At 36.0% G+C, this 144,179-nt stretch overlaps 6 protein-coding genes across 8 annotated transcripts in view; 2 read left to right on the top strand and 4 right to left on the bottom strand.

Annotated features, from left to right (window-relative positions):
- The window catches only part of wnt3 (wingless-type MMTV integration site family, member 3), a 37,288-nt gene extending 19,094 nt beyond the window's left edge, over positions 1–18,194 (top strand). The window contains exons 2-4 of the mRNA XM_051123616.1: positions 1,078–1,319; positions 10,383–10,648; positions 14,768–18,194. Of these exons, the coding sequence (XP_050979573.1) occupies positions 1,078–1,319; positions 10,383–10,648; positions 14,768–15,247 (988 nt within the window). The 3' untranslated portion in view covers positions 15,248–18,194. The remainder of the gene's footprint in view (positions 1–1,077; positions 1,320–10,382; positions 10,649–14,767) is intronic.
- Positions 18,195–20,551: 2,357 nt separating this feature from the next.
- nsfb (N-ethylmaleimide-sensitive factor b) lies at positions 20,552–52,748 on the bottom strand. 2 transcript variants are annotated; one of them, XM_051124641.1, is made up of 22 exons: positions 52,667–52,748; positions 49,284–49,369; positions 49,096–49,195; positions 48,576–48,615; positions 46,185–46,351; positions 45,965–46,072; positions 45,797–45,872; positions 43,172–43,327; positions 37,483–37,682; positions 34,588–34,753; positions 34,398–34,472; positions 34,125–34,312; positions 33,516–33,611; positions 30,950–31,106; positions 30,106–30,239; positions 29,905–29,971; positions 29,665–29,744; positions 27,978–28,112; positions 27,456–27,569; positions 24,893–24,948; positions 23,571–23,635; positions 20,552–21,733 (listed from the first exon to the last, which is right to left on the bottom strand). In XM_051124641.1, exons 1-21 carry the CDS (start codon positions 52,676–52,678, stop codon positions 23,614–23,616), a joined length of 2,235 nt encoding a protein of 744 aa, XP_050980598.1. In that variant the 5' UTR covers positions 52,679–52,748; the 3' UTR covers positions 20,552–21,733; positions 23,571–23,613. The 2 variants fall into 2 exon arrangements, with proteins under 2 accessions (XP_050980598.1, XP_050980597.1); XM_051124640.1 differs by having other exon boundaries at positions 20,553–21,736.
- Positions 52,749–55,930: 3,182 nt separating this feature from the next.
- On the bottom strand, positions 55,931–80,411 carry arhgef15b (Rho guanine nucleotide exchange factor 15b). Of its 2 annotated transcripts, XM_051124599.1 has the most exons (16): positions 80,018–80,411; positions 76,762–77,250; positions 69,474–70,235; positions 67,972–68,023; positions 67,777–67,838; positions 67,404–67,657; positions 65,781–65,941; positions 65,265–65,417; positions 65,038–65,167; positions 62,125–62,199; positions 61,596–61,688; positions 59,393–59,547; positions 58,995–59,159; positions 57,055–57,140; positions 56,808–56,912; positions 55,931–56,697 (listed from the first exon to the last, which is right to left on the bottom strand). In XM_051124599.1, exons 2-16 carry the CDS (start codon positions 77,162–77,164, stop codon positions 56,534–56,536), a joined length of 2,820 nt encoding a protein of 939 aa, XP_050980556.1. In that variant the 5' UTR covers positions 77,165–77,250; positions 80,018–80,411; the 3' UTR covers positions 55,931–56,533. The 2 variants fall into 2 exon arrangements, with proteins under 2 accessions (XP_050980556.1, XP_050980557.1); XM_051124600.1 differs by lacking the exons at positions 76,762–77,250; positions 80,018–80,411 and adding an exon at positions 73,076–73,509.
- A 3,507-nt stretch (positions 80,412–83,918) lies between these two features.
- On the top strand, positions 83,919–104,713 carry hdlbpb (high density lipoprotein binding protein b). Its single transcript, XM_051124723.1, has 28 exons — positions 83,919–83,997; positions 84,993–85,073; positions 86,006–86,104; positions 87,728–87,876; positions 88,007–88,222; positions 88,699–88,905; positions 88,987–89,202; positions 90,029–90,235; positions 90,325–90,432; positions 91,149–91,253; positions 92,508–92,586; positions 92,945–93,084; positions 93,198–93,302; positions 93,402–93,515; positions 93,795–93,881; positions 94,965–95,096; positions 95,199–95,417; positions 95,525–95,746; positions 95,831–96,049; positions 97,283–97,421; positions 97,516–97,631; positions 97,723–97,827; positions 100,407–100,541; positions 100,635–100,778; positions 100,933–101,112; positions 102,979–103,095; positions 103,168–103,317; positions 103,414–104,713. Exons 3-28 carry the CDS (start codon positions 86,029–86,031, stop codon positions 103,504–103,506), a joined length of 3,780 nt encoding a protein of 1,259 aa, XP_050980680.1. The 5' UTR covers positions 83,919–83,997; positions 84,993–85,073; positions 86,006–86,028; the 3' UTR covers positions 103,507–104,713.
- Positions 104,714–108,407: 3,694 nt separating this feature from the next.
- neurl4 (neuralized E3 ubiquitin protein ligase 4) lies at positions 108,408–130,917 on the bottom strand. The gene is made up of 29 exons (XM_051124529.1): positions 130,716–130,917; positions 123,379–123,895; positions 123,206–123,271; positions 122,679–123,103; positions 121,485–121,596; positions 121,220–121,308; positions 121,044–121,116; positions 120,685–120,958; positions 120,422–120,603; positions 120,192–120,277; positions 119,844–120,006; positions 119,546–119,756; positions 119,357–119,433; positions 117,062–117,140; positions 116,807–116,976; positions 116,566–116,694; positions 116,269–116,414; positions 115,649–115,867; positions 115,265–115,363; positions 115,029–115,181; positions 114,774–114,938; positions 114,548–114,706; positions 114,161–114,340; positions 113,424–113,517; positions 113,231–113,338; positions 112,945–113,089; positions 111,841–111,953; positions 109,474–109,633; positions 108,408–109,382 (listed from the first exon to the last, which is right to left on the bottom strand). Exons 1-29 carry the CDS (start codon positions 130,878–130,880, stop codon positions 109,178–109,180), a joined length of 4,764 nt encoding a protein of 1,587 aa, XP_050980486.1. The 5' UTR covers positions 130,881–130,917; the 3' UTR covers positions 108,408–109,177.
- A 1,832-nt stretch (positions 130,918–132,749) lies between these two features.
- On the bottom strand, positions 132,750–138,787 carry shbg (sex hormone-binding globulin). Its single transcript, XM_051124979.1, has 8 exons — positions 138,582–138,787; positions 136,960–137,051; positions 136,083–136,272; positions 134,222–134,383; positions 133,965–134,124; positions 133,749–133,885; positions 133,450–133,636; positions 132,750–133,240 (listed from the first exon to the last, which is right to left on the bottom strand). Exons 1-8 carry the CDS (start codon positions 138,660–138,662, stop codon positions 133,083–133,085), a joined length of 1,167 nt encoding a protein of 388 aa, XP_050980936.1. The 5' UTR covers positions 138,663–138,787; the 3' UTR covers positions 132,750–133,082.
- Positions 138,788–144,179: the final 5,392 nt, after the last annotated feature.

Raw genomic sequence — 144,179 nt, 5'->3', positions numbered from 1 at the left:
ATGCTTTTTAGTTGCCTGGCAATATAGCAGCTTGCTGCATTAATATAGAATGTCAGAAGTTTGCACTTACTTGCATTTTCCAATGTCTTTTTTTATTGGCTCATCTGATCACAATTTAAAGTCTGAACTTTTGCTTTATAATTTCTTTTAATGATTTTTACAGATTGCAACATTTACAGATTAAATGTCACGGGGTTCAGAGGTTCATACAGATATGTTTTATAGCGTCGTCTGTGAGAAAATGAGGACAGAACTGCTAATAGATTCCTCTGCTGTACAACTGAATCTTTTCCAAACATTCACAGGATTTATAACACTGAATATTTGACTTATTACAGCTCCAGACAGAGCGTGTGTGTTCTGCATATGTTATGGAAGAGACAATAACACACACACACATACACACACATTTAAAAAAACAATTAACAGCAATGAAAGCTAAAGCAGAGTAAGTGTTACACCTACTGTATTAATATAGCATGTCAAAACAAGGACGTCATTAAAACTGTGTGATTTCTCAATTCACATTTAGAACAGAGAAAGAAGGCAATAAAATTAATTACCAGTGTGAAAGTATCGTTTCTGGAATAACTAATAGATTGGGAATGTTTCCATGAAATGTTCATGAAACTGTTGAGTTACTCACTGTTTGGAAAAGAAGTAAATCTGGGAGGAATCTGCTGTCAGCTCAGCTACTGCACACAACCACACACATGCATACACTTGCAAACAGCCAAATATCTAATGACACACTAAAAAAGATCTGGGTTAAAAACCAGATCAGCATAAGACATAAATATTCTTACACACGCATACAAAAAATCTTAAAGTGGATAAAAATGGTCATAAAGGAGAAGAATATAATAACTATAATAACTGACTTTTAACACTAACATCCAATCTACATCTAATACTAAAGTAAACATGTAAACTATACAAACCATAATAATCATGACAAAAATACACATTAAGTAAAAGATTAGACTACGTCATTGCTCTGAACAGCCGTCCTCCATCAGAAGACTCAGATCTCAGGTGTGCCCAGAGTTGGCTTTAATTTTCACACTTGTGTTTCAGGTCCCTGGCCCTTGGGCAGCAGTACTCATCCCTAGGCTCCCAACCCATCCTGTGTGGCTCCATACCTGGTCTGGTGCCAAAACAACTGCGCTTCTGCCGCAATTACATTGAGATCATGCCCAGTGTAGCAGAGGGAGTCAAACTGGGAATCCAGGAGTGCCAGCACCAGTTCCGAGGCCGCAGGTGGAACTGCACCACTATCAAGGACAATCTAGCAATATTTGGACCTGTACTTGATAAAGGTATGAGTTAACAACACACAGCAGTCTACCAAATGAGAAGTATTTCAATTGCAATTATAAATCTACATACTGAAACTGCTTTTACTCTGTGTTTTTGCTTTGAGGTGTTTTTATGGATTTAAATATTTTAAAAGAGATGAGTGCTTTAAGTGTTTATTTTATAAGTGGAATTATTGACAAAAAGTTGATTAAAATAGACAGCATGGTGATATCTGAACTATTTTAATTAAAAAATCTTGAGAAAATAATACTTTATACTCATGCTTCAAATAATGTAATTATAGTTTATTGGGGATTACTCCACTGTAGCTATGATAGCTGAACACTGACCCATTTTAGTGGGATAATTAGATGAATCAGCAATATCCACAGCATATATGTAATATATTTATGCTAATATTACAATTTACTGTACAACAGTACAAACAACAAAACAAAATTCCATGGAATTATGCTAGTCAGAATCTGTCGTACATTGTTTTCAAGCTATTGTAAGTCAGCATCTTAAAATAGTCTCCAAAACACATATATGTAAATTATACATTTAAATTCATCTAATATTAATATTACCTGAAAGTCTTGATATTTTAGCTAAGGATTTCACAAGGACAGTTTGCACCGGTTGTATTTCTCTTTAATTAATTTTTTTTTTTTTTTTTTGACATATTTAAATTGATAAATGTGTCAATAAAGTCAGCCAAATAGATTTGCCACTTTAGTCAAAATACAATGGACGAACATACAGAAGCCCGTTTCTGTCACTGAAGTAAAAAAAACATCTCGCAATTCTGATTTTTTTCACAATTACATTTTCGGATATAAACAATTATGAGTTATAAAGTCAGAACAGTGGGATATAAACTCGCAATTGTGACTTTATTTCTCGCATTTGCGAGTTTACATCTCGCAATTCTGACTTTTTCTCAGAATTGCATGATACAAACTCAGTTCTGACTTTTTTAAACTCGCATCACAATTGCAAGATAAAAACTTGCAAATTCTAGATTGTGTCTCGCAATTCTGATTTCTTTTCTCGTAATTCTTAACTTCCAATTGCATGTTAAGAAGTCAGAATTGCAAATTCTATGACTTTATAACTCGCAATTACAAGTTTCTCAGAATTTCAACTTTATGTGAGATAAAAAGTGGCAATTACCTATTTTGAGGCGGAAATGGGCTTATATGAACATGAATAATTACGCTATGATAAAAAATTCATTACACTTGAACATTTTCATAAAAATAAAATACAATAAACATTTTCATAAAAAGAAAAAAAACTGATCAAAGCATAAAAATGTTTAAAAATTAACATTTCCTTTGATATGTCCAACTCAAATTTCCTTTTCAACAGAAAATGTCACTTCTCAAGCAATTTCACCTGTTCTTACAAAAAACAACTATGTAGAAGAGTAACATTTTTAATTTCCATGCACATCTTGCTATAAATATTTGATTGGTGTTACACTGATGTTGTTGGGTTGTTGGGAGACTCTAGATGTGAGTGGTTGAGGTGAACTTTACTTTACAAATCACTTCTTAAATAAAGGATGTGACAGAATATTGGTTCTCAGTCATGACAGAAAGGACCCTAATAGGTGTCTCCCTCACAAAATTCACACAAATTGTGTCTCAAATGCACTTTTTATGCGCTATGTTGGACAAAGATCTGTGAAGTGCAGAATGAGTCATCACTACTTTCCTAGAAGAGAAAGACTATAAGTGTGGACATCTGCTAATTTTTCAGGATTCACAGTAGTTGAGTTTGAAAACTCATACTGCAGATAAGGCATACTCAAATGCACTTTTTCTATACACTGTATACATCTGGTGTATGAGTTTTAGACGGTTATTTTGTCATACAGCATCGGGGTCTGCTAGCCCCTCTGCTACATAAGGAAAGCTATGGAAGTTAAGCGCCCTAAGTGTCCAACATTCCATGTTTCATTTTTTTCGGTTAAGTAAGTGCATCATCCACGTATAAGCAGTACACAAACTGGGACGCACCGATACATGCTGGACGGTTAAGATGCTAAAGCAGTTAGCTGCAGTGCAGGACCTGGGCAGGAACCGGCAGTGAGTGAGAAGAGACGGAGAGAGAGAAAAAGAGAAGGGAGGCCAAATGAGATTACAAGCAATAGAAAAGGGCTAGAGGGTTCACTTCGACCCCTACTGTGCATGAAGGCCAGTATGAGCCATCCCTGTGTGCCTCTTACCGCCCGGCTCCCACGGACGCCCCATTCACACGCCCTTTTGACTGTGTCATGAAAGCAGGCTGAAAGGGAATCTCCCATCCTTCCCCATCATGAAGGAAGAGAGGTGGAAGGCAGGGGGAACTCAAGAGGGGGATGAGGAGACGATGAAGGAGGTGAAGATAAGGATGAAGGTTCTCTGCTTGCGTTCGGATTGGCCCGATGGGTCCTGACTGGATTTTTTTAAACGCTTTGGAATATTTTGGCATAGTGGCTGGTATGAGATGTATGTGTGTTTTGTGTATGTGTGTCACAGGAGGTGGGGGGGTTGCTCCTTTTGGAAATGCCAGCCCCTGCTCTGGGCAGCGCTGAACTGGGCTATGGGGTGCGGGGTGCTGGGCCCTTTTGTGTGGGTAATACGGTGTGACAACACAGAGACAAAGGCGGATTCATGGACCCAGCAGGTAGCGAGAGCTGCGCTCTTCTTGGCCCTTGGCCAGGGCTCCTGGGGCCCAGAGCTCACAGTTCTCTGTTGTGGTGAACCCAGCTGGGCCTGCCAGAACCAACTGGGCCTCCTTCTGGCCGCAAACCCAGAGAGGTGCGCGCCCAAACACAACCTTTATTAAAAAGGACTGTTTGTCTATGTGTGCGGACATGAACTTCCTGCAGGAATAAAACAAGAATACCAGGGGCGAGATGAGTCTGCAAATTCATGAGAAACAGCTAGACGGCAACAAACATCCATAATGTCTTAAAGACCCTGTAAAATGCTTGTCAAACACAGTTCTCGCTCAAGCATTTCCTGTCGAAACAGGAAGTTTGAGTAAGACATATTCAAAGGGATTAGCCTCAATAGCATAAGACTTTAGTTAAGTCACACTCATGAACCATAATTTACTAATCAGTTGTAGATGGTGAGACATTCTCATTGGACAAAAATCTGTGTTGTGCAGAATGAGTCGTAATTTTTCCTGCAAGAGAAATATTGTAAGGTTGCTGATTTTGTTGAACTACACTAGCATTAGGGTTGCCAGGTTTTCACAACAAAATTGCCCAATTGCTACTCAAAACTAGCCCAAACATTTCAAGGGCTGAATATGAAATTACTGCGGTCGCTTCAACGCATGAACATGAAATACTACCCGCGGCAACAGTGTAAAAGTAGCCCAGTTCTTGGGCAACACTGACTAACATTTTCAGTAGTTGAGTTTGAAAACTCATATTGAGGATAAGGAACGTACTCTGCAAGTGTTAAAAAAGAAATATGTGCTATATAGTATAAACATGTAGTATGAATAAAAACCAGACACATGACATACGCCATGTTGGCTTTGTATTGTGACTTGCGACTCAAGTTGGGTAGTTTCACCAGCTTGGTTCCCATCCAAATTTGCAAATTTAAAGGAGAAGTCCACTTCCAGAACAACAATTTACAGATAATTTACTCACCCCCTTGTCATTCAAGATGTTCATGTCTTTCTTTCTTCAGTCGTAAAGAAATTATGTTTTTTGAGGAAAACATTTCTTTATATAATGGCTGTAAATACTGGCTATGGTGCCCCGGTCTTATCTAGCGAAATGATCAGTTATTTTAAAAAAAAAATACAATTTATATACTTTTTAATGCCAAACGCTCGTCGTGTCTTACTCTGCTTGGACTGTTTTTGTTCCTGTTCATGACAGAGTAAGTCGAAAAACGTCGAAAAACTCAACTCAAAAATCTCATGTTCTCCCTCAACTTCGAAATCGTCCTATATCGCTGTTTTACCTTTTTTGTTAAGGGTGCTTGATCTTCTATGCATGTTCACTTTGCAAAGACTGGGTTGGAACTTCTGCAGCGATGTAGGATGGTTTTGAAATGATTTTTGAAGTTGAGGGAGAAAATACGATTGGAGATTTTCAACATACCCTAACTGTCTTGAGCCAGAATACTCAGAGTTCAGGGAGAGAAAGGCAAGACGAACATTTGAGATTAAAGTATTTAAATTGTATTTAAATTGTATTTTCTTAATGAAAATTACCAATCGTTTCGCTAGATAAGACCCTTCTTTCTCAGCTGGGATCGTTTACAACCACATTTGGAATCGTTTGAAGCCACATTTAAACTGCATTTTGGAAGTTCAAAATCGGGGCACCATAGCAGTCCATTATATGGAGAAAAATGCAGAAATGTTTTCCTTAAAAAACATAATTTCTTTACGACTGACGAAAGAAACACATGAACATCTTGGATGACAAGGGGGTGAATACATTGTATGTGAGTCTTTGTTTTGGAAGTGGACTTCTTTAACTTCTGCGCAAAATTGGAATATCACATAAAATATTTTCATCCAATGAGAATTTGCACAAAACTTTTGAGATATTTGTTTAAATGCTGATAACAAATTATTTTAAAATGACGGCATTTCCATTAGCCAGTGCTGTGTGACTAAAACATAATTTTTTCCTCTCGCGATAAATCATGCTATCATATGTTAGTAGGTTTACGCATATCGCAGCCACTACCCATTATTATTAATCGAAGGAGACGTAGGCATGTATCTTTAGCACTTAGCATTATCTAGATTGGCCGCAAACAGCTCCGATGGGTGTGTGAGCCATAATGTGCCACCAATGTGTGCAGTGTAAATAAGGGGTTATCCAAGCATAAATTGAAAGGAAAGCTCCTTATACTTGAGAGCAGCCACGTGTTTCATGGAGGTTATAGTACATTAAAGAATGATCATGTGACTTTTACGCATGCGACATAAACTGTAAATGTGAAAAAACGTTTCCATTCCGATTGCAGTTTTTTCGAATTGCCTGAAAAACCACCTCATGTGAGCTTTAAAACTTTTTTGCGATATATGGAATTTTTTAAAAAATGTTTCAATTGGGTGTATTTTCACAATTTCAATTTGCACAATTTAAAGGGTAATGGCAATGCAGCTAAAGAGAACGAAATCGCCACTAAATATCACTAAGAAATGTCGTAGAAGCCACTGAATATAATAATTTTCATATATAATACATTACTTGCGCCTTAGAGTGAGCAGACTAAACATAATAAATGTGGTAATTGCTTTCACGGGGGGTGCCTGCTGTTTGGAAATGCTGTCACGTAAATCCCAAAGTATATTTCACTTTTTACACGTACATGAGGGATAGCGTACAGTGCGCAACACGAATTTTGTCATCAGAATAGTATGCACGTACTGTCCACGCACCACCCAATTTTTGTAACCGTGCGTACTTTGCACGCGCAGGTCGCACATGCGCATTGACCTTGTTTTGCAGTAATCAGCTGTTCCACAAGGTGGCAACGCTGTCCTCGCACGTTGTTTCACAGTAGAAAAAGTAACTACAGTAGAGAGACAGAAAACAACAAAATAACAGAGACTGCAACAAAAACAGACGCTCATATTGACAAGCATTTGTGAGCGAGAGGGTATAATACAACTCAGCTTTGGTTTAAAAAAAGTTGAAAAATATTTGTTATCTGTCTCGACCTACGGTGAAAAACAGACTTAACACTGTATATGGATGAAGCTTTCTAGAGCACATGTGTTGACTGCCTGTATTAACGCACAACATCGAATGGAGTATGCTGTAAGCATAGTATACTTTGGGCTTACAAGAGTTCTGGGAGGCAGTTTTACAGAAATACTTCAACAACAGACTTTGCTGTGCATTTAAGAATGACCATAACATTTCAGATGCTAAGCAACAAGATTGGGCCGCTGGTTAGCCAGGTTATATCATCCCATAACATGCCATCACATTACTTTTTTGAATTTACACATCACATGCATTTCTATCTCCCATTATTCATCTTAACCCTTTTTTGCACAAGCTAAAAATCACCTCAAGCGAGCGTAAACATTTTTTGCGAATTAGGGGATTTTTTTCTTGTAAAATTTGCCGTTTCTGATGCGATACTTCAAAGTGCACATAAAAACAGGGTGATGGGAACATAGCTACTGCTATTCCATTGGATGCACACTTTTTCTTGCCTCATCCACTATTATGTTTTTCACTGAGCTTGTTGCAGTGTATTCCCTGTTGAAAAAAAAAAATGCGTATGCTGGTTAGGTTTTTTTTGAAGCATGGTTTAAGTTGGTTTAAGCTGGTCCTGAGCTGGTTATAAGCTGGTAATGAGTCAGTCACTTTTCACATTCTATGAAAGTTAGGATGCTTTCTTAGAGCTAGTTGCTTAGGACCAGCATATACCAGGTCATAACCAGCACATAACCAGCTCAGGACCAGCTTAAACCAGCTCAAACCAGCTGTTATGCTTCAAAACATACCTAATCAGCATATGCATGTTTTTTCAACAGGGTTATTGTTGAATTATTCCACCCTTGCATCGTTCCAAACTTGTGTGCCTTTCTTTCTTCTGTGAAATATAAATGGCATTTTTGGAAGGAAAAAAAAATCCTTTTTTGTCCACACAATTAGTCAGCGGTGTCCAATGGTATTTTGGACCCCAATGACTTTTACTGCATGAGCAAAAACAGCTGAAGCATCAAAACACATCCAAGAATTTGCTTAGGAGGACATGCTAAGCAGAATTGCAAAGTTATTTGTACTAGAATTATAACATATTACCATGACATGCATCATCTAAACACAACAGAGCGAACAGGCGCTGCGTTTTGGTCGCATTTCACATTACCCACAATTCACCAGCATATTCCATGTGTGTGGGCGCTCTTCTAGATAATCTTACACATTATAGGCCTTACTGATCCCTGACAAACTCGGTCTGAGAACCACTGTCATTAGAGGCACTTAAATGTTTGGGGTGATGAATTCGTATGGGTTGGTTGGGTTGCAGTTTTATCCTGTAGGGACCAAGCGAACTGGTGAGCCACAGTAAGTGTGCTGCGATTGTGAAACGATGGTGTCTGGTTACATAATAAGCTGTTGCATTCAAAAGGGGCGTAACTCCATCTCTCAGCACATGTCTTCAGAAACCAAACACGCAGAGTTATTGCTGGCTTTCACACACGTGGCCGCAGGGCTCGGACGGGTGGGAGAATGTGGGGGGGGCTCCCGAAACATTATCCAGAGAGAAACCAGCACACCTTTGAGATGACACAGCGTCAGTGAAACCTCGGGCTGCATTAGCCATAAGTGACATGATCAACAGTCGTCCCGGTGCTGTCAGAGACAGTTACAGCGCAGCACTCAAACACCTCGTCAGTATATTCCAGAGCTCATCACAGAAAATGATCCATGCCCTGAGGACACAGCACAGATAGATGAGAGACTTTTGGGAGGGCCACAGTTAAAGAGGCAGGGATCTCCTTCAAACCTTTTACAAGAGCCTCAGGATAGACTCAGTACCAAAACGGAGTAAACTGTCTAGAGTGAACTGGAATGCTCTAGATATTAAGCAACTCCATGCGCCATGAGTACAGCACTGGAGACCAGTGATAAGAATAATGGCATTACTAACGGCGTTATTTTTTTCAGTAACGAGTAATCAAACGAATTACTGTTTCCCCCGTTATAATGCCGTTACCGTCAATAAAATGTGGCGTTACTATAATTTATTAGATTATCATTATAATTTTATTTTTCAGTCCATCTGAATGGATGCGCAGCATACCTGTATTTGACGAACCGTAAACTTTAGTGTGAAGGCACATGACTAGACGTCGATTTGTCTCACACACTCGCAAAGAAAGATACACAGCAAGAGAGTCTTACCATGCAGAATTGACACACAATATGTAAACAATATTCTTTGCTGTATTTTCCTGTCAAAATAACAGAGTTCCTTTTGAATTCTTCAGCCTTTAAGAACCGCCGGTTTCTCCGATAGTAGGCGGAACTAATGTGCAAACTAAAGTGGCTCTCACCTGTTATCGCCCCCGTTTTGATTTCGGCCGAACGCAGACAACGTGATTAATATTCATGAAGTAGTAGTTTTGTTATCATTTCAGTATTATTTTTAGTTTTTTACCCCTTTATAGAAACACTACATTACAAACAATATCTTAAGCACCACCACCAGTCATAAGTTCAGTCAATATGACAAATATGCATTCATGCATGGTTATTCTAAAGCTCTAATTACTAAAGTTTAATGCTAAATTATCATGATGTCATATTATAATGCTTGACTAACTGATGCTAAGTGTACATTCAGATATTTAAAAAACTGTGCCAATAAGCTTTATAATTCTGATGAGTTAACAGATTTTATTAATTTCATTTAAATTTCATCCAAGTTATTTAACATATTTCTTTGAATATTTAAAAAAAAAAAAAGTACACAATAGTTACTTTCCCTGGTAATTAGTTACTTTTATAATGATGTAACTCAGTTACGAACTCAGTTACTATTTGTGAGAAGTAACTTTTTGAAGAGTTTGCATTTAGCATGTTGCACAGCTCTACTGCAACAAGAATAAATGTATTGATATTTTTTGGTAGCAAATGAAATATGACTTTATTTATCCATCTTATTTTTGCCATAAGATCTGGCGCAGCCATTTGTAATATTTATGCGTCTGACTTCCAGTTTCATCCATGTCCAGCTATTTTTAGCAGTGCAAAACAGCTTGTTTTGCTGCTTGATATTGCAAATTGGTCTGTCTTACCATGGTATTTTAATGTATTATCTTAATTATGAGCACACTGGTTTGTAGTGCAAACAGTTTTACCATTTACTGCATGATGTTATTCTTCAAATTATTTCCTTATAGCAGTTAATGAACCGGAAGTCTCGCCCATAGGCTTACTTCCGCGTTAAAGAATAAGGTGGATAATTAATATTTCTCCCACCTCATCCTCAGTCTTGGATTTTTCACTAAGGTCATCATAATGCATTCTGGAATGTACTCACAAATGTCATCAAAACAATTCTCTTTCTTCTCTCTAGCCACAAGAGAGTCTGCATTTGTTCATGCGATTGCCTCAGCTGGAGTGGCGTTTGCAGTGACCCGTTCGTGTGCAGAGGGGACCTCCACAATGTGCGGCTGTGACTCCCATCATAAAGGACCGCCGGGAGAGGGATGGAAGTGGGGTGGCTGCAGCGAAGATGCAGAGTTTGGGGTTTTGGTGTCTCGAGAGTTTGCAGACGCTCGTGAGAACCGACCAGATGCTCGGAGTGCCATGAACAGACACAACAATGAGGCAGGTCGAATGGTAAGTGACTTGTGATCCTTCTAAATTCAAAAATAATGTTGATGGAAAATATTCAACACTATTTTATATGAACAATTCTGCATTTAAGCTGCACTACCAGTCAAAAGTTTTTGAACAGTAAGATCACCAAGCCTACATTAATTTGGTCCAAAATACAGCAAAAGCAGTAATATTGTGAAATATTTTTACTATTTTTACTACTGCTTTCTATTTGAATATATTTTAAAATGTAATTTATTCCTGTGATCAAAGCTAAATTTTCAGCATCATTATTCCAGTCTTCAGTGTCACATGATCCTTCAGAAATCATTCTAATGTGCTGATTTGAGGTTCAAGAAACATAAAGCAGTTGAGTACATTTTTTTAGGATTCTTTGATGAATAGAAAGCTCCAGAGATCTAGAAATTAATACTTTTATTTAGCAAGGATGCTTCAAATTGATAAAAAGTATTGATAAAGACATTTATAATGTTACAAAAGATTGCTATTTTCAGATAAATGCTTTTTATTAATGTTTTTATTAACTTTCTATTCATCAAAGAAACCTGAAAAAAAATCTACTTAGCTGTTTTCAACATAATAGTAATAAATGTGTTTTTAAAGCAGTAAATCAGAATACTAGAATAATTTCTGAAGGATCATGTGACTGGAGTAATTATGCTAAAAATTCAGCTTTGAAATCACAAGAATAAACTACATTTTAAAATATATTCAGACAGAAAGCAGTAAAAGTATTAAAATAGTATAAAATATAGTAAATAGTATAAAAATATAGTAAAAATATTTCAAAATTTGCTGTACCTTAGATCAAACAAATGCAGGCTTGGTAAGCAGAAGAGACTTCTTAAAAAAAAAAAAAAACATGAAAAATCTTACTATTCAAAAACTTTTAACTGGTAGTGTACGTTCAAAAGTTTGGGGTAAGATGCATTCTTCATAACTTAATTAAAACATACAGTAAAGACATTTACAGTGTTACAAAAGATTTCCATTTCAGATAAATGCTATTCTTTTGACCTTTCTATTACTCAAAACATCCCGAAAAAGGGTGTCTTACTTTAAAAATTGTTTTCAGCACTGATAATAATAAGAAATGTTTCTTAAACATCAATTCAGCATATTAGAATGATTTCTGAAGGATCATGTGACACTGAAGACTGAAGTAATGGCTGCTAAAAAAATCAGCTTTGCAATTACAGGAAAAAATTACATTACTTGGTGAAAATATGATATATCCTTTAAAATAATTTGAAAAAATTCTTCTGACCCCAAATTTTTTGACTACTTAGGCATGTTAAAGCCATGTTAGGCATTAATTACTCACACTCAACTCACACGTTGTTCCAAATTGATAAGACCTTTGTTCATCTTCAAAACACAAATTAAGATATTTTCTATGAAATCTGAGAGCTTTCTGACCTTGCATAGACAGCAACACAACTACTGTACCACATTCAAGGCTCAGAAATGTAGTAAGAACATTGTTAAAATAACATCAGTGGTTCAATCTTAATTTTATGAGGCTACTTTTTGCAAAGAACTTAATACTATGTCAGCTCTTTACATGCGGAAGGGAGAGATACATAATCTGAAAAGAGAAAAGCTGAGAAAACACCATATTTAAGAAATTACTTAAGGTGAAGTGTGTAGTTTGTGTGCCGCATCAAACAGAAAAGCAAAATAACTGTGCTTTCATATAGTCCATTTGTCATTGCTCGGACAAACAGGTAGTTCCACCCCAAACTCACACGATTGGCTGAGCAAAATGTTGTTTTTGTCCCAGTCGGGCCATTGAAACAGATTGTGATTTCGGTAGTACCACAGAAATTACACACTTCACCTTTAAGCCAACAGGTTCATGATAACCAAACAATGAACAAAGCTGTACTTGTGCCGCTCCTGGGTGGGTCTTACCCTACAGTTCACAAAGGTGTTAATGCACCACAGATCTGTCAAATATCTCCTGATCCCTTTTCCGAGAGACTTTCAACTTTAAAACTGGTATTTTCATGAGAAATTACTGGGTAATTACCTCTCTTATCCTTTCATGCCTCTCATAACTTGCATCTGTACTGAATCCGTGACACTCAGTTGGTGGTTTGCAGAAGGCAGGGAGGAAAGAATAACACTGGGGTTCAGGGTTTAGCCCGTCACTGCTGCTGTCATGACTCAGAATTGGAGTCTTTTGCGCTAAAGGTGCTCAAGGGGCAATAGGCGAGACCACACTGCAACAGAACGTCGCTTTGATCAGTGAGGGACCACAGGAGCAGGCAGCCCTGTCAGGACCCTTGCATACTCCATTGTTTCCACGCAGCCTCAGGGACCCGCCCAGGGCCCAAAGAGTTCGGGACATGATGTCAGCGGCCGCAACTAGACCCCCAGGGACCTGCAAACACCTGCCTTCTGCCGCAGCTGGGGAATTCTGCAGCTAAATATAGCGAGTGAATTAAGGCAAACAAACCAAAACAAAGACATATAGTGCCGGTGGCGCACTCCATTAAGCGGGACTTCAGAAGAGAATTAGCTGAGAAATGCAAGGGCCTGTCTACGGGCTCAGCACCTGAACAACACCTGTGGCCCGAGCCTGGGAACATGCAGATGAAGTTGCAGTCCAGGTTGCTGTAGTCTTATGTAGATCTTGATTTTAAAATCTGCTTTAGAAAGGGCAGGGTGACAACACAGGCAATATTTAGGCAATATCCAACCCGATCTCACGGCAATTTGTACTTATTACAAGGTAGCAAATCCCTAAACCTATCCGTCGCAGAAATCGTACAAAATCGAGTTTTGTAAAATACATACACATTGGTCATGAGAGTTGCAATATCACATATGTTAAAGATTGCTGATATTTAGAAATAAAGCTGCAAGGAGCGATTACCGAGGTTCAAGCACTTTAAGGCATTTAAGCATATACGAAAAAAAACATTATTTAGCAAGCCTGTAACCACCTAAATCAATTATTTAAAAAGCATTTTTGTCAAATTCAATTTTAACATTTATTCTCCTTAAAACTTTGCATGTTTGTTTAGAATCACCTGTCGCATGAGCTCACCAGGTTTTGTGAAGTTTTTAGTTTTCCTTTGGGTTTTATAGGATTTTGGGTAAATTTGGACAGCCCACTTTTCTAAACAACTCCGTTGTATCTTCCCAAAAGGTACATTTTAACATTTTTTGATAATTATTGATCTAGAGAGTCCAGAGAATTGTACTGCAGTGGTTTTTCCCAGATTGAGCAGAAAGAGTAGTTTGCAAATGTAGGTTTTTTACATCTTCTCAATCATTTAACAAACAGTTTGATTGACAGCAGTGGTCCCAGAGGCAGAAGTTGTCCAGAATGAAGAGTTCTATCATATGATACAAATATCGCATACATGTGCAATAAAACGCACAATGTACACCCTTGAAAAATGCGCTATCGCCCCCACAGTGGCTGATTTCTTTAAAATTCTTATTAACCCTTGGAGCCGTGAATTAAAGAAGCCCACCGAGTTTCATTCTGATAAACCTCTGTTAACCTTGTCTAATAGGTGCTCAATCTTCATTGGCCAATGGTGGCCAATGTTGTTTTTTTACACTGACCAAAATTATAAACGCAACACTTTTGTTTTTGCCCCATTTTTCATCAGCTGAACTCAAAGATCTAAGACTTTTTCTATGTACACAAAAGGCCTATTTCTCTCAAATATTGTTCATAAATCTGTCTAAATCTGTGATAGTGAGCACTTCTCCTTTGCCGAGATAATCCATCCATCTCACAGGTGTGGCATATCAAAATGCTGATTAGACAGCATGATTATTGCACAGATGTGCCTTAGGCTGGCAACAATAAAAGGCCACTCTACAATGTGCAGTTTTACTGTATTGGGGGCCAGTCAGTATCTGGTGTGACCACTATTTGCCTCACGCAGTGCAACACATCTCCTTCGCATAGAGTTGATCAGGTTGTTGATTGTGGCCTGTGGAATGTTGGTCCACTACTCATCAATGGCTGTGCAAAGTTGCTGGATATTGGCAGGAATTGGTTTTGATTTAATTTCTCATGTCATGAACCCTTTAAATCGTCTTGGATAGATAACAGTAAACTAATACCAATTTCCAATGTTTTTTCTTTTCCAGACCATCCTAGAAAACATGCACCTGCGCTGTAAGTGCCATGGACTGTCAGGCAGCTGCGAAGTAAAGACCTGTTGGTGGGCTCAGCCTGACTTCAGGCTGTTGGGGGACTACCTGAAAGACAAGTACGACAGTGCTTCTGAAATGGTGGTGGAGAAACACCGGGAATCCAGAGGCTGGGTGGAAACACTACGGGCCAAATACGCCTTCTTCAAGCACCCCACAGAGCGAGACCTGGTGTACTACGAGGGCTCGCCCAACTTCTGTGAGCCGAACCCGGAGACGGGCTCGTTTGGCACCCGCGACCGCGCCTGCAACGTGTCGTCGCACGGCATCGAGGGCTGCGACTTGTTATGTTGTGGCCGTGGCCATAACACACGGACAGAAAAGCGCAAGGAGAAATGCCACTGCATCTTCCACTGGTGCTGCTACGTCAGCTGCCAGGAGTGTGTGAGGGTCTACGACGTGCACACGTGTAAATAAGCGCAGGAAGAAAGGGACAAGTGGACATTAAAGATGGAAAGCGAGAGAAGGAGAGGGAGAGACTGAGAACACACACAAGATAGTGGCACTTCTGTGGTAGAACCCTTTACTAATGTGCCCTTTTTGATCTACACGCCCCAAAAGATGCCCTTCGTGAGCATCATGGTTACTACTGCCATTCCTCTCACTCTTTTTTGTGGTACGCATTACTTTTCCTAAATGCCTTGTTATCATTCAGTCGTCTTTATCTGTAACACCATCTCTCTGATCATCTCGCCCCACTGCCCAGGGGCCGAAACAGGATATGTTTAAATACAACCAATGACACTAGGCAAGCATTAAAGAACAAGAGGAGGGGGGAGAGGACGACGAGAAGCTCTCGGTTAACTACTGAACACTGGGTCTCAAAATATGCCCTGCTATACTACTGAATCCAATGCAATGCCCATGTTTTCCCTCATAGGCCAAGGACATATTGTACACTCCTACCACATTCCCTATAATCACATATGTTCAATTCATGGAACATATTGCTGTTTGCTACATAAAAACTCTTGTTAATTTGCTTTATACAGCAGTTTGGAGGGATGCAATTGATATATTAGCGTAGAATGCTGTGGGCGGTGCAAACAGGCATTATGGGTACCTTCCGAATTTCAAAAGGGATTTTTGCAGAACATGTACATGCAAAGCCATCGGTGACTCTCCTGGATGAGTGCAGGACAGCTGGTGAAATGCATGACGGCATAATGCAACGACACACACTGGGCTCACGTGCACCCGACCAGTAAAATTTGCACTTACAAAACTACTAATGAGTATACTAATTTTAGAGATTATGGTGATTATTTTTTAACATATTCTTTTTGATAAAGCTCCTCGTATATGACTGTGAAGGCTCCGTTTCAACACTTCCCTGACGAGAAGTTTGCGTAGAGGAAGGAGAACAAGTGAGCAGGAGGAGTATAGTTAGAGATACTTCACCCAAAAATGAAAAATTCTGTTACCAGTTACTCACCCTCATGTCGTTCCAAATCTGTCAGACCTTTGTTCATCTTCAGAACACAAATTAAGATATTTTTGATGGAATCCAAGAGCTTTCTGACCTTAGATAGACACCAACGCAACTAAAACATCGTCTTTACTACCCAGAAAGGTAGTAAAGACGATGCTAAAACAGTCCATGTGACATCAGTAGTTCAATCGTAATTTTGCGGAAAGAAAACAAAAATAACGACTTCATTTAACAATTTCTTCACTTCTGTGTCAGTCAAAGCATGTTTATGTGTATTTGTGTTCCAAGATGAACAAAGGTCTTACAAGTTTGGAACAACATGAGGGTTAGTAATAAATGACAGAATTTTCATTTTTGGGTGAACTATCCCTTTAAGGAAAGAAATAGGAGGGTCAATATAAGAGGGAAGTGGCAACTCAATTTCATGAAAAAAAGCGCAATTACTTCACAAGGTGGTGATTTCGTATGAATTCATATGATTTGATACATAGAGAAATATACAATTTTTAGAAAAAAGAAAGCATGCACTCTAAGAAAATGCTGGGTTAAAAACAACCCAACGCTGGGTAAATATTGAACAGAACACATGCTGAGTTATTTTGACCCAGCTGGTTGCGTTAACTGTTTTTACCCAACATGCTGGGTTGTTTTTAAGCCAGCTATTATTTAAAAATTATTATATTGCTGGCTTAAAATGGGCTGGAAATTAAAAATCACACAGAATTATAGAGGAAACGGCAATAATCAAAAGATGAACATTTATTATTAAGCAATAACACCCATCAACGAAAATATAAGACAAACTGAATTTATTTGGGTGAATACGGCATAGTTTACAATACTCGTACATTTAAACTTGTTTAACAAGCATTTTAGAAATAAAAAATGTAACAATTAAAAGTACCATTTTAATTTAAGTGTAATGAACCGTTCTCTGTAATCACTTTTCGCTGAAATAGTGCTGATTCTTGTGCCGCCGTATCATCAAAATCTGTTATGCAAGGCAAAATTAAGGTGTAAATGATCGCAGCTGACTGCCACCTCGTCCTTGTACAGCACAGTAAAGACTTTACAAATGAAATAAAATGAATACAAACCTTTATTTCGCTGAAGAAGTGCACAATATTGGCCGCGATGAGAAGAGAGCTGGGTTGTTTCTGAGACAGGCTCAACCCAGCAACTGGGTAGATAAAAATGACCCAGCAGCTTAGTTACAGAAAAACTACCCAGCACCTGGGTAAAAAAAAATTAATAAAAATAACCCAATAAAATGGCCCAATAAGCTGCATTTGGGTTAAAAAAAATAACCGAGCATTTTTAGAGTGCAGAAAAACTAACCAGCACCTGGGTAAAAATATTAAAAACCCAATTAAATGACTCAACAGGCTGAACCCAGCATTTTTTAGTGTGACGGTCCATCCCTGAACATAATCGTAAGTGGGGTGTAAGCAGATTGTATAAAAACGTACGAAGATCATGCAAATTTATACGAAGTAGCCACCAATTTGTGAATTTTCATGAGAGTGTGTTGCAAGTGGAGGACTGCTGTGGGTTCGAGTGTGTGATGAATGGAAGAAAGACCGGCTTCACAAAGCTGCAGCAGACTAGCGGAGGTTTCCATAGGACATGTTCTGACAGTCCCATACGCTTCCCATTAATTAAGTTTAACTACGCAACGCTAGTTTCACATTCACACCGATCCCCGAGGAGCCCTCTCACCAGTCACATCTACGCTCCCTTTCCCATTTCTCCTTCCGCTATATCCAAAGTTTTGTACAAAGCCTTTAAAAGTTCATAATTCCCTTTTTATTTTATAATCTGAAAATGTTATGTTTTTATAAATATTATTTATTACACAATGTATATATCTGTATGACTGAACTAAGATTATATATTTGAAGAACAAAACAGTCTCATGATTTTGCTTTTTAATATAAGACTGACTCTTGCTCTGCTGATATATTATGCTGTTTGTAAACTCATTTATATTAATATATAATGCGGATAACAACAGATTAAGCATAAAAATGAAAATACTGTGTGACATTGGCACGCAGCTAAATAAAGGGTTCAATCCACCTGATCACAATCATCTGATCCTCATGTCTGCATCTACTCTGTCATTCCAGTGCTGACATCATCCTGCAGGTTTGCAGGCGGACCTCTGTTGTCTCCTCCACAGTAGCTCTACTTAATGACAGAGTAAAGCATGACACAATGCACGTTACAAATATTGATTGAAATAAAGCTGATTTCTTTTACCTGTTCATGCAGATATTACTCAATGGGCTCCTTACTGCTGTATGCACAGGTCAATTTGAATTAAACACTGACAATGTGAAGACAGCCAGTGTGACAGGTCTGGTTGCAAAATCAAATGCAAATCACTGAGGATGCTCTAACCTTAATGCACATCTATTTGTTTAACCATTGTTATGGTTATCAACGTCAGTCATTGCAATTTCGAAAATTTCTCACATTTATATGCGGATGTCGCTGTTCAAACTTTGGCATGAAAAAAAAACAATTTTATTCAAATGGTGAATGGATTATATAGAGCTAGACAAGAAAGCATTCCATTCCGTTTTAACCAACTAATCTATTATTTACACCATGTCTACACGTCTTTGTTTGTTATGATGAGAGGATTCGCGCCCCGCATTGCAAACACCGGCGTTTTGAGCGGTGAGTGGATTCTGACTATCTTAAACACTTCTGATTGGCCATTGCGTTCAAGAAATCAACAGCTATGGTTGTGATTGGCTACATTGCTCAACGCTGCAAAAACACGTTGTAAATAAAAGCCGTTGAAGCTCTCCTGAGTGTAAACACAAAAATGAAGCCTTTGCAAAATTTGTTCTACCAATGTCCTATTTCCACTACATCAAATGAGGGTGCTTAGCACCCTCTTGTGACCTTTTTATCCACAGAACTCACATTTTTAAGTATGTGTTTACACTTGTAATTTGGTTCTTTTAGTTTGGACCAAGTAAATTATCCATTACTTCACAGTCCTAACACCGAACATAAAGGAAAAAGGCATGATTATATGCAGTGCTGGGGATAACGCATTGAGTTACATAATCAGATTCCTTTTTCCAAGTAACTAATAACGTAATGCATTACTTTAAAATTTACCCTGGTGAAAAAAACAGCATATGCTGGTAGGTATGTTTTGGTGCTGGTTTAAGATGGTCCTTTGCTGGTTTATGCTGGTCCAGCATAAACCAGCTAAGGACCAGCTTAAACCAGCATCAAAACATACCTACCAGCATATGCTGTTTTTTTCACCAGGGTACAATAAAATATCTGAGTTACTTTTTCAAATAAGTAACCTAAGTTACTTTGTTTCGCCATTTATTCACGGACACCTCTGCAGTCCCATGTTGAGAGAAATTGGGAGTGAGGTGCAGACCAGAGACACTTCCTTCAACCTGAGGCTTATTAATTTTACTTTTAGTGTAAAAGGGCCTTCACATCTGCCAAAAATATAACTTTTGGGTTTTTTGTTATTTAAAATAAGTAAGCGAGCCCAGCTCAGGTGACACGAAGTACCACAAAGGTAACAATGCTTAACTTTACACAAAAAGTAACTGTAACACAATTATTTACTTTTTATGGAGCAACGCAATATTGTAACACATTACTTTCCCCAACACTGATTATATGGTCACAACGTAAGTTGAACACTTTTATATTGTGTGAACCTACCGAACATCCAAAATTGCTGTGCACTTGGCTAAATGTGATCTTGCTTCAAAGAGACAGTGGTTCGGACACCTGTTTTATGACAGCTTTAAATGAAATTATTTTCAGCCTAGTTGAGTTGTAGCTCTGGAATCAATTAATCTATTTAAGTTCAAAACCACAACTATCATACCACATGCTAAATGCAACTTGTTTAGCATGTATATTTAATGAACAAGTAAAATGTCACTTGTCATGGGCATTAGCACAGTCATTGCTTATGGAGTCAATGTAGTGTTTACCTTTGTGTGGTCTGCTAATGGTAACCACAAAGACTTCAACTTTACAGAAGCATTAACTTAATAAAATTAAACACTAGCAGGTCTTTCCCTTTACAATTTTTTAAAGAAATTCAATTAACACAGAAATTTGTCAAGGGGTCCACCTTCTGACGTCATGTCCTGTTTTTACTTAATTTAGACATCTTTGATCCATACAGGGCTCAAATACTATTCGAACCATATCAGTTTGTTTGGAAATGGACCGAGACATATTTTTCATGGGTTCTCGAGCAACTTTTGTGTGCACACCAACATTCAGATGGCAACTTTCACACTGAACCAGAGCATTACTTTTAATCAATCCAAACCTGACACGTATGTACATGCCCTTAGTCTCAATGAATAATATGCAAATTCTTACATACCAACAATAACAACAGTCATTTACTGTAATCGAAAAACCTTTTAATTAGGAAATCATTGTGGACATTATTTCTATTTAATAGGAAAATTGATTTCAGGTATTCATTCTTTTATGAGTCATGCCATCAATTAGTGTGTGACATGCAGTCCAAGATCCAAAATGTGCACAAACCTCAAATTTTATATTTAAATGTGGTTCGATTACTATGACTTTTACAGTTCAACACAAAAAGTCACAAAGGGGTTATAATGTTCTAAGAGAGAAAGTATGCATGTAAGAGACATAACAAAGCGAAAGAAGAGGAGAATTCAAGGCCAATGTGAACTATCTTGGCACTGCTGGCAGACTGGTAGAAGGGAGGTAGGTCGTGGGTTTACATCCTGTATATAATGCTTAAGGCCACTATGTTACCCATTAGACTAAGGCGAGGGGCTGAGACTTAAGACCTTTCCTATGTTCCTGACACGGAATGTCCCGAGCGACGAAAGACGGATAGGACGGATAGTTCCCTTTTTTTAAAAAAACAAATCTTATTCTAGTCAGAAAACAATAAAAGCAATAAGCAAGCTGCAACAATATACTGGCATGCAAAGGCACCGGAGTGAGCATTTCAATATTGTTATTGGCAGGCACTAACTGTTAAGATAATACGTCCATCCATGACAATGAGAAAAGCGAACAAAGGATTTGGTCAGAGAATTTTACCACAGCCCAGTATGGACAATTTCAGGAGTAAGGCATCATTGACAGGAATAGTTCATGTCAGTAAATACATATAAATATGATACATTTTATATAAACACCTTACAGGTCTTTATATACATGCATGTACTATTTCAAACTTCCTGATGTCATAAGACACCTTAGGCACTGTACAAATAGGAGACACTGTGCACTTGTGCACTGAAGAATCAAGGAGCTAATGTTGAACAGGGGGCGGTGTCTGCAGTTGACATGGAAACATGCTGTACACTATACTTAAGGAAAGTGAGGGATAAAGAGATATGCTGTAGGTACGTCTACTCTCTCTCTCTGTCTCTCCCAGAGTGCGCCCAGTGTTTTCCTGACTCCTTTAACAGCTTCTGAAAAATATGGTACAAAACACAAACAGGAAACCTTATGAAACAGTGCATATGGAATGTGAATGGATGAAACCTAAAACAAAGACAACAAAAATTAAATCAAAACTCATTAGAGGTCAACCGATGTATCGGTTTTGCTGATTAATTGGCGTTAATCCATGCCGATAGTTTTTTCAGGGTTGGGTCCGTTGCTGGAGCGGCTGAGAACGTCGTCATTATACAGTAAAGTCCCTATCCACAAGTTTCCTACGCCCCATGAGGCCTTGCGGCAAAAGTGGGAGCATCTTCCGGTTCAAAGCAACAAGCGGGACGTGACACTCATACATTCAACAGTTGACAGGAGCTCTGACTGTTTCGGGAAAAGATTCAAAGCTTCGAGAGTGACTGGTGGTTAGTAAAAAATAAAGCCTTTGAAGCTTCGTCGGAAGAAGCATACCACAATTTCCATAGATCGATCCATGTTATATGCACAAATAAAAGCGTAACCGTGTTTGTTTGTTGAATTTCTGACTCTGATCATTTAAATTACCCATTGAACAGTGCCATTAAATGCCAGTACAAATATCAATATGATGTAATATAAGAATAATATACACATATATTAATTGCATATAGCATATATTTAATTTTCCTGATATATTTGCATTCTTCATATTACTTGTATGACTGGATATTTAAAAATGTAATTATTAAATAGGTCCCAATGAAAATGTACTCGCAAAGTAAGATCTGGCGGTCGAACATTAGGACACATGCCCTTTAACACAAGCTCTGATGTCTCGGTTCAGATATACCAGAAGTAAAATACCAGAAGTGCCACATTAAAAAGACGAGAATCAATGAAATGCATTATTAGACCGTTTTCCAACACTGCATGATATATTAAACTCATTTAAATTGAATAATTAAGCACTATGCTATTATGAATTCACAAACGCTACGATTCAATTAAATGAATATATGCGAAGCAAGTTTAATATGTGCTTTATTTACATGTGTGTAGTTTAAGTATGTGCGTGTCAGAGCGCATTCACAGTAAAATCTGTTCCACACAAACAGTTACTATTTACAATTGTGGAGCGCCTCAAACTCCATCTCTGTATATTGCTGCGAGTTTGGGTTTATTATATCATTCATCTGGGAACCCAACACGTGCCATTTCATCAGATTTATAAGGTAAAACATTTATAAACCTATGCAAAACAGGAGAATACATCATTATTTTTCTCAATATGCTAACTGTTCATTGCGATTTCAAAATAAAAGCTCAAACCCTCACTCTGAGTTTACATGTTTTGAATTTTATGCCCACATATTCAAAAATTGTGGCTTCAACATTTCTGTCATAAAAAAAATGGCAAAATATTAACGATTAAGTAGATATTTGATTTAAATGTTGTTTAGTCAATATTAAACAGTGATTGTATGGCGCTGTAAAGTGTAAAAACAATTGTCAGGCCGTTGGCGCCCTATGCAAACATTTCTTGTAATGCATAATGTGCATTAGGTCTACTATTTATAATATGTTATGTAATTTAACATTTTGTTCAATAAAACCATACAATTACTTGCTTTTGGTACTTTATTTGAGCTAATTATTATTGCCTCGTTACTATTAAAAAAATAAAATTTAATTATAATTATCCAATTACTCAATTAATCATCAGAATAATCGACCAGTTACTCCATTACCAAAATAATCGCTAGTGACAGCTCTACATATTACATATGTTAAATACATTATGATTGCTATTCGTGATGTTTGACTTCAGTATTTGATATTGACAGTCAAATGTGTAAAAAGTGAGGCTTGGTGACTATATGTCAGTCTTACCAAAATAGCCTTGGTTTGTCAGGCTACTCTTCTGCACCTGAGACTATATGGCCACAGTGACAAACCTGGAGAACAACATGAACAATATGTTAAAGGAGAAGTCCACTTCCAGAACAACAATTTACAAATAATTTACTCACCCCCTTGTCATCCAAGACGTTCATGTCTTTCTGTCTTCAGTCGTAAAGAAATTGTGGTTTTTGAGGAAAACATTTCAGGATTTTTCTGCATATAATGGACTTCATTGGTGCCCCAAATTTGAACTTTCAAAATGTAGTTTAAATGCAGCTTCAAAGGGCTCTAAATGATCCCAGCCGAGGAAGAAGGGTCTTATCTAGTGAAACGATCGGTCATTGCACGTCCACAGGTAGTTCTTGAACGATTCGTTCATTTTGAACGAATCTTTAACGTGACTCGGGAAGAACGAGTCGTCTCGGGGAGTGATTCGTTCAGTCGCGCATGCGCAACATCCTATTAGGTTCTGTACTGGAATTAGTTCACCTGTTTCGAGTCTTCTGGTTTTTAGAGTTGTTCATTCATCTTATGGGGCAGTCACGTGATGCTGATTTTGCTAAAATGAACGAAATGACTCGAAAAAAGATTTGTTCATTTTGCTGAAGGAGACTCAAACATCCGAGACGGTAAAATGATCCGAACTTCCCATCACTACTACGAATCACATCTTCAAATCACTACAAGTTCTTCGTCTGTGTACTCCGGCTCAAAAAGATAGATTATGTAGAAAAACTCCAAGTTATTTTCTCCTACAACTTCAGAATCGTCCGACATTTGTTTGTAAACAGCGTTTGACTTACTTGCACTTTCTTAGTCTTTGCACAATCACTTTGTAAACACTGGGTCTGTAGTTCCGCCTACGTTCCGCGTGACCTTTCGATGTGATTCAATAGTATGTGAACGCGCATCCCAGAGCCTGTGCTACACAAGCTTTTGTGCTTAAAAAGTATACAAATTTTTATTTTCCGAAAAAAAATGACAAATCGTTTTGCTAGATAAGACCCTTCTTCCTTGGCTGGGATCATTTAGAGACCTTTGAAGCTGCATTTAAACTACATTTTGGAAGGTCAAAATCGGGGCACCAATCAAGTCCATTATATGAAGAAAAATCCTAAAATGCTTTCCTCAAAAAACATAATTTCTTCACGACTGAAGACAGAAAGACATGAACATCTTGGATGACAAGGGAGTAAGTAAATTATTTGTGAATTGTTGTTTTGGAAGTGGACTTCTCCTTTAATGATAAAACTCAATATGATAAAGAAAGAAAAAAAATCCATTTGAAGCCAGCCAAAAAATGAACTTACGCCTGTTCTTCTCTCAGTAGTGCCAAGAACTTGTTAACTCTGTATTCCGGAGGCATCTGAAAAAAATAAATCAGAGAAATACCCTCAGGGGAAGTGAAAAATAAAGAATAAAAGTGAAATCAGAAAAGAAAAATAAATTCCTCACAATCCCACTTTTCTGGAAGGTTCTGAGATGTTGAAAAGACAAAAAACTTGTCAGCTATGTAAAGCCTGGAGGGTTCAGAGGGGCCCTGAGTTTGTCTGCGAAGGGGCGGCGGTAAATGGCTGTCGGGAAGGGGAAGTGACAAGACTAGTGATAAATCCAGCCGGCTGACGTACCTGTTTCACCCAGAACAGGAAGAGTGATAGACAAGCCAGTCCTGATCCCCTTGCATACTAATTATATTCGGTGATGTTTTGAGGGAAACTTCCATGTTGGAAAATTAAATAAAATAAATAATCCCAATACCATTCATTTCCTTATGCTTTAGGAAAAATTGATTAAGGAGCTGCGTCTTAGTCATGAACCGAATTGTGCTGTTAACTTTCCTTTATGGACTAGAATGTGATTTAAGGACAGAGGAGGTGCTCTGAGGAGGGAGACGGCACCAAGGAGGAAAATTAATGAAGGTGTATGCAATAACTTAGCTTTTCAATTGCCTGGGGCTGCTGGAGAAGTGGAAATTACTGAAAGAATAGAGGGAACGGGAGGAAAACGCAGTGCGGCTGTGTGCAGCATGTCCCGGCAGACACTGTCTCATTCCTCTCTGAGGGGAAGCACTCAGCGCTGCCACATTACTGCATACCACACCAATTACACAGCATCCAGCACAAACACCACTGCAACTCCAATTACGCCACCACAAAAACAAGACAACACTAACAAGCATGACTATAATTCTCATTAAACAAGACTAGCAATAATCTAGAACTAATGGCTTAAAACGGACCCAAAAAAAGAACCCGGAATAGTTTCTAAAATACAGGTTTGCAAAAGACCCAACACTGGCATCAAAAGGCACAACAGTGACTGGCCAGTTTTTCAGTGGCCTTGGTTCCAGAAGTATTTTTCCCATTATTTTCTCCACAGGGATTTCAAAAATTTCTTCGAATAAGGAATTCTAACCAGCCTTGTCTGAGATGGATCACATCATCACAAACACTGAAGTTAAAAAAGGTTTTTATATATATTAAAATTGTCAAGCTGTTTAAAATGTAATATATTCCTGTGACAGCAAAGCCGAATTTTCAGCAGCCACTTGATCCTTCAGAAATCATTTTAATATGCTGATTTGGTGCTCAGTAAACATTTCTTATTATGATCAATGTTGAAAACAGTTCTGATATATTAAGATTCTTTGATGAATATGAAGTTACAAAGAACAGTATTTATTTAAAATAGAAATCTTTTTTTCTTTTTTGAATTAAAGCAATATTTCACTACACTACCAGTCACAATGTATTGAACAGTAAGATTTTTAATGTTTTTAAAGAAGTCTCTTCTGCTCACCAAGCCTGTATTTATTTGATCTAACGGACAGCAAAAACAGTACAATTCATTTTATTATATATTGTAAAATGTAATTTATTCCTGTGATTTCAAAGCTGAATTTTTAGCATCATTACTCCAGTCATATGATCCTTCAGAAATCATTCTAATATTCTGATTTGCTGCTAAAAATATTTATTTATTATTATTATTATTATTATTATTATGATTATGTTGAAAACAGCTGAGTAGAATTTTTTCAGGTTTCTTTGATGAATAGAAAGTAAACAGCATTTATCTGAAATATAAATCCTTTGTAACATTATAAATATCTTTATCATCACTTGTAATTCATTTAAAGCATCCTTGCTAAATAAAAGCATTAATTTACATAATTTTTTATATAAATAATAATTTATATTAAAAAAATGTACTCAACTGTTTTAAATATTGATAATAATAATAATTTAAAAAATGTTTCTTGAACAGCAAATCAGCATATTAGAATGATTTCTGAAGGATCATCTGACACTGAAGACTGGAATAATGATGCTAAAAATGTAGCTTTGATCACAGGAATAAATTACATTTTAAAATATATTCAAATAAAAAGCAGTTATTTTTAAACAGTAAACATATTTCACAATGTTACTGCTTTCGCTGTATTTTGGATCAAATAAATGCAGGCTTGGTGAGTAAAAGACACTTCTTTAAAAACCATTAAAAACCTTACTGTTCAAAAACTTTTGACTGGTAGTGTATATATCATTCTAATACCAGTACTACATTAAGCAGCTAACATTATTGCAGGATTTTTTGAGAACAGTCTTTGTTGGCAGGGTAAGTGAAAGGCTTCAATCAACTCCAGAAGCAGGCCATATACACCAAATGAAATGCAGATGAGGAATATGGAGTTCTGTTTACTTGTGTGTGTCGAGAGCGATGGTGCATCTGGAGGGACTTGTTTTCATTATGATGCCATAAAGTAATTGAATTTGACACTGACTCAAACCACAGATGATTTCGCAGGAAAAGCCGTGACTCAGGGAGTCGTCTAGACAACCCGCAGGGTGAAAAGGTCTTTCTGCATCTCACCTGCAGTGACATTTCAATGAGCATCTGCAGCTTCTTAATGCCGAGCCACATGGCTCGTCCTTTCACCTGTTTTGCAATAGTTGCTCGCTCTTCTTCCTGGAAGCCTCCAAGAAGCTGAACCACACAGAAGAAAACAAAAAGTTAGTTGTGGCCTAACAATCTAAAACTATAGTCAGAATGTAAGAGTTTGGGACAGTTCACCCAATTAATTAGTCACCCTCATGTCGTTTCAAACCTGTATGACCTTCGTTCATCTTCGGAACACAAATTAAGATATTTTTGATGAAATCCAAGAGCTTTGTGACCCAGCATAGACAGCAACGCAACTACCACGTTCAAGACCCAGAAATGTAGTCAGGCAGAAACGTGTCCATTTTGCAGGGTCTTACAGATTTGGAACAACATGAAGGTGAGCAATTAATAACAGAATTTTCATTTATGGTTGAACATTCCCTTTAAGTGTCCAGAAACATTTGGGGCCACTTGTACATCTCTTCAACTCTGCATTTGTGAGAGCCTCACCTCCAGGGCTTCCATGAGATGTTCTCCTTCAGAGATGTTAGGGATGTGGATTGTAGTGCTGAAAGAGTCCAACATGCCCATCTCCTGCAGAACATCCTTCCTGCTAGTTGTTCCAAGAATCAGCAACTTCCGACCCTGCAGTATAAACACAAGCAAACGTGTGTAAAATGATCTGCAATTTCACAAAAACACTGAAGGTCCAAATTTGTAATTGGAGAACTTTCGAGATGTGCTACTATAGCCGTGCTTTGGTGCCTATCTATATTCCCATTCCCAGAGGCCCCAGCGAGCAGAGGAGATTATGGGTCGCCCCCCTGTGGCGCCCGGTATATGCTAGTGCATGCAGATGAGGTGCCACACAGGCAGCGGGCCTGCCAGGTCCCAGCTCTCTCACAAACCCTTTCTATCGACTCACCCAAGACCCGACTCCCTGCTGAGTGCTGCTCTATACAGTCCTGATCTGGAGGAACAGACCCTCAGCTATTCAAAACACCTTACCAACACAGCACAACACCTATTTCTGACATACACACTCATTGACACCAGGCAGGCCGACATAACAGTAGCTTGTCAGGGGACCTGTACACTATGAAAAACACTTTTCAAATAAAGACAAATTATAAATTTTTAGACTCCTGGTTACTAGTTAAAATCATAAGTGTAACTACTTAGAAAAGTGATAGGATGTTTCTTCTCAGTAAAATCTTAGATGTCTTTTGTGTCCATAGTACAAATGGTGTGGTACAAGTTTCATACCAAAGTTAAAACAAGGGTTCTCAAACATTTTTCGTACAATAAAAAGTGGGGTAACCACAGGCTCAAAACTGGATAGAAACATGCTCACCAAGGCTGCATTTATTTAATCAAATAAAATAACTGTTTTTTTATATATATTTTAAAATGTAATTTAGTCCTGTGATGTCAAAGCTGAATTTTCAGTATCACTACTCCAGTCTTCAGCGTCACAGTAGCCTTCAGAAATCATTATAATATAATAATTTGGCACTCAACGGTTATTTCTTATTATTATTACAGTTGAAAATAGTTGTGCTGCTTCATATTTTCTCTGGAAATCATTATACATTTGTTTCCAAATTCTTTGATGAATCAAAAGTTCTAAACTGAAATAGATTTTTCATGTCTTCAGTGTCACTTGACCAATTCAATGTCTTCTTACTGGATAAAAAAAGAAAAAAACTTACTAAAAGAAATAGATAAAAATGATAAATACTAATAATAATAATATTTATAATATATATAATTTAATTTAATTTAATTTAATTTAATAAAAAAAAGCGTAATGAACTGTAGTTAATTTAATGTTATGATTACGATTTGCCTACCAAATCAACTAATTCAATATTGGTAGTTTTTGTCAATAATTGTATTTATTTAGGACCATGAGGAATCCTTCACGAACCACAGTCTGAGAACCACTGGTTTATGATTATACTTGGGGTTAGAGGTTTTAAAAAAACCTAACATTAAGGGTAAAATAATACATAGTAAAAAATAATAATAGCAGACTAAAATAATTCTGTCTATGAACAAAGAACTAAAGTAGCAAGTGGCTTCACAGCAGCTTGAGTGACTCTTTTCTGATTATGTTTTCTGGTCAAAAGGAGGTGCTGCCCTCTGTCTACGAATGGCAGTACTACAGGCCGGTGTGAATGCGTAACCTTCTCACCCGAGGAGGAGGTTTCTTCAATAACACCAGCAGAGCCTGCAGCACCAGGTTAGAGAAGCGTGGCCCGATGGGAACAAAATCTGTGGAGTGGAAGACTAGAGTAAGTTTGGTATGCAGACCAACCATTATATTGTACATTGCCGTTGCTTCAAATAAAACAAGAACAAAAACCAGACAAGAGGACGTAAATAAAAGAGTACACATAAAGAGCATGTATCGTCCTCATTGTGACTGACTCACCCAGAAGTCTTTCTATATCATCCACCACCACACAGCTCAGCTGGGATTTGTATGCATCGTCAAATATCTAGAGATGAAAACCATAAACGTACTATTAAAGGCCAGCAGCTGAAATATCACATGCATAACTTACCCAATGACAACTGCTTTCGACACGCTCAGATCTCTTAATGTCTTAACCTACAGAGACGGGGTTGCTACCTTCTTGATGGCCTGACATTTGGCGGTCTCTGAAAAGCCGATCATTTTGTCTGGAGAGCAGATCTTGATGAAGGGGAACTGGGAGTCCTCTGCGATCTTGGCCGCCAGTGCAGTTTTACCACTGTGAGGAGGCCCTGAGGGAGCAGAGAGCATTCACACTCTCAGTCATATCAGATTCCAGCATTATAGTGCATGTTTGCTTGTGTGAAGCAGAGAACAAGAGTAGGGAGAAATGCTATTCTCTCAGTATTTGTGTGTATGTGTGTGCAACTGTAACTTGTCAAGCTATAAGTTACTCATAAGTTTAGTCAGCTACCCTGCTGAACAGTTAGCTGTTAGCTCTACCATCATCCACACAACCTCTCTTAGGGCTGAACAATTCACCAAAACAATAAAATCACAATATGTATTTGTGGAATCATCATATCTCAAATGCTGTGATATAATTAAATAAACATATGCGCAGCACAGTTTCAGAGAAAAGTGCAGCACTGTGTTCATTTACACATTAGCAGCTCATGATCTGGTGTTTTCAGTATCTCAGAGCAGCTTCACAATAAATGTCGCAATGTACAAAAAATGTATATTATTCTTGATTTGAGTCCTCGATTGAGTCCTAACTGCATTTATTTTGTAAAATGACTTGATCAGTGAATCATTTTTTGAGCTGGTTTGATGTCCAAACCAATTCATGAAATTGCATCAAGCTTTTCCATGCTTAATCTTTTTTTTCACTAAAAAGGAAATTCAACACTGAATGTCTCTCTAATGATGCTATTTTAAGTTAGTTGCCACACTGTATATGTGTATGCCTAAGTCTGTAAAGTTTGTGTGGAAGACTTGCCTTCTAAAAGTACAGTTACTAGCGGTGTGCGTTCACTGTTCTTGGTCTGTTGCACCAAAAGTTCTCCATCTCCCAGTATGTCAGACACAGCATTGCTCCATTGCACAATACCGTTCATGATGTAACTAGAGTAATCCTCCTGATTAGTGCCAAAAGCCTTTACAACAACAACAAAAGAGAATTGTGTTAAATGATAAAGCAAGTAAATTACTTTTTTCATGCTAAAATGATTCAATAATGGATAATACTGCAGAATAATTTGACATTTTTCTTTACAATTTAGTCTCACACAGTGTAGAATGCACAGTATAATTCACAAAACATTACTTAATAATAGCATCCTTAAAGGGGCAGTTCACCTAAAAATGAAAATTACCCCATGATTTACTCACCCTCAAGCCATCCTAGGTGTATATGACTTTCCTCTTTCAGACGAATACAATCAGAGTTATATAAAAAATGTTTGACTCTTTCAAGCTTTATAATGGCAATGAATGGCTGTTGAGATTTTTAAGTGGAATAAAGTGCATATATCCTTCATAAAAAGTACTCCACACAGCTCCAAGGGGTTAATAAAGGCCTCCTGAAGCGAGTCGATGCGTTTGTGTAAGAAGAAAAAAAAAAAAAAAAAAAAAATTTTTAAACTTTATAAACCATAATCTGTAGCTTCCGCTAAATGTTGCATAAATGTTGTTCACGAGAAAGTGGTGTTCCAGTGGATGACGTGGGATGTAGGTGTAGCATAAGCTCCGGTGAGAATATGCTAGTCTCACGAGAGCCAAGTTTTGTTTACTGCAAAGGAAAACCAGTCTCCTCTTGATTTATATTTAAATCGGCCAACATTTTTCTTGTTTTGTGCTTCTAACTAGGGGTTTATGCGCATAGCGCTGAAACCCTATTGTAATTGTTGAACGGTCATGGATGAGTGGTCTCCATGTAAAATTGTCAGCTCAGTCAAACCGTAAGTCATAGAGACTTGAAACTTGGAGGGACGGTTGTACCCACACCGCCTACAACGTGACTGAGGCTCACCCCAATCGGCCTGACGGTTACAGCGATCGAAAGTATGAAATCGCTCATAACTCTTAAACCATCAGTAACGGGCTCAAGTGTCTTATATTGTTGGAACCCTTGGCTCACGCCAGACAAAATGCAGAGAAAAATCATGAGCCAGCAAATTTTTGGGTATTTTGCATTTTTTGCAAACTAGTCCTAGGTTTTTCGCCTGATCGGAACCAAACCAGTAAAGAAATATTCTCTGGAGAGTTGAACAAAGCTGAACTTTCAACTCACCGTAGCAAAGAAACGCCAAAACGTTTGAAGGGGCCAGGGCCACTTTTAGTAAAATGCCTATAACTCCTGAACGGAATGAGATATCTTTGCCAAACTCGGCACACACAAGAGCTCAAGCTGAGGTCACAGAATAAAAAAAAGAGATTGGCTATTTGGTGGTGCTACAAGAGGGAAAAAACCATAAAAATGGCTATTAATTAGGCAACCATCTGTCTTATCAACATGAAAATCGCTGTGCACAGTCTTAGTCCAAAGTGGCACACGTGTCTATGGGGATATTTGTGTATCTCAAAAAAAACATGGCCGCCATTGGTGGATGAAGTTTGAGCACCTATTGGACAAGGTTAATGGAGGCTGATTGGAACGAAACTTAGTGGGCCTGTTTGACTCACAGCCACAAAGATCTGTGGAAAATTTGAAAGAAATTGGCCACTGGTGGGAGGGTTCGCATTTTGAGTGCGTAAACGACTTTACATTGCGTGGTTTTCCGCACATACAAGCGTTATTCATATCTTATGATAGACCTCCTCGTTCTGAACAACTCCGCCTCTAGAACTACTGCTGTCAATCAAACCGTTTTTTAAAGATGTGAAAAACCCACTTTGGCGAACTAGTTATAGGTTTTTCACTCAGTCTGGAAAAAACCACCGCAGTGCAATTTTATCAAAAACATGTTGAAATTTACTATAACATGGTGCTTTTAGAAAAGGGGCCTGTTCAAAAATACCCACTAGCCTATAAAGCCTAAACGAAAACTCAAAACTTCACAAAACTGAGCACACCGGTGAAAACCCAAAGTTTCAAGGAGATGAGCACATGCTATAACAGTCATAAATGTTAGAAAAATATGGTAATTCACCTGGATTTGACAAAAATGCTTTTTTATTAATTGATTTTGGTGGTTACAGCTTGCTAAATAATATGTAATGTCTTTTTCCATTTGTGCTTAAATACCTAAAGTGTTTGAACCCCAGTAATCGCTGCTTGCAGCTATATTTTGTTTTGTTTTGTTCTCTAAAGTTTTAAATATGGATATTTTTCTTACACAAACACAATGATTCACTTCAGAAGGCATTTATTAACCCCCCACAGCCATGTGGAGTATACTTTATTGGATTTCAAAATTTCAACACCCATTTACTGCCATTATAAAGCTACAATATGGGCCAGACTTAATGCTGATAGTGAAGTCTGTCTGCATGAGATCTAATCAGGCGATTTGGATTCACCATATTATGCAAACTGAATACACAGTAATGGAGAGTGGACTTACAGGCTTGATGTCATTATTCAGAGAGGCCAAGAAGTCAGTCCTGCTGACTTGCAGCATCTGAGCCTTTTCTGTGTCCACCTCTACCTGAGTACTGGCCTACAGGAGGAAAAACACACAGATTGACCCTCAAACTCATCCACTTAATCAAAATGAAAGGTCAAGAGGTGAGAGACAGAGAGACCTATTACACCTGCGTAAGCTCCATCAAATATGGGAGCATTATGTGTCAACACCATCAAATATGGTCATGTGTGAGCCACTAACACACACACCCCCACGTCACACATTTTGTCTAAGATATCCATAGGCATCTAAACTGCTTCTAAAAACATGTTTTCATATAAAGAAAGATTTAATTTGTTTGCAATTCTCTACCTCAAGCATGGAAACAATCTTTTCTAGTACCCACATAAAAGCCACAGCATTTAGACAGTATTTAAATGCGTAACACAACATTGCTGTAATCTGATGTAAACTGCATTTTATTTGTATAATAAGCCAATTTTGTAACTTGAGATAAGTTCCGACCAGAGTTCAGAACTGATTTGTTTAAATCAACCATAGTTATGATTGTGGTATTGCATTGCGGATGAGACGATGAGATCAGACCTTGATGTGACGGTTCATGGCAGTCGACTGTGCAGCCCGAACAAGCCCTTCCAGCTCTGCTCCACTGAAGTTCTTGGTATCAACAGCCAGCTCCTTTATGTCAACATCTTTGGCCAGCATGTTTGACTGCCTCATTTTTGCCGTGTGGATATTCAGGATTTGAAGACGGCCTGTCTCGTCAGGCAAGCCTAGGGAAAGACGATTAAACATCTAGTTGGCTACGTAGAATATGCGACCTATTGAAATTGTCATGATGGCTACTGTAGTTCTCACCAATCTCCATTTTGACCTCCAGTCTACCTGGCCTCAGGAGGGCTTCATCGATCAGATCAGGCCTGTTGGTCATTCCTTAAATAAAGTAGGATTTAATAATGAAAACAAAGCCAAATCAATGAATAAAAGATGTAACAAAAGATAAAGCATGATCATTTATATGCAGATTGATCTCACAGGAAGTTCTCACCAATGACCAGGATGTTGTTGAGCTGCTCTACACCATCGATTTTAGAGAGCAGCTGGTTGACTACAGTGTCATGGACTCCAGTGCTGCCTGCCATGCTGCCACGTTGTTTACAGATGGCATCAATTTCATCAAATATGATGATGTGCAGTCCACTGTTGGCTCCCAACTTCATAAGCCAAAAAAAGACACAGAAAAGATTATAACAGGTAGGGGTGGGCGATACACCAGTAGACACGATTAACTAGTAGAAATTTGTCAAATGGTAGAGATTTTGGACTATGGTCTCTATCGCGGTTTCACGCTCACTTGACGTTGCTGTGACAGATGGTCACGAAAACGTATCGTTTGCATGCGTTTTCAAGCATTGCGGTTTAAAACAAGTGATTTTAAACTGTTGAAATGCAATCAGCCGTGAAAGAGATCTCATTTCGCTATATGTGGGCACTGTCTGAGAGACTGTTTCTGAGCACTGTCAGAGAGACAGAGTGCGAGAGCACTGAACTTATTTATTTTTGCCCCTATATAGGCATTGAACGATAAATACACACACTTTTATGTATCAAAATGTTGCAAGTGTCCTCAGTAATCTAGGTCTTAAGAGAACAGTATATTGGGCTGGGGTAGCTCTTAAAGTGACAGCAGTCTAATATTCCTGCTGTCATTCACGTTAATCAAACAACAAAAGAGACTAAATCACATTTGTAACTTTAGTAAGAAGAAATATATATTTAATGTACACAGTGCAGTGTTTTTATACATTTGATTACTTTATACAATGTATTAGTATTAGTGTAGTAGTATTAGTAGTTTTTCTACTACAGTCCAATTACTTGTAATTACTTTTTTTAGGGGCTGTCAGTGAGTTTTTTTTTCTTTAATTCAGGCTAGTTTTAGTTTTTTGTGATATTGACACTGGTGACAAGAATTATGAAATTTGTATGATATCAAAATGTTTGATGTCATAAAGACCTTATTTAAAGAAAAAATAACTATATTGTGATATATATAGTTGAGTAAAATAAAATTCACTCATATTATGATATTAAATTTTGGTAAAAATTTACCAAACATAACCCCTAACATCAGGTGATCCATAATTTCAAAAGTGTCATATAAAGGTTCACTACTAATATTAATATAATAATAATAATAATAATAATAATGTTAAAGGTTTTTGTGACTTTAAAATGACAAATTAAAAGAAAAGTAACCAACACTTTACAATCGTAGTTATTTTAGTTAGTTACCAAAACTTTCTGCATTTTATTTTCATGTAAGTGTTAAGTTTTGCATCAAATATTTTAATTCCAGCTTTATTTAAATGAATGAAATCTATTTTTAATAGTTTTAGGACTCTAAGTTTGTTTAAATGTGTCTTAAAGGATAAGTTCACTTTCAGAACAAAAATTTACAGATAATTTACTCACCCCCTTGTCATCCAAGATGTCTTTCTTTCTTCAGTCGTAAAGAAATTATGTTTTTTGAGAAAAACATTTCAGGGGTTTTCTCCATAATTTCGACTTCTATGGTGCCCCCGAGTTTGCACTTCCAAAATGCAGTTTAAATGCAGCTTCAAAGGGCTCTAAACGATCCCAGCCGAGCAAAACGATCAGTTATTTTCTAAAAAAATGACAATTTATATACTTTTTAACCTTAAATGCTCATCTTGTCTAGCTCTGAGTGACAGGGTATGTCGAAAAACTCCCATCTCAACTACAAAATTGTCCTACATCACTGCAGAAGTACCAACCCAGTGTTTACAAAGTGAACATGCAAAGAAGATCAAACACCCTTTACAAAAAAAGGTAAAACAGTGATGCAGGATGATTTTGAAGTTGGAGGAGAAAATGAGATGGTAGTTTTTCGAACTACCCTAACTGTCATGAACCGGAATATCAGAATATCACAGTTCACGCAGAGCTAGACAAGATAAGCATTTGGGGTTAAAAAGTATATAAATTGTATATATATATATAGTTCAAACTTGAGTTCAAACTCGGGGGCACCATAGAAGTCCATTATGTGGAGAAAAATCCTGAAACGTTTTCCTCAAAAAACACAATTTTTTTACGACTAAAGAAAGAAAGACATGAACATCTTGGATGACAAGGGGGTGAGTAAATTATCTGTACATTTTTGTTCTGGAAGTAAACTTCTCCTTTAAAAACTTCTGCGTATAGTTCTCTTGAGCTCCCTGCTTAAATGCCAGGTTGGTGAATGGACTGTGACTGTATAAACTCTGTGACAATGGTCCACAATTAAGAGTTATCTTCTTCATCTCAGAGGCTGTCAGAGGCCAGGCCGTAACATTTAGCACAGATGGGAGGCCAGTATGAGTGTGCGTGGCCTCCCGTGAGTCAGGGTGAGGGGTTAGAGATAGCCGAACACTGTCATTAAGAGGTGACGAGTGAGCTCTTCAGTGTCATATAGTCACACAGTCTACCAACACAATATCACACTCAAGCACGGCCAGAACCAGCAGTTCACTGCCAACACTTCAACACACAACACCCTTGGAAAAAAAAACAAAAAAACAAACTATGATAATGTTTCTAAGCAAACACTAGGCCATTTACAGTAATTCAGTAAGTATTTTTTGCAATTTGGAGTTATTTGTAGAGCTGCTGGAGGGCCCAAAACTGGGAACACCATCCTTTGTGTGAAGTTTGCTTGCCATGACTTTTTTCAACTGTTGACAGAACAACCTTTCTTTAAAGTGTCAAATATCGGCGGGTTCCGTCACAGAGCCAGATGAATGTAAGGCTGTGCAAAATGTCTGTATGGCCTTTCTAAGATAACAGTGATTTGTAATGTGTAGGAAAGAATGGAGGTTTTTCCTAAGTGTGTAATGTTTAATAATTTGCATGAAATGCCTTTTTTTCTCTGGTTTCTTACCCTCTTCTGTTCTTCCTCCGCATCAGCAAACAGCTTTCTGATGTTGGCCTCAGACTCGCCCACGTATTTGTTCAGAACCTCTGGCCCGTTGACCACCTTCGGCTCTCTGGCATTGAGCATCTTACCAATCTGACGCGCCATCAGGGTTTTACCACAACCGGGCGGCCCAAATAACAAAATCCCCTTCACGTGTTTACAGCCTGTGGAAAGAGAGATGAATTGTGGGGTGTCAAGTCAAAACTGGAGTGTATGAAACACAAGACATTACAAAATGGCACAAGCATCAATGACAAATTGTATTAGAGTGCTCACAGTAAATAAAATGGAAAATCTTTTAAGAAACTAGCTTAAAACGTGCCAAACTCTTCAAAATACTTAGTATACTGTGTAAAACAAGTTTCATTTGAATGCAAAATGTCATGTGGTATAGTCAACACATTTTTTCCTTAAATAAAACTTATTCATCATTTTTCAAAAATGTTTTGTAAAATAAATTGCAAAATGTTCATTATTTGACCAAAATAAGAGGGATCATATAAAATGCATGTCCTTTTTTATTTAGTACTGACCTGAAAAAGATGTTTAACATGAAAGACATTTACATATAGTCCACAAGAGACAATAATAGTTGAATTTATAAAAACAACCACTTTCAAAAGTTTACATACGCTTGATTCTTAATACTGTGTTGTTACCTGAATGATCCACAGCTGTGTGTGTTTTTTTGTTTAGTGATAGTTGTTCATGAGGGACTCATATGCAACTATTACAGAAGGTTCAAACACTCACTGATGCTTCAGAAGTTAACACAATCCATTAAGAGCCGGGGGTGTAAACTTTTGAACAGAATGAAGATGCGTACATTTTTCTTATTTTGTCTAAATATCATGTTTCATGTCAGTACTAAATAAAAAAAAATAACATGCATTTTGTATGATCCCCTTTATTTTGGTAAAATAATGAACATTTTGCAGATTCAGCAAGGTGTATGTAAACTTTTGACTTTTAATATTGTAAAATATTATTACAATTTAAAAAATTATTTTCTATTTTAATTTATTTTAAATGTAATATATTCCTGCGATGGCAAAGCTGAATTTTCAGCATCATTACACCAGTCTTCAGTGTCACATGATCCTTCAGAAATCATTCTAATAAGCTGATTTGGTGCTCAAACAACAGGCATCATTATTATCAGTGCTGACAGTACGATTAATATTTTTGTGGAAAACGTATCTTTCCAGGATTCTTTGCCGAATATCAAATTCAAAAGAACAGCATTTATTTGAAATAGAAATCTTATGCAACATTAAAAATGTATTTACTGTCACTTTTCATTACTAATACATACTAATACAATAATAAAAAATCTTATCCCTTATACATAAAGCACACAAAAAAAGTATGGCCAAGTGTCAACTACAACTGTTTTCAGAGTAGCACAGGGGTCTTTTTGATGAGCAATGGCATTTCTCAGACAAGAGCCCTGTTTTTGGTTAACAACATCTGCTGGCTGCCATTTGGAATGAGCGGGAAGGCTGGAGATAAACAGTAGCCCTGAGATGAGAATCAGTATGGCCATTTACACCTGATGACAGACTCAGGTTGAGGGAGGGCAGGCCTCCAGACTTTTTACAGAGGAGAAGAACAAGGCCGTGGCTGGGAAAACTGAAATGACCTTTAGCTGGTGGGAGTTTTGGGAGAAACTGGGTGTATTGGTGTAAACTCCCACCCAAGCGCTGTCAGACAATAACATACTCAGACGCACACCCGCACCTTCCTTCAGCACCTGCGCTCCAAACTAACCCCAATTAGGTGCTCACCTTTGCGCTATCAAGACCCGCCATCTCATTAGAGCAGCCAGCTGCCCGAGCCAGAGGCCGACTCTTGCAGCCATCACACCACAAAGGTCATCTCTCGCTCTCTCTAGCACACACACTGCACTCTGAAGGCTGTGTGTGTACATGAGCAAGCCATCAGGCAGCTTACAGGGATACAGTTGAAGTAAAAAGATTATATACACTTTGCAGAATTATTTTACCAAAATAAGAGAGATCATACAAAATGCATGTTAGTTTTATATTTAGTACTGACTTGAATAAGATATTTCACATAAACTATGTTCACATATAGTTCACATTAAAAAAATATTAGTTCAATTTCTAAAAATTACCACGTTCAAAAATTTACATACGCTCAATTCTTGAACAACTATGTTGTTACCAGAATGATCCACAGCTGTGTTTTTTTTTTGCTTAGTGATAGTTGTTCACTAACAGTTGTCCTGAACAGTTAAACTGCCTGTTGTTCTTCAGAAAAATTATTCAGGTCCCACAAATTCTTTGGTTTTTCAGCATTTTTGTGTATTTGAACCCTTTCCAGCAATGACTGTATGATTATAAGTTCCATCTTTTCACACTGAGGGACTCCTATACAACTATTACAGATGGTTTAAATGCTCATTGATGCTTTAGAAGGAAAAACAATGCATTAAGAGCTGGGGGTGAAAACATTTGAACAGAATGAAGATGTGTAAATTTTCCTATTTTGCCTAAATGTCATATTTTTTTCATTTAGTACTGCCCTTTAGAAACTACAGAAGATACTTACATGTTTGCAAGAAAATAAACAAAATAAGTAAAATTTACCCTGTTCTTCAAATTTAAAAAGTTTTCACCCCCTCAGTTGTCCTCAGTGTGAAAAGATGGATCTCAAAATCATACAGTCATTGTTGGAAAGGGTTCAAATACACAAAATTCTGAAAAACCAAAGAATTTGGGGGACCTGAAGGATTTTTCTGGAGAAAAGCAGGCAGTTTAACTGTTCAGGAAAAACCAGGGACTCATGAACAACTATCACAGCTGTTGATCACTCAGGTAACAACACAGTATGAATAATCAAGCATATGTAAACTTTTGAACGGGGACATTTTTATAAATTCAGCTATTATATTCTCTTGTGGACTATACGCAAATGTCTTTTATGTGAAATGTCTTATTCATGTCAGTACTACATAAACAAGTGTAAGTGTGTAAAACACCTAAGTTCACAGTTTCAGAGTGTTCAGATGAACCCTGTAGAGGACAATGTTTTCAAACTCCTAAGTCTTAAAGATTGTTTACCCAAAAATGAAAATTCTGTCATTAATTTCTTACCCTCATGTTGTTCCAAACCCATAAGACCTTTCATTTATCTTCAGATCACAAATGAAAGTATATTGGTTAAAATCTGACAGGTTTCTGACCTGCATAGACAGCAACGGTATTATCACGTTCAAGGCCCAGAAAGGTAGTAAGGACATTGTTAAAATAGTCCATGTGACATCAGTGGTTCAATCTTAATTTTATCCACAAGTTTTTTGAGGCCTTGCATCAAAAGTGGGAGCGTCTTCCGGTTCAAAGTAAACAAGCGGGACGTGATACTCATTCATTCAACAGTTGACAGGAGTGACGCGCAAATGAAGCCTCATGAAGCACAGAGACTTTCCTCTGACTTTTTCGGGAAAAGATTCAAAGCTTCAAGAGTGTCGAAAACAGCACAATCTGGTGGTTAGTAAAAAATAAAGCAGCCAAAAGACTAAAGCTCAGTCGGAAGACTCATTCACCACAATTTCCATAGATCGGTCCATGTTATATGCACAAACAAAAGCCTAACAGTGTGTGTGTTTGTTTGTTGAATTTCTGACTCCGATAAATTAATTTACCAATTGAATAGTGCCATTAAATGCCAGTACGAGTATCAATATGATGTAATAGAAGAATAATGTACACGTATATTAGTTGCATGTGGCTTATATTTAATTTTCCTGAAATAATTTGTATTCTTCATATTACTTGTATGATTGGGTATTTAAAAATGTAATTTTCCCAAGTGAAAATGTACTCGCAAAGTCTGATCTGGGGGTCGAACATTAGGACACACAAAGTGAATCGCACACATGACTGGACAGAAAGTGAGATTTCACAAAAGCCTCGAAACGAGGCTTTATCTGGCATTCCCTTTAACACAAGCTCTGATGTCTCGGTTCAAATGTCATTTCACTAGTTGACAGTCATTCAAGATTTAGCGATCCAAACTTGCTAATAACACAAATTCGAAAAGCCTATGTTGTCCATAGAACCTAATGACATCTCTCATAAAGGTGTGCATCTTTACAAAGTAAACAATGGTCTAAAAAACACTTAGCCTCTTCGCTAATTAGCACACAAAATTCCATTGGTATAATACGTCCGCCACTTCACTGGAAGTTGTACCCACGTTCTTTTTTACAGTAGCGCCCCACGGAAACTTGTGGATAAAGTTACGAGAATACTTTCATGCGAAAGAAAACAAAAAAAACGACTTTCAACCATTTCTTCTCTTCTGTGTCAGTCTTCGACACATGTTCATGAGAGTACGCTGGTACACTGCTGTCTATGCAGGGTCAGAAAGCTCTTGGATTTCATTAAAAATGAAACAGTCTTACGGGTTTGAAACGACATGAGGGTGAATTAATAACAGAATTTTCATTTTTGAGTGAACTAACCCTTTAAAAATGAGCAACAGTACTGGTGATGTCTGACTTAGCACCATTAAAAACATTCTTTTGCACAGTTTGGCAAGTGCAGAATAGTATAAAATGATAATTCCATCACAAATTAAGTGTTAACAGTTATGGATAAACCAACTGAAACCACATGTACGCAAAAACCACAGACTCCTGGTGGCCTTAGAAAATATGGATTGTGTTAAGCTGAAATATTTAGTGAAATACTATTAGAAGTGACACACGTGGGAGTAAAAAAAAAAAAACCTACAGTGCAACATTAGGCACAGGTCTAAAACACAATTAAATGTAATCTAGGTCCAAAAAAATGTTACGTTGTGCGTTAAGTCCTTATATAGAGATGGTCTGGCCTTTGCTCATTTTTAATGGTGGATATGCGCTTCCTCATTCAGGGTTCATCAACAGGAGTACCTGTTCATACAGGAGAATCTGTATGAAATTCTGTGTGAGAACTTCTTTTACACACAAGCAAGAACACTTGTTCACAATTATTAGCAAAAGACACCCGGTGTCTAAAAGCTGAGAACGGAACGTAGACAGCGGCTTCAACTGCAAATGATTATAATACTTTCGCTGCAGGAGTCAATCTGATGGGAATTTATCGGCTGGAGAGCATCTTTAACAATTGTTTATCTGTTTAAAGGGTGAAAATAAATCAGAAACACACAATCAGACTGCAGTCTGACGATATAATTCAAACTAGGCTTTTGACTGTAAGCCAACGGCAAAAGAGAAGACAACATAAGGATGTTTCTTCTACCCGAGCAATTCTCTCATTTATGGTTAGGATGAGGTGCTGGGAGGGTCTGAAAACTGTCTGTCCAATCTCTTATATATTTTGGCTTTGTCCTCTGTCTCTCAAACTGCATGTTTCATGTCGCCCACAACATGCTGTGCCGCTGCCTCACTGGCCACTTAAATTCAGAGGGATGTGGTTGGAGAAGAAAAAGAGGAGTTATATGTCTTTCCAAGAGAGAAACAAGAGCGTCATGCACTTTTGCTTTTTTTTTTTTGAGGGAGCATTGGTGGCGGTCTTGGACCATTTGGTACCCAAAGCAAGCTAAGACAAGAAGTTAGTTGCTTATAAAGTAAACAACTGTACAGTTTTCACTTCCAAGTGCCAGAGGGACAGAAGAGACTCACCCATTTGCTCCACTATGTCTGGAGGAAAGACTCGCGAGGCGAAGGCCCGACGGAAGATGTCTGAGAACTCCTTGTCCAGGCCTCCAATGCCCATGCGCTCAAAGTTCCAATCTGGGTTGATGATGGACTGTCGAGAACCTCTGGTCTTTGCCTTTCCTGGGAAGAATTAGCAAAAACAGACTGCTGAGGAACACACATATTTTTCACATATTTAATTTAATCTACCAAAATCATACCTTAATATTAAAACATTTTAGAAAAGATAACAATTATGAGAGGCAGCTGAGGTAAAACCACATGCGTTCTGATTGCCATCTAGTGGTGTAGTGTGGTTGTTACATTATTTGAAATCTGTGAACATTTCACTTGTTGATTCATTGGACATCACAGAGATAGGAACTGAAATAAAATTTTATGTACAGAGGAATTACACACATTCATCTTTAGATTTCCTGCTTTAACTTTTTCAAAAAATGTGTTTGGCATTTCCTATCATTCAAGCATTATTCAACCGAAAAAATTAATTTAATTTAAGCTCAGCCATTAACTTTTTTCGTATTATAGAAGTCAGTGGCTACCATCAACTGTCTGGTAACCGATTACATTAAGTAATGTTAATTATCCTTTTAAAAAACTCTAAAACTAAATTAGAATCGTGTATCCTACGCTCAAAACAACTCAATTCTTTAAATTAGAGAAACATTTGTGCACCAAATTTTGGCTGAAAAAAAAAATACTTCAGTCAGAAAAAAACTATGGAAGCCCATTTCTGCCACTGAAAAAAAAAAAAAAAAAGAAAAGGTAATTGCGACTTTTTCTCTCACAATTCTGACTTTTTTTCTCAGAATTGCGAGACATAAACTCGCAACTCTGACTTTTTTATCAGAATTGTGAGATATAAACTCACAATTGTGAGTCATAAAGTCAGAATAGCGAGATATAAAGTCAGAAGTTGCAATCCTTAGGGGAAAAAGTAAGAATTGCCAGTTTATAACTTGAAATTCTGAAGTCATTTTTAAGAATTGTGAGTTTATATCTTGCAATTCAGAATTTATTACTCACAATTCTGACTTTTTTCTCAGAATTGCGAGGGATAAACTCGCTACTCTGACTTTTTTTCAGAATTGTGAGAAATAAACTCATAATTGAAAGTTATACAGTCAGAATTGTGAGATATAAAGTCAGAAGTCACAAAAAAAGTAAGAATTGCCAGTTTATATCTTGCAATTCTGACCTCATAAAAAGTACAAATTTCTAAATGTAAACTCGCAATTGCAAGTAAAAAAATCTGAATTGTGAGATAAAGAATAAATATAATATTTGTGTCAGAGTTTGGGGACCTTTAAACTGTTCTTAAAGGAGAAGTCCACTTCCAAAACAAAGATTCATATATAATGTACTCAAACCCTTGTCATCCAAGATGTTCATGTCTTTCTTTCTTCAGTCGTATTAAAATAACTAATCGTTACGCTAGATAAGACCCTTTTTTTCTCGGCTGGGATCGTTTACAACCACATTTGGGATTGTTTGAAGCTGCATTTGAACTGCATTTTGGAAGTTCAAAATCGGGGCACCATATCAGTCCATTATATGGAGAAAAATCCTGAAATGTTTTCCTCAAAAAACACAATTTCTTTACGACTGAAGAAAGAAAGACATGAACATCTTGGATGAGGGTGAGTACATTATTTGTAAATTGTTGTTCTGGAAGTGGAGTTCTCCTTTAAAACATTTTAGAGTTGATGAGGAGTAAAGACTAAACATAGAGGTGGTAGTGTTAATATAAAGTAGGCACTTAAAAGTTTTTATCTTCCTGTTACATGGAAATGAATGTGTGTGCAGTTAAAATGCAGACTGACTAAACTAATTTTTGTAATTCTGATCATTCTAAACAAGATTAAATGGTATATTTGTATAAAATGACATTCTAGTGATTTATGACTTAACAAAGTGCTAACATTGCCAAAACTATCTACGTACAAGCCTGTGACATGTTTATCCCTACTCACAAGAATTTGTGACCTATCTAGCATCAAGTTACACTACCAGTCAAAAGTTTTTGAACAGTAATATTTTGAATGCTTTTTAAAGAAGTCACTTCTGCTCACCAAGCTGGCATTTATTTGATCCAAAGTAAAATGTTTGTTAAACAGCAAATCAGCATATTAGAATGATTTCTAAAGGATCATGTGACACTGAAGACTGGAGTAATGATGCTGAAACGTTAGCTTTGATCACAGGAATAAAATACATTTTAAAATATTTCCAAATTTGACTGTTTTTGCTGTACTTTGGATCAAATAAATGCAGGCTTGGTGCAGAAGTCTTTTTAAAGAAGACTTCTTTAAAAAGAAAAAAACATATACTGTTCAAAAACTTTTGACTGGTAGTATAGCTGTGACAAGTTCACTATAGTTCACTATAAAAAAAAATAAAAAAAAAACTGACTGATGATATATGTATCAGCAGCAGCTGACAGTGTTGGGTTAACCACGACAGGTCCAAAGGTTAATATGTCTTGACTAAAGACTAAATGCTAAAGGTACTGTAAAGTACTCCGAAGACTCACATGTTGTGTATGTCAGAGCCACAATGGTGGTGTGTATTTGCAAGTTAAACACTAACCAATCAAATTGAGAGACGAGCTCTCAGCTTTCTCAAAAATCACCTGACTGTTGCCGTGCAACAGACCAATCTCAATCTAAAAAAGAAAAACAGAGATAAAACATTTCAGATCCATATTTCTTTGAACACATGAATCGTATGATTTGAGTGTAGGCAGAAAAAAGTTACCTTCTGTTTTTTGCTAGAGCTATGCTCGCCTCTAAGGATGCTGGGATCCATGGCCTCGATATCTTTTATGACCAGTGCAAAAAGCTTGTCACAGTAGCTGAAGGCAAACTATCAGGAAGATGACACATGCTTAATGTGCAGCTATGCCCAAACTACATAAACATTCTCAGACCTCATTAAGTGTATGATATTCATTTCGTTTATGTCTTTGATGGCTCACCTGCTGGCCCTTGCTAAAGGCCTGTGCGGTAAAAAACTGGATAAACTCAATGGCCATTTTATCAGAGTCGTAAGGGTTGCTGTCAACATTCTTCTTCTGCAGGAAGTCAATCTCGAGCGTCATGGTTCCCACATACTGTCTCGATGGGTCAAAGTTGTAGACACTCACTGCAAACAACACAACAGAGACAAGTGGAGAATAAGACAACAGTCATTGTTGAAATATACTATAGATGTTAGTCAGGGTAGATGACGTATTTAATATCACATTAATGAAAACAAGACGTGTGTGAAATATGTCTTTTCACAACAATTTAATAAAACAAAACCTGTGCTATGAACCTGTAACAGTACTACTCCCAGTCCCAAGAAATGTAAAATTTCATTTTTGAACTTTCTAGTCAGCAAAGAATATTAAGCAGCGCAATTGTTTTTAACATTATTAATAAGAAGGAACGCTTCTTGAAAACCAAATCAGCAGGTCAGAATGATTTCTGAAGGATCATGCTCACTTAAAGGGGTCATCGGATGCCCATTTTCCACAAGTTGATATGATTCTTTAGGGTCTTAATGAAAAGTCTCTACTTTGATTAAAAATTCTCAATGGTTCTGTAAAACAACACCCTTTTTACCTTGTCAAAATGAGCTCAGCAAAAATCATCTCATTCCAAGGGGTTGTTCCTTTAAAAGCAAACGAGCTCTGCTCGCCCCGCCCCACTCTTCTCTTTGTGGAGTGACGATCTTGTTTACTTTAGCCGCATTTAGCCACGTTTAGTCACTAAACTTCCTAACTACCACACTATAAGGAAAGGTGATTGCAAAGATTCATAAAAAAAATGCTTATACTCACTTCTGCTGTAAGTGAAGCTGGATCACGAATGATTCGCACGAACATAGACGGATATATGTAGATCGGGAGGCGCATTCTATACACAAACAAATGTAATCCACTGCATCTTCAGCATCTCAGATGTCGGGAGTAAATGACGACCACTATGTTCATTATTACATCCAGCAACACAACACCTCAATCGCTCAATCGGAGATATTCTTGTCTAACTTACATCCCTGCTTCAGCATCGAAACAGGGAAAGTTACTGGACTGTGACAGCTGGTCTGAGGTAAGACGCTCATGTCGATCAACTATCGTAGGAGCGGCCTCTGTGGGTGTGATGGCACACCGACAGGCATCTGAGAACGGCTCGATTTGAAAAATGGGATATTATTTTTACAGATTAATTAAAAACCACTGCATGGATGTTTATCATTATAGGGTAAATTTGTACATACACTGCCAACACACATTAATGTTCAAACAACATGTAAAAGTGAACTTAGCATCCGATGACCCCTTTAAAATACTCCGTCATTTTTGGTCATACAGATAAAAGTAATACATCTTTCAAATTTGTAAAGACTCTACATTTATTTGTGTGCACTCAGAATAACAACAAAATGTTGCGCTTTTGTAAAATAACTAAAGCAAACGGGATGTGCTTTCTGCCGTCTTGGTCTCTGTGAGTGTGTCACTCCGAAACTCCATATATACTTGCCTTACAGACATGAAAAATATATCTATAGAGAGTAAAACGGAACTACTTTTAAATGAACTAATTCAAATAGAAAAAATATTCTCAGATTTTGTTATCCGTATGAAACATGCATTACTGTACCTGATGCTTTGGCAAGCTTTTTTGTGCGTGCATTTGAGCGCTTATTAGCCTTTGTAGGCAATTAAAGGCTCATTATTATGACTTATATGGTTTATCAATAAACGTGCGACTAATAGTCGACTAATGCTTAAAATAAACAATTACTAGTCGACCAGAAAAATCTTTATTCGAGGGCAGCCCTAGAAAATTAAGCTTTGCAGTCACAAATAAATTACATTTTAATATATATGAAAATAGTAAGCAGTCATTTAAATTTTATTTAAAATTACATTTTTTTATTTATTATATTTTTACAATATTACTTTTTAATGTATTTTTGATTAACGCAGCTGTGGTAAGCACAAGAGACTTATTTTAAAAAAATGACAAAAAATTATAAAATAAAATAAAATAAAATACTGACCCCAAACTTATAAATAAATATAGTACACGCACTGTTTTGAGAACTTTTCTACATGTGCATATTTCTTGGGGTGATTTACATATTAATTAAAGTTTTCAAATTTTAAGCAAAATTAATTTATAATGGTTTCAACTGAAAATTAAATTCTTGATTAACTGGCTAACTTCTTCCCTTTTTCCAACCCATTCAAAGTGTTATTAAACTACATTATAATCAGTTATACCACAGCAAATGCAGACTCACTGATTTATTGCACTATTAGTTTGCAGCCAATCAAATTCGGTTGCAAGGTTAGAAATGTAAATGGTACACATACCTTCCACATCCTGGTTTAGAGAGATTCCAGCCCATTTCCTCTATAACACAGAGAGCATTTCAGTGAGTTTCTATTTTATTGCATTTAGCCTACATGTGTTGTAGCATATTACAGGCCACGCAAATATTATAGTTATTAAAAACAACACAATACGTTTGTACAACTTTCTCTTGATATATGGTCTTACTGTAGAGCACACTAATAATAAAAAGTGTACTTTGAATGGATAAAAGCCTCTAGTTGTGTGTCATGTTTTAATCTTTTATTGATAAAATATCACATTGTGCCATAAAATAAGACCACTGTGAGAAAGTTACTGTAGTACCTGAAAAGTCTTGCTGCTGTCATGTTAACAGACGAAGGAGAAGCAGGCAAAAACAATGCAGGACATTAAGAAATAAGCATGCTGACAACAACAGTACATCTTGTACATCTGCATACAAGGCAAACAGTATTTAGAGTATACTGTGTGTCATGAGATGTTAGAACAGCTTTGTTTAATGATGACACGAAAGTGTACCTGAGGTAGACTGAAGGCAATGGTTCCAGATACCACGCTTGGGTGGGTTTTCACCGTGAACACAAACTTCTGAGTGGGTGTGGTTTTAATGGTCAAATGTCTGGAAAGAAATAAAAAACGATTTGACATATGCATTCTCAGAGTATGTGTTTAAATTGTTTCTGATTCATTACACATCAAATACTCACTGCCCAGATTTGAAGTCTTTCTCACTTGCAACCACACAGTTTGTGAGAGACAGTTCATCTGTTGGGCATTTCGCTGCTTGCATTGGCTGTACAGGAAAGAAGAAAAAAGCAAGAAAAGCACAGAAGTGATGAAGTGATAGCAAAATCATAACTGAAATTTCAGCCTTGATACACACTACAAATCAAAAGCTTAAACACGTTCATTCATACCCTTTAATTACGATTTTACAGAAACCACCTTTGTCTAGATCACATTGCATTGCATTTTAAGTCTGGGCCATATGCTTCAAGAAGATTTATTTGCTTCTACATTCTAGCTTTGGTTGAGGTTAACTACACTACCAGTCAAAAGATTTTTAATGTTTTTAAATAACTGTCTTCTGCTCACCAAGCCTGCATTTATTTGATCAGCAAAAGCAGTAATATTGCGAAATATTTTTCTTATTTAAAGTAACTGCTTTCTATTTGAATATATTTAAAAATGTAATTTATTCCTGTGATCAAAGCTAAATTTTCAGCATCATTACTCCAGTCACATGATCCTTCAGAAATCATTCCAATATTTCGAGTTGCTGCTCAAAAACATTTTATTATTGTTATTAAGTTGAAAACAGCTGAATTTTTTCAGATTTCTTTGACGAATAGAAAGTTCAGAAGAACAGCAATAGAAATATTTTGTAACATTAAACTGCACTCAACATTGTACTCAACTGTTTTAAATATTGATAATAACAATAGTATTAATAATAATAATAATAATAATAAAATGTTTCTTGAACAGCAAATCAGCATATTAGAATGATTTCTGAAGGATCATGTGACACTGGAGTAAAAATTCAGCTTTGAAATCACAGGAAAAAATTACATTTCTAAATATATTCAAATAGAAAACTATTTATTTTAAATAGTAAAAAAATATTTACATATTTTACTGTTTTTGCTGTACTTTAGATTAAATAAATGAGCAGGTTTGGTGAGCAGAAGATAATTCTTTAAAAAAAAAAACATTAAAAATCTTACTATTCAAAAACTTTTGACTGGTAGTGTACAAATATAAAGACATAGAGATTTTAGAGTAAAAGTATGCAGAAATATTCTTCAACACATTCCTGACATATACATTTGTGCACTGTCAACCAACTGTTGTAAGATTTAAGCCTCATGCTAAATATTGCTAAAATAATAATTAGTTTCTATTATTCGTTAAAAAAAGCCCAACCTATACGTTGGCACTTACCATCTCATCACAATCCTCATTTTCATTATGACAAACACTCACTGAATAAAGAGTCACGCCCCATTACCTTTTCTGTAACCTGATATTCACTTATTCAAACCCTTACAAATCTCCATGTTTAACCAGCTGAAGCTCAGTCTAAAAAAACACTGAGAACACACAGTAATGCTGTGTGATCTTATAGGATTACTGAAGGGCTTCATTAAACCCTTGTGTGGTATTTCTGATAGAATAAGATGAATTCCAGACCTTCTGAATCTCACGTAATCTCCTCAAAATACAGCCTAACGCATATTGCACCGTAACTGTGTTTGGACCCACTTCTAATATTTATGCGATACAAGAGAAAAAGACACCTGACACACAAGCAACACATACAGTGGGATCTGAAGGTTTGAGACCAGACTGAAAAGCTATTTTATTATAATTTTTATAATTGTTGTTGTTATTTAAACCAGTAAAATTTGTGGAAATCAAATCTAGATTTGAGAACATTCTAATTTGTATACTAACATTCCAAATAAATAATCCAATTTAAGTTTTTTTTTCTTCATTTAACACATTTTTCCCTATTATAATGAACATCTGGAGGAGGGTGGGGAGACTAACGTTACATCCAAAATGATATTAATATTACTACATGCATGTTACACATAACAAACAGTAAAAAATGTCTTATTGTTTTAAATAAATAAATAGATAGATACAATATCTTGTGGTTTCAGAAGTTTTATTTTAGTATTATGTATATACAGGGGTTGGACAGTGAATCTGAAACACCTGGGTTTAGACCACAATTAGTATGCCGTTTGGCCTCCTTTTGCAGCCAATACAGCATTATTTCATCTTGGGAATGACAAATACAAGTCCTGCACAGTAGCCAGAAGGATTTTGAGCCATTCCTTTCGCAGAACAGTGGCCAGGTCACTATGTGATGTTGGTGTATGAAAACATTTCCTGACTCGCTCCTCCAAAACACCCCAAAGTGGCTCAATAATATTCAGATCTGGTGACTGTGCAGGCCATGGGAGATGTTTAACTTTACTTTCATGTTCATCAAATCACTCTTGTCACCAGTCTTGCTGTGTGTATTGGTGCATTATCATCCTAATACACGGCACCACCTTCAGGGTACAATGTTTGAGCTATTGGGTGCACAAAGTCAACCTTCACACTCTGCTCTTATTGGTGGAATGTGCGATCAGTAAAGACTGGCCACCAGGCTGCATAAATATAGCCATGAAACCTCCAACACTATATTGGCCAGTGTTTCAGTTTCATTGTCCAACCCCTGTATTTTATATAAATAAATAAATATTCTAATTATTTATTAATATTTTAAATTAGCTTTTACATTTTTTTTAGTTTTCATTGTCATTTGTTTGTTGAAGTTTTAGTCATTTGGTTATGTGCTTTTGTATTTTTCATCAGTTTTGTTATTCTTAAATATTTTTATTTAGCTTTTTATTTCATTTTCAGTTTTAGTAATTTTAGTGCTTGAAATTATTTTATTTTATTTCACTTAGTTGTTGAAGCAACATTTCGAATTTTAGTTTAAGTTTTTTTAAGTTCAATTTTTAATCTTTTTTTTTCCAGCTTTATTTCATTGAATGAAAACGACTTATGATAGTTAACAATAAAAACACTAGTATGTCCAAGTCTTTATACGTCACAGAAAAATAACAAACTAAAGCCTTACACTGTATTTTTAATTTCATTTAGGTAGTTGAATAATCATAAATCAATAGCTTTTTCAGCCTGTCAAAAACAGCACTGATCTATTACATTAACTTGCAGTCACTCCTGATTGAAATATGTAATGACAGCAGCCAAAGTTATATTAACATTCATTTGCCAAAAGTCACTCATCAAACGCCTTTAGAGAAAAGCTGTCGCTTCTACATTGAAAACTGTAAATATCCTCGTGACTTATGATGTATTCGCAACATTGTACAGTAATGTTTTCCCGAAAAGTCATGAGATGTGATGTGGAACTTGTCTTCCGGTACCGCATGAGTGTGAATGACGTGTGCAAACACAGCACGTATGAATGAAGCTGAGCTCCGTAAGTGCTGAGAAGAGTTCCGAAATTATGAATTATTTCTGTACGACATCAAAACAACTTTAACCATAAAGAAATACTCACCCGGCCAGCCATTTTTGCGTTTATCAGGTGATCAAGATGAATTCCGCAAAAACGACACGACTAGACGCTGCCCCTAGCGACTGCTCTCAAGCTATGACATCAACATCAAACCGGAAGCAAAAACACACCAAAATAAAAGCGCGAATTTTTAGTTATAGTATATTGCAGTTATAATAACTAACTTTAACATTTATATAAACAAATATAGAAAATATGTAAATATAATGATTATAACCCTACTTATTTATTTGCATACATATTAAATGTTTTATCTCATATGTATAAACTCCCTCCCTCTCATATTTGCTCTGTCATATGTTTTAGTACAGAATAAACAGAGCATCTTACTGGGATTATATAAGACAAATAATACTGTTTGTAACCAAACTAATCGAAATCACTTCAAACTGCAATAATCAACGCAGTTTGTCCATTAGATGGCGCCAAATTCTTTCTGAAAAACTGATTGATAGTTTATTTTAGAGAGTAAAGTTATTTGATTATAAAACTAATATCATCTTTCTACTGGGAGAAATATACACAACTGATATTAACAGTTGAGGTCAAAAGTTTGCATACACCTTGCAGAATCTGCAAAATGTTAATTATTTTACCAAAATAAGAGGGATCATACAAAATGCATGTTATTTTTTATTTAGTTCTAACCTGAATATAATATTTCACATAAAAGACATTTACATACAGTCCACAAGAGAAAATAATTTATAAAAATGACCCGGTTTAAATGTTACACACGCTTGATTCTTAATACTGCGTTGTTGCCTGAATGAGTCACAGCTGTGTTTTTTTTTTTTTTTTTTTTTTTTGTTTTTTTGTTCAGCGATAGTTGTTCATGAATCCTTTGTTTGTCCTGAACAGTTAAACTGCCAAACTGCAAATTCTGTGATTTTGAGATCCATCTTTTCACACTGAGGACAACTGAGGGACTCAAATGCAACTATCACAGAAGGTTCAAACACTCACTGATGCTCCAGAAGGAAACAATGCATCAAGAGCCGTGGGGTGAAAACTTTTGAATCTGAAGATCAGGGTAAATTACACTTATTTTGTTATCTGGAAAACATGTAAGTATTAAGTGAAAAAAAAATACGATATTTAGGCAAAATAAGAAAAATATACACATCTTCATTCTGATCAAAAGTTTACACCCACACGTCTTAATGCATGTTTTTTCCTTCTGGAGCATCAATCAGCATTTAAACCTTATGTAATAGTTGCATATGAGTCCCTCAGTTGTCCTCAGTGTGAAAAGATGGATCTCAAAATCACACAGTCATTGTTGGAAAGGGTTCAAATACATAAAAAAAGCTAAAAAACCAAAGAATTTGTAGGAACTGAAGGATTTTTCTTAAGAACATCAGGCAGTTTAACAATTCAGGACAAACAAGGGACTCGTGAACAACTATCACTAAAGAAAAACAAAACAAAAACACAACTTTGTATCGTTCAGGTAACAACAGTATTAAGAATCAAACGTGTGTAAACTTTTGAACAAGGTAATTTTTTATAAATTCAACTATTATTTTCTCTTGTGGACTATATGTAAACGTCTTTTATGTGAAATATCTTATTCAGGTCAGTACTAAATAAAACTGAACATGCAACTCAAAAACTTGAGTTTTTTTTACTCTTTGGGTGTGTGCTCCATATTCTCACTATATCATGCTGTATGGGCCATATTTAGTTCTAACCTGAATATAATATTTCACATAAAAGACATTTACATACAGTCCACAAGAGAAAATAATTTATAAAAATGACCCGGTTTAAATGTTTGCACACGCTTGATTCTTAATACTGCGTTGTTGCCTGAATGAGTCACAGCTGTTTTTTTTTTGTTTTTGTTTTTGTTTTTTTTTTGTTCAGCGATAGTTGTTCATGAATCTTTTGTTTGTCCTGAACAGTTAAACTGCCAAACTGCAAATTCTGTGATTTTGAGATCCATCTTTTCACACTGAGGACAACTAAGGGACTCATATGCAACTATTACAGAAGGTTCAAACACTCTCTGATGCTCCAGAAGGAAACAATGCATCAAGAGCCGTGGGGTGAAAACTTTTGAATCTGAAGATCAGGGTAAATTACACTTATTTTGTTATCTGGAAAACATGTAAGTATTAAGTGAAAAAAAATACGATATTTAGGCAAAATAAGAAAAATATACACATCTTCATTCTGATCAAAAGTTTACACCCACACATCTTAATGCATGTTTTTTCCTTCTGGAGCATCAATGAGCATTTAAACCTTCTGTAATTGTTGCATATGAGTCCCTCAGTTGTCCTCAGTGTCCAAAGATGGATCTCAAAATCACACAGTCATTGTTGGAAAAGGTTCAAATACATAAAAAAAGCTAAAAAACCAAAGAATTTGTAGGAACTGAAGGATTTTTCTTAAGAACATCAGGCAGTTTAACAATTCAGGACAAACAAGGGACTCGTGAACAACTATCACTAAAGAAAAACAAAACAGAAACACAACTTTGTATCATTCAGGTATTAAGAATCAAACGTGTGTAAACTTTTGAACAAGGTAATTTTTTATAAATTCAACCATTATTTTCTCTTGTGCCCTATATGTAAATGTCTTTTATGTGAAATATCTTATTCAGGTCAGTACTAAATAAAAATGAACATGCAACTCAAAAACTTGTGCTCCATATTCTCACTATATCATGCTGTATGGGCCATAAAAACCTAATTTCATACATCACGCTACACGTGGTCAAATAAAGCTAACTCTTCGTGTTTTCCAAGGTTAAACTGTTCACAGGACATGTCCTTATTAAAAAGGAGTTAAAATGACTATCTTCCCATCTAAACTACTAACTACTAACGACAATTCTATCATGTTTTTACATCAAAAAGGAACAGTTTAATGTACAACTCCCACACATCCAAACACAGCCTCACAAAACAATAGGTGTGGCTTAAATGAAACATTCCACATTCAGAAAAAGCGTACACAATAGAATATACCATTTTTGGGAAGTCAGCAAATTATAAGCATGAACCACAACAGTGTTTAATATTTGGAGCAGATCATGACACTCTTAAAACAGTTTTTAACCCAGAGATGAAAAACGCTCATGTTTTACTTGCCTTCATGTCATTCTAAACAGAAAAGAGCAGTATAAACATTTTGCTTAACATTTTCTTTCATTTTCACTAAAATACACAAAAGTTCTACAGGTTTAGAAGGACATGATGGTGAGTAAATGATAAAAAAACGTATATGTGGACGTTAGTCCAACTGCATAAAAGCATTTTAATGCACCACATAAACACATTTTGTTAATAGTAACTCCAGCCGATTTGTGCACATTCAGTGAAAACTAGTCATGCAGGTCACGTCACACATCTTGATCAGAGCATGTGATATTTTGTACCAACCTACCAATCAGAACATGTGATGTTATCATGTGACATACCAACCTGAACCACTTAACCCACCTCCTCTGCTTAACTAGAATTTCAGTAGTTTGACATTCTTGAAAGAAGTGCTAAACATTACAAGCATACCTGTACACACACTCACACACATTTCTGAAACAAAGCACATTCCATATTAGGATCCAAAACAACTGAACATTTGAATAAAATGGACACACTTTCATGAGATTTAGTTCAACAAGTGGCAAAAAGGCTTTTGTGTTGTACAAAGTCAAGCCTTCCCCATGTTCTTTGTTTAAAATTCCAACAGAATTATATTTCTGATCCTGAAAAGGATGTTTGAAACACATCAAAACACTTCCCGTCAGTATTAAGTCTGTACGAACAGTCTACAGTTTAAAAGCCTATTCCAATTTTAGGAATTGTCAATCGGCCAGGACGCAGTTTATTTAGTCTATGGTAAAGTCCGATTCTTGGTGACAATCCCGGCAGCCTGGATAACACGGTATCGCTCTCTGAGGTTGCGTCGTCGGACGTGCTCGTTGGTGATTTCCAGTACGTTTGCTTCAGGAAACCAGCCTTTCTGTCCATCAGACAGACGGATTCCCTCATACCATCCTAAAGAAAGCAAGAAGCGGTCAGATGGATGAACAAAAGCTAGAGCACATTTCAATTCACATTTTATGTTAGATGTGCTGCCAATAAACTGAAGGCACAGCATGACGCACCTTCGTTGGTTTTGCGCACAACGTTGATGATCTCTGTGCGTTCTAGATTTAATTCATCAGCTTGCTTTGCCACGTATTGTTCCACACACTGCACCTGAGGGCAATCTGTCATACAAAGACACATATGTGATTAGAAAGAAAGTTATGTGTAGAGAGAAATGAATGTGATCAAAATCAAAGGCAAGCACTGACTTGTCACATATAGTATAAACCTTAGCGGCTTAGAGATATAAGCATCCATACTTACCCCAGTCTTCATAAATGACTTCTTCTTGATCATTGTTGGGGTCGTCGGGATTCGGGAATGCTGCCAACCACCTTTGCTGGTCAGATCTGATCGGAGAGATAACAGATAAGTGACCTTCCAGTCTTAATAGCAACATACAGACTACATAACCCAATAAATATATGTGTGTGTGTGTGTGTGTGTGTGTGTGTGTAAATATAAAGAGAGAGAGAGAATAAAAAATTCCATTTAAAAGTTTGGAATCAGTAAGATTTTAAACGTTTTTTTAAATGACTTTTCTGCTCATCGAGGCTGCATTTATTTGATTAAAAATACAGAAACAACTGTAATATTGTGAGATATTATTGCAATTTAAAATAGTGGTTTTCTATTTAAATATACTTTAAAATAGAATTTATTCCTGTGATGCAAAGCTGAATTTTCAGTATTATTACTCCAGTCTTCAGTGTCACATGATCCTTCAGAAATCATTTTAATATGCTGATTTATTATCAGTGTTGGTTTTTTATTTATTTATTTTTATTTTTTGTAAAACCTGTTTTACTTTTTTTCATGATTTTTTCATAAATAAAAGGTTTAAAAGAACAGCATTTATTTAAAATAGAAATCTTTTGTAACAATATACACTACCGTTCAACGTTTGGGGTCAGTACGTTTTCTTTCTCTCTTTCTTTGAAAGAAATTAATATAATTATTAATCAAGGATGTGTTAAATTGATTTAAAAAAAATGATAGTAATGACTTAAATTGGTAGAAAAGAAAAAGTATCACAGTTTCTTTCTTAAACACTGATAATAAGAAATGTTTCTTAAACACTAAATCAGTATATTACAATGATTTATGAAGGATCATGTGACACTGAAGACTGGAGTAATGATGCTGAAAATTCAGCTTTGCATCACAGAAATAAATTATAATTTAAAATATTTTAAAATATGAAACCAATATTAAAAATTGCAATAATATTTCACAATATTACACTTTTTTCTGTATTTTTGATCAAATAAAAACAGCCTTGATGAGCAGAAAAGATTAAAAACATAAAAAAAAATCTCACTGATCTCAAACTTTTGAACGGCATATAATAAATAAATATTATTCAAATAGAATAAAAAATTCCAATATATTTTTTACAAACTGTGGATGCGTTCTGATACACTGCTGATATACACACTTACTTATTTAATTATTTTTGTCCATTTGTATGTCTTTTAATGCAATGATTATACATACACTACAAGTTTGGTGTGAGTACATTTTTTGTGTTTTTTTATGTTTATGTTTTATGTTTTTTTTTTTTTCATTCAGCAAGGATGCATTAAATTGATAAAAAGTAACCATAAAGAAAAATGTTACAAAAGATTTCTTTTAAAAATAAATGTTGTCAAAAACCTCTTTTTAAAATTGCCTACACACACTGAGATGATTAGTATATTGTTTTTTAATGTATTGAATCTTTTATTTATATTTTATTTGTTTTATTTCCAGTTGTTTGGAGTGCTTTGGGTACTAGAAAAGCACACTGAAAATAAAATGTATTATTATTATTATTATAGATTATTTATTTATTTAACAAAGAATGCTGAAAAACTGTATCACAGTCTCTTTCTTAAACACTGATAATAAGAAATGTTTCTTAAACACCAAATCAGTATATTAAAATGATTTCTGAAGGATCATGTGACACTGAAGCCCAGAATAATGACTGCTTTAGCTTATCGCAGGAATAAAATTTAATTTTAATTTTAATTTTACTTAATTTTACTGTTTTACAGTATTTTTGAACAAATAAATACAGCCTTGGTAAATATGTGTGAGAATATTTTTAAAAATCTTAATTTTTCATTTGAATTACCATCAGAAAAACATAATGGAGCGATGGACATGTATCACAGATGAGTAAAATAAATAGTATGCAGTTTATTTATAACTCTACATACTGTGTAGGAGCTTTGAAAACTCTTTCCATCTGGCGTCCCTGGTGATTCTCCAGCAGGGTCAGACAGAAGCAATGCTCCAGGGTAGGGACAGCTGTGTCATCCCTATAAGGCTGCACCTGGACCAGGGAACGATGGGCATGATCGAGGACTACATACCGCTCAGAACTGCAGGAAAGGAAAGAGAACAAGAAATAAACAATTGATTAATTTAATAATTGAATAGATTCAGAAACAATAGGACTGTCTAAACAATAAACACAAACAGGTGTGCTACTTTTTATAAAGGATAAATAAAAAAAGTGAATACATATAAGTGGCATGTAAATATAATGGAGTGTGTTGTAACCCACAATAAACAGAGTAAAGCCATAACACAAACAGGTTTTTCAGCTTTCTACCTTTTCTTGCTTGCAATGACAAGCAGGTCATTGAAGAGAAAGAGGTAGACAGGGCTAAATTTGGGGCGGAGGTTCAGGAATGTCCCTGCTCTGTTTATTTCCTGCAGCTCTCCTCGTTTCTCCAAGTAACGTGTTTGAGAGATAATTGGCACCGCCTAAAAAAAATGATTCAGTGATGACACAACATTTAAACAAATAAATAGATCAATTAAACAAATTATTTTATTTCAGTAAAGCATTTAAGGATGTTAAAACATTTTAAAAATCTTGGTACAATCAAAAAGTAATAATTATACACTATATCTAGGTCACTAATCAAAAGTAAACACATTTGCATGTGACATGTGACTATTCTCAGGGTTGCCAGCTCTCCAAACAAACCAACATTAACAGTATATTTGAATGTGTTCAAGTAGGATAGAGACGACAGCTTCACTATACAGGTATTTGCAGCAATTTTTGGTAAACGTTACGGCATATTATGCATTGATTTTTACGTCGATAACATTTGCAGTATAATTTTATTCGGGAGAGTGATGGAGGCAACACTTAGAAAAATTGAATATGGTTTTACTACAAATAAAACCAAAAAACAAGCATGGTTACTATAGTTAAACCATGGTAACCACAAATGAACCATGGTCTTGTAGTATAACTATGGTTATACAAATGGCAATCAATGCACCAAAAAACATGGTTACTGCACTTTTACTATAATAAAACCATGGTTAATTTTCGTAAGGGTTAATATGGTTTTCTATTATTTAACCTTCAGGTATTGCTTACTTATAATGTGACCATACAGTTTAACTATTTAAATAAATGTTCTATATTTTAGTTCAATCATTTTTAATATTTTAAGGAGATCATTTAGTACTAAATGACTTAAAATAAATAAATAAATAAATAAATAAATAAACAATAAATATATATATATATTAGAGTCATTTTGTGGTCAGAAAAAAAATCATTTTCATTTGTAATGCCGTGGTTTACCCACTAGGTACCTGTATGGCTCTTTACTAAATATACATGTATCTAGAATATTGCAGGTCATACCTGCTTACTTATTTTTAAGTTTTTTTTTTATTTGAATAAATATTTAGAAATGATTAAACACTATATTTTTAAATGTGAAATTTCAAAAAGTTAATAACTTACATCCTTTTCACACAATGAATGCAAGCAAATACTGAATTAGAAACAAGTTTAAATAGTGCTAAAAAAGCTGCATTTTTATCCCCTTATATGTACAGTATATACATATAAATAGATATGGAATCGAGATCGCCACTCCTCCTCCAACCCAACCCCCCACTCCAAAACAAACAAAAAAAAATCTCACTAAGCTGAACTTAGAAGTTGGCAACCCTGCTATTTTGCTGGACTGCATCAGGTTTTGCAATTTTGAACTTCATATTATTTTAACTTTTCTCTTAGTTTCTTAAAGGAACACTCCACTTTTTTTTAAAATAGGCATTAAACTGTTGAGTTTTACCGTGTTCGAATCCATTCAGCTGTTCTCCAGGTCTGGCTGTAGCACTTTTAGCATAGCTTAGCATGGCTAGGAACTATACTCTCATTCCGGCGTAATAATCAAGGAACTTTGCTGCCGTACCATGGGTGCAGCAGCCACAATGATATTACGCAGCGCCTGAAAGTGACCGGCACTAAGTTTGTGTAGATGCAGAGTTGCAGCTTTTCAGGCACTGCGTAATATCATTGCGCCTGCTGCACCCATGGTACAGCACCAAAGTTCCTTGATTATTACGCCAGAATGAGAGTATAGTTCCTAGCCATATCAGCCTAGAAAATCACAACTTTTAATTTCCGTCAGTCTTAGTACATGATGTAAGTACAGAAGAGTGAAGTTTTAAATAGGAAAAATGTTGTCATTATATATGGTCATTTTTGAGTGAGATGCTATCGGACTAATCAGTCAATGATCTATGTTAAGCTATGTTAAAATTGCTACCGCCAGACCCGGAGATCAGCTGAATGGATTCGAAACTGGTAAAAAAAAACAACTGTTTAACTCTAGGGAAGTTGGACAATGAGCCTATTTTCAAAAAAAGTGGAGTGTTCCTTTAAGCTCATTAAAGTTTTAAAAAATACAAAAACAGAGGAATTTTCACTAGTGGTCTCAGAATTTTAAATCCCACTGTAAATATCTGTATCATCAATACATAAATCAATTGCTCACCTTCAGTTTGTCAAACTCCAGCATACCATTAATCTGAATCAGTTCCTCCATCTGCTTCATTTTTCCAACCTGAGTATTGCATTCTTCAATTATCTGCGAGGATATGAGTGACATGACTTAAGATCAATCAGACAACACAAATAGCCACAAACAATACATACACACGCCAAAACATTCTTTCCTGAATCTGAATGCATGACAAACATTAAACATGACCTATTTTTGTTCTTGCATGTTTTTCATGAAAATGAACAAATCTGATGTCCTTTTTTTCCCTAATGCTTTAAAATCCACTTTATCAAATATGGCACGGTTATAAAACACATATTTCTAGTCACCTGATCTGCATTTAACCTTGTTTTCCACTCTCTCCCCCCTTATTCTCGCTGTCTTTTCCTTTTATCTTCCTCTCTAACAGGCTATTCTGGGAACAATGACGGCTAGTTTGATCATGGAACAGTGGCTGAGGAGTGGCTTTATAATGACAGGAAAAAACATGGAGCTTTTACTGTGACCTTAAGGTGTTTACCTTGGACACAGAGTCTAGAGCTTTAGATGCTGTTTGTTCCTTTTCCGTCCCGACGGCTGTTCTCTTTAGGATGTTCTAATGAAAAACAAACAAACAGATTTTTAAAGGAGACATATTATATAAATCTGACTATTTCCATGTTTAAGTGCTATAATTGAGTCCCCGTTGCATCTAGCAACCCATGAAAATGTGAAAAAGGACAACCCAGTCTTTGTTTTGCTAAGCCTTTTTCTGCAGGCTTGTGAAAAAACGAACAACTCCGATTTCGCTCCTGTCGTGATGTAGAAAGGGGAACTTATTATAATATTACCTGCAAGTTCTGCAAGTTTGTGTTTTTGCAAGGGTCAACGCCATGGCAAAAGTTCAATCAAAGCATGCTAACTGTTCTGTCTTTGGCTGCACAGACAAGCACAGAACATTATTTAAAGTCCCAGCCTCAGAGGCGACAAGAGAGCAGTGGATTTATTGATTAATTTACTGAATATTACACTGCTCCCACACAGATCTAATATAAACGTGATTTCTTTCCCAACTGTTTACCCTCACAGACATGACGGACTGTTTTTGTAACTTGTGTGTTTTTAACATAAACTTGTGTGTATTTGACCGTTTAAGCGCAATAAGACATGAAAAAGAACTTCGTTTACTACTCACATGCCATGTGACAGCCACTTTCAGTGCTTGTGCTTCATATGTGTGCATTTAGAAAATCATATATCAGAAGTTTAAACTAATATGGTTTAAAACGCATGATTTCAACACGATATATGTGATTCCCAAGGGTATATACAGGAATCATGGAGTCAAATTTAATACCTTTTAAGACCTTTTTAAGACTCCATACATTTTAAGACTTCATCGCCACTTGTGCCTTTGGATGCCAGAATCGGAATGCAGATAATTTTGATAGAATCAAAGATGCCATTTGAAGCTAAACGCAGACGTTTAAACTGACAGACTAATGGACGAAACCTGCTATGACGATCCTACTTTTAAAGCATAAATTTGACTTAAACAACAGGTCTACATAATATTCACATTTGCAGTTCATAGTTGACATATTGTATTAGTCCTACAGTTACAGCATGAAATACTATTTAAACCTGTAACATTTTACATTTAGCTATTTTATTTCTCAATTCTGACATTTTTGTCGCAAATGCAAGTTTATATCTCATATTTCAGACTTTATAACTCGATTTAACTCAACAGTAGCAAGTTTGCCAACACCAAATTGGTCTATTGACAAGACTTATTGAAGAGGGAAAATAAAGCTCTCAGAATTGACGGGACAATGAGTATATTCAAAGGACGTATTTGTAACATCAACTCTTATAACTGTCTGCAAACCATAGCTCTTTTGTGAAACACTTCTCATGACAAACACCTGACTGGTCGGTTTACCTGTGATTACCTGTGAGTGCTTGATTTAATGCACCAGAACAAGTCCTTCAAACACAGACTGTTAGTACTGCACCTGATCAAGGCTGCAAGCTGCTCAACAGATCGTGTGATCGCGAAATCGAAAGTGAAAGTGAACAGTTAGCGCTTATTCAAAAGCGATCTAAATACACAGCATACTGATAGCGGTTCCCTGATGCGCAAAAATTATACACAATACTAGAAGCAGGACACACACGTTACGGGAGCGGGCGGTAATGGTCAGAAATTCAGCAGGAGCGGGAGTGCAGTCAGTCAGTGAGCACGGTAACAGATGACGCCAAATTTAGCGGGATTCCGTACATAAACTACACAGAATCCCACTATTCACCTAAGCAATGATTAAAGGAACACGCCACTATTTTTGAAAATAGGCTCATTTTCCAACTCCCCTAGAGTTAAACAGTTGAGTTTTACCATTTTCGAATCCATTCAGTCGGGTCTGGCGGTAGCACTTTTAGCATAGCTTAGCATGGATCATTATATCTGATATCTAATTATATCAGATATAATGATATTTTTATATTTATTGATATTTTATGGTATTATCAGGCAGTGCGTAATATCATTAAGTTCCTTGATTATTACGCCGGAGTGAGAGTATAATTCCTAGCCATATCAGCCTAGAAAATCACAAATTTTCATTTTCCGTCAGTCTTAGTACACAATGTAACTACAGAAGAGTCTAGTTTTAAATAGGAAAAATATTGAAACTCTTTTGTCTTTTTTTAAACGAGATGCTAACGGACTAATCAGATTCAATGATCTATGCTTAGCTATGCTACAAGTGCTACCGTCAGACCCGGAGATCGGCTGAATGGATTCGAAAACGGTAAAATGCGCCTATTTTCAAATATAGTGGTGTGTTCCTTTAAATTCAGACAAACTTTAACATACAACCTCTATGGACAAATATATAGCCTAAAAAAATATAGCCTACATAATGAAAAGATAATACAAAATTTAATACCTTGGAAAATGGCATTTAAGACTTTTTACTTTTCAATAATTTGGTGCTCAAGAAACATTCTTCTTTCATCAACGTTGAAAACAGTTCTGCTGCTTAAAGGGATAGTTCACCCAAAAATAAAAATTCAGTCATTGCATCATAATACTGTTATGAGCTCACATCAAAGACTGACACGGGAAGAAAAAAAATTGTTGAAAAAAGTCATTATTTTTCTTTTCTTTGCGCACAAAAAGTGTTTTCATAGCTTCATAAAATTACAGTTGAACCACTGATGTCACATGGACTATTTTATCGATGTCCTTACTACCTTTTAGTGGCAGCTGTGTTACTGTCTATTGAAGGTCAGAAAGCGCTCAGATTTAATTTCAATATCTTAATTTGTGTTCTGAAGATTAACAAATGTTTCACGGGTTTGGAACAACAATAAATAGAAAGTAAACAAATGTTTTTACTTTAAAAAAAAAACAGAATTCTGACGTGGATTATGTAAATTATTCACCCACCTCGATGAGCATTTTAATGCGCGTGATTCGCTGGAAAGGCAGCAACAGGAAGGACATGAAAGGCAATCGCTGACAAACGGGCGACTCCTGGAGTCGTGTGATTATGGTCGCAAACGGAGTGTTAGTTTGCCTGTGGGAGTACGAAATACATTTAAATGGATGATAAAACATATTAGACGAAACAGTTTGAGTCCTTGCTTGTGTGTGTAGATGTATGATTTTCTCACATTAGATTACTGTAAGTCTTTTCCTGATAAAGCTGGTTTCGAACATAGTCAATATACGCAGGAAAATGATGTTGGGCATGATAGTGGATGATGTCACAGATGTCAGAAATGATAATGCTCTCCTCTAGACGCTCCTCCAGGTCTTTTAGAAACCTGTGAATATCAATAGACAATGGTACTGGCATTCGGAAATTGAAGTTTGTGACTGCTGTGACTTGTTTTACAGGCTGCACTGCATTGTCAAAGCATTAGACTTTTAGTTGATGATGATGTACTTATTCTGAGGAAATCACCATTTTACTACTCTAATTATTGCAAAACATCAAACACTGCTGTCTCAGCAAATTCTAATGGGTTACAGCTGGAAAATCATTTCTTGCAGTACAATAACAATGCCACAAATGTAGTCCACAGGGTTTATGTATATACTCAAAACTCATTGGTGGGGTTCAAGCAGTGCTGTTTCAGCAAATCTAAACTGTGAAAGTCTTCATTTTACACACACAGGCAACTCACCTCTCGCTGACCTCTTGGATGCGCAGAATGTTTGAGAAGAGGGTTTTTTTGTCCATGTTAATAAGAGTGTCATTCAAGTCACTTGACTCCATAAAATGCTCTGTTAGCACACGCAGAGAGCGCAGATACGACATTTCTGATGTAATCACCTCGAACATGCTCTGCACACAAAGAAAGGAAACACATAAATATTATTTAAATGCAATTTACTCTTCAATTTCTCAAAATGTAAAATCTTCTGTATTGCATTACACAAATTTGTAATACTGCCTAATTTCAGGTCACATTTAACCCCAAAATTTTTTTTTTTTTTTTTTTTTTTTTTTTTTTGCATAAAGAAAATAACACATGTATTGATTATTAATATATAAATTAATATTAATATATTTAATATACTATATATTAATAAAAATAATATATTTTTATTACAATTTTATAATTTTATTTTTTCCTTTTTTAAATTAAAACAATAATAATAAATTCATTCATAAATTTCATTAGGGTCACAACCATTTTATTTTTCAAGAAAATTTTTAATTTAACAAAACACATTATTTATACTCTATACATATTGCCTTCATTTTTTTATATAAGAAATAAAAATACTACTGCTCAAAAGTGTGGGGTCAATAATTTTTTCAACAAAGATGCATTCAATTGATCAAAAGGGACAGTAAAGACATTTATAATTTTACAAAAATTCAATTTCAAATAAATGCAGCGCAAAATAGCAATAATCAGAAAATACCAAATTGTCATAATAGAATAATTTCTAATGAATTACGTGACCCTGAAGTAATGACTGTGGAATATTCAGCTTGCATCACAGGAATTATATTTTAGAATTTTATTTTTATTACTTATTTTATTATACTTTAAAAAACACCTAAACGGTAGTACATACATATTTGTGAGATTAAAAGGATAGTTCACCCAAAAACGAAAATTCTGTCATTAATTACTCACAATCATGTTGTTCCAAACCCATAAAACATTTGTTCATCTTTGCAAAGCAATTTCAGATATTTTTGTTTAAATCTGAGAACTTTCTGACCCTGCACAGACCCTAGCAACGCATCTACCGATCTCAACGCACACTGAAAACTGACACGAAAGAGAAGAAAATGTTGAAAAAAGTCATTTTCTTTGGGCACAAAAAGTATTCTTCATAACATTATGTACCTTCATAACATTATGGTTGAACCACTGACTATTTTAACAATGTCCTTTATTATTATTAATGTCCTCCAACTACCTTTCTGCGCCTTGCATGTGTCAGTTTCTGTCTATTCAGGGTCAGAAAGCTCTTGGATTTCATCAAAACCATCTTAATTTATGTCCTGAAGATGAACGAAGATCTCACAGGTTTGGACCAACATGACGGTGAGTAATTAATGACAGAATTTTTTGTGGGAACCATCCCTTTAAGGCTCTTTGTACTTCCTTTCCCATTCACCCTTTCCATCCTGTCTTCTCCTACAGATTTCCATCCTCTCTTTCTTCTCTTTTCCTCTCAACTTTTCCATTTTCTCACACACATAAAGCCTCAAATCTCAGCACTGGCTAAGAAGTACATGCTCTTCTTCAAGTTCTGCACCATGATCAGTGGGGATTCCTGCTTACCTCTTGGTACTTGCACTCTTCTGGACTTAGGGTCTCCAGGACCCCACTCTCTTGTACTGCTGACTGGTCTCGCCATAAATTGCTCTGCTTGAGATTTGAAATACTACCGGATCTGAGACGTTTATCTCCTTTCTCTGGGCTGAATGTAATGCGTGGGTCCATCTGGAAGTCCATGCTGGTTTTACTGATGTTGCGACACACTGTCCTCCTGATCTCCTTGTGGATATATGCTTCTGTGTAACTCTGATACAGCTCTGAAGTGTCAGAAAAAATATGCATTAAATTCAAAGCCTTTCTTTATAGTGTTTCTTACTTGATTTTTGTCTTACAATTTTCATTTTAAACTAGTGATTTATTCAATCAGAAAAAATACCATTGCCTTGGACTGCTTCCAAGTCAACAGATTTTTGGCGACGTGGAGTGGGTCGTGGAGGTCTAGAGATGAGACAGAGATTGAGTCACATGTAGTAAAGACAATATGACTGCTGTGTGATTGCAATATTAAAGCTTAAGAGAGCAGAAACTGTTTGAGAGATGTTTGAAATATAATAAGCATAAACATATATACTTCTCAGTGGATGCACATTTTTCCCCATCAGCCCCTGCACTGTCATTCTCATCTGTTGATGTCAAAAAAAGGAGAAACCATTAAGTACCATAAAATAAATACACAGAAATAATCAACAAATGTCAGTCTGAAACACTTAATTCACTTCTGTAATATAATGCACTTCTGAGTGAAGCAGTATATTTAAAAAAAAGTGATGGGATTAACTGGATTGTAATGTAATGTTTGGAAATGCACTAAAATAACTAAACTTTTAACTAAAACTAAAATAATTAAAAAACATTTTTTGTCAACTGAAATAAAGCTAAAATGAAATATAAATATTAGAAAAGCCTTAAACCAAAAAAATGGTAAAACTTCACAATAAAGTTACATTTTTAATAATATTTAACCATATTAGTTACCATGAACTAGTAATGAAAAAATACTTCTAAAGCAATTATTAAGCTTTTTGATTAATTTTAACATTTGCTAATGCATTATTAAAATCAAATGTTGTATGTGTTAATATTTTTAATAGACCTGAGCAAACACGAACTAACAATGAACATTAACAAAGATTAAAAATACTGTAACAAATGTATTTCTCATTGTTAGTTACTGGTAGATCATGCTTTAACAATGCTAACTAACAGAACCTTATTGTTTTATTTTAAAACTTAAAAAATAGAAATTATACCTTGGCAGATAACTGAAATAAAACTTTTTTAGTAAATAAAAAAGTACTGAAATAATTAAAACTAAAACTAAAACAGAAATAAATGAAAGGTAAATAAAAATATATATATTAATAACAATAAAAATGACAAAATCAAATGAGATTTCTGAAAAGAAAAATATAAAAATTAAACCTAATTCAAAATATTAATAAATACTAAGCATATACATAACTAAAACAACACTTTTTGAAACATTTAACATATAATTTTGAATTTTGAGGGAATTTTTTTATTCAATTTGTGTTTTAAGGGATAGTTCACCCAAAAATGAAAATTCTGTCATTAATTACTCACCCTCATGTCGTTCCAAACCCGTAAGACCTTCGTTCATCTTCAGAACACAAATTAAGATATTTTTGATGAAATCTGAAAGCTTTCTGACCCTGTGTAGACAGCAACACAACTGACATTTTTAAGGTCGAAAAAGGTAGTAAGGACATCATTATTTTTGTTTTCTTTGAGCACAAAAAGTATTCTCGTAGCTTCATAAAATTATGGTTGAACCACTGATGTCACATGGACTATTTTGACAATGTCCTTACTACCTTTCTGGGCCTTGAAGGTGGTAGTTGCATTGTGGTCTATGCAGGGTCAGAAAGCTTTCGGATTTCATCAAAAATATCTTAATTTGTGTTCCGAAGATGAACGAAGGTCTTACTGGTTTGGAACGATAAGAGAGTCAGTAATTGATGACAGAGTTTTAATTTTTGGTTGAACTATCCCTTTAAGAACATAAATAGGGTCTATTTTGATCTCAGGTTGACTTTAAAGACCTTTATGTACCTATAGACTTGAGAGAATAATTGCTGAGGCGTCTTCCATTCTCATAAGTCTTGGTTGGCGGTGTTAGTGGAGTTCTTTGCTGTCGGGGACTGGCAGGTGGGCTGCCTTTCTTAGGGGGAAGCAGAGGGGAGGCAGGGCGTGCTAGAGACTGAGACAGAATAATACGAGGAACCCTGTTATCTAAAGGCATCCTGGGAGGAATGGCCGGAGGGGTGTCCTTGGATACAGTGTCCGACCCCTTTTGAGACCTGGGTGGAGTGACCACCTCCAGGCTAAGATCGTAGATGGACTCCTCTGGATCCTCTGGCTCCTCCAAAGACGGCTCTTTGGGGGCGTTTAGAGGAGTCTGGGGAAATGGGAGAACAGAGGTGATCAACGCTGGAGGTCCAGGGTCTGATTTCCTCCTCAGCTGTTGCTCTATTAAGTTGCGAGTCTCCTGAAACTTGTTTTTTTTTATTTTCGGCTCTTCCTTTTTGTTTTCGTTTTCAGGTAATGACTCACTCAAAGGCTCTGGCTCCTTATTTGGCTTGTCTTCTTTCTCTTCCTCTACTCCTTTTTCATTCTGATCCTCCGTGTCACTGTACTCAGCCTCATCATCCTCACCCTCGTCATCATCCTGCTCGCTGATTGGCACCCATACGAGCTTCATACCTGGCCTCTGCAGGTGACATATACAGCCGCAGTTCTTCTCACACTGAGGCTCTGGAAGAGGGCTGGAATCCCGCTCTGCTCGCAGTTTGCCGCCTTCTTTTCCATCAGGAGCTAGAAGAGAACATGGATTATGGTCAGGGTTTGAATGAACATTGAAGGAGTAGTTCTCTTCCAGAACAAAAATGTACAGGTAATGTACTCCCATCCTTGTCATCCAAGATGTTCATGTTTTTCTTTCTTCAGTCGTAAAGAAATGATGTTTTTTAAGGAAAATATTTCAGGATTTCTCTCTATATAAAGGACTTCTATGGTGCCCCCAAGTTTGAACTTCCAAAATGCAGTTTAAATGCAGCTTCAAAAGGCTCTAAATGATCCCAGCCAAGGAAGAAGGGTCTTATCTAGCAAAACAACTGATTATTTTCTACATAAAAAAGACAATTTACATACTGTTTAACCTCCAACGCTCGTCTTGTCCAGATCTGCGTGAACTCTGTTTTTCCGGGTTCCTGGCAAAGTACCTTTTTTTTGTAAAGGGCATTTGATGTTCTTTGCATGTTCACGTTGTGAACACTGGTTTGATACTTCTGCAGCAAAGTTGGAGGAGAAAATGAGATGGGAGTTTTTCGACATATCCTAACTGTCTTGAAACTGGAAAAAAAAGTTCACGCAGACCTAGACAAGACGAGCATTTGAGATTAAAACATATATAAATTGTACATTTTTTTAGAAAATAACCGATTGTTTCACTAGATAAGACCGTTTTTCGGGTTTAGAGCCCTTCGAAGCTGCATTTAATCTGCATTTTGGAAGTTCAAACTCAGGGGCACCATAGAAGTCCATTATATGGAGAAAAATCCTGAAATGTTTTCCTCAGAAAACATTATTTACGACTGAAGAAAGAAAGACACAAACATCTTGGATGACAAGGGGATGAGTACATTATCTGTAAATGTTTGTTCTGGAAGTGGACTACTCATTTAAAATGGACATATTACGCAAAAATTTAAATTAGTTGTGTGGCCGCAGTGTGTGAAAACAACCGGCCTATAATGGTAAAAATCCCCCCACTCTGGAGACGCGGTTCCAGATTTCTCCCTACGTACACGTCATCGTAGTGAGAAATCCCACCCATTTATGACGATCTCTGCCATATTAGCATTAACAGCCTTGAGAAAGAAGCTCTCCACTTTTACTGGGGATATACAATGTCAGTGCCTAAGAGGCATTACAAGTGTTGTGATTTTGGGATGCACCAACGAACACAGGAGTCTCCCTACATCTGAGCCGCTGAGGACACTGTGGTTACATTTCATTTTTCGAAGAAAATGTCCTTACGCGTTTGTTTTCCAAATTACCTTTCTGAAAGTGCTTCTTGGCACTCTGTAAGGCTAACGTTGTTAAAGCTACCATTGTTAAAGCTACCATTGTCTCTGCCTGTTTTCACTAATGCTGCCTTCACATGCTACCAAAGTGATCGTAAGTAGGACTGTGGTAGTTAAAAATTGCATATGAAAGCAACGTAAAGTCGACTGCTTGAATTTGTCAAGCTCATAATCACAAGTGGGACTTATAAAGTTTGTGATAGCATGCGACAAAACCATAAAACCAGCTATATGAGCCGTGCTCCCCATCTGTGTAATTCATAAACATGTATTTATTATGCACAGTACAGTCAGATGACTGACTTTTAAACTGATTCTGGTTCAAACACATGTGACCCTGGACCACAAAACCAGTCATAAGGGTCAATTTTTCTAAATTGAGCTTTATACAACATCTGAAAGCTGAATAAATAAGCTTTCCATAGATGTATGGTTTGTTATGATAGAACAATATTTGGCAGAGATACGACTAATTGAATATATGGAATCTGAGGGTGCAAAAAAATCAAAATATTGAGAAAATCAGCTTTAAAGTTGTCCATTTGAAGCTCTTACTAATGCATATTACTAATCAAAAAATAAGTTTTGATATATTTACAGTAGGAATTTTACAAAATATCATCATGAAACATGATCTTTACTTAATTTCCTAATGATTGTTGGCATAAAAGAAAAATCAATAATTTTGACCCATACAATGTATTTTTGGCTATTGCTACAAATATACCCCAGCGACTTAAGACTGGTTTTGTGGTCCAGAGTCACATATAAGGCTGAACAGTGCTACTGAGTGCGTGAGATTGTCCTGTTTTGTTTTTGCCAGTTCTTGAAGCTCCGCGCTCTTCTGAAAAGGGGGCCGGGAACACCAGCTCATTTGCATTTAAAGGGACAAACACAAAAAAAAAACAAAGCATTTTGGCTTATACCCTAGAAGTGGCAATTTTAACAAGCTATAAAAAATTATCTGTTGGGTATTTTGACAAAACTAAAACTTCATACACAGTCTGGGGACATCAGAGACTTATTTTATATCTTGTATAGGGGCATAATAGGTTACCTTTAAGATAAGTAAATAATGTGATGCTTTTTTTGTCCTATCTTTTATTTATTTTTTTCAAAAATACATAAAAATGCTATTCATACAATGGCTTGAATACACCCTGTTCTATGATGAGCATATTTTTGTATTAAAAGTCATTCAGAAATATTTTTGGGGATTTAAAGTCACAAATGTCAGGATGATATGTCTGTCCTGTCCTGTCATAATAGAGAAAAAAAGTGCCATTACAAGAACCCCTGAAGAAGGTTAGTTTGGGTTATAAACTGATATAGCGTTTATGAATTAAGACAAGACAATACAGGCAAACCTGTTGTTTTTTCATGCACTGCTCAATTTTGGCCCTTATATAAACATAAGGTAAATGAGCAGCAGCAAAGATTGACCTACAACCCCTAGTAGTATCATGTCTGTAAGTCTCTGCAATATTCAATACTCTCAAAAGGCTTCATATCCTCTCCTTTTTCACTTCATATCCTTTCCCATTTCCAGTGTATAAGATCTTAGATTACCTTCTCTTCTCTGCTTCGACTGGTGCACCTCGCTCTTTGAGCCTGCCGTTATCAGTGCCGTCAACTTCTGCTTGGAACTTTTGCGCTGCGTTGATCCCTCTTCCCCCTCTTTAACCCGCAGATCTTCAATGGCATCAAATACATTTTGCTTGATCTTGCCAAATGCTCGTTTTAGCCCTTCTGCCATCTCACTACACTGACTGACCTGCTCGAAACTCTATCTTGGAATCTTTACTTGGCTGAACGCATGAAGCATAGGGTTGGACACTGGTTTATTACCCCAATAATCACATGAATCACACAAAGGCCACTTTATGTTAATGACAAAACTCCAAAACAGTCAAAACTAGCTCAGTTCACATAACTGTCACTGTAAAAGAGTTTTATTAACAATACATTCTCAGAAGATATCCAATAGGAATGTTAAGTAAAAAAAAAGGTCAAGCTATTTCCTGTTACGGCTCTTTGGAACAGCCTTTCTGGTAATGGTTATTGATATAATCTAGACTAAAGGCTCAGGTGAGGCAGACATCTACAACTGAATTACTAACAAAATGTAATATAGCTTTCACATGACTGTACTGCACATATTATATAAAAAAATGTACTGATCATATTTGTCCCATTGTTTTGCCTATCATTCTTTTGTTTTGGTTTTGAGTCCAAAAGTTCTAAATAAATAAATGAATAAATAATTTTCCACCAAAAGCAACGACATAAACACCATTTTAGTAATATTAAAATTATTCATACTATGATACAACATTTAGTCATACTGTCCAACCCTAATACGTATTGCGGAAAAAGCGCTAAACAAATAAAGCCTTGACTTCAAAGTGGTTAGTTACATTATGAGAAATACCCTGTAATTTTCTGCAGTTCTGAGTCAGTAAAGTCAAAGACATTTTCTACAACTTGTTTCTTACATGCATTTGTATCGAACCATCATGGTACAGGCATCTCGATTCTGTGCATGAGGCCTTGCAACAAATACAGGCAATTCACCTTTAATCCAGAAGCAGGGGCCCGCAGTAATGCAACTCTGTTTGACAACTGCTGGCAGAAGAACAGCGAATGCCAGCATTTGAAAACAAAGCCCACTAGACAGTGATCGTACGCTGATTCTGAACACAACAAAGGAGTATAACGTTACTTTATAGGCTTGCGCACTCAACTGTATGCGATATGGAGCTTTGTGCTCTTGTATCGTACCTCTCTCGTTCGGCACAACTGCAAATATTCCATAATATTTCCATATTTGCAATGCATTTAAATACTAAGCTATTATTTATTGTGTAAATTATAGACTTTGTACTTCAGTCGCATTCTAACGGTGACACAGTTAGGCAGGCGCGCTGATGTTTGGTTCACTGTGTTTTATTTCGATAAAGTACCAACTGCGCTGTTAAGTTATCAATGCTAGAACTGGAACTGATATGTTTTGTGTGTGTGTGAGCCGGCACGATTACTTTAACTTTCCTAATACCAGCAAAATCAACTTAAGCAAAAAACAAATAGAATGTCGTTTTCTGACTTTTGAGTTTCCTTTCTGTCACAAAACTAAACTGAAACTCAGCAAATATAGGCTACGTCACATGTCGCACTGTTTTTTCCATTGTCTATTAGTTAACTAAGTTAAATATATGTCAAGTATTTATTCCTTGTATTTATATATGTACTGCAGATTTTATATGACATTAATTTGATATAATATTTAGTATTTTCACATGTAGGTGGAATTTTTTTTAATTTGTACTACTGTCTGTTTAAAATAAATGAAAAGAAACCTAGCACAGTAGATTTTTTTTTTTTCTGTTGTACCAAAATTATATTGAACTGTGACCCTCGAACCGAGGTACGTACTGAACCATGACATCTGTGTACTGTTATATATATATGGGCCATTTTACAGAATTGGTGCAAACTGCTGTCCAAAAAAAAGCAGTTAAGTATTCAAGTCTTAGAAAAACTCCAATCGTATTTTCTCCCTCAACTTCAAAAATCATTTCAAAATCATCCTACATCGCTGCAGAAGCACCGACCCAGTCTTTGCAAAGTGAACATGCAAAGAAGATCAAACACCCTTGACAAAAAAAAGGTAAAACAGCGATATAGGACTATTTCGAAGTTGAGGGAGAACATGAGATGGGAGTTTTTCGACATACCCTAACTGTCATAAACCAGAAAAACAGTTCAGGCAGAGTAAGACAAGACGAGCATTTGACATTAAAAAGTACATAAATCGTATTATTTTTATGAAAATAACCGATCGTTTCGCTAGATAAGACCCTTCTTCCTCAGCTGGGATCGTTTACAACCGCATTTGGGATCGTTTGAAGCCACATTTAAACTGCATTTTGGAAGTTCAAAATCGGGGCACCATATCAGTCCATTATATGGAGAAAAATGCTGAAATGTTTTCCTCAAAAAACATAATTTCTTTACGACTGAAGAAAGAAAGACATGGATGACAAGGGGGTGAGTACATTATATGTGAATCTTTGTTTTGGAAGTGAACTACTCCTTTAACAAGAATACAGTAGTAATCAAAGTGCCAATAAAGAATAATTTATAATGTCACAAAAGATTTATATTTAATCAATGCTTTTCTTTCAAGTTTTTATTCAACATTACTGTTTTTACTGTATTTTTGATCAAATATGTGCAGTCTTGGTGAACAAAAGACACTTTTTTGATAAAGCCCCCAAACTTCTGAATGGTAGCATACTGTAGTTTAAATATAATTAGCTTTAAGAGGGGTTATTTTATCCCCCACACCCATCTGTCCATGTGTTCAGCAGACGAGACAGACTGTATAATCCTACCAACTGACCAACAACAAAAAGACCTCCCATATGTTATACCTGAATTATGCTTCATTAAATTACAATTTAATTTAATTTGAAAATAAAAATTTAAACTGACATCAGTTTTAGGAACATAATGTATGTTCCTAATAGCTTGGATTCCTGAAGTATGTCACACACATACTTCACATTCAAAGTTCATTTCTGAACTATTGTAAAAAAAACAAATGAGCAATTTACATTCCATGATCTCTCCAAGATTCCTAGCAACACTAATAGAGAGCGACAGAGTTTACAACACCAACATTACAACACCCAATCAGCTGAAAATTAGATTAAAACTAAATAAAATATGGATTTAGTAGCAGTGTTTCTTAATTTAATGCTGTACTTGTTCTTTCTCTCTTTTTTTCCCTAGTTTTCATGTGTTAGAGTGCATTACTCACAGCATGCAAACACACAGAAGGTTAAAATGACAACAGATGTAAACACTTGTAGGATGCTTGAATTGTGGATCAGTTATAAAACTGCTTTTATGTTTAAAGAAATAGTTCACCCAAAAAGGAAAATTCACTGGAGAACACAAAGCTTAATAAACTGATGCACTGGATTATTGTTATATTTTTATCACTCCCATTAATTGCAGAGGGTACACTGGTAAGCAAGTGATGTAATGCTACATTTCTCCAAATATTAAACTTATATACATCTCAAATGGCCTTAGGGTGAGTATATTTCTGCAATTCTTCATTTTTAGGTGCACTATTCCTTAAAGAGGATATCAAAACTTTAGAATTTTAGAAATTCTTGGAAACAAGCATAGATATTCCCAAGGAAGTAGGTCAAACAAATCCTGAAAAGAAAGCAAATACACCGTACCTGATCGGCTTCCATCAACAGCACTCAAAGCTCCTTCCTGTTTCTCTTGGCTGTCCACCTCGTCTTTCTGTCCACTGTGATTTTGTCTGGTCTTCGGAGGCAGAGGAGGTGCATTGCCAGTAGTGTTGAGGGAAGTACTTCTTGTTTTGCGTCTGGGCTTTATTGCAGGAGGCCTTTGTTGTCTCCATTCGATGCTGGCGCTCTTTGCGGTATCTCCAACTGAAATCTTAGCCTCTGGCCGGCTGAATTTGTTGACTATCTTTTTGACATTCCCAGAGGTCTGTGAGGCTGCATCTTCCACAGATGAGGCGTCTGAGGTATTATTGGATGGCTTAACAGGAACTGGAGGTCTTTGTTTGACTTCAGGTTTTGGAGGCAGATTTGTAGACTCTTGAGAAGACATCTTGATTGGTTTTGATATTTTAACCAAAGCAACCTGGCCAATATGAGGCCAGGCAGCAGGGTCACCAAGGGCCTTCAATCTTCAACCTGCAGTAACAAATAATGAGGACATTAAACATGACAGATGCATTTTAACATACTTTCATTTGATCAGTCCACAAGAGAGTGACCATTTATGGTCCACAAGAGAATATAATAGTTGAATTTATGAAAATGACCCGATCAAAAATTAACATTCACTTGATTCTTAATATTGTGTTGTTACCTAAATGATCCACAGCTGTCTTTTTTGTTTTGTTTAGTGATAGTTGTTCATGAGTCCCTTGTTTGTCCTGATCAGCTGCCTGCTATTCTTCAGAAAAATTCTTTAGGTGCCACAAATTCATTGGTTTTCCAGCATTTTTGCGTATTTGAACGCTTTCCAACAATGACTGTATGATTTTAAGATCCATCTTTTCACACCGAGGACAACTGAGGGACTCATATGCAACTATTACAGAAGGTTCAAACGCTCACTGATACTCCACAAGAAAAAACATGCATTAAGAGCCGGGGGGTGAAAACTTTATGAATTTGAAGATCAGGGTAAATTTAACTTATTTTGTCTTCTGGGAAACATGTAACTATCTTCTGTAGCCTCTGAAGGGCAATACTAAATGAAATAATATTATTTTTTAGGCAAAATAAGAAAAATGTACACATCTTCATTCTGTTCAAAAGTTTTCACCCCCCCAGCCTCAACCCCTTAATGCATCATTTTTCCTTCTAAAGCATCAGTGAGCATTTTAACCTTTTTGAATAGTTGCATATGAGTCCCTCAGTTGTCCCTCAGTCCAAAAGATGGATCTCAAAACCATACTGCCATTGTCGAAAAGGGTTCAAATAAACAAAAATCATTTTTATAAATTCAACTATTATTTTCTCTTGTGGACTATATGTAAGCATCTTTCATGTGAAATATCTTATTCAGGTCAGTACTAAATAAACAATAACATGCATTTTGTATGATTCCTCTTATTTTGGTAAAATAGTTAACATTTTGCAGATTCTGCAAGGGGATGTAAACTTTTGACCTCAACTGTACGAAAGTTTACATTTAACAGTGTATTAATTTAACTTTAAGTTCAATTATTAATCAACTAAATTATTACTTTTATTCAAGATTAGATGATCACAAAGGCAATCTAAATATACAAATCATGCACACTTAAATATCTAACCCTGACAGGTATGATTAAGAAAAAAAATCAATAACTCATATAGGACATATCATCCATCCAGCCCCAGTTTCATTCTTTCAGTTTCAGATTCCTTGTGAAGAGTAATGTAATTGCAACCTTAGTCATTTAATAGGAGGCAAAGTCCTCAGAACTACATGAACACCTGTTACGTTAAATAGCATCTGGTAACTCATTAAATAAAGTAAAAAGTAGTGATCTTTGTAATGGAGTTATCTCACTGAGTACACATTTATCTGTAATGGACTTTGCTCTTCCAGGCAAAAGTCACACTTTGATATAAAATATGAGCTGAACTTCCAATCAGACTTTCTTGCTGGAAACAGTATAGTTAGGAATGTGCTTGTACTGTATTTTATGTTTACAGTAAGTGCAAAGTACTTTAACCTTTCAGATTCCTAAAAGCCTATGCATATCTTAGGAATGCACAATGAGATTACATTAATGTAATTAGTGGTATACATATGCCTTTTTATTGCTTATAGTTTCTCCTTATTTAAATCAATACCAGTGACTTGAATGGAATCTTGGTTTGGAATAAACCTATTCTGGAAATATTGGAAGGGAAAGGGTGTGTCAACACGATTTCCCAAGTCCACAAATGTAGTCAGGTTGAACTTTGCCGTGACTTCACTTGACTCGCAGCCCTCAGACAGGTCTGTCAAGTTCTGTACTGTGCTGGTGCATGCTAAATCCGATATGCCGAACATACAAAGCTCAAAATTAATGAATTCTAGAAAGAAATGCTTTCCCATGGAGTGAAACAGAACGGCTGAGAGGTTACCATTAGAAGGGTGATAGTGTTTCGTCCTTTTTTTTTTTTTTTTTACATCCTTTTGATGTTTCAATAAGGTATAAACATCCCCTCACGCAACAGGACACCCAAGTATACCCTGCTGGGCAGTTTTTTTCCAAAAATGTGTACAAGACACTTCCCTTCCAACCTATAAACATCTTGGGATTGGAATCCTCCTTTCCTGTTGTGAACCTTGGCTTTGCTTTCAAAAATTCCATAGAATCACTGAGATGTTTTGATACGTATCAACACAATCAAGTCCTTGTGAAGCATTTAACATTATAGGTACTGTGTGTGTAATAAAGTAAAGTAATGATAATAAAAACAAAGTATGTGTATATAAAAATGCTTTTTTTCTGTTCAGGTTAGGTTGTAGTGTAAATGTGTATATGCAAACAATTAAAGTGTATAGAGTGTCGCCTTTTAAATAGGCAAAAGTGGATATGTGTGTGTGTTTAAGGATGGCTGTTTTTCTTTTTGGTATTTGAGATATAATCCATTGGGTTATAAATGACTTTGCATTGTCAGACCTGACATTTCATTTCTTTCAGAATCATTCACGATAATGTTTCAGAAACAATGAGTCAGTGAAAAATCGACATTAAATCCAAAAGTCAATATTCCTACTATGTTGTTCACATGAGCAACAGGGATCTGCTGTGTGAACTGAATGATGGTAATGCAACATGATGTAACCAGACATTATTTAAGCATTATTTTATGCATATAAAATGACAGACATACTAACAACTAGATAGTATACTCCATTCACAACTGGCTGCCACAATTCATATCTGAAATATTACACCAGACTACTCACCAAATGTGTTTCACTCTCCTATATAATCCATTAAGAGAAGCGAATTCCTGAAATGTGTCCAGAATAAACTTCCTTATAAAAATAAAAACATTAGAGTGGCGTGATGTAACTCTCACAGTGCACATGAACGCATCAGTGTCCTAACAGTTATACAGACATCCATGTTAATACATTTCTTTAAAATGACAGCAACAGATCGCCACATTCCTGCGCGAACTTCATAACCGTATGGATCTGATCAGACGTTACTTTCGTATTTCCTCTTTTGTTTCCTCCCCGGTAAATCCACGCGCATCTCCGGCTCTTTGTTTTCCTGCTGCTGAGCGTGTATGTGAGAACAGCCGGACAGGGACAGTGTGATTAGTGCATACCCCTCCTCCCATTCCACCCCATCCCATTCTTGCCTGCACACCCTTCTTTGGCTGCCACCCAGCGGAGACGCGCTCGGGGTGTGAGTGTATGTGGATCAGGTTTATGCGAATCGAGCACAGTAAAACCTGAAATCATCTGCTAGTTGCGAAATAGCCGTTTATCAACTATGAGCAATACGATTTAATAAACACACACAACAATAAACAAGGAATATAGAATATACTAGCTATACTATGAGGACATAATTGCTGAAAAATATCGTTCACAAAGAGACAATGTCTTTAGTGACTTAAAAAATCACAATGTTGCATTTAGTCTTTTTGATTAGTTTATAGTTCGTATTAATTGCTTAATTTTTTTTAGAAGACAAAACGAATCTTGAACAACTGACAGTCTTTTATTTTGAAAAGCAGGTGGAGAATCTCAAGGTGTGTGTTTGCAAACCTTTTTTTTTTTTTTTTTTGTTACAGTCCCTACAATCTGCAATGATTTATGCCTCAAATCCTCTGCATTTATATCGTTTTCTTTCACAGTCGAATCACTAATTTGGTTAATTGCTTTTTCTGAACTAAGGAAATAAAAAAAAAGTATTTAAAAACAAATATGCATTATGCATTTTTTTATTCACCAAGGATGTATTAAGTTAATAATTAAAAGTTTATTAAAAGTTCAAAATAAATAATTTACATTGTTATAAAATATTTATATTTTGAATAAACACTGTACTTTTTAAACTTGTTATTCATGAGAGAATCCTGAAAAAAAAAAAAAAAAATCACAGGTTCCAAAAAATATTTGGCAGCACAACTGTTGATATTATCCAACATTGATCATTCTAATAATAAATCCGCATATTAGAATGATTTCTGAAGGATCATGTGACACTTAAGACTGGAGTAACAGCTGATAAAAATTCAGCTTTTCATCACAGGAATAAATTCTATTTTAAAGTATGTTAAAATAAAAAACATTATTTTATATTGTAAAAACATTTTGCAATATTACTGTTTTTCTATATTTTTAATCAAATAAATGCAGCCTTGATGAGCATAAGAGACTTCTTTAAAGACTATTACAAGTCTTACTGACACTAAACTTTTGAACGGTAGTGTATATATATATATATATATATATACTTTTTTTTTTTACTAAGGATTTAAAATTTAATTCATACATTTTATAAATCAGCAGATAAATGATTTAACTTATTCCACTATGATAAAATAGAAATAGCATTTCTAAGAGTAAAAAATGTAGTGATGAAAGCAAAACTACCTTAAAACTACTGTACTAAGTAAGCCTACAGTAGATCTACAAATAAAGTTTAGACATATTTTGTACCCTGTCATATTCTTTATATGGAAAAAGACAAATACATCTAAAGTAAACTGTCATTACTTTGTCGGTTTGCTCAGTATCCAATAATCCAATAGCATATTTGTACACCTTAAAATATTTAATACAAATATAATAAACTATATATACAGTGTCCTCCACAAATATTGGCACCCTTGGTAAATATGAGCAAAGGCAACTGCGGAAATAAATCTGCATTGTTTATCCTTTTGATCTTTCATTCACAAAATTCACAAAATTCTAATCTTTCATTGAAGTAAACAGATAAAAAGTGGGGGGAAAATCTCATTATGAAATAAATGTTTTTCTCTAGTTCACGTTGGTCACAATTATTGGCACCCAATTATTGCAAAGTCTTTTTCCCAAGATAACAGCTCCGAATTTTCTCCTGTAATCCCTGGTGAGTTTGGAGAACACCTGACAAGAGATCAGAGACCATTCCCTCATACAGAATCTCTCCAGATCCTTCAGATTCCCAGTTCCATGTTGGTGCTTCTCCTCTTCAGTTCACCCCACTCATTTTCTAAAGGGTTCAGATCAGGGAACTGGGACGGCCATGGCAGAAGCTTCATTTTGTCCTCAGTGACACATTTTTGTGTTTGTTTTGGATCATTGTCCTGATGGAATATCTAAACACAGCCCATTAAAAGATTTCTAACAGTGGCAGTCAGGTTTAGATTTTTTTTTCTCGCTTAGTATTTGATAGAATCCATGATGTTATGTATCTGAACAAGATGTCCAGGATGTCTGGCAGAAAAATAGGCCCAGAACATTAAAGATCCAGCTATTTATTCAAATCTGGGCATGAGGTACTTTTTATTCCTGTTTGGACCAAACCCATAAACCCATGTTGAGTGTTTGCTACCAAAAAGCTCTTTTTAAGTTTCATCTGACCATAGAAGCCAGTCCCGTTTGAAGTTCTAGTCATATCTGACAACTAAATAGGCTGGTGTTTTTGGATGAGCGAGCAGGATTTCTCTTGAAACCAATTAAACAACATGTGGTGATAAAGGGGCTATTTTAATAATTTTTTTTTTAGGCTTTCTGGCCCCAAGACTCAACTGCTGTAATCCTTGGAGAGTCTTTGGCCACTCAAAGTCTGCTCCTCACCATCCATTATGACGATATAGACACACGTCCTCTTCTAGGCAGATTTGTAACAACTTTAGTCAATTGAAACTTCTTAATTATTGCCCTGATGGTGGAAATGGGGATTTTCAATGCTTTAGCTCTTTTCTTACAGTCACTTTCTATTTTGTGAAGCTCAGCAATTTTGTTCTGCACATTAGAACTATGTTCTTTTGTGAATTTTTTGAATTAAAGATCAAAAGGATAAACAATGCAGATTTATTTCCACAGCTGCCTTTGCTCATATTTACCAAGGGTGTCAATATTTGTGGAGGGCACTGTAACTATGTGAACTATATAGTTTATATATAACTATATAATTTCTGAAGGATCATGTGACTACCAGTCAAAAGTACGACTCTGTATTTAGCATTTATTTGATCCAAAGTACAGCAAAAACAGTAAAATTTTGAAACATTTTTACTATTTAAAATAACCGCTTTTTGTTTTAATATATTTTAAAATGTAATTCTGTGATTTCAAAGCTGAATTTTTAGCATCATTACTCCAGTCACATTATAATATTCTGATTTGCTGTTCAAAAACCATTTCTAATTGTTAATATTACGTTAAAAACAGTAGAATTTTTTCGGCTTTCTTTGTTCAGAAAAACAGCATTTATCTGAAATAAAAATCTTTTGTAACAGTAATGATGCTGAAAATTTTGTTTTGATCACAGGATTTTAAAATATATTCAAATACAAATAGTAAAAATGATTAAATAGTAAAAATATTTCACAATATTACTGTTTTTGCGGTCTTTTGGATCAAATAAATGCAGGCTTGGTGAGCAGAAGAGAATTCTTAAAAAAAAAAAAAAAACATTAAAATCTTACGGTTCAAAAACTTTTGACCGGTAGTGTATCTAAACATTTTACGATTCAAGTTTACGAATATTTTTTAATAAAATAATTATCTGTTTCACTAAATTGGAAAAAAAAAATAATAATAAAAAATAATTACCAAATAAGTAAACATACCTAAAATCCTAAAACACAAAAAGAATATCTGAATCATATTGATGATAACTCGTGAATCAAAGATTCGATTCAATTGCAGAGTCGATTCTCAGCAGCAGTGTTTACTGTCAGCAGACCAGCGGCTAGGCTTTTCCGTCTTATAAGGTGATCAGTTGCTTTTGTTTCCGAAGACGTGCTTCTTATCACACCGTTTGTGTTAACTGGATGAACATATCCGCGTTTTCTGCAATCAGATTATCGTATTTCAAGTAGAGATAGACAGTAGCTCTGCAGCTAACGAGCTGTTACATGTAGCAGATTAGCTGGCCAGCTAAACTCAGATATCCTAAATATATATTCAGCAGGCTAGAGCATTTACTACTAAGACTATCACCACGATACAGAATGCAGCTTTCCCTCACTTTGCTATTCAAGGTTTTATCAGCTGGTTTAGCTAGCAATTGCGCTGTTATATGGCAGGCAGTGTTGTTAGCCTGCTCCAGTATTTGTTTACACAGATCTGCAGCTCTGCCCTGAGCTTGCAGCTGATATGGATCCTGAGTGCATCATATTTGCAATTTATATAGTCAGGAGAGCGCTAGAATTGCTTGTATTGTTGTTTGTTTTGATATTTAACATGTGAATATATTTGCAAATGCTCCCTCAAGACCTAAAAGCTGTGAAATCCTTTGTATGTAAGGCATTTTTTCCTACACACACAGACAAAGAAACACTTTGCAATTAGATCATCACAATATTAGAAACTAATGACAATCCTGTTAGCCCATATTTGTTATATTATATGTATTATTCTACTACTCGGGCAATTTGCTCTCTCAGTGAATGTTAGATAAAATGTGTAAAATGTGTCAGTCCCATGTGTAAATGCAATGTGTGTGTGTATTCTTGCCATCTCTAGGAGTAAGCACAAACACCCACATGCCAATTAGATAGCTAGTCACCTGAGAGTGATATGGGAGGCTATCCTTAGCACCACATCTAGCTATTACCTCCCACAGGACAGACCACTGTGACACGGCCCCCCCTCCTCGGTCAACCTCAGAGGGCCTTGCCATGAGATGCTGTTTTTTTTTTTTTTATGCTGTGTATGTAATCACAAGGCTGGTTACAATCTCTCTTTGTTAACCTCTCCCACACAGGGCTGAACAAACAGACTGACACTGAAGAGCTCTCAGTAGCATCCACCTGGACGGACTTTCTGGTTTTTCGACCCTTTGCAGGTGGGTAAAAATTCCTGCCTTTGGCATGTTTGTGAAATGGGATTATTGCATGCACTTAGAGAATTTAATACAGCTTGTTTTAAAGCACGTTTGCAGTGAAATTTTCTGACAGCTGTTTATAGAAAATGTGACTTTCAGTGGAAAATATGTGTATAATTTTCTTCGTCACGTCTTTCTTCTTAACAATTCCACTTGTTTAGACCAGATGTTTTTAATCTGGGGCTTAGGGATCCTGAGGGGGCTGCAAAGGAATACTAGGGGGTCTGTGGAAAGATTAAAAGATTTAAATTAAAATATTATTTAAATTAAATAAATAAAAATGTGATTAAAATAAGTAAATAAAAGATTAAATGAATTTAAAAAAAAAATGATTAAAAGGATTAAATAACAAACAGTGGAGTACTATAAGGAGTTATAGAATGTAACTTACCTAATTGTTTTTTAACATTTTAGACATATTTAGAAGAATAATTTTTCACAGTGTAAATAGGGTCTTTACAATATCAGGATGGGGTCCCTCTGATGAGGATGATCATATTTCGGAGTTCGAGGCATCTGAGACATTAAAAACTTTAAACAATTAGCTTTTTTAAACAACGATCAATAATTGTTACATTAGTCGGTTTCACACAGGGCTTTTCGTCAGATTTCACAGCTGCAGCGTCTTTAATTGGAGAGCTCAGGTGGAGAAAGATGCTGTTGGGCTCAGGGAGATGTCAGTGTGTCGGGGCCCTGCTGGGCTGCTGAAACCACTGAGAATAGAGCTCAGCATGCACTTTATTACTCAAATGAAAGTAGTCCATTACCGCTATGCTCTTTTTGTTCGTTTTATTGAAGGCTGTGTGCTTCGGCTGGATATTCTGTGCTATTATATTTTTGTTTTTCTGTATTTTCTCTTTACATGTCCCTGCTCTTCCTTCTGGTCTCTGCAGGATAGCGGATCAGGTCTTGAAACATGAGCTCTGTGGCAGTGTTGACTCAGGAGAGTTTTGCGGAGCACCGCAGTGGCTTGAAGGACGTTGAGATCGCAGGTATGACGACTGTGGCAATATTAGGGGTTAAGCTATTCTTCTACAAAAAAAACACATGATTCACCCACGCTTAGTATTTTTTTTTGTACCACAAAAATGTGTGCAAATACAAGCAGCAAAGATGATGCATACTAAATGATTTGTTTTAAGGCTAGTATTATATACACCTCTTTGTTCTTGAACACATCGCTGGTGTGTGTGTGATGCTGAACACTCATGCTGTTTACTAGCTGTCAGTGTATAACAATGATCTTTGACAGTGACAGCAGAGCTGTTGTAATCTGAATCATACAGTGTGTGTGAAGCATTCTGCTGCAGCATGTGTCTTCATGCAGAATTATGGTAAACAGCGTCTCTTTAAAAAAAATATATATTGGGAATTATAATATAATACAGTTGAGGTCAAAAGTTTACATCCCTCTTTCAGAATCTTTAAAAATGTTAATTATTTTACCAAAACAACAGAGATCATATAAAATGCATGTTATTGTTTATTTAGTACTGTCCTGAATAAGATCTTTCACATAAAAGATGTGAAGGAAAAGTCATTCAGGTCCCACAAATTCTTTGGTTTTTCAGCATTTTTGTGTATTTGAACCCTTTCCAACAATGACTGTATGATTTTGAGATCCATCTTTTCACACTGAGGACAACTGAGGGACTCATATGCAACTATTACAGAAGGTTCAAATGCTCACTGATGCTCCAGAAGAAAACGCAACGCATTAAGAGCTGGGGGGTAAAATCTTTTGGAATTTAAAGATCAGGGTAAATTTAACTTATTTTGTCTTCTGGGAAGCATGCAAGTATCTTCTGTAACTTCTAGGGGCAGTATTAAATGGAAAAAAATATGATATTTAGGCAAAATAGGAAAACTGTACACATCTTCATTCTGTTCAAAAGTTTTCACCCCCAGCTCTTAAAGTATTGTTTTTCCTTCTGGAGCATCAGTGAGCATTTGAACCTTCTGTAATAGTTGCATATGAGTCCCTCGGTTGTCCTCAGTGTGAAAAGATGGATCTCAAAATCATACAGTCATTGTTAGAAAGGGTTCAAATACACAAAAATGCTGAAAAAGAATTTGTGGGACCTGAATGATTTCTTTTTGAAGAACAGTGGGCAGTTTAACTGTTCAGGACAAACAAGGGATTCATAAACAACTGTCACTAAACAAAAAAAAACCCACCTGTGGATCATTCAGGTAACAACACAGTATTAAGAATCAAGTGTATGTAAACTTTTGAACAGGGTATTTTTTATAAATTGAACTATTATTTTCTCTTATGGACTATATGTAAATGTGTGCTAAATAAAAAATAACATGCATGTATGATCCCTCTTATTTTGGTGAAATAATTAACATTTTGCAGATTCTGCAAGTTGTATATACATTTTTTACCTCTAGCTGTCATAGAAGTGGGATTTGAAATACTAACGACTTGTTCAGGCTGTTCAGAGTTGATTCTTTCTTTTGGAAGACAGTAACTTGCAGATCGTTTACATACAGCTACAATACATTACGCACTGCATGAAAGGCAACATTTGAAATGGGATAATAGGGGCGCTTTAAAGAAATGTTGTTGTTTACACTTTACAATTCCTTTTCTTCTTGTCTGTGATCAGGTAGTGTGCCAGAAGATGAAGCGTATATACCCACCTATCTGGAGGCCTTTCCACCTTTACCAGACAAGGGCACTCCAGGTGAGAAGACGGGTGAGCCGGCTGGTGCCTGGAGCAAAATCCGACCAATCAAAGCCTCTGTCATCACTCAGGTAATATATATAATCATCCACAGAAGCCTTGTGCTGTCTGAGTAAGCTTTTTTGTCGAGTCACTGTATCTTTTCAGTGTTATTGATGGCCTGCCACATTTTTATTTTTTTACTTCTCCTTGCACCTTCAGGTGTTCCATGTCCCACTGGAGGAGCGGCGGTATAAAGACAACAGTCAGTTTGGTGAGGGAGAGGAGGCGAAAGTGTGTTTGGATATCATGCAGAAGACCGGAGCACATATTGAACTCTCTCTTGCCAAGGACCAAGGCCTCTCCATCATGGTGACTGGAAAACTGGACTCGGTCATGAAAGCGAGGAAGGAGATTGTGGCCCGACTGCAAACTCAGGTGCTTGTTTGAGTCTTACATTTCCTATTCAGTTCATTTTACTCTGTTTTTTTAAAGGGATAGTTCACCTAAAAATAGTGTCATTACTCTATTATTCATGCTGTTCCAAGACCTTTGTTCATCTTTGGAACACAAATTAAGATATTTTTAATGACATCTAGGAGCATTTCGACCCTGCATAGACAGCAAGAACGAGATCATCGTTAAAAGGATATTGTTATGGTTGAACCACTAATGTCACATGGACTATTTTTACAAAGTCCTTACTACCTTTCTGGGCATTGAATGTGTCAGTTGCATTGCTGTCTATGCAAGGTCAGAAAGCTTTTGAATATTATTAAAAATATCTTAATTTGTGTTCCGAAGATGAACGAAGGTCTTACAGGTTTGAAACAACATGAGGGTGAGTAATTAATGACAGAATTTTCATTTTTGGGTGATCTATCCCTTTAAAAGTTGCATTTTGAACTTTTCAGGCCTCAGCGACTGTGCTTATTCCGAAAGAACATCATCGGTTTGTGATTGGAAAGAATGGAGAGAAGTTGCAGGAGCTGGAGCTGAAAACAGCCACCAAGATCGCTATCCCGCGCTCTGACGATCCCAACGCCAACATCCGCATCACCGGCACCAAGGAGGGCATAGAGAAAGCTCGGCATGAAATCCAGCTTATCTCCGCTGAGCAGGTAATCATTAAAGCTAGATGACATGAGGTTTTGTGCTTCATTCCTCATTCAGCTTCATAATGAATTCACTGTGTGTTTTAGGATAAGCGTGCTGTGGAACGTTTGTCTTTTGAGAAGGCTTTCCATCCATTCATCGCTGGTGCATATAATCGACTCGTTCAAGAGCTTAGTCAAGAGACCGGAGCTCGTATTAGTATCCCGCCACCCAGTGTACCCAAAGATGAGATTGTCATTACCGGCGAGAAGGAGGCAGTTGCCATGGCGATTGCCCGCATCCGGGCCATCTATGAAGAGAAGGTGATTCAATTACTGTATTGTTCAGAAATTTGAGGTTTTGAATACCTTTATTTGGCAAGCACACATTAAATGTGACACCACATGTTACAAATGTTACAAAAACTATATTTCAAATAAATCCTGTTTTTTTTAACTTTTAGTTCATTAAAGAATCTTGTTAGATACAAAAAAAATTCTAGCAGAGTTTTCACAAAATATTAAGCAGCACAACATAGGAAACATTTGTGTCACAGTACTACTGTTTACCTGTATTTTTGATCAAATGTGACCCTGGACCACAAAACCAGTTTTAAGTAGCACAGGTGTATTTGTAGCAGTAGCCGAAAATACATTGTATAGGTCAAAATTATCAATTTTACTTGTATGCCAAAAATCATTAAGATATTAAGTATAGATCATGTTCCATGAAGACATTTTGTAAATTTCCTACCATAAATATATCAAAACTTATGTATTGCTAAGAACTTAATTTGGACAACTTTAAAGGCAGTTTTCTTAGTATTTTGATTGTTTTGCACGCTCAGATTCCAGATTTTCAAATCGTTGTATCTCTGCAAAATGTTGTCCTGTCCTAACAAACCATATATCAATAATACAATGATGTATAAATCTCAATTTTAAAAAAACTGACCCTTATGACTGGTTTTGTGGTCCAGGGTCACATTTAGAATGTTACAAAAAATATGTATTTCACATAAATGCTGTTCTTTAGAAGCAGCACAACATAGGATTTTTACCATATTACTGTTTTTTGATCAAATAAATGTTGTATTTTAAAAACATACTTGAGACATTTCCTGACTTTCTTCTTAATTTGCATGAGCAGAAACGCAAAACGACCACAATCTCAGTGGAGGTGAAGAAGTCACAACATAAGTACATAGTAGGCCCCAAAGGAAACACCCTGCAGGAGATCCTTGAGAACACGGGGGTGTCTGTGGAGATGCCCCCTCTGGACTCTGCATCAGAGACCATCATCCTTAGAGGCGAGCCGGATAAGCTGGGTCCGGCTCTCACACAGGTGTACGCCAAGGTCAGTTGTTTTGCCATTTTTTTTTGGCCTTTTTTCAACAGAATGCATGCAAAAGGCAGCTTTTCATGTGCCACTTGTGTGTTTTGCAGGCTAAAAGTGTGATAGTGGTGGAGGTGATTGCCCCAGCTTGGCTCCATCGTTTCATCATTGGCAAAAAAGGACAAAACATCAGTCGCATTACTCAGCAGCTGCCTAAGGTACAGTAATTTAAAATGATTGTGTTATGTGTATTATGAGATATTCAGTTTAAAATATATATCCCTGGACCACAAAACCATGCTCATGTAGCACGGGTATATTTGTAGCAGTAGCCAAAAATACATTGTATGGGTCAAAATTATCAATTTTTCCATCAAGATATTTTGTAAAGTTCCTACCATAAATATATCAAAACTTAATTTTTGATTAGTAATATGCATTGCTAAGAAATTCATTTGGACAACTTTAAAAGCAATTTTCTCAATATGTTGAATTTTTTTTTTTTTTTTTTTTTTTGTACCCTCAGATTACAGATTTTCAAGTAGTTGTATCTCAGCCAAATGTTATCCTATCCTAACAAACCATACATCAATGGAAAACTTATTTGTTCAGGCTTCAGGTGATGTATAAATCTCAATAAAAAAAATATGACTGGTTTTGTGGACCAGGGTCACATATAGCAAGTCAAATATTTTTGTGCAATTATAAACACAATGAGGCTGTTAAAGCAGACTAGTGAGTAGATGAGTTTACCTGTTTACCTTTATAGTCGTATTGAGCCACTTGTTAGCAACCATCTTTTTCAAGATATATAAAAGCTTTAAAAAATCATGAATTGACTATTACTGATGTGTTTTATTTCAGTGAATAAAATGTGAAAGTAACTTGTGTTAAACACATTTCAGGCATTTAACTGGCTGTTTGTCACCATCAGGTGCATATAGAGTTTACTGATGGAGAGGAACGTATCAGTCTGGAGGGACCGACGGAGGAGGTAGAACAAGCCCAGGCTCAGATACAGGAGATCATCAAAGATCTGGTAAGAGAGTTTTGTTGTTGTTAAAATAAAAAAAGGGATGGTTCACCCAGATATGAAAATTACCCTATGATTTACTCACCTTCAAGCCACCTTAGGTGTATATGACTTTCTTCTTTCAGACAAATACAATTTGAGTGATATAAAAAAAAATTCCTGGCTACTCTCCATATAATGGATTGATATGGTGCCCATGAGTTTGAACTTCCAAAATGCAGTTTAAATGCAGCTTCAAAGGCCTCTAAACAATCCCAGCTGCGGAACAAGGGTCTTATCTAGCAAAACGATCAGTTATTTTCTAAAAAAAAAAAAAAAAAAGACAATTTATATACTTTTTAACCTCAAATGCTCGTGTTGTCTAGCTCTGTGTGAACTCTGTGGATTCCAGGGTATGTCGAAAAACTCATCTCGTTTTCTCCTCCAACTTCAAAATCGTCCTACATCACTGCAGAAGTACCAACCCAGTGTTTACGAAGTGAACACACAGGGAGGGTCAAACACCCTTGAAAAAGGTAAAACAGCGATGTAGGACAATTTCGAAGTTGAAGGTGAAAATGAGATGGAAATTTTTCCACATACCCTAACTGTCATGAACCGGAATGCACAGTGTTTACGCAGAGCTAGACAAGATGAGCATTTGAGGTTAAGAGGTATATAAATTGTCAAATTTTATATAAAAAAAAAAATCCAATCATTTCGCTAGATAAGACCCTTCTTCCTTTACCGGGGTCATTCAGGGCCCTTTGAAGCTGCATTTAAACTGCATTTTGGAAAATCACTGGAGCTTACGCTACACTTACTTTCCTGCATCATCCGCACCACACCACACTCTCGTGTACGCGTGTACGACAGTTAGCGGAAGCTAGAGATTACGGTTTATAAAGTTTTAAATATAGATATTTTTCTTACACAAACGCATCGATTCACTTCAGAAGGACTTTACTAACCACCTGGAGCCATGTGGAGTACTTTTTATGATGAATGGATGCACTTTATTGGACTTCAAAATCTCCCAACACCCATTCACTGCCATTATAAAGCTTGGAAGAACCAGGATGTTTTTAATATAACCTCAGTTCCGTTCATCTGAAAGAAGAAAGTCATATACACCTAGGATGGCTTGAGGGTGAGTAAATCATGGGGTGATTTTCTATTTCAGGTGAACCATCCTTTTAAAGATCATAATAAAAATGTGAATTTTGATAGCTGAAAATGGTTGCATCACATCTTTATTTTATTTTATTTTCCTCCCTCCAGATGGCAAGAATGGATTATGCAGAGATTAACATTGACCAGCGTTTCCACAGACATCTAATTGGCAAAAACGGGGCCAACAGTAAGTTTAAACACTTTCTGAAGTGTTGAATCTGAAAATGTAGTCATGTTTCTGATACCTGGATAGAAACAGAAAGCATATCAAAAATAGATAAGTAATGTTTGAATAGTCAAATTGTTGTTTTACATGTTATTTGATTACCAGCAGCGCATAATGTAAATATACAACAGTTGCAAATGTTTTTTTTAATTATTATTTAAGTATAGTTTTCATGTGTTGTCATTACCACAGAACCTGGAAAAAATTAAATACTGCATGTAATTGGATTATATATTTGTTACAGTGAAGTTGATTTCATCAATGAACAAAGCAGATACATGAATGAGCAGATAAATAAATTATTTGGTGCCTTTCCCAGTAAATCGGATAAAGGAGCAGTATAAAGTATCAGTGAGGATTCCTCAGGATTCGGAGCGCTGTGGGCTGGTTCGTATCGAGGGCGATCCGCAGGGAGTACAACTCGCTCGCAAGGAACTGATGGACATGGCCCAGCGCATGGTGAGACTTACTGTACAGAACGCTTAAGACCGCTCTATGTATGATATTATGAATCTGCCACATTTGCTTGCATGGTTTAAGATTTATAATTTTCTGCCATCTTGGCACTTTAGGAAAATGAACGTACTAAAGACCTGATAATAGAGCAGAAGTTTCACCGCACTATCATCGGACAGAAGGGAGAGAAGATCAAAGAAGTACGGGACAAGTTCCCTGAGGTGCTCACTGCTTCATTTTGTAAAACACACCAATATCTATATTCTGCTGCGCGTTTTTTATGAGCTGATGATTTCATACAGATGGTTTCATTCTCGCAGGTCATAATCATCTTTCCAGATCAGCAACAGAAAAGTGACATCGTACAGCTCAGAGGGCCTAAAAACGAAGTGGAGAAATGTGCAAAGTTTCTGCAGAAACTCATCGCTGAGCTGGTACAAGAGTAATTTCCTCTTGCTTCCTTCCTGTTCTCAAATAACATTTGCTTTGTGACTAATACACGTTCACATAAAGAGCAGTGATTATTTGCTCAGACAGCTATGAAATTATCATACTCAGCCTACAGATGACAATTTCCTGCAATGCGTTTGTAGTTAAAGCACTTTTGTACTTTAAAGTAAAATAATCTGTTGTACAGCTGAGAAGTTAACTCTTTGAATGACATTGAGGTTGTGTTTTTTATATTGTGTTTCTAATTATGTTCATGTTATTAGGTTGAGAGCAGCTTCTCGATTTCTGTACCCATCCACAAGCAGTTCCACAAAAACATCATTGGCAAAGGAGGTGCCAACATCAAAAAGGTTAGGAAATAAGGTCATCTTTTTGCTTTATTTTGGTAGAGGTGACTTGTTCATCCTTTAAAGAGGTAGTACACCTAAAACTAAGTATTATTTATTTTCAATTTCTGTTTAATTTTAGTAGTTTTCAACTTGTGCTTATTTTTGTCAAGGCAGAATTTCTCATTTTCAGGTTTTTCAATGTTCAGTTTTTCATCTAGTATTTATGTTATTTTATTTAATTCATATTTTAGTTTAGTTTATTATAAAATAAACATTAATTGTGTTTTTTTTTTTGTTTTTTAGCTTAATGGTTTAAAAATATTTAACACAGTTAATGCAGCATCCATTTTTTTTTTCCTGGCATCCTTTGGATAGCGTTACAGTAGGTTATATGAACACAGTATCAAGCACAATGAAACGCAAAAGAGAAATCACTCACTCCAATTAATGTGTATTCAATTTATTGTTTTTGCACATACAATTTATAGTTTATATGGAGATTGTTTTAAGCTTAAATAAAAAAGTTACATTTTTTTAAAGCTTATTAAATGGTAAAAAATAATGGTTTTTAGTTATACTGTAATGTTAAATGGCTAAAATTGAGAGAAAAATGCATTTAATAGAGATATTAGTAGTAGCATTGGAGTCAGTCATACTGGCCTTCATTAATTATAGGCTATAAAAGATGCCATTAAACACATATTTAAAATATTATCTTTATGTTGTTTTTTACATTAATTTTGGAGATTCAATGTGAAATCATGACAGTATAAATATATTCTATTAATATGCGATTAATCACAATTAATTACAAGAAAATTTGTGATTAATTGTTTTTTTTTATATATAAATTGACAGCACATGAATTTAGTTCAGCTTTATTTCAAATGCCAACAAATTTGGTTTTAGTTAACAATAAAAACACTAGTTCATAGTGAGAAAAGGTGAGAAAAAAAGCACTGAGAGCATTGTTGGCGGAGTATTACATCAGCATCTGAATAAGTAATTACAATTTTAATTTTTTGGGGATAAACTGCTGTTTAAATATTATGCTAATGTTGTTGTTTTTTTAATGAGAGAAATTTTATTTCATGAATCATGTAGATACGTGAGGAGACCAACACCAAGATTGATCTCCCAACGGAGAACAGCAACTCTGAGATGATTGTAATAACTGGCAAGAAGAGCAGCTGTGAAGCCGCACGAGATCGGATCCTCGCCATTCAGAAAGAGCTGGTAAGAGAACCGAAAGCTAGAGAATGTATTATGGGTGTAATTCTCAATGTTCTTAGTTTTTCTTCTCTCACACATTCCTGCTTGATCTTTCAATTCTCCCAGGCCAACCTGAAGGAGGCTGAGGTTTCCATCCCAGCCAAGCTGCACAACTCTCTTATTGGATCTAAGGGCAGTCTAGTGCGCTCTGTGATGGAAGAGTGTGGGGGTGTTCACATCCACTTTCCTGCGGAGGGCTCAGGGTTGGACAAGGTCACTATTAGAGGTCCTGCAGAGGAGGTGGAGAGAGCCAGGAGACAACTTCTGCAGTTGGCGGAGGAGAAAGTGAGTAATGGGATAAATATTTAAAGTAAAAAAGTGCAGTGCAGAAGACACTCACTCGTTTTAACTCGTTCAGTCTATGTGAGACATTTGTTTTTTTGTCCCACCAGCAAGTCAACAACTTCTCAGTGGAGCTTCAAGCCAAGCCAGAGTACCACAAGTTCCTGATAGGCAGAGGAGGAGCCAATATCCGACGGGTACGGGATCGAACCGGAGCACGAATTATCTTCCCATCGCCAGATGAACCAGAACAGGAGCACATTACCATCATGGGTAAAGAGGAGGCTGTATGGCTCGCCCAGAAAGAGCTGGAGACCCTCATTAAAAATCTGGTATGATAGAATAGAATAGTAAAACTGTCAGGTTAGTGTTTCTTCAAATGCACTTCCTGCAGTTCATCTGTCCTTTCTTTTCAGGATGACGTCATTGAAGACAGTATGGTCGTGGACCCCCGGCATCACCGTCACTTCGTCTGTCGGAGAGGACAGGTGTTGAGAGAGTTGGCGGAGGAGTATGGCGGTGTAGCTGTTAGCTTCCCTCGCACAGGCACACACAGTGACAGTATCACTCTTAAAGGACCCAGAGAGTGTGTTGACGCTGCTAAGAAACGCATTCAGGAGATTGTTCGAGATCTTGTGAGTTTCATATCCAATTCATGTATAGATATTGAAAAGTTGCTTATACCTTGCAGAATCTACAAAATGTTAATTATTTTACCAAAATAAGAGGAATCATAGAAAATGCATGTTATTTTTTTTTTATTAAGTACTGACCTGAACTGACCTTTACATATAGTCCATGAGAGAAAATAGTTAAATTTATAAAAATCACCCTGTTCAAAAGTTTACATACACTTGATTCTTAATACTGTTGTTGTTTGTGTTTTTTGTTTAGTGATAGTTGTTCATGAGTCGCTTGTTTGTCCTGAACAGTTAAACTGCCCACTGTTCTTTGTTTTTTCAGCATTTTTGTGTATTTAAACCGTTTCCAATAATGATTTATTATTTTGAGATCCATCTTTTCACACCAAGGACAACTGAGGGACTCATATGCAACTATTACAGAAGGTTCAAATGCTCACTGATGCTCCAGAAGGAAACACAATGCATTAAGAGCCAGGGGTGAAAACTTTTTAAATTTGAAGTTCAGGGTAAATTTTGCTTATTTTGTCTTCTGGGAAACATGGAAGTATCTTCTGTAGCTTCTGAAGGGCAGTACTAAATGAAACAAATATGATATTTAGGCAAAATAAAAAAAATGTACACATCTTCATTCTGTTCTAAAGTTTTCACCCTCTGGCTGTTAATGTATCGTTTTTCTTCCTGGAGCATCAGTGAGCGTTTGAACCTTCTGTAGTAGTTGCATATGAGTCCCTCATTTGTCCTCAGTGTGAAAAGATGGATCTCAAAATCATACATTCATTGTTGGAAATAGTTCAAATACACAAAAGTGCTAAAAACCAAAGAATTTGTGGGACCTGAAGGATTTTTCTGAAGAACAGCGGGCAGTTTAACTGTTTAGGACAAACAAGGGACTCATGAACAACTATAACTAAACAAAAACACATGTGTGGATCATTCAGGTAACAACACAGTATTAAGAATCAAGTGTATGTAAACACTTGAACAGGGTGATTTTTATAAATTCAACTATTTTCTCTTGTGGACTATATGGAAATGTCTTTTATGTGAAATATTTTATTCAGGTCAGGACTAAATAAAAAATAACACATTTTGTATGATCCCTCTTATTTTGGTAAAATAATTTACATTTTGCAGATTCTGCAAGGTGTGTGTGAACTTTTGACTTCAACTGTATAAAATATATATTGATTGACTGATAGTCATTACCTGCTAATGTGTCATCAGGAGTCACAGGTGAATGTGGAGGTGTTGATTCCTCAGCGGTACCACAGAGCCATCATGGGACCCAAGGGTTGCAAAATACAACAAATTACACGGGATCATGAAGTTCAGATCAAATTTCCAGACAGAGATGAGTCTGCAGGTCTCTTCCTTACAGTTTCAGACATTTTCTTCATTCTATTTATTGATGATGAATATTTACAAACTGTATTGTTTGTTGTATTTATGGCTGATAGCTCAGGAACCTGCATCTCAAGAGAACGGGGACACAGACCTCATCCCTCGGAAATGCGATATCATCACTGTGACGGGACGGGCCGAAAAGTGTGAGCTGGCTTGTGCAGCTTTACTTGTAAGGAAGTCTGGAAATTCTAGCTGTCTCTCTTTGATGGATTGGTTTTCATTCTTTTTTTTAATCTGGTTTCTTCCTTTTTACATTCTAGGCCTTAGTTCCTGTGACGATTGATGTTGAGGTTTCATATGACCTTCACCGTTACATCATAGGGCAGAAAGGAGCTGGAATAAGAAAAATGATGGAGGACTATGAGGTAGAGACATATTGAATTGGACTTTGTACTACAGTTAAAAAGTTTGGGGGAGAGGTCTGCGCGGGACTGTTTTTTTTTAGTCCCGCTCCTGCGAGGTTTTATTCCGCACCCACCCGCTCCCGCTATATATTCACTCTTTGTTTACCCGCTGCCCACTTAGAATAATTTTCTTCCCGACCCGACCGTTCCCGCTAAATTTTTATCTGTTTCCAGAATCTCACATTTAAACCGAAAGAGAGAGAGAATAAAAAAAAATTATAGGTTGTACAACAATTTATTTTATTTTTATTCTTCTTGTCAAGATGCTAATACGTTAATACGGAAAATGTGTTGCAGAAAAAAAAATGTAGAAAAAAATGTACAAATTGTAGCATATTTATTATTTTTATTCAAAATACAAATGTGACATTTTTTTGTCAACACAGTAGCTTAGGAAAAGTGTAGCTGAAAACAAAAATTACATCTGCCATTAAAAATTATAAGCAAAAGAACAAATTCATTGGCTTGTAGTCATTACGAAATTAAATCACTTTTAACCTAACAATTTAACGAAAAAATGTCCCGACGTCGATTTCAACGTCTCTCCTACAAAAGAAAATACATAAATACAACAATAATAACTAGTAATAAATTAAATGATATTTCAAAATTGTAAGCTATTAATGAAATTAACGAAAACCTTTACTTACTTGCAAAATCACCTTTTCCAAATTATTTTAAATTCATTTAAATTTAAATTATTTTATTTATTTGCGTGCAGTGCGTGCATAACAGTCATGAGCGTAGGCCGTACAGGTGCTCGATAAGAATGAGCAAAGCGCAGATATGCTGTTCAGAAAGGACGTCGGGAACGGTATATTTTTAGACCGCCCGCTCCCGTCCAAATTACACCAGAGGTACCGACCGCTACCGAGTTTTGTTTGTAAAATTATTCCCACGTAGCAAAAAATCTGGTTGGGTCCCGCGGGTTCCGCGGGAGAGCCGCGGGAATGCAGACCTCTAGTTTGGGGTCAGTAAGAAAAAAAGTCTCTTATGCTTACCAAGGCTGTATTTATTTGATCAAAAATACAGTGTTATTACAATTTAAAATAACTGTTTACTATTTTAATATCATTTATTCCTGTAATTTTCTTAGCAGCTATTACTTCAGTCTTCAGTGTCACATGACCCTTCAGAAATCATTCTAATACGCTGATCGATGCTTAAGAAACTTTTCATAGTATTATCAAAGTTGAAAACAGCTGTTGCTTATTATTCTTGTGTAAACCATGATTCCTTTTTTCAAGATTTCTTTGATTAGACAGTTTTTATCTAAATAGAAATGTTTTGTAATGTTATAAATGCTTTTACTTTCAGGTGATCAATAATGCATCCTTGCTGAAAAAAAAGTAGTAATTTCTTTAAAAATAAATAAATAAATAAATCTTACCAACCTCAAAGTTTTGAACCGCAGTGTAGGCTCAATCAAAAAAATCTTGTTAAAGAAAAAGTCCACTTCCAAAACAAAGATTTTCATATAATGTACTCACCAAGATGTTTGTGTCTTTCTTTCTTCAGTCGTAAAAAAAAATTATGTGTTTTGAGGAAAACATTTCTGCATTTTTCTCCATATAATGGACTGATATGGTGCCCTGAGTTTGAACTTCCAAAACGCAGTTTAAATGCGGCTACAAATGATCCCAAATGCGGTTGTAAACGAGCTGAGGAAAATGGGTCTTATCTAGCGAAACAATCGGTTATTTTCATTAAAAAAAAAAAAATTCAAATACTTTTTAATCTCAAACGCTCGTCTTGCCTTTCTCTCCGTGAACTCTGTGTATTCTGATTCAAGACAGGGTATGTCAAAAAACTCCAATCATATTTTCTCCCTCTTCAAAAATCATTTCAAAATCATCCTACATCGCTGCGGAAGTACCGACCCAGTCTTTGAACATGCAAAGAAGATCAAACACCCTTAACGAAAAATAGGACGATTTCGAAGTTGAGGGAGAACATGAGATGGGAGTTTTTGACATGCCCTAACTATCTTGACCTGGAAAAAGAGCAAGACAAGATGAGCGTTTGACATTAAAAAGTATATAAATTGTATTATTTTTATGAAAATAACACGTTGTTTTGCTAGATAAGACCCTTCTTCCTTGGCTGGGATCGTTTGAAGCCGGATTTAAACTGCATTTTTGAAGTTCAAACTCGGGGCACCATATCAGTCCATTATATGGAGAAAAATTCTGAAATGTTTTCCTCAAAAAACATAATTTCTTGACGACTGAAGAAAGAAAGACATGAACATCTTGGATGACAAGGGGGTGAGTACATTACCTGTAAATTGTTCTGGAAGTGGACTTCTCCTTTAAGGAGCAGTGATTTTATAATAAGATCCCCTTGCTAAGTCACAAGCAGCTCGTTTTTTCACGCTTGCTGAGAAAGTATTACCAAAACATAGGTACTAGGTTGCCCTTTTTCACATTTTCCATGTTGGTAGATGCACTGGGGAACTGATTATAGCACGTAAACATGGAAGAAGTCAGATTTTCATGATGTCTTCCCTTAAAAGTGTCTGGTTGTATTGTGCTGTATAGGTGAACATTTGGGTTCCTCAGCCTGAGCAACAGTCAGATATCATAAAGATCACAGGACAGGTGGCCAGTGTTGAGCGGGCCAAACAGGGACTGCTGGAGAGAGTCAAGGAGCTGCAGGCGGAACAGGAAGATCGGGTACAACTCATGCTATCACAACAAAAAATCCATGTACAACCTGAGATTTACTTATTAAAAATATAAATATATTATTTTCTTGTCTGTTTGTAGGCCTTACGGAGCTTTAAGGTGACGCTCTCTGTAGACCCCAAATATCACCCCAAAATTATAGGCCGCAAAGGAGCCGTCATCTCTCAAATACGCAAAGACTACGATGTCAATGTGCAGTTTCCTGACAAGGGTGATGAGCAGCAGGTATGAAAGCTGATTGTTTTGGAAAGGGCATTTCCTCATTCTTTAACCCAGACTGGTTAAAGTAGCTCATATCAATCATACCTTTCATGCCTGTGATCGTGTTTCTGTCTCTTCGCCTGCCAGTCTTTCTTCACGTGACTCTGTCTCCCTCTAGGATGTAATTGTGATCTCGGGTTATGAGAGGAATGCTAACGAGGCCAGGGCGGCTATAGAGCAGCTGGTGGCAGCGCTGCAGGATATGGTGAGCGAGGACATCCGGCTGGACCGGCGGGTCCACGCACGTATCATTGGAGCACGCGGCAAAGCCATTCGGAAACTCATGGAGGAGTTCAAAGTAAGAACAACATATTTTTAAATAGTATTAAAACTATACAACTAAATCTAAATTAAATCCAAATCTAAATCTAAATTAGTCATAACATTTAACATAATAATAAATGATATTTTATTAGTAGTACTAGTAGTAGTAAATGTATTATTGGAGTACATAGTTATAATAGTTAACATCATAATCATATTAATAATATTAATGATGATAACAATCATTGTAATTATTATTATTAAAAATAATTACCATCATCAATATTTACCATAATAATAATAATATTAATAATGATGATGGTGATCAATAGCAGTCATTATAATAATTATTATGAACTATTATTGTTATTTAAACACTTAGCATCACCAGGATTGATACAATTTAATATTATTTTTTTAAACTATCATAATTATCAATAATAACATTTTGTATTATTACTGTTTCTGCTATATTAAAAACAATTACCATCATCAGTAATAATAATAAGAATGATTAATAATTTAGGAAAAAAAATAATACAAACAGTTTTATAGAACATATAAAGTTTGTTCAGTGATAATATTTATCATCATAATAATACGCCAGAAACTTATGAGGGAAAACGATATAATGTGTAAATTAGCTAGAATATTTGAGATACTATTAATATTATTTAATATTATGATTATTACATTTATTATTAGAAACTTTGGAGTACATAGACATAATATTTACCATCATAATGATAATAATATTATTACTGATGATTAATAACAGTCATTATAATTATTGTTATTATTATTTTAATTGCCATCAACATCATAATAATAATAATAATATTAATAATAATGATGATGATAATAATCAATAACAATCATTACAATAATGATTATTAACTGTTATTATTAATAATATTATAAAAAAATTACCTTCACCAATAATAATATTATTAACTATTATTGTTATTAATAACAATAATAATAACAATTTGTGTGATTACTGTTATATTAAAAATAATTGCTTGATTAGTAATAATAATCATAATAATAATAATCAATAATAAATAATTTAGAAAAAAATATTGCAAGGAATTTTATTTGTTTTATTTCTAATAACAGTAATAAGTAATAATGATACTACTACTAATAATAATTCATATTTTAGAATAAATAATTTAATAGAAAGAGATTTTATTCTCCAATAGTGGCATAACTATGTATCTAAAATTTGTACACTGATTTATCATAGTAATATTACAAAGTATAACAACAACAACAATCTTTCCAATAACAGTAACAATAATAGTAATAATAATAATAATAGTAATAATTAATATTTTAGAAGTGGCATAACTATATAACATCAAAAATTTGTACAGTAATATTTATCATTGTAATATTAAAGTATAACAACAACAATAATATTTATAATAACAACAATAATAATAATAATAATAATAATAATAATTAATTTCGAATTTAGAGTAATGATGATGATGATAATATAATAATAATAATAATAATAATAATAATATTATTTTAGAATAAATATATTAATACAAATAGTTTTATTTGTCAATAATGCCATAACTATATAACATCTACAATTTGTACAATGATAATATTTATCATCGTAATATTAAAAAGTAATAGTAGTAGTAGTAGTAGTAGTAATAACTTATGATTATTTATTGTTGTTAGTATTATTAATTAAAGCTAGTTAGCTTTGCAATAATAATTAATGCTTAAATCATTTAGTTCTTAAAATATGTAGTACTGTAAGTGTTTAATTAAAAATACATATTGAAAATAAATAATTCTGCAAAATAATAGCTGTATCTCACATTTGGTTCATAAGATCCTTAATAATTATCATCTTTGTTTTTTTTTTTTTCTTTAGGTTGATATACGGTTTCCTCAGCCAGGTTCTGAGGACCCGAGTAAGGTTACTGTAAGCGGACTACCGGAGAATGTTGATAATGCCATTGACCATCTCCTCAACCTGGAAGAAGAATATGTGAGTTGAGAATCCACTGCAAACGTGTGTTTTCCTCCTTTTGCATTGTCACTCACTCGTCTTCTTTCTTAGATGTTGAACGTCACAGAGACCGAGACTATGGCAGCTTATATGAAGCCTCCTTCAAAGACGATGGGGACAGGAGGAAATGACGAGGACAACAAAGCTCTAGCTAAAGGCTTTGTTGTACGAGACGCCCCTTGGAACGCACAAGGCAACAAGGTTTAAAAGAATAAGTAAACACAGTAAAAAGCTTAATTTCATGTTCAATCTTTCAGTGTCACCTTAATGATTTCCTTTACTTTTTTCAACATTCAGGCACCAGACATGAGCAGTGCAGAAGAGTTCCCCACTTTCGGATCTGGAATAGCCCCGAAACAGACATCCGCATGGGGACCCAAAAAGTGCTGAATGCTGAATGATTTCTTCTGCCTCCAGATTTCACATCTCTGGCACTTGAGAACAAGAACATTCCGTATTTTTTGCTCTTGTCTTTCTCCCGGTGCGTTTAGTGCCCTAGGAGGAGTTACTTCTGTCCTCTCCTTCCTTTGCCTAAATAGTTCCCTATCATTGGTGGATAGATGTTCTTCAACACTCCTCAACTGCCCGCAGGTGGTCACACGTCAGTTCCTGTTCTGCCAGTCTGAATTCACGGAAACAAAACCACAAGTAGCAGTTACAGTCATTATCCAGCTGTTGTTTTCTTGAGTTGGGCGACAAATGGCTAGGCATTGAAGAACAAGGCAGATTTTTAAATTTCTCAGACTATTTATCACAAGAGAACCCCTAGTTCACTGTGTATGAGTTCTTTTTTAAGTCCTTGATGGTTTTTACTGTTCTTTTTACTTCTGTGGTGTGTGTGTGTGTGTGTGAGAGAGAGCGAGTGTGTGTGTGATCCATCTAAATGCACTCGGTTTGTTGAGTTTTCACTCAATACTGTACAAGAGATAAACTCTGGTCAATACTGATCTTTTTTAAAATATTTTTTCTGTATTTATGACTGTATATGTCTGTTATTTATTGATTTTCTTCAGTGACTGAATATTCAAACTGATGGGTGTGGATGGTTTTAAAGCATAAAAAGTATTAGGTATTATTTTGCGGTATGCTTGGTTTCTTTTGCTTCAGAAAATTATTTGTTTGTGTGTGTGTGCTAGTCGTAGCTCCCGTTCAAAAGATATGTGTGTGTGATTTACTTTGCATCTCCAAATTTTTGTCATTCTGTTTGTTTATAAATTAAGTATTTTTCACTTCACCTTTGTCTTCATTTCTTCAGAAGTATGGGAGATTAAGAAATGTGATTTAATTTCGTACGTCTTTTTTCATTTTGAACCAGAGCGTACATGACAGACTTTTAAGATTTCAAATTAAAAGTCTCTGGAAAGTTGTTTATTAATAGAAGATTTCAAAGTAAAAGACTATAATTAAAGCAACTGTATGTAGTTTTGTGTACTTTTTAGACTTTGGAGCCCACCTACAGTGAGTGTCGTAAAATATATCACTGTCGTAATTTCAGTGGATGGTTGTGTAATGATGCCATAAAGCAGTTTGCTCTTTAACGGAATTTCATTCTCCTTTACTAAACTTAGTTTGGGTGAAATGTGGGAATGAAACACAAGCCATTCGCCTTATTAGACGTCCGTGTAGCAGCAGAATGATTTTTTAAAGGTAATACAAATTTACAGTTGCTTTAACACGAATGACAAACTCAAGCTCATGTAGATTACTGATTCTCAATTTGTATATTTTTTACGTAACGGTGATTGGTGTACTTTTTTAATGTTAGAATAATTAAAATAATTTCTTAATACACAAAGAAAGCTGTAAACAGCCATTCATATTGCTTTGTGGCACTATCATATTTCAAAACATTGCTCTGTTTGTTTGAGCATCACAACCAGCCGCTGACCCAACCAATGTCATGAGTTTGAGGGATTTTCTGTTTGGATGACTAATAATACACTGTAAAAAACAATTTCTTGAGTCAACTTAAAATAATGTGTAACTTGGCTGCCTTAAAATTTTGTTCAGTCAACTCAAAAAAAAGTTTATTCAACTTGAAATGTTAAATTATACTAAATGACAACTTAGATATTTGAGTTGAATCAACTTAAAATTTTAAGGCAGCTGGGTTACTTACTCATCTGTTAAGTTTAGCAAACACAAATATCTAAGTTGTTACTTAGTACAACTTAACATTTCAAGTTGACTAAACTTATTTTAGTTGACTGAACTTAAAATTTTAAGGCAGCAGGGTGACAAATTATGTTAAGCTTACTCAACAAATTGTGTTTTTTATTTTGTTACAGTGTAGAGGGGAAGTATTGCATGAAACCTATTATTTTTGCAGTTCCGTGTGGTGATTCTAGTTGCGCCGATACTACACACTTCACCTTTGAATTTTGATGTGTTTTTACTTTTTGAGGGCCATTCCTTGTCCTGCTAACAAGCTAGTTGAGTCTTGTGAGTCGCTGGTGTATGTAGTGTGAACGTATGCTTGTGTACATGGTTGAGTGACGAACCATCTACAACCAACTGAAGATAGAAACACTGTCGGCCTTAAGAAGTTATTGCCATAGGATATTTTTACCAAGATTTGATGACATTGATATGCAACACTGCAATAACATGTAAGTGACAGAACTTTCCTACTCCAAATAAAAAACCCATTCAAATCAAAGAAAATATATTTTGCTGTTTATTATTTCTCGGAAATATCATGTACACTTAAGATGTCCACTTAAGAGCAAGAATATTTTTAGGACTAAAAGACACGGTCGATACATTAATTTGAGCAAAAGTGGCATTAAGTATGGAAGCTCGCCACTGAATGAAAAAGGTTGCGAATTTTTCACAATTCTGACTTTTTTTCTAGCAACTGCGAGTTTACATCTCGCAATTCTGACTACTTTTTCTCAGAATTTCGTACAAACTCTTATAAACTTGCGTATAACATTAAGTATAAACGCGCAATTCTCAGAAATAAAATTCTGAGAAAAGAATTTCTCAGAATTGCATGATGCAAACTTGCAATTCTGTTTTAGAAAGATAAACTCGCAATTTAGTTTGCAATCTAAACTCGCATTTTGTATTTTTTCACAGAATTGTGAGTTTATACCTTGCAATTCTGACTTTATAACTCAAATGACTAATTTATATCACGCAATTCTAAGAAAAAAATCAGAATTGCGAGTTTTTATAAGTCAGAATTGAGATAAACTCGCATTTCTGAGAAATGAAGTTACAACTGTGTGATATAAACTCGCAATTTGTTTTTCTTCACAGAATAGTGAGTTTTTATCTTGCAGTTCTGACTTAATCTTGCAAATGTTTATACCAAGCAATTCTGAGAAAATAGTCAGACTTGTGAGTTTTTCTCTCGCAATTTTGATTTTATAACTTGCAACTGAGTTTATATCACATAATTCTGAGGAAAAAAGTCAGAATCGTGCATTTTTCTCTTGCAATTTTGATTTTATAACTCGCAACTGCGAGTTTATATTATGGAATTCTGAGAAAAAAGTCAGACTTGTGTTTTTCTCTCGTAATTTTGATTCTATAACTTGCAACTGCAAGTTTATATTATGCAATTCTGAGAAAAAAGTCAGAATTGTGAATTTTTCTCTCGCAATTTTATAACTCGCAACTGCGAGTTTATATCATGCAATTCTGAGAAAAAGTTGGAATTTTGCATTTTTCTCGCCATTTTATAACTTGCAACTGAGTTTATATCATGCACTTCTGAGAAAAAAGTCAGAATTGTGAGTTTTTCTCACGCAATTTTGATTTTGTAACTCGCAACTGTGTTTATATCATGCAATTCTGAGAAAAAGTCGGAATTTAGCATTTTTCTTGCAATTTTATAACTTGCAACTGCAAGTTTATATCATGCAATTCTAAGAAAAAAGTCAGAATTGTGAGTTTTTCTCACGCTATTTTGATTTTATAACTCGCAGCTGTGAGTTTTTATCATGCAATTCTGAGAAAAAAAAGTCAGAATTGCGAGTTTAAATTGCACAATTCTGGCTTTATAATCAAATTGCGAGTGTATATCTCAGTTTAGAATTGTAGCATTAAATTACATTTACAATATATTGAAACAGAAAACAGCCATTTCAAATGGCAATAATATTTTAAAATATTACTATTTTTACTGTATCTTAGATAAAATAAATGCAGCCTTAGTAAACATGAGACTTATTCAAAAATGAAACTTCTTATAGACACTAGCATTTTCAGTAGTACTGTAAATAAAATTTGTCATCCAACAACCAATAGTCAGTTAGTGAGGTCTATCTGTATATTAAGAAATGAAAGACACAGACACGTTTTCCATGTTGTGCATAACTGTCTCTTTTTTGGATTTTTATTTTCTTACAAACCAGGAAGGTAATGTTAGTGTTATGTAACAGGCTGTACAACACAATGTAAAGACATAAAAATAACACAAACATGAACAAATAATACAAACAACCGAAAAGCAGCAATGGGCCAACACGAACCCTGTGTTTTCACATTTTTCCGATTTACATAGCAAGCATTCATTCAGACATCGCCCTTGGCAAAAAAGCGGGATTGCTAATGCAAAATGTACACTCAAGTATGTCATATTGGCAACAAAATAAAAAAACTCAAACAAAATAGATATGCCTTCACAGAGGGTATTGTAAATCTAGATGCAATCAAAGTTGATTTTTTTTGTTGTTGATGTTGTTATCGTCGTCTTTTTTTCCAGCAAGGGCTTACATTTGTGCAATCTTAGTCATAAGAGAATACAAAAATGGCAATACATCGAGCATGGAGTAAACAATCTTAAAAACAAATCACATTCCCAGTGTAAACACCAATTCTGGGGTCAGGTATTTGAGTAGACAACTTCAATTCCCACAATTCCTCAGGCACATCTACCTGACCAGTTGAATAAACAGTCCATCTTGCTGAACAGGATGTTAAACGCAGACCTTTCCATTCAGTTTTATACCTGCCACCATTCAGAAACACTTACATCCTGGCTCTTACACTAAAGTTTGTAAGTAAACAAATGGGCTCAGCACACGTTACTTCAGAACAGAAGACAAACCCGAACATAACCTATGTGTAAACATCTAAAGCAGTGAAGCATTTCAAACATAAGACAAGAACTTCCACAGGTGACTGACCTTAAATAATGGGAAGCGAATGACTAGGACGCACATTTGGCCAAAGCGAACACAAATACACACATAGCTTCATAAACTTTCTTCTCCAGGTCTTTTAGAGTGCTTTGGGGGGTGGGGGGGGAATTCTGCTTGTATCCAGTTAAACTATGTATGTTTGTCACAATTTAGGTCACATTAAGTGATTTTAGTGGCATGATGGAAGAAATGTGAGTTCCACTCCATAGATGGTTACAGTTATGTGTATTCACAAGAAAAAAAAAAAAAAGAAAAAAACAATTTCTTGCCTTCCTGTCTTCACGTTGCCATTTTAATCCACTTTGCATGTTGACTAAACATTTTCTGTATTTTGTGAATAAATACACAGTTATAAGAACCAAATATAGAGCAGAATCTAAAAAAATGAAGTAAACAAGGAAAGCGATGAAGAGTTTCTTCCTGATTAGGTGATTTTGCTGCATCTTTTATCTTGTTGACATTGTCGTCTCGGTTATTTCCAGGTTGATTTGTCCGTTGCAAGTCTTAAGAAAAACACGAGTATAAATCCAGGGTTGTGCTATGAATAGGTGGTTCTGTGTTGCTTCAGTCCAGTTTTATTTCTGAGAACAACAGGCTCCCAAAGCAAAAACGGACAGGGTGATACATAGATTTAGAGGCTGAAAAATAAAGGAGAGCCTGTTGAGCGAGTGAATTTAATGAGAAAGACTAAAAATCGCCCACCAGTGTCCAAAACATAAAGTGCAGGCAGTGTCTTTGTCTCTGGGGATTATTATCACCCTCCTTCAAAACAGAACAAACACAAAAGTATGTTTGAAACATGCAGAGATGAATGAGCTCGGGCAGCAAAACGATGCTTAATCCTCAACGCGCTGAAATTTGGTTAATAGCGAGGAAGATGATTTCGATGTCCTCGCTCGAGCCTCTTTTTACTCCACCCGTATGAGCAGGCCATAGAGAAGCGTGCCTCCCTTTTCCTTGGTGATCCATTCGATTTCTGCATTGCTGAATCGAGGATCAAGGGGCTCGCTGATTCCCAGCGACGTCGGCCCTACTTTGTAGGAGCCTGGCCGCACGCACACCTGGAAGCCCACCTGGGCCTGGTGACAGCGGAGGGAACGTGGGTCTCGGAATCTGCCGAAAAACATACGTGTCAATTTTTAGGCAATCATGTTATATTCTCTCTGGTCTTTTTTCTCTAGAAGAAGCACTGCTGGTGACTTACTGCACTTTGGGGGCAAAGACTTCCAGGCCCGAGTAGCGCATGGTTGGAGAAAGCTGCACGCGGGGAATCTCTCGCTCTGGGGCGCTGTTCTCCTCGGGCTCCCCGTAGCTGCCGTGACCCTCCGTCTTCACCGGGGACAAGGAGAAAATGGAGGACGATTCTGCTCAGGGGAAAACAGATAAGCTCAGATGTGCAGATCTGTTCTGATCTCCCTCTACCTATTTCACACATTCATGCATTTCATTATCAGACCATTTGCTGTTTGGCTTTTTTGCCATTCATCTTGTGTATATAAAAAGAAAAGCACAATGGTTTTATTAAACAAATCCTAAAAAATATAAGCTAATAAAACAATATAACTTATCAGGACTCGACAATAAGGAGTGCCCGATGGCCCGGGGCCAGCGTGAAAGACGCTCGGGACAGTTGACGAAGCGAAAAGTTTCTCATTTGCATGTGTTTTTAAGCCTTGTTCGTTTAAAATTTCAAGCAGAGGGACACGTCTCTGACAAACAAATAAACTACAAAAGTATGTCAAATTACCTGTCTTGATGAGTAACTTTGTAGCTTTAACAATGATTCATCTGTATTTAATTTATACAGTAGAGTAACATTACAGATGCACCGATCGACCGGACACATTTCAGCTGATCTCTTTTCCGGGCTTGCACACGAACTGTATTCAGAATGTCATGTGTGTGGAAATATTACGAACTTATTAAGCATCCGTTAACCGAGGCCAGAGACGCTGAAGACGAACGCAAAGAGGAAAAAATACTGTAGCAGGCAGAGCAAGATGACACAATGCACGAAATATTGGAAATATTATCCTATTAAAACAGGGTTTATATGAATGTATCTCTGAATGGAACTGACTGTGTTAAGAAAAGTTTACATGGCGTTTTCTTTTCATTTGCCCATGTATGATGTATTTAAACAAGCGTTTATAAGCACGGAGCTGCTTTGTTTACAGTGGTAATCAAGGAAACGTAATATAGCTGTTGTTCCATAAGCACCACCTGCTGGCAGAGACTGAGTTTGCGTTCTCTCAGTCCGTCTGCTGTTTTCCCCTAAAGCATCTTTTCATTTTTAATAAACTAATAATAAAATAATTTTTGAACAAAGAAATAATATTAGGAGTTTATATTTGTTAGGCTAGTATTTTTTGCTGTGGTATCAAAATTGGAAACAAGAATTGTGCAATTTAATTAATATGTAAAAGTTTGGTGTCATATAACGCTTATTTATTAAAATATAAGATAACATGGGCCAAAAACAATGAAAACCGCAACTATTTTATTTTATTTTATCAGGGCCAGTGAAAATTTTGACCGGGCAAGTAAAAATTGTAACCACTGGCCTGACCGGGCCAGTACAAACAAATTCTTAGCACTGCTTATGTACCATTGAATGCGCCACTTCTGGTATTTTGCCAATTAATCGACACAGGCAAAATGCAATTGAGGATTTTTTATAATCAAGTACTTAAATTTAATCAAGGAATAGTGACAGCCCTACCAGAAACTATAGCAAATAATGATATGTAACATACTGATGAGAAATTACATTATATTCTGTAGTTTTCCCAAGTAGTATAATACAATACAATACAGAAATATCTTTCAATATAAAAAATAAAATAAATAAGAGTACAATTTATTTTAATATTTATTAACCCACTATTCAAACTTAATTTATTATAATTCATGAACGAAAACATTTTGTAATATGACTTAAATGTACATTTTCAATGGTAATGCAATGTCTGATTTTAAAATGGTTTTCAAAGGATGAATTTGAGAAGTTTATAGATTAAATCATGATTGGATTAGGATTTATTTGTAATATGGTAAAGTAAACGTAGGCGTTAGGGGGGTTAAATAAGTATTAAGTTAATTGTTTATTATAATTATGTTAGATTATACATTACTGTTCAAAAGTTTTATCTTTTTCAAAGTCTCTTATGCTAACCCAGGCTGCATTTATTTAATCAAAAATATCGTACAAACAGTAATATTATTACCATTTAAAATAACTCTTTTCTATTTTAATAGATTTTAAAATGGCAAAGCTGAATATTCAGCATAATTACTTATCATAGGATCCTTCATAAATCATTATAATATGCTGATTTGGTGCTCAAGAAACATATTTTTACAAAAACAGTTCTTTTTTTTAAATAATGTACATGTATTTACAGTTATGTTCAATTTAATGCATCTTTACAAATTAATTTCCTAAAAAAAAAAAACACACACACACATCTGAAAAGTAATGCATGCTTATATTTAGTGTACGAATATTTCCAAAAGACTAAATTATGAATTATTTTCAAATGACAAAATATTTCGCTTAGCAGTTACCAACCTGACAAGAGTTGGTTGTGGTCCAAGATGCGTCTTAGGGAGCCGACACTAGTGCCATGGTAGGCAATATGCCACTTCTTGAAGGCATTGGAGACTTCACAGTGGGTCTTGATCCTGTTAAAATGCAGACAAGAGCTCTTTTTAAGTAATTAATACTGTTAATACTAAGTAAATTGCAGAGTTAAAGGGATAGTTCACCCAAAAATTGAAATTATCCCATCATTTATTCACTCTCAAGCTATCCTAGGTGTATTTGACTGACTTCTTTTAGACAAATACATTCAGAGTTATATTGAAAAAATGTCCTGGCTCTTCCAAGCTTTATAATGGCAGTGAATAGGTGTTGAGATTTTGAAGTCCAATAAAGAGCATCCATCCATCCTAAAAAGTACTCCACACAGCTCTGGGGGGTTAATAAAAGCCTTCTGAAGCAAACTGATGTGTTTGTGTACGAAAAATATCTATATTTCAAACTTTATAAAAGTAATCTCCGGTTTCCTCTAACTGTTGTACACACATTCACGTGAGAGTGGAGTGGATGACATAGGCATAGTGTAGGTCTCATGAGAACCAAGTTTTGTTTACAGGAATTACAGAAAAGGAATCTTCTCTTGGCTTATATCGGAATCCTTTAACATTTTTCTTTACAAATTCTTGTTTTGTACTTCTAATTCATGACCAGGGTTTTGTTTTGCTCTCTCCTCCGTCACTTTTCATCGCCTACATCCTACGTCATCCACTGGAACACCAGTCTCTTGTAAATGTACGGCTAGGAGAAGCTAGTTTACAGTTTATAAAGTTTTAAATATGGATGTTTAGCTTACAAAAATGAATCAAATCGCTTTACAAGGCCTTTACTAACCCCCAAAGTCATCTGGAGTACTTTTTATGATGGATGGATGCACTTTATTGGACTTCAAAATCTCAACACCCATTCACTGCCATTATAAAGCTTGGAAGAGCCAGGACATTTTTTAATATAACTCTGATTGTATTCGTCTGAAAGAAAGAAAGTCATATACACCTAGGATGGCTGAAAGGTGAGTAAATCATTGGGTAGTTTCCATTTTAGGGTGAATTATCTTTTAAACTAACAATAACTGACCGGAGTGCAAAGCGGCACCAGCCGAATGGCAGAGCGTAGTCTCTGGGAGGCTCCCCTCGCTTGTAATAGGCCTCATCACCCCTTAGTTTGTGACAGGACTCACAGTAACACAGGTTGTATTTAGCATCCTCATTAAAATAACCATCTGAAAAATAGAAGATGGGAAAAAAGCAAAACGTTCAGTCAATAAGCCATCTGAAACATTCAGAAAAGTGCTGCACAAATTGCTACTAATAGATCCATATTGAATGTGTGGCCACAAATGATGGTGGGACTGCAGTTGTACCGGGGAGTGTGAGCAGTTCTTTGAATCTGGAGCACAGCGCCTGATACTCGCACGTCTTATTGGGGTTGACCTCTGGAGGAGGCGTCCAGCAGACACTCTCCTTTATACCTGTCACAGACAGACAGACAGCACACGTATAAAAGCAGAGTCACATTAAAGCCACTGTAAGACATGGGGTCAAAATCTCACGCACCATCCACCATATCAGCCTTCTCCATGTCCCCTTGACAACGCATGTCTCCTCTCTCTCCGCCAACCACCGACACGTGATTTGTCACTATAGTGACCTGGGAATGCAACACAAGAGACAGTCACTTCCTGTGCATCCAAACAAAACTATATATACACTTCATGTAAGGAGGCTGTTATGAAAATAAACAATAGATATTTTTTAAATAAATAATTATTTTGATTAAAATATTAACATATGTAACCAGCTATTATTTGTAAATATTAAATAAAATGATAACAAAATGTTTCAATGAAATTAAACAAATATTAGGGCTGGGTTAAAAAAAAAATACATTGATTTCTCGATTTTATTCAATTCTCTTTTTTATAACAATATTGATTGTTAAATCCCAAAAACGAATCAATCTAGCCTTTTTTCAGTTAAAGGTAAGACAAGACCCTTCTTCCTGAGCTGGGATCGTTTACAACCACATTTGGGATCGTTTGAAGCCACATTTAAACTGCATTTTGGAAGTTCCAACTCAGAGCACCATAGAAGTCCATTATATGGAGAAAAATGCTGAAATGTTTTCCTCAAAAAACATTTTTTTTTTACGACTGAAGATTTTAATTTTAAAGTTTAATGAAAAATGATTCATATTTTTTGACATTTTTAAATTAAAAAAAAAAAACATTTTGAATAAAGTTTAAAAAATTCTGATTCGTTAAAAGGACATTGTTACAGTCATAACTACTGACCTGTTCACACTGGCCATAAAGGTCAATGAGGGGGTAACAGGGGCTCGGGATGTCCTGCGCAGCTACTCCCTGATCCATGCCGTTAACAAATAAATGGAGACAACCACTGCTGTCCACCAACAGCCCCAAAACAGTCCCTTCAGGACAGGTGTCCAGGTTAGGACCATAGTTCTCACAAATCTGAGGAAATAAGAGAGAGAATGTGGTTAATAAACAACATAATTCTGTAAAGAAAAGAAAAATAATTTAAATGAAGAACAAAAATCAGAAAAGCGGGAAAGGAAAGAAATTCAAACTAAATTTAAAAAAAACATGAAAGGAATGAAGTGAAATGAGAAAACAAAACAAGGATGTGAAGATCAAGAAAAGAAGGATGAAAGACATCACCTTCAACGAGTTGTGGAAAACAGAGTCTCGTTGCAGTAGCCAGACTGAGCGTTTAAGGCAGCAAGCTGTGGAAGGAAAGTTGAGGCGGTCTGGTGAATGACCAATCACACCCAGCGACAGTGAGGACGTCCATGATGGATTCAGACGGTCTATCTGAAACTGAAGAAGAACAACAATTAGCATCACACAGACAGTGTCTCTCATTTCCAAACACTCAAACACACACCTGGAAGAGCTGCTGGCGGGGCAAAGCTTGAGCTGTGACCAAAAGACCCTGGTTGTAGCTGGACACCCGTGCAGCGGTCAGGTTCTGATTGGACAGCTGGATATTTTTTCCATGGTTCTCCAAAAACGTCATGACAGTGGGAACCAGGGCAGGCTCATTCTCACACTGAGGTGAAAAATAAAGAAATACAAATGAAGCTTGATGTTAAAATACAACTGATCAAGCTTCAAAATATGATCCTTTGCGATGACACACCTCTCTGACAGGAGTGCTGTCCTCTTCTCCCTCGCTGCAGCTGTCGGGCGAGAGCGAGGGGGCTTTCACACTCTCCGAATCCTCAACTAGCGTGGAGCTGACGATGGACACCGCTGTCACCTTGCCATACAGGTCCAAAACAGCATATACGTTCTGAAACATGCAGTACAAAAGTGAATGAGCAGACCGTACAACTGGAAAATGAGATTTTAACAGAAATAGCAGCATACTCGCACCTTAGCCACTGCAGTGGCTGCTGGTCCCATGTCTTCTCCATCAATGAGAATGTGCATGGTATCATCACTACATCTCTTCACCCCAACACGATTTCCCACCTACAGAAGAATGGAGGTGTTGAGGCCCTGATATACTATGATCTATGACAATAGGCGTATCGTTTCTGACTTACAACAGACTGGACCATCTGACCAATCAGAGCAGAGTAGGCTCACAAAGGAGTTACTTTTAACTCCACCAATGTGTTATTCCTGCTAATTTGTGTTATAGTCACACTATAACACACTCCGTTCACAAAGAAATGACACTTGTATCATTAGTCAATATGACACAAAACTTGTTAAAATAGTCAAAAAATGTGTTAAGAGTGTGTAATCTCTTACCGTAAGGCGATCCAGAGAGCAGCCATAGTTCTGTCTCTGCAGCACTCCGTTTCGTCTGACCTCGGAGCCGGCGAGGACCCAGGTGACCTTTGACCTGAGCTGGGTAAGCGAAGGCGAGAGGCCGCTGAGAGGGCAGGATGGCAGGTCAGGGGGCTGCAGGGTGGTCAAACCCACATGAAGAGAACCGGACCATCTGTCGTCTACCTTGTTAATTTTCACCTAAAGAGAACAACAAGACCATTTATGAATAAGATGAAAAATTTCTGGTAACACTTTACAATACGGTTCCATTTGTTAAAGGGATAGTTCATCCAAAAATGAAAATTCTGTTATACTCGCCCTCATGTCTTTCTAAACCCGTAAAACCTTTGTGTCAGTCTTTGAAGCGCATTCACAAGAGTACCGTGACGTGTGTGTGTGAGGTGTTGACTGACGAAGATGAACGAAGGTCTTACGGGTTTGAAACGACATGAGGGTGAGTAATTAATGACAGAATTTTCATTTTTGGATGAACTATCTCTGTAATATATTAATAAACTAACAGGACCTTATTGTGAAGTGCTACCTCATTTTTTCTTTAATTTTTTGAGTTGGAAATTAAAGCACGTCCCACATCTCACCTCAAACACCTCATCTGTTTTGAGTTCCTTCGCGCTAAACACGATTCCATGGGCATATCCATCGACCCTTAGCGCTTGACAACCATCTCCTAATAATACCACATTCTTACCATGTTTGCTGTGCAGGCGATGAGCAACCCCTGCCACTAGAGGGCGACAAAGACACAAAAGTGGACCAAAACATGATCCTGTTTACAACTGGTGTTGGTGACATGAACAAATATCAGGTGTAAAGGATTTTGTGAAGGAGTAAATTAATACAGCCTCAAATGCAAAAATAGTGTGAAAGTACAATACCCGGAGAGTGTATAGGGAAGCTCTTCTCTGTGATGTTACTTGTACACAGACTGTTATCGAGTGGCCCTGATGAACTTGTAATGGACACTTGCACGCACTGACCATAAAGATCGATCACAGCATATACTTCTAAAATAAAGACAGGAGAAAAGAACGAAAGGAGGGGGATGTTAGACATTACTAAGTTCCGAAATATCAGTGTTACATTAAGTTAGGTGAATTTATTTCTTTTGACAATTACCTGATGGCAGCCCCGTACAAGCTACACCCTGGTCAAGGCCGTTGATGAAGTAATGCAGGTCTCCAGTAGCTGTACGCATCATTCCAATCCTGGAGCCTGTGGTCAGAGAGTCCAAGTCACAACCATAGTTATTCCTCATGGTATTGCCATCCTGCATGATTGCCGTGCCGCTATAGGAAAAAAGAGCAAAGAGAGATGAGCAAAGAGAGAGGTCTGGCAAAGAAAGGATTTTTAATTCATTAACCAGCAACTCACCTCAACATCCATGTGTCATAGTCAATGTCAGTCATTGTATTAGGGAACTCCAGTTCTTCTGGTCTGATGGCTGTAACTCCTGTGAAAAATACAAACCAACAACATGTTCTAATTCAGATCCAGGTTCCATTTAAGACGGACATATTTTTTGGTTAATTATTGGTATTTCTTTACTGAATCAGTAGTATTTCAGGTATTAGGTATTTCTTTAGTAAATTAGTGTTATTTCTGTGGTGAATCAGAAGCATTTCTTTGACGAATCAGAGGTATTTAGTAAATTAGTGGTATTTCTTAAGTAAATCAGTGGAATTTTTGTATTGAATCAGTGGTACTTCCTTACTGAATCTGTGATATTTCTTTAATAAATTAGTGGTATTTTTTAGTGAATCTGAGATATTTTGTTGGCGATTCAGAGGTACCAACGGTAATTCAGCGGTATTTATCAAATTAGTGGTATTTCTTTTAGTAAATCGGTGGAGTTTCTGTACTGAATCAGTGTTTTTTCTTCACTGAAACAGAGGTACCGACGGTAATTCAGAGGAATTTAGTAAATGAGTGGTATTTCTTCACTGAATCAGTGGTATTTCTTCTCTGAATCGGTGATAGTTCTGTACTGAATCAGTGGTATTTCTTCACTGAATCAGTGGTATTTCCTCACTGAATCAGTGGAATTTCTGTACTGAATCAGTGTTTTTTCTTCACTGAATCAGTGATATTTCTGTACTGAATCAGTGGTTTTTCTTCACTGAATCAGAGATATTTAATAAATTAGTGGTATTTATTTTAGTAAATCTGTGGGATTTCTGTACTGAATCAGTGTTTTTTTTCTTCACTGAATCAGTGATATTTCTGTACTGAATCAGTGTTTTTTCTTCACTGAATCAGTGATATTTCTGTACTGAATCAGTTTTTTTCTTCAATTAATTAGTGATATTTCTTTAGTAAATTAGTGGTATTTCTTTACTGAATCAGTGATACTTCTGTACTGAATCAGTGGTATTTCTTCTCTGAATCAGTGATAGTTCTGTACTGAATCAGTGATATTTCTGTACTGAATCAGTGGTATTTGTTCACTGAATCAGTGGTATTTCTTCTCTGAATCAGTGATAGTTCTGTACTGAATCAGTGGTATTTCTGTACTGAATCAGTCTTTTTCTTCAATTAATTAGTGATATTTCTTTAGTAAATTAGTGGTATTTCTTTACTGAATCAGTGATAGTTCTGTACTGAATCAGTGATATTTCTGTACTGAATCAGTGGTATTTGTTCACTGAATCAGTGGTATTTCTTCTCTGAATCAGTGGTATTTCTTCTCTGAATCAGTGGTATTTCTGTACTGAATCAGTGGTATTTCTGTACTGAATCAGTGGTATTTTTGTACTGAATCAGTGGTATTTCTGTACTGAATCAGTGGTATTTCTTCACTGAATCAGTGGTATTTCTTCACTGAATCAGTGGTATTTCTGTACTGAATCAGTGGTATTTCTTCACTGAATCAGTGATATTTTGGTATTGAATCAGTGGTATTTCTTCACTGAATCAGTGTTTTTCTTCACTGAATCAGTGATATTTCTTTAATAAATTAGTGGTATTTCTTTAGTAAATCAGTGGAATTTCTGTACTGAATCAGTGTTTTTACTTCACTGAATCAATGATATTTAGTAAATTAGTGGTTTTTCTTTAACGAATCAGAGGTATTTAGTAAATAAGTGGTATTTCTTTAGTGAATCAGTGGTATTTCTTTGATGAATCAAATGTATTTAGTAAATTAGTGGTATTTCTTTAGTAAATCAATGGAATCAGTGGTTTTTCCTCACTGGAGTTACCAACGGTACCAACCTCAGAGGTATTTAGTAAATTAATGCTATTTCTTTAGTAAATTAGTGCTATTTCTTCACTGAATCAGAGATATTTTCTTTAGCAATCAGATGTATTTGACAAATCAGAGGTATTTAGTAAATTAGTGGTATTTCTTTTAGTAAATCAGTGGTATTTCTGTACTGAATTAGTGACATTTGTTTGGCAAATTAGTGTTTTTTCTGTACTCAATCAGAGGTATTTTTTTTACTGAATCAGTGATATTTCTTTAGTGAATCAGAGGTGTTTCTTTGATGAATCAGAGATATAAATGAGTGGCATTTTCAGGGGAATTTCTGTACTTAATCAGTCGTATTTCATCACTGAATCAGTGATATATCTTTAGTAAATTAGTGGTATTTCTTCAGTAAATCAGTGGAATTTCTTTAGTAAATTAGTGATATTTCTTTTGAGAATCAGTGTTTTATATAAGCTTACCTGCTTCTATTGAGCCTGACCAGCGATCCACCATTTTCTGAATTACAATTTCAAAGAGCTCTCCATCCCGAAGGCACCTGTTCAGGGAGACACACAAGCATAAAATATTCATTTAATCGATGACTGATCCATCAAGATCAACCAGCATGATCTAAGCACTTAAGAGTTCAAGCTAAAACAAAACATAACCTGTTTGAAATAACAATGGCATCGTTAAACTCGCTGCGGCAGTTCTGCCTAAGCGCCGTTCGACCGCCGTTGGTGATGACTGCGTTTGTGCCGTGCAGCTGATGAAAGCGCAAGTCGTTGGCAGCTGTAGCTCCCGAAACTGAACATGGGCTACCAGGAGACATAGCAGTAGGGCCCTCGGAGCTGTCATCAGGCAAGGGAGGGAGATCAGCTAAAAGAGAGAGAACAAGATTTTAGACACTACTTTAGGGTGTGCCCCATCCATCCACCTATTTCTACTCTCTCTTATTACTCTCACCCATATCATCCATGATGGTGGCCTGGGCAGCCTGTCCATACAGGTCTACCACTGCATACACACTAGGCGGAACATTCCAGGCCGCAGGGCCCTGAGGCACTCCGTTCACAAAGAAATGCAAACTCCCGTCCTCCTTTCGGACAACTCCCACTGTATCTCCAGCCTGTTGACATTCACATGAGGCACATTAATATAAAACCAGCTAAACCAGGAAGGTCTTACGGGTTTGGAACAACATGAGGGTGAGTTATTAATGACAGAATTTATTATTCATTATTTTTGGGTGAACTATGCCTTTAAGAAGATTGAAAATAGAAGTAGAAGGTTTAAGCAGGGCTGCAAACTCACTTTTAGACGGTCCAAGTTGTGCCCGTATTCATCAAGAATTGTAGTTCCATTGTGCATCACACCATTTCCTGTCATCATCCAGGTTCCTGTGGAGATATTGGTGCATTAGGTTAGCTATCTGCCAACACTCATGCATTTTACATTTGATGCTGCAGGAAACGAGGCCTTGACCCACAGACACTTTAATCAGTCAGGTGTGCTTTCAATTGTGACCTGTGGCGGCATCTTACCCGAGCGCAGGTTGGTCATGGTTGATGGTAACTGAAGATAGGCGGGGTTATGAGTCGTCACACCAATCTCTATAGACCCCGCCCATTTGTCCACCATTTTGTCAATGCGCACCTGGAAAACCTCATTGGAGTGCAATGGACGGTTACTAAGCACAACACCGTGGTTGAAGTCATCCGTCGCACTGTGGCAGAGAATAACATTTCAGTGAACGGCCCCTATTAATGCACTAGGTGGGGATCAGTTTTCGATTAAATTAACTCACTGAGGACGTAAAGCAGTGCGGCCATCACCGATGATTGCAGCCTTCTGCCCACAGTTTGGATGGAAGAGCAAGCGGTCTGGGACATCAGGCTCAGGCGTCAATGAGAGAGCCGGCCGAGGCCGGCCCACGTCAGGTGACAGCGCCCTCATGATCGCATTGTTGCGACGTAAGCGGTCACTGTGGTTATGGTTGTGAACAATGGTGACCTTTACTGCCATGCCATAGAGATCCACCACTCCATACACTACACCAGGTGTCTGATTGGCTGCAACCCCTATGACATCATTTCAGAAAAGTATTTTAGAATAATCTGCACTATGTGAATTTCTTATCACTGAGATCTGAAATTTCACTCTTACCTTGATCAATGCCATTAATGTAGAAGTGCAGAGCTCCACTGGCTTTCCTCATCAGCCCTATGTGATCTCCTTCCTGTGAATAACAAAATCATAAAAGATTTATGGCCATGTTGTGTATAAATAAACAAAGGGAATCACCTTGAGTATTAGACTGACAGATAGAGCTGCCAACTTACCTGGAGTTCATCCAGGCTGAATTCACAGTATTCCCGACGAGTCCCCTTCCCATTGGTTAAAATCCCACAGCCACTCATCATGATTGTGCCTTAAAGACAAGAGAAATGTAATGAATACTATGATTTAGTTATAACAGAGAGCTATCAGAAACATTAGCACTACACCATGCATTACAAATACACACGTGCCAGCTATGTATATTGTAATGATTTCGTGAGAAACATGGACTGATAGGATTACGTGACAAAATAATAAAGAGGGTACCTGAACGTAAATTGGTCATTGTTGCAGGGTAGTCAAGATTATTTGGGTTGTGGGTTGTCACTCCAATCTCAATGGACCCAGACCATTTATCCACTAGTTTGTCGATGCGAATCTAGTGCAGCAAAATAAAAATCAGAGGTGTAAAGTATGAAAAATTGATTAAAATATATATACACACACACACACACACACACACACACACACACACATACATACACATACATACACAACCTGTCAAAAGTTTTTGAACAGTAAGATTTTTTTTGTTTCATAAAGAAGTCTCTTTTGCTTACCAAGCCTACATTTATTTGATCCAAAGTACAGCAAAAACAGTACAATTTTGAAATATTTTCACTATTTAAAATAACTGTTTTCTATTTGAATATATTTTAAAATGTAATTTATTCCTGTGATTTCAAATCTGAATTTTTAGCATCATTACCCCAGTCATGTGATCCTTCGGAAATCATTACAATATTCTGATTTACTACTCAAAAAACATTTATTATTATTATTATTTTTATTATTATTATGAAAACAGCTGAGTAGAATTTTTTCAGGTTTCTTTGATGAACAGAAAGTTCAGAAGAACAGCATTTATCTGAAATCTTTTATAACATTATAAATGTCTTTATCATCACTTTTGATCAATTTAAAGCATTCTTGCTATATAAAACTATTAATTTCTATCATTTCTATTGGAGATCTTGGAGTAATGATGCTGAAAATTCATCCTTGCATCACAGGAATAAATATTCAAACAGAAAACAATTATTTTAAATAGGCCCAAAGGCTTCATAAGCAGAAGAGGCTTCTTCAAAAAACATTAAAAATCTTACTGTTCAAAACCTTTTGACTGATAGTATACATTTAAATAAATCATTTGATACAATGCATTATTGTGTACATACATGTTTTTACATTATATTTATATTTAAATCAAATACCTGCATGTAATTACATCTGTAATTAATTTCTGTAATTACATTTATAATTACACTATTTGTCCCATTCCTTACACCTACCTATACCACTAAACCTGGTCCTAACCTTACCCGTATCCCACCTCAATAACAGCAATAGAGTTTTGCAATACAATATGAACACAATATGTACTTATTTTTGATGTAAGAACTAAGGCTACCTAATATAAAGTGGGGCAAATTTAAGAAAAAAACAACTATAAAACTATACCTCAAACATTTCGTTGTGTCTGAGTGGTCGATTGGTCATCACGACTCCATTATTGAACTCATCCAGCGGTCTCCTCCTTTCTGCTGTCTTATTGTTGTTGCTTAGTTTGATCAGCGTGCCACACTTCTCATGGAACAGCAGCGCGTCATTGGTTGTCATGCCGCCAGCGGCCACCCCCAGTCCCGCCACCCCACCAGAGCTCCCCGCTGGGCTGCTATTGCTGCTACTGCCTCCACCAGCCCCTCCGCCACCAATGCCACTGTCGCTTCCCGTCCCTCTGCCTCCACCGTTACTTCCAGTGCCGCCCCTCGAAGAGTCAGAGCCTCCCCCTCCCACCCCCAAGTCCTCTCCACCCTCATCCTCTGAACGATACAGAGAGACAATGGCATTGTTGAACACATCAAATAACTGGTGCTCAGTCAAAACTGTGAGGAAAAAGGGGGGAAAAGCAAACGATAAAATAAACTACAATGACATTACAGATTTATAATGATAAATAACTAAGGGTGGTTTTAAAAGTGACATACCACTATCAGGCTCAAAGTTGTTTGGAAATTTGTCGGGCCGACTGTGCGACCTTGACACCTCAGGCACTGATGAGAAAAGAAAATAATGAACATTTCATTGATTACAATTGATTACAGTGACCCAACTACTTGAAATCTTTTCCGTCCCTCTATACTATGTGGTCTAGTTTTACCTTCCTCTGCTGATCCATTCATCATGGCTGTTGTAGCGCCAGCTGCAGACAGCACGACAGCTCCAGCCCTATCATCATGGATACGGCAAGGATCTGTCATTATGGAAACCGCCTGTGTTGACACCATCTCATCCTCCACTTCTTCATCCTCGTCCCCATCCATTTCAGGTGGGGGTTCGCAGCTTACCACAGTCACTTGGGTACACTTTCCATAGAGGTCCACCACGGCCCACAAACGAGAAGGAAGTCCACTTGCCGCCGTGCCACAGTCCTGTCCGTTCACCCACAGATGCAGCTCTCCTTTCCCATTTCGCTGGATCCCCACACGGTCCCCTTCCCCTAGCTGGTCCAGGTCGCGACCGTACTCCTCCAGGACTGAGCGGCCGTCCTTTAGCACAGAGCAGCCAGACACGATCCACGAGCCCCCCTTCAGCCCTGTGGCACTGCTGGGAAATTCCAGACCGGCTGGGTCCAGCGCAGTCACTCCGATCTCTATAGAACCGCTCCACGAGTTAACCTGGACCAAAGGGAATAGAAATGTTATCCCTGTATGACCCTTTATAAATATGTCCCTGGACGACAACACCAGTCTTAAGGAGCATGGGTATATTTGTAGCAATAGCCATCAATACATTGTATGGGTCAAAATGATCGATTTTTCTTTTATGCCAAAAACCATTAGGATATTAGAGGAGAAACAAAAAATTTACAGATAATTTATCCCCTTGTCACCCAAGATGTTCATGTCTTTCTTTCTTCAGTCAATTAGAAATTATGTTTCTTGAAGAAAACATTTCAGGAATGTTCTCCATATAATGGACTTCAATGGTGCCCCCAATTTTGAACTTCCAAAATGCCATTTCAATGCAGCTTCAAAGGGCTCTAAATGATCCCAGCCAATAAAGGAGGGTCTCAGCAAAGCGATCAGCCATATTCAAAACATACTGACAATTTATATACTTTATAACCTCCAATGCTAGGGATGTGACGAGATCTCGTGAGGTCCGATGTTGATCTCGTGAGGATATTGTGCAAAACATTTTTTTTTTTTTTTTAACGTATTGTCAACTATGGTGACCCATAGTCAAAATTGGTCCTCTGCATTTAACCCATCACGAGTGCACACACACAGCAGTGAGAAGTGAACACACACGCACACACACACACACACACACTGTGAACACACACCCAGAGCAGTGGGCAGCCATTGCTCCAGCGCCCGGGGAGCAATTGGGGGTTCAGTGCCTTGCTCAAGGGCACTTCAGTCATGATATTGAAGGTGGAAAGAGCGCTGTTTATTCACAATCCCCACCTTCAATTCCTGCTGGTGCGGGAATCGAACCAGCAACCTTTGGGTTACGAGCCCGACTCTCTAACCATTAGGCCATGACTGCCCATTTAGCAGTGTTTACATTAGAGCTGCACGATTAATCATTAAAAGATCAAGATCTCAATTCAAACACCCACTGATCTTTTTCCTGAACGACAACGATTTAGATATGACTATTAGGACTGTTTCACATCGCGAGTGTCAGTGGAGCATGAGAAGCACGTTTTGTCGCTGCCCATGTTAATGAATCAGACACGCTGCTCACGCTCCACTGACGCTTTTGACGTGAAAGTGGTGTTAAAGACATTCAAATCTGCATTCATGCTGCTGCTAATCCAAAAAGAGCAACACACAGTCTTTTCAACCACATTAAAATATTTATTTCTGTATTACAGACATTTAAATAACAGTAGTACTGGAATAAAAGTTTATAGTTTGGGTATAAACACTTATTGTCTACAGTAGTGATCAAAACGAAAGTATCTTAACACTTGTCTGTACTGTAACACTTATCCTCTTCTGCCAGGAAGTGGCGACAACTGCCCGTTTAAAAAAAAGTAAGTCATTGAATCATTCATTCAGATTTCAATAGTCAAACAAGTCTTCATGAATTGAAACAATGACTCCATTAATTTTTTTTTTTAATTTTGTTTAAATGAATATATGTTTTCTAATCTTTTTTCTTCAGAACTGTGAGAGAATCATGATCTCCAATTTATTAAAAATAACTGGGATTCTCAATTTATCCAGAATCGTGAAGCTTGTTTAAATGTTGTTTATTACTGCATATAATTCATTAAAATGGAAGTTTAATTTCAAGTTGATTTCAAAATGCACCTACATTTTTTGCATTTTGTCTTTTTCAGTTGAATAAAAGACAACTTTCCCTATATATTTCATCACTGAGGATTTCTTTAAAAAAAAAGTTGTAAAAATCTTGTCTCGTCTCGTTCTCATGAACCCAGTCTCATGTCTCGTCTTGTGGGATAAGTGTCTCGTCACAACCCTATCAAATGCTCATCTTGTCTAGCTCTACATGAACTGTGTTTTTTCCGGTTCAATACAGTTAGGGTATGACGAAAAACTCCCATCTCGTTTTCTCGTTTCTACATCACTGCAGAAGTACCGACTCAGTGTTTACAAAGTGAATGTGCAAAGAAGATCAAACGCCCTTTACAAAAAAGGTAAAACACAGACTACGCATGCGCATCGCAGAGACGAGACAAGACCAGCATTTGGGGTTAAAAAGTAAATAATTTGTCAATATATTTCGAAAATGACAGATGGTTTTACTAGATAAGACCCTTCTTCTTTGGCTGAGATCGTTTAGAGCCATTTGAAGCTGCATTTACTGCATTTTGGAAGTTCAAACTCTGAGGGCACCACTGAAGTCCACTATATCAGGAATGCTCAACCCTGGTCCTGGAGATCAACTTTCCTGCAGCTCAGCTCCAACCCTGACCAAACACACCTGAACCAGCTAATTAGGATCTGAAGGAGCACTTGATAATTACAGACAGGTGTGTTTGATTAGGGTCGGAACTAAACTCTGCAGGAAGGTTGGGCACCCCTGCACTATATGGAGATAATTCCTGAAATGTTTTCCTCGAGAAACATAATTTCTTAACGACTGAAGAAAGAAAGACATTAACATCTTGGATGAATAACGGGGTGAGTAAGTTATCTCTAAATTTTTTGTTCTGGAAGTGAACTTTTCCTTTAAGTAAAGATCATGTTCCATATCAAAACTTAATTTTTGATTAGTAATATGCATTGCTAAGAACTTCATTTGGACAACTTTAAAGGTGGATTTCTCAATATTTTGATTTTTTTGCACCCTCAGATTCCAGATATTCAAATAGTTGCATCTCAGCCAAATATTGTCCTATCCTAACAAACCATACATCAATGGAAAGCATATTCATTCAGCTTTGTATGATATAAAAATCTCAATTTCAGAAAATTGACCCTTATGACTGGTTTTGTGGTCGAGGGTCACAAATGATCTCAGAAGTCTCAGAACCACTGTGCATGGTGAGCCATGGTGTTCAAATGAGTGCCATAAGTTCAAGCCAGGCCTGCAACATATTATGTCTTAGTTTAATAACAAAGTGACAGTAAAGACATAATGTTAAAAAAGATTATTGGAATGATTTCTGAATGATTATGTGACACTGAAAGAAATAGTTTACCCAAAAATGAAAATTCTGTTTTTAAATACTCGTTCCAAACCCATAAGACCTTCGTTCACCTTCAGAACACAAATTAAGATATTTTTGATGTAATCCGAGAGCTTACCGACTCTGCATAGTCAGCAATGCAACTACCACGTTCAAGGCCCAGAAAAGCAGTAAGGACGTTGTTAAAATTTTAAAAGAAAGAAAACAAAATATCAACTTCATTCAACAATTTCTTCAGTCTATCAGTCTTTGATGCGCGTTCACGAGAGTACCTTTGTTCACCCACCTATGAACTTCTTCCATGTGAAGACAGCTCCAATGTAAACAGTCATTTGTAGATGGGCACTTCCATTTCTAGTATGCACAGGAAAATATTGTAGCTACTTGCAATGCTTTCAAAACATTATTTGAATATTTGCTCATGTGCATAGCTTTGTCCAACAGACTTCTGTTGCAAAGGTATTACTGCACAAGCCATTCATACGGCCATTCCTTGAGGGCCAAAGCAAAATTATTTTCATTGGTAATTACCACAAAGCCACAGGTGCTACTGAGCTAAACCCATTCAAACATTCAGTTAAACTGATCTCTCACCCTTCACTGAAATGCTGTCTATAGCTTTTGCATCATCACTGCATTCTTCAAATGTCTATATGTGGATGGATGGTATGTAGGCTGTCAGTGAAGCAGGGCTGTGTGTATCTGGGTTAAGGCAGGCTGAGAAGAGGGACAGGCGGCACTGAATGTGATAAAGTTATTTCTCTAATCTGGTTACATAAGTGACCAGTAATCTGTTCATTGTCTTTTTCCCTCTGTCTAGAAGTGAGGAAACAGTAGGAGTGAAAAAAAAAATAAAAATACAGAAAAGTGGAATAATATTAGGGATACAATAGGAATAATATAATTTTGCTGTGTGCTTCCGTTCTCAAGTTTCAATTTCCAACTCAAAGCATAAAGTCGCAGACTATCATCAAATTGTTTAGGCTACTTCTTATATAACCAAATCTGACTAAAACATATTCTCTGCTAAAACCATTTTCCAAACAATATTTTGTGTAGGAGCCGACTAGATGCAATAGTCAGTTCAAAAATATACAGAATCGCTATATAAACACAATAACAAATGCAAAGTGTTCCTGATGACAACAAGAAAGGACTGTGGCAGTACCATGCTTTGAATGATCATAAGATTATTAGTAATTTTACAGATTATTTTGCAACTCCTCACAAAAAATGATAGCATCCATTTGACAACATGTGCATAGTCACATGAATTTGTTCATCACCTTGTTTTAATTGTACTGAATTTGGAGTTTTCTACATATAAGGGTTTTCCTTACAGCTATTATTCACTCTCAGCAAACATATGACGCTCTCTAAAAAACGCTTGTGCCTGACAGCATGCGCAGTAAGATCCTCAAGCAATGCCAAGTGTGCCATCCTCAAAACCAGTTCAAACACAATAAACATTTTAAGACAGACCCAGATAACAGACTCACACATTCTCACTGCTCAAACTAATGCAAGCTTTCCTTCCTCTTCCACTGTATGTGATAAAATATACTTAAGATTAAATATGCATGTATAAAAGTTGGCTCTATTGGAAATTTGGATACTTCCATACTACACAGTAGGCGAAAAACAGTAAGTGGAAAGAGTAGTATGTCCAAGTTTACAGTATAAAGCAATAGGTTTATTTAAAGTATTTAGGATTTTACTATCCTATGGTGCCACAAAAGAGGATTTGTGAACAGTAGTGAAGCAAAGCAATTGTCACATGACAAGGTCAACATGGTGAATGTAGTACGTCCATATTAAATTTATACTATACAGAATTTTTTTTTTCTTCACATGGACTATTTTAACAATGTCCTTACTACCTTTCTGGGCCTTGAACATGTCAGTTGCATTGCTGTCTATGCAGGGTCAAAAAGCTCTCGGATTTCATCAAATATATCTTAATTTAATTTCTTACGGGGTTGGAACGACATAAGGGTGAGTAATTAATGAGAGATTTTTCATTTTTGGGTGAACTATCCCTTTAATATATAACACCATCATCCTAGTCTGGTGGTCAAAGCCATTCCCAGTGAATATCTTACCTTAGATGAAGTGATAATCGATTGCATTTTTATGCCTTTGAATAATCATCACCTATGGCTTTATTATATTCACTATTAAAATCATAGCTTACACATTGCAAAAAAAAAAAAGTGGCAGTGGCAGTGAGATGTCCTGCTGTAAGGCCATATGGTACGTGAGCAGACAGCAAGGTCACTCTTAATTAAAAATCCATAGACAACACTAGACAACCAGCATGAACTAAATGCTGCTCAACCACCTATTGAAATGCATTATCAGAGATAAAAGTGGGATTTCATTAGTAAGAAAGGTTAAACGTGTTTACATAAATCAGATGGCTGTCTATCAGCCTTCAAATGAGCGAAAAGGCCATGACCAACTAGAAATAGAGAGCTGAGAACGTCAAAGAATAAACTTTTCATCATCTTGAGACTCGTAAGATAATATTATAGTTGAATTTAAACTCTTTAATAGCTGTGAGGCTAGCAAGCAGTATGGTAAGACAACGAGCATCTGCATACAGACAACAACCTTTCATTCTACAACATTACAAACACCTCAAATGTACATTTTAAAGCCAGTGTCTTTAAAAACATGCTGTTAAAAGGAAAATTCTGTCATTAATTACACACCCTCATGTCTTTCCAACCCCGAATGACCTTTGTTCATTTTCAGAACACAAATTAAGATATGTTTGATGAAATCTGAGAGCTTTCTGAGAATGCATAGCCAGCAACGCAACTTCCACATTCAAGGCCCAGAACATCAGTGGTTGAACCTTAATTTTACAAAGCTACGAGAATACTTTTTGTGTGCAAACAAAACTAAAATAACGACTTCATTTAACAATTTCATATTTTCCCTGTCAGTCTTCGATGCGCGTTCATAACAGATTTTTTTATTTTTGTCTTAAATATCCCTTTAAGAAAACTGAGATAGGGAAAAATCCATTATTAATATGTAAATAACAACTATTAGGTATCTATCAAAGTGTGTATGTACATACCAATATGTTTGCTTACGCGATCTTTATATTCACAGATTTGTAAACGCACAAAATGTAATAACTAATGACTTCAGGACCACTACTACTATTCATGGAGCTTGGGACAAAATTTTTGTGCGGTCCCCTTCTCTCACAGTCCTAAATGAACAGGCCCATTTCTCATCACAGGGAACAATCTTCCCGGTTGTTCTCTCAGACCATGCTCTGCTTGTTTTGGTCATCTTGTTTTTGAACAAATCACCTGACTGAATTATTCAATGACTGACTCACAGTTGATGTAACCTGTAAGAAAGGGTCAGTGAACTAATCAGCGAATTCAAAAGAATCGATTCACTGAAATGAATCTGAACCAGTAGCTAAGGGCAAAGCACACAGTGTGTGCACGTTTACACGGGCTTCCAGTGAAACCTATATAGTAATATTTCCAAAAAATGTTGTGTATATGCATGCTGTTGTAATCAGGTGAAATTAATCTCGTTAACCCCCGTGACAGTCCAGGAATAGCCAAGCAGACCAGCATCCAAACACCAACAGCACTGACAAACCATGACAGATCACTGCAAAACCAGCAGCACTCGCACGTCGTGAGACATCCACATATCTAAACACCACGCATGATCTATGAATAAGCTGTGACAGTAATGAACCACTGCAGACGATCTGACACACACTCCCACCCTTTTCTCGATCTCTCTCCCTCTCTCCCTCTCTCTCTCTCTGGTGGGACATGCTTGTTTACCTTCTTGTCGATGCGGACAGTGAAGACATCGCGGTCCCTCAGCGGCTCCCGGCTGAGGACCAGGCCGTGATTGAATTCCTGTACCGGCTGATTCCGTTGAGCGGTTCGGTTGGAGTTCGACAAACCGATCAGTTTTCCGCTGCGCGGATGCAGCTCAGCCGCCATCTTCGCACGGGCGGCGCGGTGCACGACACCGAGCGTCGTTTTGCGACAGCGGAAAGTCGCTTGTGGGTAATTCGCCATTGGCTCTGGGTATATTTGTCGGCGTAAATAAATATTAGCGCATTGAGTGTGTAAATAGAATACAGAAAACGTGCAAACGCCGATAAAACTGGACAAATGTGCTGAAGGTAGGTAATATGTGAATACAGACAAAACAAATACCCAAACGCCACAGTTTACAACATCACAAATGAAGTTATGAATTAAACAACACTTTCACATGAAGATCTCCATTATATGATGACTTTAACAACTATATCAAGAACTGTACTTGGTTTAAAACCGAGTGTTTTCTAAGGAAAGTAATTTAAACTGAAAACTGATTAATCTGTTATTAAAATTTGGGTGAATTTTACTACGTTTGTTGAAGAAGTCCTCTAGATGGCAGTGGATTACAGATAAAACCTGCATAACAACTGATATATGAAGCTTGTGTAGCCAAATAGGTGTTTCTTAAAGTTTGACTTTGGTTATCAGTTTATTTATTTATTTTTCATATTTAAAATGTCTGTAATAAATAAATAAATACAACTCTTGTGTTTCAGGGGTTGATTTATTGCTATATAAAGATCATGTTTGAAATTATTAAATATTATATTAATAATAGTTTTATTAACAGTTCCCTGTTTTGTTTTGTTTTTTAGTTGGTTTGTCAAATGTCATTTTTTAATAGAATTGTTTTTGTCATAAACTTAAAAGTCTTAAAATATATATTTCGCCATGCAATTATGAAGTATTACATATTTAACTATAACCAGAGACATAAAAATAAACCATTTCAATTAATTTTTCAAACATTATGACCTACAGAGTCGTATTTCAGAGCATAAAAAGTCTCTTGTGTTCATTAAGGCTGCATTTATGTGATGAAAATTGTGAAATATTATTACAATTTAAAATAACTGTTTTGTATTTTAATGCTTTAAGATATAATTTATTCCTCTGATGCAGGCTGGATTTTCATCGACCATTACTCCGATGTCACATGGAAATCATTTTAATATGATTTATTATAAAACAGTTGTGTTGCTTAATAGTTTTTAGGAACCTGTGATACTTTTTGCAGGATTCTTTGATGAATAAAAAGTTTAAAAGAGCAGCATTTATTTAAAATAGAAATCTTTTCTAACAATAAGTATTTAGTATCATTTTTTTTATCAGTTTAACACATTTGCTAAATAAAATAATAATAATGAATATTAATTTTTGAATTTTCTTTCAAAAAAGAGAAAAAAAACGACCCCAAACTTTTGAATTGTAGTTTATATTGTTACAAAAGACTTTTAAATAAACATTTAAATAAACGGTGTACTTTTTTCCCTTCTTTTCCTTTTTTTTTTTAATATTAAGCAGCACATTTTTAATAAATCCACATGTTAAAATGATTTCTAAAAGATCATGTGACACTGAAGAATGAAGTAATGATGCTGATAGAAATTCAACTTTGCATCACATGAATAAATTATATTTTAAAGTATTAAAAAAATGAAAACCATTACTTTAAACTGCAATAATATTTCACAGTATTACAGTTTTTTTTTTTTACTGTATCTTTGATCAGTAAATACAGCCATGATGAGCATAAGAAACTTATGTAAAAAACATCAAAAATCGTACTGATTACAAACTTTTGAACGGGAATGTACTGACTGATTGATTGTAATATAGTCAAAACAAAGTTGTGGTTGAAAAGAGTTAGGTTTGATTATCAAAGACATTTTCAGACTAACCCATAATTAATTTATTTATTTATATACATAACCTGCACATTTTTCTGTATTTGCTTGGAATGATACAATAATGAAACCGCAATGAAACAATAAATCTTTTATTGATCTTGTTTGTTTTTTGTTGCTGTTGATTAAAAGATGTTCAGTGAAATACATTCCCTTTTAGATGTGTTTGTAAACATATTTCAAAGGAATTTAACTTTTACAATCATTAATGTACCTGAAAGATGTGCTGTTTAATTTCAAATGTATTTTACTGCTCAGTGTAACATAACAGCCCATCAGCACATTTTTGAAGGTTTTGGTTCAACCAAACATTAAGCTTTTTAAATAGGCCTATGACAGATAAAAGATGTGTGGAACATGAGGGGAATCTTAAAGTTTAGTCTGCCAGGATGAATGCCTTGTATCTCTATTAAGTGAGTTCATTCATTGCTTCTGTAGGACAGCTGTGAGATGACACCGCTGTGTGTTTGTACAATGCCCGATCCAGATCAATGACCTGGCCTTGGACAAGGATTTTCTCCAGACACCCACGCAGGTACTGTGTACTATTTGCCTCCTTGCTGTCACCTGAAAAAAAAAAAGCGTTCAGTGAATTAACTAAAACAAATCCCCTGCTTTAATGTGAAACAGAAGGATTTGTTCAATACAGAAAAAGTTGTCTAATAGACAGACACAAGTGAAACATACAGACTTTAACACAAACCGCAGAGGATATTGTTGAGTGGAGGACTGCTTAAGCACGGAAATTCTTGCTTACTTCCACCTCGCAAATTTACCTGGCACTCCCCCAAAAGTCAGTAGCATCCCCTTTTTCCACATGGAGAAAAAGTCCAGACTTTCCGTTTCACGCACTGATTTGCTGTTTGCCACAAGTGAATGTTTCAGTATGGTGAAAGTAAGTGTTGCAGGTTCACGGGGAGGGACAACACTTTCCGATCCCTCTTTCAGGCCCAACTGCACCTCCTGTTACAGTGCAAACACATTAATGGGTAACACTTCCCATTAGTTGACATTATAATGCATAAAATAGCATTTAATTAATGTTACAAATGATTTTTTTTTACTGTGTACATACCTTGACATCTTTATTTCCATCTGCCTCTCCCAAAACATACTCAAATCCTGTGCTTTGGAGACTCAACGTTGTCCCAGTCCAGGATCCGAAGATCTCGACTGTGATACCAGCCTCTTCTGTCTCAAGTCCAGGAAGATCTGCCGTGATATGTGCATGGAAGGATAATGTCATCTAATCTACAATGCAAGCTTAAGCAATGCAAGTTTTTTCACTCACCAGATGTATTAAACGTAGCCACTCCAGTTCCTGGAAAATAGCTCCCTTTCTTGATCTCGGAGAAGCAGGGCCTGGGTTCCCATGTTGAGTCTGTATCCCAGGTGGTGCTGAGATTTAGCCAAAGCCCACCTCTTATACAAGCATCCATTTCTGGTTCAAACTGTGAAATAAAATAAAGGACAGGACATTTTATGTGGTCAATCAATGCTATCGGTGATGGATATATTTAAATATTAAAGGAAAATAAGTAAACTTACTGGATGGAAAAGCTTTTGTTTGTCCACCAACATACCTCCAAGACCAAGACGTATTTTTCCTGTTAGCTCATCTTCTGCCAGTTTAGAGTGAAGACCCACTACAAGTTCTACCTTGTTGTTTACCTCTAGCACCACAAATTTGCCCTCGTTGCGCAATTCCAGCTGTCCAAAACCAACAGAGAGTTCTTAGATGATTTATTACTAAATCAATAAATCCTAAATCACATTTCATCAGTAAATCCTGTGGAAAAAAAGTATTGTGGTTTCCACAAAAATAGTAGGCAATACCGCTTTTTAACATTTCAAGGAGAAGCCCACTTGCAGAACAAAAATGTCTTTTTTTCTTCAGTCCTAAAGTTGTGTTTTTTTGAGGAAAACATTTCAGCATTTTTCTCCATATATTGGACTTCTATGGTTGAACTTCCAAAATGGCGTTTAAATGCGGCTCAAACGATCCCAGATGCGGTTGTAAACGATCCCAGCTGAGGAAGAAGGGTCTTATCTAGTGAAGCGACTGGTTATTTTCATTAAAAAAAAAAAAATTTAAATACTTTTTAATCTCAAATGCTCATCTTGTCTTGCTCTGCCTGAACTCTGTGTATTCTGAACTCAAGACAGGTAGGGTATGTCGAATACTCTAATCGTATTTTCTTCCTCAAGTACAAAAATCATTTCAAAATCATCCTATATCAGTGCAGAAGTACCGACCCAGTCTTTGCAAAGTGAACATGCAAAGAAGATCAAACACCCTTAACAAAAAAGGTAAAACAGCAGTATAGGGCGATTTTGAAGTTGAGGGAGAACATGAGACGAGATTTTTCCGACATTCCCTAACTGTCATGAACCAGAAAAAAACAGTTCAGACAGAGAAAGACAAGACAAGCGTTTGACGTTAAAAAGTATATAAATTGCATTATTTTTATGAAAATACTCTGGGAACCATAGAAGTCCATTATATGGAGAAAAATACTGAAATGTTTTCCTCAAAAAACATAATTTCTTTACGACTGAAGAAAGAAAGACATGAAAATATTGGATGACAAGGGGGGGTGAGTACATTATCTGTAAATCTTTGTTCGGGAAGTAGACTTCTCCTTTAAAAACATCAGATGGTAACTGTTTCTCGTGGGGACGTAAGTTATTTTCAGCATAGTCTGTGACTTTATTGCCGTTCAAATCCTGAATATCGGTGTTGATCTCTCACCACTCGCATAAAATGCCTTGGCCGAATTACCTACTGTTATTATGGAACCCCGTTTCCGCCACAGAATAAAAAATAAAAAAGGTTATTGCGACTTTTTACCTCACAGTTTTGACGTTTTTTCAGAATTGTGAGATATGAAGTTGTGAGTTACAAAGTCAGAATTGCCAGATATAAACTCGCAATTGCGAGTTATAAAGTCAAAATTAAGTAAATTAAATAAAAACTCGCAATTCTGACTTTTTTCCCTCAAATGCGAATTTGTATCTTGCAATTCTGAATTTTCTCTTGCAATTGCGAGTTTGTATCTCACAATTCTGACTTTTTCATGCAATTGACTTTTTCCTCAAAATCGTGAGATATAAACTAGCAGCTGTGAGTTATAAAGTCAGAATTGCGTGATATAAACTCGCACTTGTGAATTATAAAGTCAGATTTAATTGGGACTTTATTTCTCAGATCTGCGACTCAGAACTGCAAGTTTATATCATGCAGAATTGCATCAAGAGAAGAGAAACAAGAGACTTCTTTCAAAAACATTAAAAAATCATACAACTTTTACACTTTGGTGTACATAGCAGCGTAGTACCAAGGGCCGTTGCTTTAAATTGCTATCAGGCTTTTATCAGTAGAGATGAAGAAAAGATAAACAGTATTTACCAAATACCAAGCCCCATCATTGAGTTTGCGACCTCCTTTTACGCTCACTAAGATGTCAGCTTTCCCAATCTGCATTTCAGGTATGCCATCACGCAGTGAAAGAACAAACCAGTCCTGTCCTTCCTTGGTGTCTCCATAAAAAACAGCCCCCTCCGGGTCAAGAGTACGAAACTCAAAGGAAGATTTGATGCTGTATGTGCGAGGTAAGACATCTCACATTGAAATCTGCCACTATGATGTTTTGTATGTTTGATTTGGATACACAGTGAATAGGGCTGGGCGATATGGGCAAAAAAATTATCACGATAATTTTTTTCATATCAGTCGATATCGATAATTATCACAATAAATGTCAAATCTTTATTTCTTTCCAGTTTAAAGTCAGATTTTTGCTCCAAAGTGGAAGTTGTAGAAGCCAGACCATTAATTGTCCTTAACAAAATAAATATCTAAATGGAAAAATTAATTTTTGCATGTTCTAATGAGTTATATTGTTTCAAATTAAGAAACAGGTTTGGGTTGTCTGATAATGATAATGATGATAATAATAATAATAATTATTAGTCTCTTAGAAATGCACATTTGATAGTAGCTTGAGGATGCAGAGGTAAATTTTTGTTCATTATCAATCAGTAACATCTGTAAAAATTGTAGCAAGCTCAGTTTTGTATGGTTTTATGTGGCGCCATTCAAATGAGACGCGCTGTTTCGTTCCGCTTTTGGCACATAAAAGTTATATCGAACATTTATCGAACTCCTCATATCGTTTTATCGAGGAAAATTATATAGAGAAAATTATCGTTATCGAATTATCGCCCAGCCCTAACGATGAGTAACTATTGCGCCAAGAAAGTGATGCAAAATCCAGTCAACTTACCTCGTGACATCAGAGAGGTTTGCGCTCATCTGCATTAAGGGAGTCCATTTGGACTGTCTATGTGCAAGATTGATGATTCCCTTGCCAGATATCTGTCTCAGCCATCCCAAAAATCAGAGAATGGGTTTGACATCATACAACAAACATCATACAGCAGCCAAGCATGCTCAGATTACATTTAGACATATCTCTCGCACCCTCGCTAAAGGCTAGGTAAACACAAGCATCTGCAATATCCCAGACAAGCCGCCAGTGTAAATACTGCTGCCCCGGGCAAGTGTGGAACCAGGGTTCAGTGAATTCAGAGTCAAATACGCCAAACATGCGACAACTTTGTCAGCTGAAGTTGTTTCCAGGACAGCCACTTAGCTCGAAATATACAATGCGTGCTGTGGTCTGTAATATCTTTAATATCTTTTGAAATGTAGAATTTGGACAAGTTAGCAGATGCATAGGTATCGTTATTCAAAAAGTGATTTAATTTAACATGCCAATACTGGTTCAGGATATTTTTGTTGTTGTTAAATAGGAAAACTATAGTTACTACAGAAAAGAGCTTAGATGTTTTTCATAAACTGTTAACAATCACTATATTAGAGTAAATGCATTTAAAATCTATGTATTGATCTATCTATATCTATATATGAAGTTTATTTGCAAAAACAGATTTTTTTTTTACAGTTTTCAAAAATCATGTTTTTTTTATGATTTTATCATGTTTTTATTTTTTTGTTCTTTTTACTTTATATCAGAATAACCCAACTGCAGTTTAATTGAGATTAATTGGAATGCACAATAAAAAAAAAAAACATGCTTTTTAATTTTTTTTTAAACTGGAGTTATCTGTTTTTGCAAATGATCTCTTCATATATATATATATATATATATAAGCCTATTTAAGCATTAATTAACTTTTTTTTTTAATCCATTAAATGAAATCCATTGTGTAATGCTTTAAATGTCATACATATGTTAAATAAAGAAATTTAAATTAATAATAAAAAGTTTTATAACATTTTATATAATCCAAATACAAAAAAAAATTAGTTTATAAGAAATTAAAAAAAAAAAAAAAAAAACAGGCATTATACAATATTGTCTATTAAATATCTAAGCTGGCTTGAATAATTTTAGCTTTAATTTTTACATTACATAATATATTGCTTTCCATTTTATCCAAATTAACTTAAAAATGTGGAATTTAATTTAAAGAAAGTTTTTTTTTTTTTTTTTCTTTAGCTGGAGTTTAGAAGATATTAAAAAGGGGGAACAATCTTTCAAAAGGCAAAGCAAGTTTATTTTATTTGGCATTATATGACTTCAAAGTTAAACTTTTTATATATTTTTTAAATTTTTTCTCAAATGCATTTTAAAGTAGGTGAAGTAGATCAAGTAAGCAAGTACACATAATCATCATTCATATCTGTGCTGTCAACTTTTTAATTTCTGTTGATTTAGTTGCATGGAATTTATTCTGCAGTTTTATACTTTCGTATTATATTTAACAGTAAAAAGCACTAGTTTCTCAACATAATTGCCCAGTAACAAATAAAAAGCCTTTGTATTATATCTCGTTGAACTCTTGTTAAAAAAGAACTTTTTTCTTTAGATCTCATACTCACCTGATCACCTGACGCTGTCCTGCACAGCAGAATCAGGTACGGGCCTAACAGTAGTACAACCACTTTCTTTAGATAGTTCATTCTCTTTTAACTCCAGAGGTTAGAGCATGAGTAGAAACTAGAGGTAATGGAATCAGAATATAAGCTCTCTTACTCTGAGAAATGAGTAAACTCCAGTCTAGCAAACAGCTGCCCCAGAAGACCAGAGAGTGACGATGTCGACATCACAGCACTGGAAAATATTGATTTTGGGCTTGTTTGTTTGAGTCTGCAGGTCTTTTGTATGCTGATAACATGGTGAATAATTTTACCAGTTTACTATCACAATAGCATAATTGGCATTCAGTTATATGATACGTTTATACGTTTGTACAGAGCATGAAGTGGGTGAAAGTTAGGCACAAAATGAAAAAATTAATGACTGAATGGTTGTAGAGTACACTGTTAGAAAAAAATGCAAAAATTACCTTGACTATATGTACCAAAATACTAACATATGTGACCCTGGCCACAAAACCAGTCATAAATTGAACAAAAAAGCTTTCCACTGATGTATGGTTTGTTAGGATAGGACAATATTTTTTTCCGAGATACAACTATTTGAAAATCTAGAATCTGAGGGTGCAAAAAATTAAAACATTGTGAAAATCACCTTTAAATATGTCCAGATTAAGTACTTAGCAATGCATATTTCTAATCAAAAATTAGGTTTTGATATATTTGTGGTAAGACATTTATGAAATATCTTCATGGAACATTTGTCTTAATTAAATGGCCATACACTACCAGTCAAAAGTTTGTGAACAGTAAGATTTTTAATGTTTTTTTTTTTTTTTTTAAGAAGTCTCTTCTGCTTAGCAAGCTTGCATTTATTTGATCCAAAGCACAGCAAAAACGGTACAATTTTGAATGATTTTTACTATTTAAAATAACTCTTTTCTATTGGAATATAGTTTAAAATGTAATTTATTCCTGTGATTTCAATGCTGCGTTTTTAGCATCATTACTCCAGTCACATGATCCTTCAGAAATCATTCTAATATTCTGATTTGCTGCTCAAAAAAAAAAAAAACACACAATATTTATTATTATTATTATGTTGATAATAATAATAAACTGTGTTATTAATCTTACAAATCTTTATATTGATCGAAGAATCCTGAAAAAATGTACTCAACTGTTTTAAATATTGGTAATAATAAGATAAAAAATGTTTCTTGAGCAACAAATCAGCATATTAGAATGATTTCTGAAGGATCATGTGACTGAAGACTGGAGTAATGATGATGAACATTTAGCTTTAATCATAGGAATAAATTACATTTTAAAATATATTCTAATAGAAAGCAGTTTTTTTAAATAGTAAAAATATTTCACAATATTACTGCTTTTGTTGTATTTTGGATCAAATAAATGCAGGCTCGATGAGCAGAAGAGACGTCTTTAAAAAAAAAACCATTAAAAATCTTACTGTTCAGCCTGGATCTTGTCTGATTACATAACAAATGAACTTTAAAATGTATCTGATGTTTGTTTATCCAGTCCAGTGAAACCTTGATGTAAGAGGCGTAGGTGTTTTTCTTTTTTTTTTGGTTTTGTAATGGGAATGTGAAAGTAGAAGTGCCAGTGTAGTTTGGCATATTTCAGACTAAAACTAACAATTACTATGAACAGTGGCCAAATTATTTTCTAAAAAGACCCACCATTTTGTTTAATTATTTGATAGGTGCACATCATTGTTTATTTAACCCTTGGTTGGCTTTCCAAATTCCATGGCCGGAGCCAAAGAGCAGAAGGTCAATATCACCATACAGTGCCTTTCAACCCTCACAATACTCAAAAATGTTGGTCTTAATTTCCAATTCGCTTTATGTCATATCATAAATAGTAGACACTCAAGTACTGTAGAAACATATTAGCTGAGGTCCCAAACATTTTAGATAATTATGGGCCATTATTCAAAGCATAGACCATAAGATATGTCCACCCTGTCATGGACATACATATTACTGTTAAATAACTTGCAGTTTCATTGCAATATTATGATGCAAATGCTGTTTTTTAAAAGGTATAATGTCCCTTTCTTAAACAGGGTAAACAGTACATAAAATATTTTATGTAAACCATGTGATTTTAAAGAAACTCATACAATTTGCACATGTATTTTTTCTTATTAGAAGAAAATTGTGATATTTGGATGTAGTTTTTTGTTTGCATGTTATTGCCCCCACACCTAGCTATTAAACACACTGGATTATATAGATATGACTGAATTATTACTTCAAATATTATTTTAAAATATCAAGATGACAGGGTGATATCAAGATGTCAGCACATGACGGGGTGGACACATAAAGCAGAACACAAAAAGCATGGCAAATTATGACAATGAAACATTTATTCAACTTTGAAAAAGATAATATAATAATAATAATAAATAATATAATTACATTCTCACTCACACTGATATCCCCCTTCATTTTAGTTTTTATTACACATGAATGCTGTGTCCAGCATATTAGCTTACAACAAGCTGTGACTAAATAGTTAGTCTGGTTGTTGAAGAGAATTTGGTATATTTAACTTACATATTTTGTAAATACTGTATTTTAATCACTAATGTATGTCGACAGGGTGGACAAGTTTAGGAAAAGCAAGTAAGCAAACTCACATGAAGAAAATTTATCAATTTAATTTGTCAATTTAAAATTTGCCAATTTACTCACCTCAGCTGCTGAAATTCCCGCCACTGAAGAGACTAAAAATCTGTTGTCCAGATGTTACTAAAGGTGTGGATTCCCCAATATGACAGGGTGGACAACCATTCAAGGGACATACACTGACCAAAATTATAAACGCAACACTTTTGTTTTTGCCCCCATTTTTCATGAGCTTAACTCAAAGATCTAAGACTTTTTCTATGTACACAAAAGGCCTATTTCTCTCAAATGTTGTTCACAAATCTGTTTAAATCTGTGTTAGTGAGCACTTCTCCTTTGCCGAGATAATCCATCCACCTCACAGGTGTGGCATATCAAGATGCTGATTAGACGGCATGATTATTGCACAGGTGTGCCTTAGGCCACAATAAAAGGCCACTCTAAAATGTGCAGTTTTACTGTATTGTTGGGGTCCGAAAACCATCCCAAACATGCTCAATGGGTGAGCATGCTGGCCATGCAAGAACTGGGATGTTTTCAGCTTCCAGGAATTGCGTACAGATCCTTGCAACATCGGGCCGTGCATTATCATGCTGCAACATGAAGTGATGGTCGTGGATGAGTGCAATAATCATGCTGTCTAATCAGTATCTTGATATGCCACACCTGTGAGGTGGATGGATTATCTCGGCAAAGGATTTGTGAACAATATTTGAGGGAAATACGCCTTTTGTGTACATAGAAAAAGTCTTAGATCTTTGAGTTCAGCTCATGAAAAATGGGGGCAAAAACAAAAGTGTTCCGTTTATTATTTTGGTCAGTGTAGATAAAATCTTATTTTTTATTAAATGAAAATATTGTTTTTATTTCCAAATGGTCAATACACTCAAATTGAGTAATCTCTTATTTAACAAAATTTAAACATTTTATGATTTGTCTATATTCTACTTTCATTCAAATTTTATGAGCAGTGCATGGGACATAGCAAAATAACACACATCCTCCTACACAAAACTTAAAAAAATCAAAGTCAAGTAATGCTTTTGTTATGAATATACAAACTTGGCCTATTATAACACACCCTTTCATAGTAATTTTTATGTTATTATGGCAAATGAGTTATTTATGTACAGGACACCAAAAGGCACCATACAGTGAGGAAAACCTGGCCATAGCCTTCATCCCACAATCTGTATATAATCCCATGTCAGAAATAATATGAAATTGAAGAGTTCCTTTTTGCACCACTTCTGTATATATGGGTCACTCCATGAAATCGGTGCCTTTTGCATCACTAAGAAATAATCAAACATAGATTTAACATAACAACAGATAAATGTGCAATTTAAAAACATAACAATACTATGTGTGCTTTCATCAATATTACATAAAAAGTCAATTAAATATTATTTTAAATCCTTTAAATAGCATTTATGCTGGTAAGGGTAAGGTTTTTGGCCTCTCTCTCACTATGATTTTTCTTTTTCAACACGACTTTTAATTTGCAAAATGATATAGAAATCACATTCACATATTGTTTTAAATACAGTTGCATTGTTAAGCAATGTTTATGGTATAAGTATGCATTTTTCTATAAAATATTAATTGTTTTATTAGTGTCCCCTGATTTCATGTCAGCCCTGTTACCCTCATCAAAAAACCCTTGTAAAATAATGTACATTCAAGTGGCATCATTTCTAGGAGGTTACATCATCTCTCAAACAGGATTCCAACACTCAAAACACAAGCAAGCTTCTCTCACTCCTATAACTCCTATAAACACTATAATGATCTATTTTTGATGATTTATGAGGCTGCACTGAGGGGGAGCCATCATGCAGTATAAATCCTGTTACCATTTTTAAAATGTAAATTTAAACAATGCTTTTACATGTTTTACATTTAATATAATCAATATCTACACTGTAAAAACTATTTGTTGAGTCAACTTAAAATAATTTGTTACCCAGCCGCCTGTCATGAATCTGGTCGGTGAACTTCGGTCCGCTCACCACCCGATGTCGCTCTCACTCTTTCACATTATACAGACTGTTGCACTGCACCCCAGACTACTTCTCCCATCACTCATCGCGCTGATTGCGTCAGCACCTGTGGCCAATCAGGCGCTCTATATAAGCCCCGGACTTTTCCCCTGTGATTCACAGAGTATTGTGGTTATTGTTGTGGTTATTTTATTGTGTATCGAGTTCGCTAGTTCCCTGTTTCCTTAGTTCCCGAGTTCCCTGTGTTTAGCTTTCTCGCCTGGCCATTTCGTCTCGTCTGTCTCGCCGCCTGCCTTTGGACTACGGATTATCCCCTCGCTTTTCCCCCTGGATTACGTTCGCCCTGGATCGACCCACGCCTGCCTCTCGGACTATTCTTGTGTCTCGCTCCATATATGCTTGTTTGTAGTTGTTCTGACCCTGCCTGTTCGACCATGTCTCTGTCTCGTCCTGTTAATAAAAGCTTGTATTTGGATCCGCTCGCCTCTCGTCTCACTCCCCACGTTACACTGCCTTAAAATTTCAAGTTCAGTCAACTGAAAAATGTCTAGGCAACTTGGAAAGTTAAGTTGTACTAAGTGACAACTTGCTGGGCAGCAAGACCAGCTTTTAAGTTTAACAAACCAAATCATCTTGTTTAGTCAACTCAAATATTGTTCTCCCTTAGTACAACTTAACATTTCAAGTTGACTAAACTTAAAACATTTCAAGTTGACTAAACTTAAAACATTTCAAGTTGACTAAATTTAAAATTTTAAGGCAGCAGGGTAACAAATTATTTTGACTCAACAAATTGTTTTTTTTTAATATAGTGTACAAGTAAAATTCTTTAAAAATGTACACATGCTTTTGTGAACTTGACTATTAGCTATCAGTTAGCAAATTTGTTTGAAATAAAGGTCACCCTCAGTGTATATTGTTAAACTAATGCCTAA

This window comes from Labeo rohita, chromosome 12 (assembly GCF_022985175.1).
Source record: "Labeo rohita strain BAU-BD-2019 chromosome 12, IGBB_LRoh.1.0, whole genome shotgun sequence".
NCBI classification, from domain to species: Eukaryota; Metazoa; Chordata; class Actinopteri; order Cypriniformes; family Cyprinidae; genus Labeo; species Labeo rohita.
The sequence above is the reverse complement of the archived record's forward strand: the minus strand, read 5'-3'. Positions and strand labels throughout refer to the sequence as shown.

What these genes read in the sequence shown, in the direction of transcription:
- neurl4 (XM_051124529.1), bottom strand. Translation starts at nt 130,880, where the DNA reads ATGGCGGCTGAGCTGCATCCGCGCAGCGGAAAACTGATCGGTTTGTCG. An exon ending in TTGTACGGGGCTGCCATCAG is followed by an intron (nt 116,695 to 116,806) that starts GTAATTGTCAAA and finishes TCTTTATTTTAG; the next exon opens with AAGTATATGCTGTGATCGAT. An exon ending in TTTTCCACAACTCGTTGAAG is followed by an intron (nt 114,341 to 114,547) that starts GTGATGTCTTTC and finishes TTATTTCCTCAG; the next exon opens with ATTTGTGAGAACTATGGTCC.
- nsfb (XM_051124641.1), bottom strand. An exon ending in CAACAACATCCTGGTCATTG is followed by an intron (nt 34,473 to 34,587) that starts GTGAGAACTTCC and finishes ACTTTATTTAAG; the next exon opens with GAATGACCAACAGGCCTGAT. An exon ending in GGAGGTCAAAATGGAGATTG is followed by an intron (nt 34,313 to 34,397) that starts GTGAGAACTACA and finishes GTCTTTCCCTAG; the next exon opens with GCTTGCCTGACGAGACAGGC.
- shbg (XM_051124979.1), bottom strand. Translation starts at nt 138,662, where the DNA reads ATGAACTATCTAAAGAAAGTGGTTGTACTACTGTTAGGCCCGTACCTG. An exon ending in GGACAGCGTCAGGTGATCAG is followed by an intron (nt 137,052 to 138,581) that starts GTGAGTATGAGA and finishes TGGCTGAGACAG; the next exon opens with ATATCTGGCAAGGGAATCAT. An exon ending in GACTTTTGGGGGAGTGCCAG is followed by an intron (nt 133,241 to 133,449) that starts GTAAATTTGCGA and finishes TTTTTTTTTCAG; the next exon opens with GTGACAGCAAGGAGGCAAAT.
- hdlbpb (XM_051124723.1), top strand. Translation starts at nt 86,029, where the DNA reads ATGAGCTCTGTGGCAGTGTTGACTCAGGAGAGTTTTGCGGAGCACCGC. An exon ending in TGGCTTGTGCAGCTTTACTT is followed by an intron (nt 97,632 to 97,722) that starts GTAAGGAAGTCT and finishes TTTACATTCTAG; the next exon opens with GCCTTAGTTCCTGTGACGAT. An exon ending in AAATGATGGAGGACTATGAG is followed by an intron (nt 97,828 to 100,406) that starts GTAGAGACATAT and finishes TGTGCTGTATAG; the next exon opens with GTGAACATTTGGGTTCCTCA.
- arhgef15b (XM_051124599.1), bottom strand. Translation starts at nt 77,164, where the DNA reads ATGTCTTCTCAAGAGTCTACAAATCTGCCTCCAAAACCTGAAGTCAAA. An exon ending in TTATTCTCTCAAGTCTATAG is followed by an intron (nt 68,024 to 69,473) that starts GTACATAAAGGT and finishes TGACATCAACAG; the next exon opens with ATGAGAATGACAGTGCAGGG. An exon ending in TGTGCGCAAAACCAACGAAG is followed by an intron (nt 56,698 to 56,807) that starts GTGCGTCATGCT and finishes TGCTTTCTTTAG; the next exon opens with GATGGTATGAGGGAATCCGT.